Source organism: Phyllostomus hastatus, unplaced genomic scaffold (genome assembly GCF_019186645.2).
Source record: "Phyllostomus hastatus isolate PE091 unplaced genomic scaffold, TTU_PhHast_1.1 phas_scaffold_12, whole genome shotgun sequence".
Lineage (NCBI taxonomy): Eukaryota > Metazoa > Chordata > Mammalia > Chiroptera > Phyllostomidae > Phyllostomus > Phyllostomus hastatus.
In genome coordinates this window covers 8400101-8544279 of record NW_025334007.1, presented here as the reverse complement: position 1 = coordinate 8544279, position 144179 = coordinate 8400101, and the positions used below count along the sequence as shown (strand labels likewise).

Sequence of the window (144179 nt, the reverse complement as noted above, 5' to 3'; positions counted from 1 at the left end):
TTTACAGTAAACAAGTTACTTTCCGAGCACAAGCTAAATTCCTCTAACAAAATGTATTAATCACCTATTATTATGCCAGGCCCTGATGGTGGCTAGGGGAATAAATAGAGGTTTCACAGCAGAGAAAAACATGCCCATGGTTTTCTTAACCACAAGGAACAGTGTAAGCACAACCATAGCTAAATAATTTGGGGAATTAAGTTAGTGAGTTAGTAAAAATGTAAATATACATAAAATTCTCAGTAGGTTTTTCACATAAAGACTTGGTCTGGTATCATCAACTACTATGGCAATAATTCAGTTGACAAGAAAAGGTAAATTTTTTTTCACTTTATTTTTGGAGCTAGAACTACCTAATTAAGATGATCACTGAGATCTTATGAAGCATACTTTAAGTACTGTGCTAATGCTATAGGGAGGTAAAAAATAAGCATGAGATGTGGTCTATTTCTTCAGAGAACTTAGAAAATATTTGGGGAAATGAAAACATACACATTTACCAATAAGTAAACGAGGCAGCTGACATTAAGTATGGAGCAGTACAGTGCATCTGTGAGTGCTGGCCCAAACATTTCAAACTGGCCCAAAATAACCAAGTGGGTACTTTGTGAAAGAGGTAAGAAACTGAAGAACAAGCAAAAAGAAGCCTGCATCATATTTATAAAAAGAAGAGAGTCTTGCCATTTTATTTATTTTTCAAATTCTAAGAGAGTTTGTTTAGAAAGTTACAGAGGTAGTGAAAGTGAGCCATAGGGGAAAAAAATGGCCTAAGGAAACAAGTTAGAGGCAAAAGAAGGGACCTTGGAGCTCAGGAAAGAGAAACACAAAAGTAAGATGCTTGGGGAGAGGAAGGGGAGAAGGGAAAGGCAAGGGGCATGCTCCTGAGAGGGAGAGCACTCAGAACTTGCCATTTTAATCATATCTCCTGCCTTGCCTGGTGTGGCTCAGTGGATTGAGCACAGGCCTGCGAACCAACAGGTCGCCAGTTCAACTCCCAGTCAGGGTACATGCCTGGGTTGCAAGCCAGGTCCCTGGTTGGGAGCAGGCGAGAGGAAACCAATCAATGTTTTTGTCCTTCTCTGTCTCTCTCCCTTCCCCTTTCTCTAAAAAATAAAAATCTTTTAAAAAACATGATTAATAACATTACAAGAGGAAGGAAGCTTTAGAGAAAGCAACCGTGTTGTTTGGAGATCAAGAAAGGAAGGAGGGGAAATGATGCACATATTGGATAGACAGATTTCAAGTTTTTCAAAGAAAAATTAGGATCAATTCCAAAATCAGAAACTATGTGAAGGCTCTCAAAAGCATTGCTGACTGCATAATTGCAAAACATACTGATGAAGGGAAGAGAAGGGAAAGTGTCTAAAAAATCTGATGTGCTGCACAGAGAGCTTTCTGGAATTTAGATGTTAAAAAAACCACTTAAAACAGATGGTGAAAAAAAAAGCAGGCACATAAAACAAGTATTAGTGGAATGGAGCTCTAAGAATATTGTGAACAAGGCTAAAGCCTCTGAATGAACTGTGACTTTACAAAGTACCAGATACTGAATAGACAGCATTTTAGAGGTTAAAGTAAGAAGAGGTAGAGGAAAAAATGAAGTCTCCCCTGGATGGGGTGGTTAATGTAATATTAACAAAGACAAACAGCCTCACTCCTATTTTATTTCCATTCTCAGCTAAGAATGTTTTATTCTTTCCAATCTGAAGATCAAATACAGTGACTAAGAAGAAACTTAAATCCAAGATGGCTGAGAAAAAAAGAGAAAGAACAGCTAGATATCCTGAGTTCAAGTCATTTGATCTCACAAATCACATCCTGGGATCCTGAGAGGCTTCACAGATAAGGCTGCTTAATTGCTGTCTGTAATCTGTGTGGAATCGTGAAGAATGGGCAAGGACTAGAAACCAGACAGATTTCTCAACTACAGACTGGTTAGCTTGAGGCTGATCCTGGATTGTTAAAAAAATTAGTTAGCACATGCAAATAAGAAAGTGCTACACACCAGCAGATAGCACACACTCATCAGGCAATTCCAAGACTGACTGCTTCCGATTACATTTTTGACGGTGTAACAGCACTTGTAGAGAATAAGAGAACCTATGACTTCAGCGAAGTAACCAACAAAATCTAATCATAAAGAAATGGGAAACACTGAAGACCCATGAATCACATAAAACTACAGAAATAATTGTGTGAATGCATTTGAGGGGTAGGGTGAAGTGGTGATAAGTCCACAACTTTTATCAGATATTCCAGGGATCCACAAACTACAAAGTTTTAACTGACTCTGTCCTCAACGTGAACTAATAGTATGTGATATGATAGCCTTAAGAGTTAATAAAATCAGGATGGAATTAAAAGAATAGACAATCCCATACTCTCCATTAGGGTTAAACCGCAACTAAGACAGTGTTCAGCTCCATCACTACACTTTAGACATGGACAAAACAGACCATGTCTCAAGAAGATGGCAACTGTTTAGAACCAATTAGGTAGATATTAGAAGAAAGATTTTAGGCCAATACAAAAAAACCCTTTGTAATTAGAACTGTCAAGAAGATAACAGATGTTCATTGCACTATTATCTGTAAGCACAAAAACTGGGAACAACTGAAATATCAGTAAGGCATCAGTTGAATAAACTCTGATATAGATCATATGCAGTAGTCATTAAAAAGAATGGTTAATCCAAGATGGAGACATAGGTAGACACACTGTGCCTCCTTGCACAACCAAAGGAAGGACAATTTAAAAACAAAAAACAACCAAAACTGACAAAATCAAACTGTATGGAAGTTCAACAACCAAGGAGTTAAAGAAGACACATCATCCAGACAGGTAGAAGGGGTGGAGACAGACAGCTGGGCAGAGAGGACTTGCAGCAAGGTGGCAGCTGGCGGACCCAGGAGGCTGAGGCTGGTGGAGTGGCGGTCCCACATCCCCATGCAGATAAACTGGGAGGAACAACTGGGGAGCAAAACAGACCATGCAACCCAGGGCTCCAGTGCAGAGAAATGAAGCCTCAAACCACTGATTGAAGACACTGGTGGGGGTTGAGGCGGCAGCAGGAGAAACTCCCAGCCTCACGTGAGAGTTCATTGGAGAGATCCACAGGATCCTAGAACATACACAAGCCCACCCACATGGGAATCAGCACCAGAAGGGCCCACTTTGCTTGTGGGGAGTGGGGGAAGTGACTGAAATCTGACAGAGAGCACAGCAAGCGCCACTGTTCCCTCTCAACCCCTCCCCCACATACAGCATCACAGCATCACAGTGCAGCAACATGGGTTGCCCCACCCTGGTGAACACCTAATGCTCTGCCCCTTACTACGTAACAGGTGTGTGAAGACAAAAAAATGGTCCAAATGAAAGAACAGATCAAAGCCCCAGAAAAAAATACAACTAAGCAACGAAGAGCTAGCCAACCTATCAGATGCACAGTTCAAAACACTGGTAATCAGGATGCTCACAGAATTGGTTGAATTTGGTCACAAATTAGATGAAAAAAAAAATGAAGGCTATGCTAAGTGAAATAAAGGAAAATATACAGGGAACCAATAGTGATGGGAAGGGAACTGGACTCAAATCAATGGTGTGCACCAGAAGGAAGAAACATCCAACCAGAAAAGAATGAAGAAACAAGAATTCAAAAAAATGAGGAGAGGCTTAGGAACCTCTAGGACATCTATAAATGTTCCAACATCCAAATTATAGGGGTGCCAGAAGGAGAAGAGGAAGAGCAAGAAATTGAAAACTTATGTGAATAAATAATAAAGGAGAACTCCCCCAATCTGGCAAATAAAATAGACTTCCAGGAAGTCCAGGAAGCTCAGAGTCCCAGAGAAGTTGGACCCAAGGAGGAGCACACCAAGGAACATCATAATTACATTACCCAAGATTAAAAATAGGGAGAGAATCTTAGAAGTAGCAAGAGAAAAGGGGACAGTTACCTACAAAGGCATTCCCATAAGACTGTCAGCCGATTTCTCAAAAGAAACCTTGCAGGCAAGAAGGGGATGGAAAGAAGTATTCCAACTCATGAAAGGCAAGGACCTACATCTAAGACTGCTCTATCCAGCAAAGCTTTCATTTAGAATGGAAGGGCAGATAAAGCGCTTCCTAGAGAAGGTCAAGTTAAAGGAGTTCATCATCACCAAGCCCTTATTATATGAAATGTTAAAGGGATTTATCTAAGAAAAAAAAGATAAAAAATATGAACAGTAAAATGACAGCAAACTCAGTTACTAACAACCACACCTAAAACAAAAACATAAGCAAATAAGCAAACAACTAGAACTGGAACAGAATCACAGAAATGGAGATCACATGGAGGGTTATCAACAGGGGAGTGGGAGGAAGAGAGGGGGAAAAGGTACAGAGAATAAGCAGCATAGATGGTAGGTAGAAAATAGACAGGGCGAGGGTAAGAATAGTAGAAGGGTAAGAATGTAGAAGCCGAAGAACTTTTAAGTATGACCCATGGACATGAACTAAAGGAGGGGGGATGTGGGTGGGAGGGGGTGTGCAGGGCAGAGGGGAGTGAAGGGGAAAATGGGACAACTGTAATAGCATAATCAATAAAATATTTTTAAAAATAATGGTTAATCCATATGCACTAACAGACATTCAAAATTTGAAATGACAAAAACAGAAAAGTATATAGAACATTCTTAAAAAATAAAAATGAACTGCTTATACAGTCAGTAGTACATGCAGGAAAAAGCATGTATAGTGGATAACATACATCAGTGAGCTTCTGTCTGTATTTAGCTTTTTTATAGGGATTACAGTAAAAAAAAAAAAAGTATGGGTACCTATTTTTCCAAGTCAGGAACTGTCTACCTCCAGAGTCAGTGAACACCCTGCCACTGGAGGTAGTCTAAGTGTGACCACCTATCAGGAGCACTGGGGAGGGATTCCAGTGTCTCACAAGGTCTAGGAGAATGGCCTGTAATAGCCTTCCCCCTTACAACCCCTGGCTCTTGCAGATCACATCAAACTGGGCCAGTTTAACTGCCAGTTTAACAGTCATTTTCCTGTCTTTCATTTTTTACCCAATCTTCTGGTCCCTTTGTCCTCTTCTCCATTCATTTGATTTACTCCCTTGGAACTTGGGTTCCAAAGGGTTTCCAAGATTCACTTCAACTCCATGTTCAAGTTCAAATCAAAGCTACATGTCTGTATCCAGTCTGTTCTACCTCTAAGTCCATGACAGTGGAAGTTGTGCCATTTGAGATAACCAGTTATAACATGAAAGATCTTCTAACCAAAAAAATTTAGCTCCTACTTCTCCCTGCCAAGGTCAGAAGTTCTAGATCTACCTTGCCCTTTTCCCAAAACTAGGTGTATCATTGCAAATTTCCTCTAAAACCATACAATATCAAAAAGCGTAACTTCATTCATTATAGAAACATAGAATACTTCTCTGATAATTCTGCACAAAGTAATTACAAATATACTCTGCTTCAAAACAAAAGGTGGAGGGCTGAAAACTTTGTGTGAATAAAATAATTTAAAATGCATTAAAAAACAGAGCTATCCAAAAAGAAATGTGTGGCTCACCTTTTCAGAGGAAGCATTTCTGCCACAATTCACTCATGTAACAGTTAAACTATCTGTGTATCAGGTGCTCTCAAAAGATATGGAAAGAATGACATTTATTTCATGTTCTGAACTACTTTTCTTATCCTTTCATGTCATTAAAAAGCTGTCTTGCTTAAAACTTGGAAAGCCTATATTCATCACTTTTCTTGCTTCGATACCTTAAAATTGTAAGTATTTTGTCTTATTCTGGATACAAAATGAAAGCATATATTACCTCTTAAAAACAGTAATCTGAAAATTTTAAATTGGCCATTTCCTCCTTTAATCTTTTAGTCTCATGTAATTGTGTGCATGCACATATGCATGCAAAGACAAAATGTGAGAAACTATTAATTTTGAATGTGGGCTCTGTAAATACAATATTAAGCCAAAGAAATAATAGCCATTACCATTGAGCAAAAATTCCATGTTTCTCCCTTCACTGTCAAAATGTTACATAATCCAGCTGTGGCCAGGTGGTTCAGTTGGTTGACTGTCATCCTGTACCCCAAAAGGTGGCAGATTCGATCCCTGGTCAGGGCACATACCTAAGGTTATGGGTTTGATCCCTGGTTGGGGTACATATGAGAAGCAACCAACCGATGTTTTTCACTCACATCAATGTCTTTCTCCCTCCCCTTCCTCTCTCTCTAAATCAATAAACATAACCTCAGGTGTGAATTATTTTTGAAGTTACATAGTCCATTTATTAAAATTTTAACCTTTAAAGGTAATTTCTTCATGCACTCTTAATTTTGAGAGAATTTAAATAGAACTGGCAATATAATTAAAACAGGCATTTCCACACAGCTTACTACCTTTGATTAAAAATCTGATTTTAAAAGTCTACTAACACTGACTACAGTCTAAAATTATTTTATACTTTCAGTCAGCCATTTTAAGGTATTATCAGCTGTTTCACCTTTCAAAATGATTTGTGAATACCCAATATAGTTACACCTTAAACTAAAGAAATAAATGCCTTTTATTAGCTTATCTGTGAGTGAGGGATTCACAGGGGCAGGAATAATCCATGAACTCAAGGTACCAGGACTTAAGCTGTGAACAAGTCTCCAGTTTAGATATTCCTTTTCTGAAACGAGTCAGTTGCTTTAACAGACACCTCTTCGGCACTTCCTACATCCAAAATTGCTAACCCAATTTTTGAACTGTATAGGGTGTCATGTGGAAGACAGAGTCCTGGCTATTGGTTTTATCATCCCTTCTCCATGATCCAATCTTCTCAATAGGAAATATCCAGAAACAAAGCAGTTACTATCATGGGGCTTTAGTGTTATAACAAATGATATCTTTGGGAACTACAGCTACATTTGATATAATTTTGATAGTAAAAACATGGAGCAGTCTTTTGTATGTTGTATTGTGAAAGCATCTACCTGGTGTGAGAAGTCTATTTATAAAACCAGGCTCAGAACTGAAGTTTATATTGATCTATGTGAAACAAAAATAATTCACATAATTAAAATGCCTTTAATTAATCCCTTTGTCCTGAAAAACTGAGTTAATTACCAGGGGTGAGGCTATAAAAATATCAGTTCCTGCTAAGCACAAATTCACTCAGTAATACTCTATTGGCAGTCAAATGCCAAATGGCAGAGACGAATTTGAGTAAGGGCTTACCCATCCTCTCTTCTTCTAGCAGGCCAGAGTCTACAAACTTCAGAAGTCAAGTGACCAGAGCAAATGGGGGCAAAGGAGAAGACCTCTCAGGACAATGTTCTAATAAGAGTTTCAGCACAATTTGGTTAGTCCTATATCCTTTCAACTTTTCTGTAGAGTAAAAAGTATTTAATTGAAAAATAAATGTGCTTCAGGACTTCCAGCCAAGATGGAGGTGTAGGTAGATACACTTTGTCTTCTCATACAACCGAAAGAAAAAGAAATTTAAAAACAAAAACCACCAGAATTGCCAGAAAACCAAACTATATAGAAGCCTGACAACCAAAAATTTAAAGAAGAAATATTCATCCAGATTGGTAGGAAGGGCACAGAGAACCAGGCAGGCAAGGTGGTGGCTGGCAGACTGGGTGGTCCCACATTCGTGAGCAGATAAACGGGGAGGAACAACTAGGGAGCAAGACAGACTGTGCAACCCAGGGTTCCAGTACAAGAAAAGAAAGCCTCAAAACCTCTAGCTGTAAAAATCTATGGGTGTTGCAGCAGGGGGAGAAACTCCCAGCCTCACAGGAGAGTTCATTGGAGAGACCCACAGGGATTAAAACTGGGATTAAAATCAATGATTTGGAGCAGAAGGAAGAAATAAACATTCAACTAGAACAGAATGAAGAAACAAGAACTCAGAAAATGAGGAGAGGCTTAGGAACCTCTGGCATGACTTGAAACATTCCAACATCTGAATCATTGGGGTGCCAGAAGGAGAAGAGGAAGAGCAAGAAATTGAAAACTTATTTGAAAGCACAATGGAGAACTTCCCCAATTTGTCAAAGGAAACAGACTTCCAAGAAGTCCAGGAAGCTCAGAGTCCCAAAGAAGCTCAGAGTCCCAAAGAAGTTGGACCCAAGGAAGCACACACCACAGCACATCATAATTACATTGCCCAGTATTAAAGATGAGACCATCTTAAAAGCAGCAAAAGAAAAGGGGACAGTTACCTACAAAGGAGTTCCCATAAGACTATCAGCTGATTTCTCAAAAGAAATCTTGCAGGCAAGAAGGGGCTAGAAAGAAGTATTCCAAGTCATGAAAGGCAAGGAGCTACATCTAAGAAGACTATCCAGCAGAGCTATCACTTAGAATTGAAGGGCAGATAAAGTGCTTCCCAGAGAAGGTCAAGTTCAAGGAGTTCATCATCCCCAAGCCCTTATTATATGAAATGTTAAAGGGACTTATGTAAGAAAAAGAAGATCAAAACTATGAATAGTAAAATGACGACAAACTCACAGCTATCAACAACTGAACCTAAAAATCAAAAACAATCTAAGCAAACAACTAGAATAGGAAGAGAATCACAGAAATGGAGATCACATGGAGGGTTATCAGCAGGGAGGGGGAGAAGAGAGAAAGGTACAAGGAATAAGAAGCATAAATGGTAGGTACAAAATAGACAGGGGGAGGTTAAGAATAGTATAGGAAATGGAGAAGCCAAAGAACTTATATGTATAACCCATGGACATGAACTAAGGGGGGAAATGCTGGTGGGAGAGGGGTACAGGGCAGAGGGGAATAAACAGGGAAAAAAAGGGGACAACTGTAATAGCATAATCGATAAAATACATCTTAAAAAAAAGAAAGATAAAAAAATAAATTTGCTTTAAAAGTCTAATTTCCTTCCAATTTTGGGGCAACAGTAATACAGCATCACTGGAAATTAAAAGTGCATAATCCTAAAAGGTAGAAAATAACGTAATTTTTAAAGATACTTAAGACCACCTTATTATTTGATTATACTAATATTTATACAGTACGACTAAATTTTAGAATTTACAACTTAGGAAGAATTTTTCCTCCTAAGTTATATCAAACTAACTTCTAAAACATTAAAGCCTAAAATCTTAATATTTTGCCTTGTTTCTTTCCTGCTCCTAACCTTTTCTCCATTTTTCTGACTTATCTGATCTTTTTCGATTTAAAAAATGTTATTTATTTTTAGAGAGGGAGGAGGAAAAAAGAGAGGGAGAGAAACACCAATGCACGAGAGATACACTGATCGGTTGCCTCTCACATGCCCCCCCACTGGAGGTCTGGCCTGCAACCCAGGCACGTGCCCTGACCGGAAGTCAAACTGGCAACTTTTCAGTCCCCAGGCCAGTGCTCAGTCCACTGAGCCATGCCAGCCAGGGCTTGATTTCTACTTATCATTTGGCTTATATTTTCGGTCTAATTTATTAGAAAGGTTTTCTCACTTTATAAGTCAATATGCCTATTCCCATTACATGTCTTCCTTTCCTTTTTACTCCATAGTTAATTTCCAATTCTATGTTTTTGTTTTCATCTCCCTTTTAGTTAGAAGACAAATAATCAAGTATGATTAAATTTTTAAACTCCCATTTTCAATAGGTTCTGCTTGCTTAATACACTGAGATCATCTCTTTCCCAGAGGATCTAGCAGCAGTCAACACAGTGGATTACCAGCGCTCTTCAGGAACCTGTGAACCTGGAGTAATGCAAGTCAAAGGTAGAATAAGAGCATTCCACATTTATACAAGAAAGGCAGAAGACCTGAAAGGAAAAAAAACACCTTAGGTGATTATGTTAAAGAACAGAACTGCACACAGTTAATTACAATCATCCAAGTCCATGGGGCTGGGTCCGGGTCTGCAAAAAGACTGATGCAGAAAATGACATTAACTGAGAAAGTATCGTTAACCCATTGACCCGCTTCCAACAGAAAACCTGCTAATCTCTGTGCCTTCACTCCTAGGGGCAAGTGAGCTGACTGGTAACGTAAGCAATTTCAAGTTTATAGATGTATAAGTACTATTTAATATATGAGGAATTTCTTTTTTTTCCCCTGAAGTTCAAGTATTCTTTAGTCAAAGTTGAAAAATGTACCATACTGCCTTATTACAAAAATTCACTGGTACAAAACACTTTGCAGCTGATGAGAAGGCAGTAAAAAAAGTTGATTTTTAAACTCATTACTATATATTATTCTTCCATTACTTTGCAAATTCAGGATTTCAAACTGCAATTTTTTTCTAAATTGCCCACAGTAATGGAGGTTCGTGAAGCCTAGGCAACTGTTCCAGAGGAGGACAGGGAACAGGTAGCAGATGTCAAGGAACCTCCACATATCTCGTTCGCTGCCCATGTACTTCCGGGCATTGGCCTGGTTATGTCTGTAATCAAAAAACGGCTCTTCAGCAGTCTGGATGGCTCTCTTCACAAGCATCCCTATAGTGTGATTGCCCCTTCACTATCATGACATTTGTGTAGCAGTTTGGACTGACTGATCTGCAAAACAAATTTTGTTACCCTTGCAGGTTGCATCCACAAAATCAACAGAGAAGGCTGCACATGTACTTATCATACATTTTCCCTCCTCTGTCAGCTCCATCTTGAGAAATTCTCTCTCCACAGTACTCTGAGGTGAATTCATTTGTCTGTGTAGGATCTTTGATGAAAATGCCACAGCCTGCCACCTTGGATGGTGCCAGCAATAAATGCTTCTTGGAGCCCCACTGGATACTGCAGTCCTTGCAGGACACGTTCTTGCTGTCCCAGTGGTGAGCAGCTCCACACATCAGAGACACAGGTCAGTGCCACACTCGGGGATGGCCAGGTAGCATGGGCACTGCTCAGTGTTGCACTGCACTTTACAGCAGCAGCCAGGAATGCGGTTCTGACATTCTGAACTACACTGACAAAACTTCACAAAAATTCTGTGCTATCATGCTAAGGCATGAACTGTCACAAGGCTGCTGTGGATGGTACAGGGCTGGTACTTGTAAATGTGGTTAGAGCAGCACTCTTTTTTCAGCTGTGTCTTTCTGTAGTGTGTAGCCCACAACCTGTGTTTCCTCTTGGAGTGTTGACATCCTCGGTGGGAGCTGGAGCTTTGATACTGGACTCTGACCCGAAACTCTCATACCTATCTACATATTTTGGTCCTGATTAACCAATGATGCAGTTGTAGTAGGTGCCCATGAGGAGAAGGAACATGAAGGCCTCAGCCCCTCTGTTACACACTCTGGCAGTGGGGGGTAGGGGGGACATGCTCACTGTTTAGCTTCATCTTTATCGGCATTTGATGCCGAGATTTCACTTCAGAGGAGCTGGAGGTTTCATCTTTTTTTCTCTTCATCATTGTTCTCACCACCTGTTTTGGCCCGGCTTCCCTGTCACTGTCCTGTCCATGTCTTTTGACTCCAGCACATTGATGGTGGGGGGCACTGGGCTTGCTGCTGCTGTTTGGAAGCTGCCCTGTTTTGTGGCCTCCCGGGAGCTTGGCGGGTTGACATCTTGATGTGATAGGCAGTGAGAGTGGCACTGAACTCCTTTGCTCTCTTCAAATGCTATTAGCACTGGTACACCAGGTTTGTTGTCCAGAGTCATTTCTGTGTTCTGCTTGTAAGCATTGGGTGTTGCATGGAAAGGGTTTAGGAAGCAATCAACACTTAAAACATCATGTACAGAAGAGCATGTGAGATGAATGCAGGCTCTGATTCCTCCAAACACATTGAACAGATTTAGCATTTGGTCCGTGTATGTTCAGGGTATATTTGGGAGGAAGTGCCACTGGGGGCTACTGCTCGGTAAGTTCTTTACATTTTTCCTTTAGTTCTTCTGCTGTGCCATTATATGGAAATATTGAGGAAATGGCTTCAAAAATTTTGTCAGAAGGGAACTTCCAAGCTGGGCAGCTTTCTTTATCATCTCAGTCCTCCACCAGATCTGTTCTCTTCAGGCTCAACTCTGTCATCATTGTCATCCATCATCCTTGTACTGACCAAAAGCATTCACCAAGTCCACAAAGATTTCATCATTTATAAACCCACATTCTCTATCCCCCTCTACACCCCAGCCCCACCTGCGCCACTCTCATGCACTGCCACAGCCTCCAGGGCTCCAGTGTCAGACACTCCCAGACTGAGCACCCTATGTGAGGAATTTTAAACTTCTCAAAAACAACTCAAGCTTATTAGAAATTCTAATCAAATTTCACATTTGAACTCCAAGTTATATGTCTTTTAAAAAATATTTTATTGTCAAACACAGCACTGCTTATGTTTCTCTTCTCTAACTATGAAGGTTTGAGGGAAAGTTCTAGTTTGCCTTTAGATTTGTCAGGTTGTAGCTGAAGTCATTAGAAATAAACTTTTTTTTTGAATTTTTGGCTAAGCTGCGGTAACACTGCAGTTAATGGTTTGGTTGCTAAACAGACATTTTGGATTAGTCAAGTGATAGATTAGTCAAAACATGCTACAATGCATAACTGGAGGAATTCCGGAGAGTATACCACACCTACACTTTACATAGATGCATCCCTTGCCCAGTGAATTTCATTAGCTAGTGGATTGTGTTTCAATGAACCAGAATATCGAATCACCCAAGCATGAATTATATTAAGAACAATAAATTTCCTTATGGGTCATAGTCCAGTTAATGTTGTATAAATCAACGATAATGATAGAGAAAATATTTGGAAGATTATCAGTGTTTTGTGAAGACCAGTTCTGAGAGCTAATACGTTTGTAGTAAGGTATCCAACATATTCTTGAATGCTTAATTTGTAATCCTTGAATTCTCTCAGTTTCAGTATGAGTCCAGGACACGATTCCCATTTTAAAATGTAGCTTTTAAGGCCACAAATTTTGCTCCTTTGGTAAAAGACATGTTCCTAGGTGTTAAAAAGCTTTTCTGAAGCATTAATTTTAACTCTGATCCTAGGATTAATTTTCACTGGCAATGGAGTTACATCTTTTTTTTTTTTAGCAGACTATCAAAATTAGCTCAGTCTTAACTATTCATAAAACAATAAACTTTTATAAAATGCATACGGATTTGTTAAATCCAAATATAGTTCCTAGTGAAAGAGAATTAACATTCTTTTCTCATTAAAACATTAGCTTTGCTCTTTAAAAGTTACATAAATCTGCCCTGTCTGGTGTGGCTCAGTGGACTGAGTGCCAGCCTGCAAACCAAAGGGTCACCAGTTTGATTCCTGGTCAGGGCACATTCATGGGTTGTGGGCCAGGTTCCCAGTGGGAGGGCACATGAGAGGCAAACATACATTGATACTTCTCTCCCTCTCTTTCTCCTTCCCTTCCCCTCTCTCTAAAATCAATTTTAAAAATCTTTTATTTATTTATTTATTTATTTATTTATTTTAGAGAGAGGGAAGGGAGGGAGAAAGAGAGAGAGAGAGAAATATCAATGTGCGGTTGCTGGGGGCTGTGGCCTGCAATGCAGGCATGTGCCCTGACTGAGAATCGAACCTGCAATGCTTTGGTTTGCAGCCCGCGCTCAATCCACTGAGCTACGCCAGCCAGGGCAAAAAATCTTTTTTAAAAAAGTTACATAAATCTAATTGTGGGGGGATATGGTGAATTACATTTAACAAATTAGGGAAGGAAATCACATGGGAGTTCTGAATATTGTGAGCTAGGTTATAAAGCAAATTATTTAGAAGAAAACACAATACAAGTCAACAAAAAATCAACTGTAAAATCCTACACACGAGCTGAATAAATGTGTTGTTTTTACCTTTTCAGGATTTAGAATAGATTCTTTTAAAAAATTGAAAGACTTTATGATTATGATTAATACGATTTCTAAGAAGATCAGTGGTACCTTGACTCCTACCTTATGCATATTTATGATACTGAAAATGCCCTGGGTTCAAAACTATTAAAATGTCACTGTACTAAAAATCAATATATGGCTACTTTAATGAATAATTTAACGCTTTTGCTAAAAAGATGTTCTCTGTACAAAAAAGTATATTATGCATTTTGCCAAATACACATTTACTTCATAAAAATTTTTTCATAAAACTGTCTTTTTAAAAACCAAGACCAAAGAGGACAAAGTTCAAACTGTATCTCCAAACCAATGAAATTCAGAATGACAAACGTTGAGGCTTACCTCTGTTAACAGAGGCAAAGACCACTGGGACTAGCAAAAATATATGCCACGGACGTTTGCCTAAGTAAAAACTAAAATTGAAGTCTGGTTTTATTTTTTAAAGATCTTATTTATTTATTTTTGGACAGAGGGGAAAGGAAGGAGAAAGAGAGGGAGAGAAAACATCAATCTGGTTTTTTCTCGCACGCCCCACACCAGGGACCCGGCTTGCAACCCAGGCATACGCCCTGACTGGGAATTGAACCAGTGACCCTTTGGTTCACAGGCCATCGCTCAATCTACTGAGCTACACCAGCCAGGGCTGAAGTCAGGTTTTAAAACTGGGAATCCACTATAGATAAAATAAGACGGAGGCATAGGTAAACACACCTAGCCTCCTCGCACAATTATTGCAAAAATTACAGCTTGACTACAAAGCCATTATCATCCAAAATTGTCAGAAAATTGAGCTGCATGGAAGTCCAACAACCAAGGATTTAAGGAAGCCACATTCAGCCCTGGCCACTGTGGCTTAGCACTTATTGAGTGCTGGCCTGCAAACCAAAGGGTCACAACAGGTTTAATTGCTAGTCAGGGCACATGCCTGGGTTGTGGGCCAGGTCCCCAGTTGGGAGTGTGCAGAGGGGCAACCAATACATGTTTTGCTCCCTCTCTTTCTCCTGTCTTTCTAAAACTGAAAAATAAATAGAGTTCTCAAAAAAATAAAGAAGCCACATTCATCCAGACAGGTAGGAGGGAGAGAGATGCAGAGATATGTAGAGAGGCATGGAGACACAGAACAGGCAGTGCCACATCCATGTGTAGTCGGTAACAATTGGGAGAAATACCTTAGGAGCAAGGGATACCAGCCCCAGACCAGACCACCCAGCCCAGGGTTCCAGCACCAGGAAGATAAGTCCCCGTAATTTCTGGCTATAAAAACCAGTGGGAGTTGGGACAGCTGAAGAAACTGCAGATTCTCAGAAGACACCTCTTAAAGGACCCAAAACTGACTTAGAACTTATGCAGACCCACCCTCTCTGGGATTCAGCACCAGGGAAACAGCTGGAAGGGCACAAGTGGCATACAGGGGGAAACGGAAGTGACTGGCAACAGGGCAAGTGCTGGGAGAGAGCTTCCTCCTGGGTAAAACTCCAGAGGCCAGGCAGTGGCACTGTCCCCTCTCTGAGCCCTCCACCTCACAGAGCCACAAAGCAGTGACACGGGTTTCCCCATCCTGGCAATTACCTAAGGCTCTGCCCCCTACAACTTACAAGTGTGCTTTTCTACAACAGGCCATACAACTAAGACAGGGAGTCACAGTAGCTGTACCTAATACACAGAAACAAACACAGGGAGGCTGCCAAAATGAGGAGACAAAGAAAATGCCTCAAATGAAAGAACAGAATAAAACCCCAGAAAAATAACTAAAAAAAAAAATGGAGATAAGCAACCTATCAGAGGCAGAGTTCAAAACACTGGTGATCAGGATGTTCAAAGAACTCATTGGGTACTTCAACAGCATAAAAAAGACCCTGGCAGAAATGAAGGTTACATTAAGTGAAATAAAAGTCTACAGGGAACCAACAGTGGAGGGGATGAAGCTGAGAATCAAATCAATGATTTGGAACATAAGGAAGAAAAAAACATTCAATCAGAACAACAAGAAAAAAGAATTAAAAAGAAAAAAAGCCCTGACTGGTGTGGCTCACTAGACTGACTGCCAACCTGCAAACCAAAAGGTCGCCGGTTTGATTCCCAGTCAAGGCACATGCCTGTGTTGCGGGCTAGATCCCCAGTTGGGGGCATGTGGGAGGCAGTCGATTAATGTAGCTCTTAAACACTAATGTTTATCTCCCTTTCTTTCCTCCTCCCTTCCCCTCTCTACAAATTAATAAAATCTCCAAACACGCACGCGTGCGTGCGCACACACACACACACACACAACCAAGAGGCTAAGGAGCCTCAGGGACATCTTCAAACATACCAACATCTGAACCGTGGGGGTGTAAGAAAGAGAAGACGAAGAACAAGAAATGGAAAACTTATTTCAAAAAGTAATGAAAAAAAAAGTCCCTAATTTGGTGAAAGAAACAGACATAAGAGTCCAGGGAGCACAGAGTACCAAACAAGATTGACATAGAGGCCCACACCAAGACATCATAATTAAAATGCCGAAGTTAAAGATAAAGAGAGAATCTTAAGAGAAAAGCAGACAGTTACCTACAGAAGACTTTCCATAAGATTTCCAGCTGATTTCTCAAAAGAAACTTTGCAGGCTGGAAGGGACTGGCAAGAAGTATTCAAGTGATGAAAAGCAAGGACCTACAACCTAGATTACTCTATCCAGCAAAGCTATCACTTAGAATGGAAGGGCAGATGAAGTGTTTCCCAGACAAGGTAAAACTAAGGGAGTTGATCATCATCAAGCCATTATTACAGGAAATGTTAAAGGGACTTAATTTAAGAAAAAGATGATCAAAACTATGAACATTAAAAATGTAACAAATTCACAACTATCAACAACTGAACCTAAAAAAAAAAAAACAAAACTAACCAAACAAGTAGAACAGGAACAGAATCACAGATATGGAGATCATCTGGAGGGTTATCAGTTGGGGGGGGGGAATGGGGAAAAGGTACAGGGATTAAGAAGTACAAAATGGTAGGTACAAAATAAGGGGATGTTAAGAACAGTATAAAAAATGGAGAAGCCAAAGAACTTATATGCATGACCCATGGACATGAACTAAGGGGGGACTGCTGGAGGGAATAGGGGTATTGGGCAGAAGGGGGCAAAGGAGGAAAAACTGGGACAACTGTAATAGCATAATCAATAAAATATAATTTAAAAAAACTCCTATAATACAAAGCTTTAAAAATTTTAAACCTAAAAGAAAAAGGTGCATATCGGTATTACATTTTCCTAAGTTTCAGCAAACAAGATAAAACCACAAATCAAAACTCCCCACACTGTTCCACTCGTAGATTCTCATATTAAAAAAGGACCAGCCCAGATGTAACGTGATTTTATTTCTGTGCCCTTTCTGGCACTGAGCATATATAATGGATATGAAAATGGCCTTCCTTAAAACCTGCAGTGTGCTGAGCATAGGAAAAATAGATGAACCCTATTTTCAAGCTCAAAATACAGGATTTGGGCAAAAGTAGGTTTACAGTTGTTTGTACAGAAATACAATAATTTAATAATAATACAAGAATGAACTCTGTGTTTTGCATATACAACTGTAAACCTACTTTTGCCCCATTCTGTATTATGATGTAAAAGTCCAAATTCTTACTTCCTAACCAAATTTTCCATTTTAGTTTTGTTTCTGAAGTTTTATTACTAGAGATAAGGTCTCAAATCTACCTAACTTAATGTTTCTCAACATCTAGAAAGCCACAGATTCCTTTGATAAACATTAACTCTCACACACTAAGACAAGAATCACTGCCTACCTTCCACTTATCTCACCAGTGTTACTAAAATAAAATGTAAAGAGTTCTCTGTGGCCAGGGCCTTATTAAGTTCTCTAAAGAAATTAATTCAAAAAGGGAACCTTAACACTTTCATTTGAATGAGATTCTCAATACCTGGCCAATAACAACCCCCTCCCATGCTACATATGCAAACAACCCATCAGAAGGTACAACTGATGTTTTATACAATTTACAAAACTACCTGATGGTATTAACTTGCAGTCACTGTCACTACTGACCACCTTGAACTGATAATTGGAATATAAAAAGGTTCTACAGCCCAGCACTTAAAAATCATTTACTACTTTCAATTATCCATCATATTGTCCCACAAGAGGGGAAATTTTATTTTCTATTTCACAAGTACTTCCATCCATTCGGAGGGCTTTTGTTTGTTTTAGTAGTAAAAAGCATTTGTATTTAATGTATAAAGACAAAGCAGGATTCCCTAGGGAAACAGAGCAATAAAAACAGTAGAAGGAAAAAAATCAAAACAGACAAATGATTTACATAGTTGGTGTAGGACTGATTATCACCGAACAAAAATCATTAAGAAATGTGTTCTTCAAAGTTTCATTTATTTCTGCCTTATCAGTACATTCTGAGAATAAAGATAAAACCTCCTTAAAGTTGAGTTCTCTATTAAAAAGTGTAAGTTAATAATATTTCAGAGAGAAGAGAACATGTCAGGCTGCTGAGTGTTATTTGAAGGCGCAAATCTGTTTGTTTTTCAAATGGTGTAAATGGTTCTGTTTTGCAAATACTGTATTTTTTATTACCAGGTTCGGTAACTAAAGCTTAGGAACTATTTAACATGAAGGGTGTCGACCAAAGCTTTACTTGTACTTTCTAGAAAGAAGAAAAGATTTAAGAGATAAAGAGCCCCAGAGGTAACCATGTGATTAGAAGCCAATTAAGTTAAGCAATTACTGAAACTGCTTGTTCTCCTTTGGGCAAGAAAGAATCACAAGTGAGACTCTGATATAAAGATGAAAAATGCTGCATGCAAAAAGGCCAAGACTGTTTTGGAGAAAGACTTTTTAAGAGAGCAGAACTGTTACATGGTTAAAATGTGCAGTTTGATCAATGTCGCTACAGGATTTATAATCTATTTCTTTAGAAATGCCAAAACAATGGTTTTAGACATAAACATCATTTTCATGGTTAAATTTAGTATGCACGGTGAAATGGGGAAAAACAGAACTGGGTAAGAGCAGTGGAGAAAAATCACAACTAGGACCAGTTGGTTTTCAGGAGCTATTTTATGTTTCCTTACCACATTTTAGAGGAATATGAAACTGTATTAATGCATATCATTCAGAACTATAAAACTCAACTCTAATTTCAGCATGTACTACCTAAATTAATTTTTTTAAGTTACATGATTTTTTAAAAAAGATTTTATTTATTTTATTTTTAGAGAGATGGGGAAGGGAGGGAGAGAGGGAGTGAAACATCAATATATGGTTGCCTATAGCACACCCCATACTGGGGATATGGCCAGCAAACCAGGCATGTGCCCTGACTGCGAATCCAACTGGCGATGCTTTGGCTTGCAGGCCTGTGCTCAATCCACTAAGCTACACCAACCAGGGCTAAATTAATTTTTTTAAATGAGAACTAGCCTCACACAGTTCATATTTAATTACTTTGTGAAAAAAGAAAAGCTAAAGCAAACTTGCTATGTTTCAGGCTAAATAATTATGCCTCCACTTTAAAAGTACATTTAAAATGAAAGCAATCCATCCTGGCTGGGGTGGCTCAGTGGACTGAGCACCGACCTCCCAATAGTCTACTACAGCCAGGTCCCCAGTTGGGGGCATGTGAGAGGCAACCAATCGATCTTTCACACACTGATGTTTCTCTCCCTCTCATTCTCCCTTTCCCTCTCTCTAAAAGTAAATAAAATCTTAAAAATATATTAAAATGAAAGCATTCTATTACCTACCTGATTCTTCTTTCACCCACAAAATGTGTGTTTAAAAACACCTAAATGCACAAGCTAAAGCAAATTAGACTCTTTAAATGTAAACTCTTCTTATTCATTCTCTTTTTGGCTCCTGACCAAGCCTGGGAATCTTATCTATAGACATACTGCCTTAACTGAATGAGTACCTTCTATTGCTTTCAAATGTACTAACCTTCTCAAAAACACTGGATGGGGTCATCAAACAAAACCTGATGTTCTGAATAATGGTATCGGTATGTCTCCAGCGTCTTCTATCATGCCGCAGCCAAGACTGCACAGCCTCGTACAGCTCTATCTCTGGAAACCTGCTCAGATGATCATTATCCAAATAAGACATGAGCTTCTCAAAACTCAGATAAGACAGGAAATCAGGCCTGGACATGAGTGGCACAAAGTTGTCTAGCAGAAAGGATTCCAGCTTCTCCCTGACTCCCTCGATGTTTACACCGAAATCATCTAAGAGTCTCATGATTTCGGCACAGTTTTCTAAGCAGATTTTCGCTAATAGGAAAGAGCAGCAGAACTTCACCACTTCTATAAGTTGAACATACATGGCAGCCTGAAGAATCTCATGAACAGTATTCATACTCAGTTCTATAGTTCCATAGTACATAAACTGAAGGACGTGGCTGAAACCGGTAGCAGTTAGACCTTTTAAATGAATTTTGTCCTGATCACGCTCCCTCATGTCTGCAGTAAACATAATTCTGAAGTAATCACTCTGGGTGGCCAAGAGTGCTTTATGGGCCTGGAACTGATGATCATCAATAACCAGAGTGACATCAAGAAGCAGTCCCTCCTCATACAGTGCTCTGAACCCAGCAGAGACACTGGTGTCATGGATGGAGGAACAGAATCCTTCCATGTCCCCTGCCATGAATCACCTGGAAAAGAAGTAATCAAAGAAAACTGTGTTAATCATTTCCATGCATTCTGAAGGCATTATTAACTTAGAACTTAAACAATTTTTTATAATTATCTCAATTCCACTGCCTAGATTGTAAGCGCACAAGCCCTTTGGGAAAAGATAACCTAAAGATCTGTAAGCTAATGTTTTTGGCTTCCCTAGCTGCAAAAAAATTTATTAAATACCTACCAAAGACAGTCAATTGTTACAACTTACAAATAATAATATGTCTATCCCATTGATTTTACACTGTCCACCCAACACATTTAAACGTGTCCCCAAATTAATAATACAAAGAGAATTTCTCAAACACTAAATTATGAGAAAAAGAGGCAGAAAAGAAATTAAACCAAAAAATAATACTGTTGACCTTGAAAGCTCCTAGAACCAAAGGAATGAATCAGACAAATAAGCCAAGTTGTACATACAAGGTTTTTCTTTCTAGCCTTATTTATAATAAAAAATTGGAAAGTATTCAAAAGCCCAATAATAGATTATTAAATAAATATGGTACAGTCCTATAATGGATTGCTGTAACAACCAAAAATGATAGCAGCAATCTACCTATTCTGACAAAAGATATTTATTAGGTATTGTTATGGTGGGAAAAAACAGGCAACTGCAACAAACTTGGTATGTTTTCAAAAAATTAATACATATGTATTTGTTTAGATGAGAAAAAGTCCAGAGGAATATATACCAAAACGATGTCCCTAGGTAGGGGGTGTTCAAGAAATATTGAGGTTCAAAATATTTAACTTTTTCTTTCTACTTACCTCATTAACCTTATCTTTACCAAGTGATCATTACTTATATAGTTAAAATATAAATACGTAATTTTAAAGGATATTTAAGCACATTTTTGCATATCAGAGAAATGAAGCCAAGATAGTGAAACAATAGATTTCTTAGGCAAAGCAGAATAAACCCATCCAGTCTATTACACTCTTTATGAAGTAATTTTCTCCTTTGCACACAACCACACCCCAGACCATCCATCCTCTCAACTCTCATCCTCACACAGCTCTGAGCTTCCTCCTCAAAGAACCATCCTCCCATCCCCTAATTCCCTCCCAACCCTTTCCACTGTGCCCAGCGGAACCTTGCTTCGGTGTAAGCAAACTCCCCTAAAGGCTCATGCTGGTCACAGAAAGTTTTCTCTGCAGTCTGATTTAAATAAGAAAACCACTTTTCTATATTCTTCATAGAAAAAAAATGCTCTCCTATAGCTTATAAACCTATCTTCTAAATCTTCTTGTATCTTTCTATTGTCCTTTTTCTAAAACATGGCCTTTCACTCAGATAAAAATCCATCATCTATTTCTCATTGTCACTTATCATATACACGTATCCTGATCAATCTCTCCCACATTTCCTGATGACTTTGGCACCTAGCTAAGAGTCATCTTCCAAACCTCTTCACTGCTCATGTAAAATCACTGATCCAAAAGCCAAGAATCAAAATTCCTTGACCACGTCAAACCTTAAAACCTCTCCCTTCCTTTATTTTAAAACTTATTCTCAAGCCTAATGGTCTTCACCATATTCCAGAAGTGGTCCACATCTGAAATTGTTAACTGTCAACTGCCCATTCTTCAGCTTGACTGTTTCTTCTTTTTTAACTTGGTCAATCATCTCTGAACTTTACCTCTGTCCTCCTCTAGCTTAGACCTTCTGGTATTAGACTCAATTTCCCAAGGTCTTTCCTTTCCCTGGCTGGGTATTTGGATGACGAGCCCTCCAGTGAAGCAACTGGCACCACAGTCACTTGCTCTACCTCCTCGAAGCAAACTATCACTGCCAATCTCACCACTCTATTACCAATAGCTTTACTTACTAAAAGAGCATCTCTACATGCCAGGCACTGTGTTAGGTATGGAAGTTTGTGCCTTTCAGAAATCATCTCTGCACCCTGCATTTGGCAGAGCCTTCTGCTGCCAAAAGTGAAAAGGCAGCTTCCACAGGCCCGCTAAAGGCACTACTTCTCCACTCTTGTGAGTAGGTTATCACCACATTCTACTACTGCTTTGTTCCATTAACATGTTGTCTATGACATTCTATACTTAACTTCTCGGCACATTAACCCATGTATTCTGTAGCTATTCCAGTTTGATGTCATCTAAAAAATAAGTGGTAATAAATAAAAGTCTGGCCCTGACTAATGTGGCTCATTGGGTTGCGCATCATCCTGCAAACCTAAAAGTTGTTGGTTCGATTCCTGATCAGGGCACATACCTGAGTTGTAGACCAGGTCCTTGGTTGGGGGTGTGCAAGAGGCAACTAATTGATGTTTCTCTCTCACACAGATGTTTCTCTCCCTTTTTCTCCCTCCCTTCCCCTCTAAAAATTAAGTTCTTTTATAGATAAATAAATGAATGAATGGGTTGAATGGATGAATGTCTGAAAGGATCATAGTACCAAAATGTTAAAAATGGTTATCTTGGGATGGTAGAGTATCAGACAGTTTTACTACCCGCCCTCCTTTCTGCTCATTTGTTTTTCAATCTATCTGCAATGAAAGTGTATTATTGTTTTTGTAAAAGTTCATTTTTTTTAATCTAAAAAACATCTGAACTGCCAAATCCAATAGTTACGTCCTTGTCCCTATTTCTCAGGATCCTTCTGCAGCATAGCATAATGCTGTCTCGCAACTCAATACTCTCTCAACTTCATTATACTATTTTCCCAACTTTCTTCTTATTCTTGGACTGCTTGTTTCTCCATCTCCTTCCTGAGCTCATTTTCCTTGAGCTACGCCTTACTCCTAGCTACTCCTAAACACTGGTGTTCCCCAGGATTCTGTTCTTGCACCCTTTTCTCATCTCATCTAAGCACTCTTTCTCCTTAAATGATGTCATCTAAACCCATGTTTTTCACTAATACCTACCTTTACTATTACCATGACCATCTCTATCCTTACACCAGTACTCTACAAATACCGAATCACCAATTGGACACTACTGGGTGTCCCAGGGGGATCTCAAAATATATCCAAACAAAATCATAATTCTATCCTCCCCCACCAGTTCTTTTGTATTTCCCATCTTATCAGGAGACATTCTAGGTGCCTCTTTCTGCCCATTTGTCCCTAACTTACCTTTAAGTCTTATTGATTGTACCATAAGTTCACTTAACTAAGACAGCAAAGCATTCACAAGATGAAATTAATATCAAATTTTTAATCAGTGCTCCATTAATCCAAAAGCTATATGTTTTCATTCTGGAAAGGCACAGTAAAAGAAAGCTGTCTATAATCTGGAAAATAGATATGAAATATTTTACACTGCACTCAAGGCTTGGCAGAACTACTTTACTAACACTCAGGATTAAAGTAAGCTATCGGGTTATTTTTTTGTTTCCTGTACTGTTTTTAAAGGTAAAATTAATGAGCTTAGAATTTTCCAAGTGATATGAGGCATATGTGGAACAAAACAAACAGCATATAGTGTGGTGTCTGAATAATCACACATTCTGGTTAGTAGAGGGCTGCCAATACCACACTTATTATCAATTTTCAAACTAATCAGAATGAAAACTGGATGAAAAACTGGATGAAAATTTTGATATTTCAATATCTTTCTCAGGATCATTATGGATACCAATGATCACTCTGACTCTTCAAGATGTATTGGTCACATTTACTGGAGATTTACTAACAAAAGGCTGCCCATCACTGTTTATCTCCTTGAGAGGAGACTGCTTTGTGTTTCATTAATCTGTGGATTTGACAGTGCCTGAAATACCATATATTTCACTTCCTGTCAAAGTAGCCCTTTCTATTCAAGTTGTCACTATGCAGTAAAGAGTCAAACAGGTAATATTCACCTCTCTGAAAAAAAGTTCCAACTAAAAGAAATTTTTAAAAAAGAGAGATACCATGCTTTCTCAAACAAACAAAAAAGCAATCTAGGTTCCAGACACTTACTATGGTGGAAACATCAACGGGCAAAGCAGCAAGAAGAAAAGGGAGGAAGAGGAGGAGGAGCAGGATCCGGCACCCTGCGAGTCAAAAGATCCTAAATACGTAAACATAGTACCCGCTCACCTCTGGGCACCCACAGCTCACTGAGGGGGATTCGCTGCAGACAGGCCTCCACTCTGTGTCCCCGTTCCCAGTCACATATGGTCAGACCCAGTGGGAAATAGGAATCAAGATGAACGCTCTTTCATCAAACATTTAGAAAAGAGGAGAGAAAGTAAGGGAAAAGAAAGGCATGCACTGTGTATAACTTGAACTGGAACATGTTGAAGAGCAGCTGTGGGCACCAACTTCTGCCTGCCATGTGATCTGAGTATCAGCGAAAAGTCAGTCACTTGCGCCGCTGGCCCTCCACTGCCCCCCACCCCCTCGCGCACACCCTAGAGTCTTCTCCCACTGGGATTCCTTCAGGCCCGACTCACCGCTGGGAATGAAGGGGGCAAGGACACGGTGACCGAAGTTAGAGACGGTCGTCTCCCAGGCAAAGTGCTCTGCACAAGACGGTGGACGGAAAAAAAAAGGAAGGCACATTCTTAGAATCAGCCATTTCTCCAAAGAGCCCTAGTTCCTTTTATTGGAGAATGGTATTAGAAACCAAGATCTGGGTGACATCACTTTTGCATCATCATAAAACTGAAAAATCATACATCGAATCATCGTAAGTTGAGGCCCACCTATGTGTGTGTTTACGTGTGGTAAGAATGCCCATTTTAAAAAAATGGGTTGGTAGCCTTCTTGTTAATAAAATAATTTTTAATAGAGAAAAAAAGACAGAAAAAGTCAGTCAACTTAGAAACAATAAAGCCAACTTGAGAGGATAGGGAGTGCTCCCTAAGCACTTCATTTTTCCAGTTCCTAGGCTTAGCTCTATTCCTGCCCTCGGGTTCTGGGAGAAATCCTTACATTCCTAGAAGAAATTCTCCCTTTTTACTACCTTAGGTAGGTTTCCCCTATGTATAACCAAGGTCCCTAACTAACACAGAAATGGCTATACTTTCAGTTACTCAAACTTTCTTGGTCTTTTCTCTGCATCTGTAAAATGAAAACACATGATGATCTCTAAAAATGTTTTATCATAAAATTCTCACTTATTCCATTTTTATATGATTTTACAGATGTATAATGTACTTAGAGATATTCGGAATAAACAAACTATAGCTACTTTTCAATCTTAGGAATGCATTTGTGAAGTTATATGATCCAAATTCATTTCTAAAACTAATTTGAGATAGCTGGGACATACGCAATAACTTTTCTACATGAAAAAGCTTGGTGCATCTATCACTAAAACTAACAGATTTAGAGCAGCAACAGTATTTCAAACTTTTATGGGAAGCATGTGTTCAAGTAGAAAGTGATAAAAATACTCAGTGATTAACCGGCCAACGTGATATAAGTCCTTAAATGGAAGCAGTGAGAGTTAAAGAGTACAGGTTGAGAGTCACATACCTGGGTTTGAATCCTGGTCCTACTTCTTAACTTTGTGACCTTGGGGCAAGCTACTTTGCCTCTCTGTGTTCTACTGCCCTCATCTGTGAAAAGGGAATATTAGTGTTAATAGAACCTACCTCATAGGTGACGGTGAGGATTAAACGAGTTAATACAAGACTTACAACAGTACACGGCCCTTAAGTGCACCATAACATTAGGGCTTACTTTTCAACCCCTTCATAGTGCTACTGGAACCAATATAATAAACCTGACCTTTTAATAGTTCAGTCAAGTCTGGAAAAACCCTTCTCCCTAGCAACAGCACTTCGAACCCCAGCCAACCTTCTCAGAAAAATCTCTCAGGACCCAGATCAACTCTAACTAGATGAAAGAAGATAATACTAAGGTCCACCGGTGAATTTTTCCTTCAAGGTCATACAGCTAGTTAGAAATAGAGTTTAGACTAGAATTTGATTTGCCAAAAAACACAATATGGTGGTTAGGCAGAACAAAACCTTTGAAATCAGAGAGCTTACCAGTACTTACCACCTGTGTAACATGGAGAAATTTAGTTAATTTCCTGAACTCAGTTTCCATCCATATGTTAGGAATAATAATCATCTTGAGTTGGGGTGGTAATTAAATGAATTAACATTAAGTTAAATGTCTATCTCAGAGCAAGGTAACCCACCAGAGGTCCATCAATGCTCGCTTCCCTTGTCCAACTCTTGCCCAATGCTGCTTATATACACAAGACCATTGGAATGACACTCCTCCAACTCCCCTCCACAGATCCCACCCCTCGCTAGGGTTTATCACAGTGCAATTCTGTAAGAGACTAGATGTACTGGTAGTCAAAACACAACCTCATTTTGCAGTGACATTGTTTTCCATTTTTTTCTCACCACACAATATAGTTTTCTAGTTTTTCTGGGCTCCTCAGGCTTTGCTGCCCTAACCAGAGTAGCTACTCTCCTCTATATCTGTACTGTTCAACATGGAAGCCAATGTAGCTAGTCCAAATTGAAATGTGCTGTAATATAAAATGGACAACAGATTTTGAAGACTTAGTCCAAAAAAAAAAAGAGAGAGAATGCAAAATATCTCATTATACAAATGTTTATACTGAAAACATGTTGAAACAATATTTTGGATGTACTTGGTTAAATAAAATATATTAAAATGAACCTCACTTAGTTTTTACTTTTTTAAAACTGTGGCTATGAGAAAATTTTATATCACATATGTGGCTTGCATTGTATTCTGTTGGAGAGCACAGATCTAGAACATCAAGGTTTAAGACATCAAACAACCAAACTTAAAAATGAACATATGAAACAAAACCAACTTGTTCACAATACACACCCTGGAAGCTACAAAGAAAAAAAAGTAAAGCTTAAGTTAAAACAACACAAAAACACACATATAAGCAAATAAAAATAGCTAGAAAAAGGAAACTAAGAATGCAAAAAGAAAAAATACAAAACTTTATGCATAGGAATTCCCTAAAGAGCTATTGTAATTTAAGAAATAATTATAAAAACTAATTGTAAAATGCAACAAAATCCAAATAAGAACTCTATAAATCAATGTGGGCTGGGGTAAGAATCTATTCAGGGACTTTGATAAAAAATATTTACTAACATACAAAATGTTCAATGTACAGAAATCCTGTATCCTCACTTTTCTAAAAAGATCATCAGATTAAGGGAAATCATAGTTTATAAACCTATATGTATATATATTCTATACTTCGCCTTCAGAATTTGAAATGATAGGTTTTTAAAAAGGGAAACCAAATCAAGTTAAACTAAATGACAAGGCATACTTATGCTACTAGGAAAGAAATACTGCAGAGTTTGTCTTATAAACTTGGAACTGACTAAAGAAAAAAGAAAGTCTCAGACATTCTATGCATAAAAACGGTTAATATAGTGATTCTCAAAGTGTGGTGCAGGGACAACTGAGGTCCTAATCCCCTAAAAGGACTTTGCGAGGTTAAAACCATTTTCATAATAATTTTAAAAGTTATTTGTCCTTTTCACTTATTCCGTTTCCAGTGATACCAAAACAGACTGAATGTAGAAGTGATAAGCCCACTGTCTTTTATTAAGGCAGACATTAAAGAGATTTGCAAAAATGTAAAACAATGCCACTCTTCTCACCAAATTTTTCATTCTTTTGGAGAATAGTTATTTTTCCCATAAGAAATGTTATCTAGATTAACAAGTAGGGTTTTAAAAAATGAATTACAAATAAGGTTTTTTTAATTTCCCAGTTTAAATTTCTATTATGGCCAATATAAATATGTACAACCCACAAACACAAAAGCTCAGAATCCCAATAATTCTTAAGAATACAGCAAGGTCCTGAGACCAAAAGGTTTGACTACCACTGACGGTTACAATAAGGGATAAATGGGATAAATGACAACAAACACACAACCAAAGCACCTCTGCCCTGGAAGACTATTACTGCTATTTATATCACAGAAATTTCTAACAGTTCAAACTCTCTAGTGACCAGCAAAGAAAAAGTCTGGTGGGGGTAAAAGTGGACAGGAAATTAAATGCTTCCTTTTCAGTTAGAAGGCTGCCATTCTGATATGAAGGCAAATTCTAGACAATTACGTAGAATATATTTCATAATTAACCTCCATGTTTATGCCATAAGCAATAATTTAATGGTGTCAGTTTCCCCCCTCCAAGTTGCTTGAAAATTCATTAAAAACCCTAAGTTATCCAGTATAAAAGGTGGATTTGCAGAGGTTGATATATCTTCGATGAAAAATTTAAATTGCTTCATACCATTTCAATCCTCAAACTGTTAGCCTACCCAAGATGATACCTATGCAGAAAATGCCATACTTGCACACTAAAAAAAAAATGCAAGGCTTACTATGGATAAAAATAGAATTAATTTCTGAGTCATAACATTTCTTACAATTTCTGTAACCTATAAAAATTTTAAATTCAACAATCTCAAAGAAGCCAATCTCTCCATCTAAAAGGAAAGAAAAATCTGAAAATAGACTATTCGCTCTATTAGCAGTCATTTTTACCCTCAGATATACTTACTCAAATTGAGAAATATGTTTAATATAGGAGGAAAGGCTGTGGAAGTTAACTTTCAATTTGTTTAATACCAAAAAAATTCTTCCTTGTCCATCAAAATGTTTCCCTAACTCAGGACCAAACTGTAAATGACCATTTAACTAAGCTTTTAGGAAGGCTCTGGGGTCCTTCAGCCTCCAGGTTGGCACCTATTATCCAAATTACTTCACTTTTCAGGTATGTTTAGCATTTAGTCATCCTAGAATACATGAAACCTTGTAAGAAAAAAACCACTCCTGCTTCAACACTATTTTTTTCATCAGAAGATTTTAATTTAATGCTCCTCTGCTCATTCCTCACTACAAGTAGAAGTAATCCAAGGGTGATGTCATGGAAAACAGCTTCCCTAGCCTTTAGAGGCTGGATCCAGTGAGAATTCTAGGAAAAACCTCTATTGGGGAATAAAAACCCAAATCTTCTAAGTTACATCCTAACTTGAAATTACCAATATCATAGTGTTAACATTTTCCTTCTCCACGAGAATTAAATCCTTTGGAAGGTCTTGGTGTTATGATACGGATTTCTTGCAAATTTTTAAATGATATAAAATCATTAACTAAAGATAATCAATTATCTTATCAGAGACAAGAATAAATTTCCTATCTGCTCTTATTTGCTTTAATACTTTAGCCAGATGAGTTTTAAAAGGTCTTATGTTAAAAAGAGAAAATCTGAGGAAATATCTTTTCTAAGTTTCTTTATTCAGAAGTTAGAAGTTCTAATTCTGAAAAGGTTTTCCACTTTTGGACCTGCAGCAGCACAATATATACCATGGCAAAGATGAACTATGAGAACCCCTCTAATGATTCCTAAAACATCAAAAATAGTTGTCTTCCGTTACTCCTGCCTGTTCACTCTGCTCCAGAGACACTGGCCATTTTGCTGTTTCTTGAAAACCAGTCACACACCCACCTTGAGGCTCTGTACTTGCCATCCCCTCTGCCTGGATCACTCCATCCCCAGATACACATGGCTCCCTTCAGGTCTCTCCTCCAGAGTCATCTCAGTGAAACCTTCCTCAAACCCCCTCTTTAAAATAAAAAACCTCCCATATCCCCCATCCACCAGAAAATCCGCACTTTTTCTGCTTAATTTTCCCCCTTAGTATATTAAATGAAGATAAGGCTTATTTCCCCTACTTTTTTGTTGTTTGGTTTTCCCTTTAAAATTTTTTTTTGTGTTTTGTTTCATTGACTGTTGTGTCCCCAGAACTTACAAAAAACAGCACTTGGCACATAACAAGTGCTTAATAAATATTTGTGGGATGAATAGGTAAAGTTAATCCTCATGACCTTCCATGTTCTGTAACTATCCCTGGTTTAAAGATGAGAAAAATCAAAGCTCAGAGGTTAAGTTGCCCAAGGATATAATGCTTAGTAAGTGGTAGAGTTGGGGTCTGCCTAATTTCAGAGCCTTCGCGCTTACCCAACTATCCTACAATGCTTTACCAATGACTGTCTTCCATTTTTCTTCAATTAAAAAAAAAATCCCTGTTGCAAGGTACAGCATTCCAATTCAGAGGAGATACGTGCTAATAAATTAAGTCAACCCCTCACAAGCTAAAGATTCATTTTCCTCACAGTTAATGTTATTCCCTCTCAAAACATTTACAATGGGAAATGATAACCTAGACAACAAGCTACATAATTTTCGGGACCCAGCGCAAAATGAAAATGCAGGGCCTCTTGCTCAAAGAAGGTAGAAAGTGTGGTTCAAGATACTAAGACATAAAGCTTTCTCCTTTCTTCTAAGGTCTCTCTCTCGACTTGTCACGGAGTTTTTAAATTTGCTGTTTAACTTATCCTAAGTAAAGAAAATGTTTAAATTTAAATATTAGCATGAATTTTACCATTCACCTTTATATTGTACAATGCCGATTTTACACAGATTATTAAACCAAGTTTGGAGTCCATCTGAACACCCATGAAGCCAAGCTAGCACTAGTCGCAAGATTTTAGCCCCAGATAACCCCAATCAAGGCACAGAGGGCAAGCCTTAAAATTCCCGATAAAGCAGTGATTTCCCAACATTTTACCTTCAGGACAAGTGATAAGTCCAACGTATAAAAACCTAGGATTTTAAAGTATGCTCTCCCTTTAGCAAATTTAATCCCGCCCGCCTTTTATTACTCTATTCTCCCTTTTAACAAAACACAAAAGCATACTCTCGAAAGACAACTGGTATTGGATTATAAATTGAATAAAACATCTCAGAGGAAAAAAATCTCAGAAAACCATTTGTTAGCTAAAAATAATATACTAAAAAAAATGCTTCTTTTACTTTTTGTGGACCATTTTTAAAGCCAAACTATACTTCAATTCTTGATGTGTGGAGTAAGGATGATCCCATACTACTCTGTTATACATATCTATTATAAATTCTGCAAATAAGTCTAATCAAACCACAAATATTTACTATCCCATTATTCTCCCAAGTTAATCAGCAATAAAGAGTGCAAATTAACATCCCTTGCCACTGAAAAACGGTTTCTAGGCACCTCAATGTTGTGGTGATTAAAAAAAGAGAATTAAATTACATAAGTATTATTACATTTGTCAAAAAGTTGAATTTTCTATACATTTCTAGATGCACTAAGATTACAGAAATCTGTATGCATGCAGAAGCTTATGAAAACAATTTTCACATTGGTAGAGATATTCAGGCATCCTATTCCTTAGATATAAAAAACTGGCATTAAAATTAGGGTATTTATGTTAAAAGCATTTTCAGAATTACAATTTAATCAGATTAACAACAGAAAATATAAGACTGAAGAAATGGAAGGTGTTAAATATTGCCGGTAAGAAAAAGCAAATAAATGGCCTAGAAAAATGAAAAGCAAAGCACCACAATAACATTAAATTTGAATTAAAGAATACCGTTATTTAAATAAGCAGTTAGCATTTCGTAGGAAGAAGGCCAAGCAACGTGACTATTATATCTAGTCAATTCACAGCACTGCTTCGACATTCCGTACTTATTGCTTATACTCATAATATAGAAATAAAAGAGGCAGCAACAGTTAGCCACTACATTAACCACTCTGGCAAAGGTTACTCAAAAAAACTGCCTTGCATTTTTATTTTTACACTTTACAGCTAAACATTATTTTCACATATATGGCCTCATATAGTCCTCAATACCCTGTGATGTGACTAGATTTCATAGATAAGAAACCAAGACTCAGTAAGCGATTTTCTCAGAGTCACCCAGTCGAACCCAGACCTTCTGATTCCACGTTTTATGCCTCGCATTTCGTATAGTTCTATTTCAGGCATAAATAGGATTTTTAAAGGGAAAGAACGGGTTAGGAAGAAAATAATCATGGTACCTGCAGCTGTGTGCTGCAAAAAATGGCTGAATTATGCTTCTTCCTTTTTTTTCCTCTCTGAAAAAAATTAAAATTCAAACAATTTAAGTAGTCAGAGACAAATTAGGTCCCGGCGTCTACCAAATGTTTGACTCGGGTCTGTGCAGAAACGGCTACCGAATCGGAGTCCAGCGCGGGGCCGCGGCCGAAGCTCGAGCTCCCGCAGGCCGGAGGGCCAGGGGCGGCTACGTACCTCGGGGGTCCGTCCAACCTCTAGTAGACGGCAGTTCGCATCAGGAAGAAGTGGGCCGGCGGCCGGACGGTGGGCGGTCGGCTGCCGGACGGCACTGGGCAGGGTCCTCGAACGTCTAGAAGGGGCCGCTCCCGGGCCGGCCCCGGGCGCTCCGGCGGGGGGCGAGTCTGCGCGCCTGCTGCCCCCTCGGAACCAGTCCTGGGAAAGAAGACAGCGCTGAGTCGCAAGTCGAGACTGTCGGCTCGGCGAGAGGCGGTACGGCGTCGGGGCCGGGCTCGGCCTTGCCAACGCCTGGGGCACACGGCACCTGGCGGGGCTCGGCAGGAGGACCGACTCCGGACCGCGGGCGGGGAAAGGGGTTGAGGGGCCGCGGGTAGCGGCAGAAGCGCTGACGGTGGCGGCGTCGACGACGGCGTCTCCGGGCTTCTGCCCCAAGCGCGCCGAGCCTCAGGATCACCCACGCCGGGGGTGGAGGAAGGCGGGCAAGGGGCGGGAAAGGGGCGGGGCATGTGGGGCCACGAGCCAGGGGCCGCTCCTGGCCGCGCGCCCCCTGCGGGCGGTGAGAGCCGCCCGGGGCCCGCCCAGGGAGGCGGGGCCCGCAGGCAGGGGGCTCTATGCGCCGTTGTCCCAACGCGGAAGCTTGCCACGTGGGTAGGGAGGTCGAAGGGTGGGAAGCGGAGAGATGGCCGGGAGGCCTAGGAGGCGCCCTCAGTCCCCACTGGTGCCTCAAGGGGGCCCGCTGGCGGGCGGCGGCCCGGAGGGTGTTTACCTTCCCCCTGGTCGAGCGCCAATGCCGCCATCTTTCAGCCAGTGCTCGTCACTTCCGGCACCGCGGGAGCGGGTGTGGGAGCAGGGTGGGGGCAGGGCTGTCCCACGCCCGTGGGGCCCCACGTTCCGGCTGGCCATGGCAGCGGGCCCCACTAAGGGGATCGGGCGGCCCCACACTGTGGCCGCGATCCCTGCCGGAGGAGGCCTCCCTCGCCGTCGGGGCTGGGAACACTTGGCTGTATTAGTCGCCGCGCAGCGGTCCCTCTTCGCTTGCATGAGCGGTGGGCTCGAGCCACTGCCGTGCGCCCACTCTCGACAAGTTGTGTGTTAGGAAGCCCGGAAAATGTCTTTGCCTCTTGCATTCAGTGGGGGTGGGGAAATCGGGAACGACTTGGAGGAAGCTTTACCATATCTACCTGTGTTATAAAAGTGACTACATCTGCACCAAATGACATCATTTTTTTGTAGGGCAACTTGCAGGGGATAATTGCGTCATAGTTCCACTTGGCTTATTCCCAAACAATTACACGTTTCAGAAGTACATTTCCCAGAGGTGGGAAAATTCATAGAAAACGGCATGTCTGCACGAAGCAGAAACGCTAGATCTTAAAACGCTGTTCTGTTTCTATTTGCATCAAAATAGGATAGCAAGAAGCAGCAGAGTGCAGCGATGGGGGGGGTCTTCTTTTTTTTTTTTTTACAAATCGGTTATAGAACTCTAGCTTAATGCTTTTTAAATAGCGACTTCTCTTTATTTAGAATATAAAACCACAACATAGGACCGTTCTGTAAATTTATTGTTGTGAAATCTCCTTTTGGGAAAAGTGTAGATGACAAATACACAATTGGAGGCCAGTGGTTCTACAACTAACCTTAAATTATCCATTGCCCATTTCTAATCCTAAACTGAGGAATTTCTCTCCCCCACCCCCCCGCCGCCATTTTCTCTCCACACCAATATCCTGAGGTACTTTCCGGGAGATATATATGTTGCTAAAAGCGATCATTATCTCTGTAGCAAACTTAAACACGTCCTGTTTCTGAGAGGCCAACACAGCACACGACGTAGTCTTTTGCTGAAATAGACAAGACTACTTCGTGGGGGGGGGGGGGAACACCTGAATCTTCTGGAAATAGGGATATAAGCTTCCCTTTTCCCATTTAAACTATAAAACAAGCTTTAAAAATTATAAGCCATAAAATAAACTTTAAAATGGCATACATTCAACTTTGAACATTTGTTTTCATACATTATTCCTGAACATCTAAAAGCGCTGAATTTTTATTTTTGTACATTAGCTGACATACATCTTGAGCTGTACATTACATAGTGGGGCACTAAACTGTCTAGAAGGACTTCTTGATTAAGTCAGGAACTGAAATGTGTCTGTTTTGGGCAGCAGGGATATACCTACAGTGATGTCATGAGCCTTACATTATGTGGTCCCCTGTAATATTTCAGTATGCCCAAATGTACTTTTTAAATATACTTGACTGTTTCTGAAACTGAGCTGCGACTTTCCACCAACTTATATATTTACTATATAGAGCCCACTTCTGAAACACAAGTGATCTTTAATCAATGATGCCTCTCACTCGTTTAAAAAGAGGGGAGGTGTTTTATAGAAGGGTCTGGTACAATAAGAAGCATTCTGCTTCTCCAACACGGAGAAAGTAAAAGCAAGTCATTTAAACAAACGAACTCCTCCAGGCGATTCCTGTCTTCAATTACTTTTCCCACCAATTACTAGAATAATGGGAGCTCCTAAATACCTTAAGGACATTTTTTTTCTTCACACTGGTAGAGCCCCATGGGGCAGATAGAAGCTGTCTTTTCCTAGCCCTCTAGCTTAAGTACACAGGCCTCAAATCGGATATCTAGCAGTCCCAGATGTCCGGAGGCAGGTTAGAGACTTGGGACTGGGAGTGGTAGTGGAGTTGGAAGGAAGTTCCTACCCAGGGGTTCTGAGGATTTAGGATACTCTATGCCCTCCCCCACTTAAAAAAAAAAAGCAGGGTAGCTGAGGCTTTTCAGAAATCCCACTATGGTAATTATTTTGCGAATCACTTTTCATGTAATTAAGCCCCCACCCCAATCTCTGGGAATCTAAGAGTTCTATCTTCAGCCAACTCTAATAAAGCTGCTTATGCATTCTCTTTCTTCCTGAAAACTGTTTGCCAAGCGTTCTGTGGCTTGAGGCATTTTAAGGCATCTTGTGGGGTCTAGTCTATCTCAGCCCCTCAGGACCCACGAGTACCTTCCAAATCAGTACTCACTTCTGTGAGTCTACACCAAGACCTGCACACTGACGCATTCCAGCAGGATGGTGGCTGTTGTCCTCAGCATTATTTCCTAGTCCCTATCCAAGGTGGAGCCTTCAAAATGCAATCGGAGGGACCCCCGATTATCCAGGCTTTCACGTTTATTGTGTTAATATCCAAAAGAATAACTTGAGCTTTTATGTTGCATGACTAATAGGAAATCGGTGTCTTCATTAATGTTGGAGAATTCCTGGCTAATGCTCACACATCTTGGTCATTGCTGGTCACCTCTCACTTAGAAAGGCTTCTCTTAGCTTGTCTCCTATGACCTCTGGCTTTCGGATCTGTTACCACCCCACTGAATTTCTCCAGCTCACTCTCTGCACTTTTGACCAACAAACTGAACTCTACCTCCACTTCCTTAGCAAAGCAAACACCTAAATCTATCACAAGGAAACTGCAATCTCTTTAAACAGGTCATGGCTTCTAGAGATCCCTACACAGGGATATCCTCTCTCATCACCTCTGAGTCAGATCCGTAGTCATTTGGTAGGAACCCTTTTCTGAACATACCACTTGTTTCTCTCTTCCCCAATGTCGTGAACCCCCAAACCCAACCCTGGACCCAGCTAGGAAAATACCCAATCCCTATATATCCAAAAGTGATGTAAGTGCAAAAATAAGCAAAAACCCTTCAGAGGGCACTGAAACAGTGTGTCTGAAATATTTACATTTGTGTTATTTCACTAATGTGCAGACTTACCTCAAGGAAAATGAATTGATAACATGACTTATATCTACATGGCCAAGAAGACTGAACAATGTGATTACTCCTGGAACCAAATGCTTCTTCCTATTTCATTTCCATCCCTAAAGTCATAGGAAACAGTTCTCTGCTGGCTGTTGTTAGGATAACTGCTTTGCACCTGGGTTCAGAAACATTCAGGTTCAGTATCAGAGTCCTCAACACACTGTGACAGGTTTAGGCAACATGGGGTGCTCTGTGAGTAAGTATAAAGGGGGGATGTAATCGGAGCTTTTGAGGGTCAAGCACAGCTTCTCAGAGGCAGTATTGTCTAAGTTCAGTCCAGAGGGAAGAAGGTAAGGCAGGGAGTAAAGGATACCCACAGGACAGTAGTTCCGGGCTTAGAAGAGACAGTATGGCACCTTTATTTAGAGAACCATGAATAGTTTGGTAAGTTTACAGTGTAGGATGCAAGAAGGGGAGAGGAAGGAAAAAAGCAAAAATCAGGAGGGCTACAGAATATAGACTGTGGCAATCAGGGCTTCTCCCTTCCTGTGTTGCCTCTCACTCCATGCTCCACTGTACCAGGTTACACTGATGAACACAGCAAATGATCTTTGCACTGTTGCATATTTTTACTCCTTAATTCCATAAATTGTTCATCTGTGATCTATACTAATATACTTATTCATGCCATAAACATTTATGAGTGCCTACTATGTGCCAAGTCCTGTTCTAATCCCTGGGTATCAGTGACCAAACACATGAAAATCCATACCTTCTTACGATTACATAAATCAGGCAATAATCAAAATAAATAAATTATATGGCCTGTTAGAATGTGGCAAATGCTATGGGAAATAATAGAGCAGATTGAGAAAGAGATTAGGAGTGTCAGGGGGGAGGGGTGTGCCAATTCTAACTAGTGAGATTTGGGTAGGGGGTGTCATTTGAGCCTTGACTTGAAGAGATGAGGGACCAGACTGTGTAAAACTTCGTAGGCTACTGTAAAGTCTTTGCTCCTTGAGAACTTGGGAACCATTGGAAGGCTTTGACCAGAGGAGCAATATGATTAACACTCAGGCTTCTGTATAAATTAGAGAATTTAGGCATAATGTAATGTACACCGTGGCGGCTGTGGCTAACACTGCTGTATGGTGTATTTAAAAGTTGCGAAGACAGTAGATCCTAGAAGTTCTCATCTCAAGGAAAAAAAAAAACCTTTTTTTTCTTGTACCTATGGGATGACAGATATTTACTAGACTCACTGTGGTTGTCATTTCACAGAATATGTAGGTCAACTTATGCTGTACACCTTAAACTTATACAGTACTATATGTCAATTATATCTCAATAAAACTGAAAGAAAAAACACTGGAGCCCTGGGTGGTGTGGCTCAATGGATTGAGTGCTGGCCTGCAAACCAGGGGGTCTCTGGTTTGATTCCCAGTCCCTGATGGGGGGTCAACCACACATTGGTGTTTCTCTCCCTCTCTTCCTCCCTTCCTCTCTCTCTAAAAATGGATAAATAAAATCTTTTTTTAAAACACTGGAAAGATTATGCAAAAATATAGGCTGTGTTTTTTTTTTAATAAGAATTTAGGCAGACACGGGGAAGCAGGGTGCCAGATAAGGATACTGTTCCACCAATGGAGTGAAATGGAGGCTACAGCGGAGACAGTGAGAAGTGGCTAGAGTCTGCAAATATTTTGAAGGAAGAGCCAACAGGATTTCCTGAATGCAGGGAGAAAGGAAAGAGAGGTGTAGAGGATGTTGCCGTTTCTGGCCTGAGGTACTGGAAGGATGGACTTGTCACTTCCTGAGATCTGGAAGACTTCAAGAGGAGCAAGTGTGAAGGGGTGGAGGGAAAGGAGAAGGTGCAAGGGCTGAGCCCTGGGCTCTGCCAAGGGTAGGGAACCATCCAGGAGAACATAGGGGACTGGTCTAGGAGACCAGAGTGCCATATGCTGTACCCTGGAGAGGCAGGTACTAAATATCCACCATCAATAAAAGATGCAATGAATGTCACCACTGTAGCTAAATGTATTTACCTTGAAATACAGTGTAGACAAAGCCCCTTGAAAATGAAAACATTAAAAAGAACAAAAATTTTTAAAATTTTCATTGAATTTATTGGGGTGGCATTGGTTAATAAAATTTATAGGTTTCAGGTGTACAGTTCGATAATACATCATCTGTATATTGTACTGTGTGTTCACCACCCAAAGTCAAGCCTCCTTCCATCACCATTTATCTCCCCTTTCCCCTCTTCTACCTGCCACCGCCCCCTTCCCCTCTGGTAATCACCACAGTGTTGCCTGTGTCTGAGTTTTTTTGTTTTGCTTTGTTTTGTTTGGCTTTGCTTAATCCCTTCACCTACTTAACCCAGCCCCCCACTTCCCTCCCTTCTGATAGCTGTCTGTCTGTTCTTTGTCTCTATGAACAACATTTTAAAAATGTTAATCATTTTTGTGCTCCTTATGAACCAATGAAAAATATACTATGCTTCAGAAGCCTCAACATGCAAGCCACATACTCATGAGGTATTGGTGAAGTTCCCAAGGTGCTGAGCGTAAGGAGAGGAAGGACAGGGCCTTGGGAGACACCTGGATGAGGGAGTTATCCTGGAGAAGATAGAGGACTGTCAAGGAGACAGAGGAGTAGCCAGTGAGATAAAAGTAAAACAAAGAATGTGGTATGCTAAGCCAGATGGAAACGACCAGTAAATTATTAGACATCCACTATCAATCAAAAATGATCATTAATATCACAATTTTAATGGCATATATTTACTTTGAAACACATCATAGACAATGCCCCCTTTAAATGAAAATGCTAAAAAGAACACTTTCCCCCAGAGTTATTTCTCTGTTCCATCTGAACCAGTAAAAAGCAATGCTTTACTTTAGAAGCCTGCAGATACAAGCCACATATTCATAAGGACTGCATTTCAGTAGATGTGCATGCAAACACGTACACATCCTAAGGGTGAGCGCCAGGGCCGAGGTGAGTGGGAGCTACTATATGGTATTTGCACCATGAAGGAAGTGGGGGGGAAAGCCTCCAGTAATTAGTGTTGCCAGAAACACAGCTTTAGGACTTGGGGACTGTGGTTAAGGATAGAGATGGGATTGAATCTAGGCTCTGAAGTTATTTATTAGTTCTAAAACTAAGTTCTTTAAAAAAAAAAACAGTGATTGCATAGCTCCTGATACAGGGCAGAGAGGGACTTTAGGTTAAGTCAGTTCTGGTGGCCTCAGCTTGGGGTGGGGTAGCTGAAGTGCAAGCAGGGGAAGTGCACATGAACAGCGGGGGGCCCAGGCCTGCCTTCAAGGCCAGCTGAGCTTCACACTGTCCAAAGACCTGGGAGAAGAGCAGCACTGTCAAGCGGGGCACTGGAATGCTAAGCATAGGTGAGGCAGAATGGCCTGCTGGGACTGGACGTCTCTATATTGTCAAGATGGTGATTCTCTTCAAATTGATCTACAGATTCAAGACAATCCCTAGCAAAATCCCAGCAGGTTTTCATGCAGAAATTCACAAGCTGATTCTAAAAGTTGTATGGAAATGCAAAGGCTCTAGAAAAGCCAAAAGGATTTTGAAAAAGAACATAGTTAAAGGACTTACTTTCCAGTTTCAAAATGTACTATATAAAATGACAGAAATCAAGACAGTGTGGTATTGGCATAAGGACAGAGATATAGAACAATGGAATACAGAGTCCAGAAATAAATCCTTTTATTGTCAATTTTTGGTCAAGTTATGAGTATTTTCAAGAAAGTGCCAAGGCAATTCAATAAGGAAAGGATTGTCTTTTCAACAAATACTGCTGGGACAATTTGATATCCACATGGAAAAAAGATGAAGTGAAACCCTTACCAGACTCTATACACAAAACTTAACTCAATATACACCAGAGACCTAAATATGCAAGCTAAAACTAGAACCCTTGCAGAAGAAAACACAGGAGTAAATGTTTGTAACCTTGGGTTAGGCAAAGTGTTCTTAAATATGATACCAAAGCATAATTCATAAAAGAAGAAATAAATTGGACTTCAGAGTTAGAAACTTTTGCTCTTTCTTCAAAGACAGCATTAAGAAAATAAAAAGACAAGCTACAGACTGGAAGAAAACATTTACAAATCATGTATCTGATAAAGACTTATGTCCAGAATATTTTATTTTTCAAAAGATTTTATTTATTTTTGGAGGGGGGGGATGGAGGAAGAGAGTAAAGAAACATCAACGTGTGGTTGCCTCTCACATGCCCCCTACTGGGGACCTGGCTTGCAACCCAGGTGTGTGTGCTGACTGGGAATTGATTCTGCAGCCCTTTGGTTTGCAGACTGGCACTTAATCTACTGAGCCACACCAGCCAGGGCTTATGTCCAGAATATTTTAAAACTCTTGCACCTCTGTCCTGGCTGGGTGATTCAGTTGTTTGGGGAATAGTCCTGTATACAGAAAAGGTCGTGGGTTCAATTCCAGGTCTGGGCACATACGTAGGTTTCAGGTTCAATCCTGGGTTGGGGTGGTCATGGGTTCAATTCCAGGTCAGGGCACATACGTAGGTTTCAGGTTCAATCCTGGGTTGGGGTGGTCATGGGTTCAATTCCAGGTCAGGGCACATACGTAGGTTTCAGGTTCAATCCCAGGTTGGGGTGCATACAGGAGGCAACCAATTGATATTTTTCTCTCCCTTCCTTCCCCTCTCCCTAAAATCAATAAAAACTTATCCTTGGGTGAGGATTTAAAAAATTGTAAAAACTTTTGCACCTCAATAAGATAAACAACCCAATTTAAAAATGGGTTTTTTAAAACATATACTGCTTTTAATCTTTTAAAAAAATTTTAAGATTTAATTTCTTTATTTTTAGAGAGGGAAGGGAGGGAGAAAGAGAGAGAGAGAGAGAAACATCAATGTGCGGTTGCTGGGGGCTGTGGCCTACAACCCAGGCATGTGCCCTGAATGGGAATCAAACCTGTGATGCTTTGGTTTGCAGCCCGAGCTCAATCCACTGAGCTACGCCAGCCAGGGCCTAAAAATGGGTTTGAGATATGAATGAACTGATAAGTATAGAAAAGATGTTCAACATCATTAGTCATTAGAGAGGTGCAAATTAAAACCACATGTACTACAATGTCTATAATAAAAAATACAATATCAAGTTGTGATATTGTGATAGTGTGATATCAAGTTGATGAAGATGTGGAGAAACTACAGCCTTCATACATTGCCGGTGGGAATGTAAAATGATGCAGCCACTTTGGAAAGGTTTGGCTATTCCTCAAAAGTTGAACATATATTTACCATAGGATTCAGCAATTACACAACTTGATATTTACCAAGAGAAATGAAAGCCTGTTTTCATAAAAATTTGTACACAAATGTTCATAGCAGCATTACTCACAATAACAAAAACATGTACATGAATGTTCATAGCACTTAGTATTCACAGTAGCCAAAAGTGAAAACAAAATAAATATCCATCAACTGGTGAATGGATCAACAAAACGTGGTATATCTATAAAATGAGATTATATTCAGCAATAAAAAGGAATGGACTACCTACTACTGATAGATGCTACAACATAGATGAACCTCAAAAGCATTATGCTGAGAGAAGCCAGGAGCAAAAGACCACATATTGTATGATTTTACTTAAATAATATGTCCAGAGAAAGCATATCTATAGAGACAGAAAGACCATTAGTGGTTATCTAGGGCCAGAAATAAAAATGAGGATTGACTGCAAATGTATACTCAGGATCTCTTTGGGACTGAATGAAATGTTCAAAATCTGGATTGTGGAGATAGTTGCACAACTCTGTACATTTACTAAAAAAATTACTTAATTGTATATTTAAAGCGGGTGAATTTTATGGTATGCAAATCTTATCTCAAAAAATTTCATCTTCTGCCCTGGTTGTTGTAGCTCAGTGGATTGAGTGCTGGCTGCGAACCAAAGGGTGGCCAGTTAGATTCCCAGTTAGGGCACATGTCTGGGTTGCAGGCCAGGTCCCCAGTACGGGGTGCATGAGAGGCAACCACACATTGATATTTCTCTCCCTTTCTTTCTCCTTCTCTTCTCCCCTCTCTAAAAATGAATAAATAAAAAATTTTTAAAATTCGGTCTTCTAAAAAGAGCATGCTTGTAATTGCCTATGAATTCCTGCTCTGCTACTTACTAGCTGTGGAATCATATGTTATCTGATGTTTTCAGGACTCAAGCTTCCTCACCTGTCAAGTGGTAATATTAAATAATGGTAACAATAATATCTCAAAAAAAGTATATACCTCATCAGCCTCTTTTACAGATTAAATTAATACTTGTCAAGTCAGTGCCAATGTTTAACTACTATTATTTTTATTAATGATATTATTTCCTGTGACGTTTCTACTTCCAAAAATTTCTGACAATGAAGCGTATATTTTGTTATCAATGAGTTATGTATTTTATTGATATAATTCACCCACCTTTAAATTGTACAATTCACTGGTTTTTAGTGTATTCATAATGTAGTATCCATCACCACTAATTCCACATTTTTATCACCTCGATGGGCTTTCTAAATTGGTTGGCACAACTATTTACAAGTAAGATAAATTCTAAATTTATAAGTTTGTAAGTTCCTAAATGTAGAACTAAATGCCTCCACCCAAATACAATGCATTGTACAGTTTCTACCATCACTTAACCAATAAATGCATTTATTGAAACATAACTTCCTACTTCAAGTAAACTGTTGTACCTAAAATTTATGAAAACATATTCATTTTAATCTTACTTAAGTATTCAGTTAACACAGGTAACCTCAATTCTTATTCACCTCTCCTTACATTTTTTTTTTTCTGGCTAGAATGAGTACCTGTTAATGATGGAAAATTTGTAAAGCATAAAGGCGTGAGGGAGAAATAAAACTTGCATTCGTCTGGGTGGGTGGGCTGGGATGGGAGTAAAAGATAGAAAACCATACTTGAACAACAATTAAAATACATTTTTTTAAAAGCTTGCATTCTTTTTAATATTGGATGAAGAAAAGGACTAAGGCTCAAAAATCTTTAAATTTCAAAATGCCTATTTAGGGGTAATGTGTCCATTAAATAAGTGGGTGTTCTTGGATCAGCTTTAAAACAAAACAAAAAAGCCCTCTTTGGGCGCTCTTTTTTTTTTTTAAGTTAGTGGTGACCTTGTATTTTATTTTTATTGTATATATTTTTAAATTTTTACACAATTTGCATTCAACAACTTCCGTATTACTTTCATATATACAGCAGAGTGGTTAGAAAATCATGTGCTTTACAGAGTGGACCCCAGTGTTTCAAATGCCTACCTGGGTACATATATAGTTATTACAATATTTTTTAATTAGTTATTTTATTATTTTTCAAGTATAGTTGTCTGCATTTTCTTTGGGTGCTCTTAAGGACACCCAGCTTCTATCTTAACTCGATTCTAGCGCCATCACGGACCATCTCTCTAGCACTAGAAACCTCTCTCCCAAAACAAGTTATTAGACTCTGTTTTTGCCATTCCTAAGCCGCGGAACCTCCGCGCGAGGGCGCCCTCCCCGCCGTCTGCTCGGTGACGCAAGGCGCAGTGAACGTTGCCAGCTCTGCGCGTGGCTTCTTCCCAGCCAATAGCTCCGTCACAGGTGGGCCGGACCCAAGCCGACCTCGCCTTATTAAATTGCGGAAATTGGTAAAGAAAGACATTCCCACAGTCTGTCCTCACATCCTAGTTAAGGTTCCCAGGTTCTGGGAAACCCTTCCGGCTATCCCCACGGGAAACGGAAATGGCTTCTCCCGCGCAAGCGCGCGCGATGTTAATTTCACCCGCCTAGCCAGGGGCCTTTCTGGGGGCTGCCCTCAGTCTTGCCTGCACAAAAAACCAACAAGTCTGCAGCGAATAGACCCCGAAACTTTGCTTCGTGTTTTCTAGTAATCCTACTGGCAAGTACTATATGAACTCAATCAGGAAAAAGTCCAAGCAGTGAGGTTCTGCTGCACCGGTCATCCTCCTGTCCCCGGCCTGGGCCCTAGTCTGCCGTCCCGCTTTCGCTCCTCCCCTCCCTCGCTGTATAATGTATGGGGAGGCTGTTGCCGCGCCCACTTCCTTCCTCTCCGGGCAAGATGGCGGGGGGCGAGGCAGGCGTGACTCTCGGCCAGCCGCATCTTTCTCGCCAAGATCTTGCTACATTGGTAAGGTTTCAGTTTGGAAGGATGCGGAGTGAACTCGGAAGGGGGATGACAGGGCCTCCCGGGGGCGTTGAGACGAAGCAGTTCCGAGCTGTCAGGAGCATGGCTAGCTCTTAGGGAGGTGGTAAGCCGAGCTGGCGCCGCCACCTGCACCTCGGCGAGTCCGCGAGCTGGGCAGTGGGGTGTGAGATCGTGGAACCTAAACGTCGTTAAGGTTGTCACTTATGAAGGTCTGGGAAGGGAGTGTCTACACTATCCTCAGTGCTAATGCTGTCAAGATTGGGCGGTCTCGGGCCTGTACATTTCCTATAGTGAATGGAGGTGTAGTTTCTTGTAACGATGAGGGACTTTTAAAGCCTCTCGGTCATCAGAGTACAAGATTGTTTATACAAGAAAAGCGCTTTAGAAGTAGGAGACAGCTGTTTACGTGGCGGTGAGCTGTAGGTCACATGTAAAGTCAAAGGAAAAGTTGACTTGCCTTTTGTACAGTGATTAAAAATAAAAGTAAAATGTTTGATTGCAGGATGTTAGCAAATTGACTCCACTTTCACACGAAGTTATCAGCAGACAAGCCACAATTAATATAGGTAAGATAAGAACTTATTGGAGACCTGAGTTGCTTGATCTCTGGCAAGTGATTCTAACCTCTCCCTTTGTGTGATTATCTGAATTATATGAAGATGCAAATATTCAAAGAGATGTTGAGTGCTTGTGAGCAAAGCACCTGCTAGATTTGGGGTGGAAACACATGTTGTCCATGCCTAGCTTACAGACTAGGTGAGAAAAAAAAGGTACAGACCTATGAGAAGTTTAATAGCGTAAGGTGATAGGTAGTCATTTAGCACCTTAAGGAAGAAGTAAAAATGTGCCTATACTCGCCACAGAGTTATTGCAGGGGCAGAGTTTTTGAAAATTTTATTTGATATGTAGGCTATTATTAAGTACAGTATTTTTTTTCTTAATTGACACCTAGAACTTTAGAGAAGAAGTTAGTCGACTGAGTGCAAATTTGGGGTATTTGAGAGTCTGTACAAACAGCACAGTAAAACCTAGTTAAAAGTAAGGTTCTACCATCAGGCTATTAAAAAGTTGTAAGACTTTGTGCTGCCCTTGATAGCATTACCGTAATTAAACCTGAGTTGTTTTCTCATTTTCATGGATGCTTTTTGGTTGGGCTCATCATACCTATGTATTTTCACTTTGGGAATGCTGGAAAGTTTCTGAATATACAAGACATTATATATTTTTTATTGAATGTTTATTTGAAATGAAGGCAGTCTTTTCTGTGATTAAAAACATGAGGTGAATAGTTTTTAGTATGCTGAATATGCGGAGGTTTTTGAAAATAATTTTTTAAACCCTCACCTGAAGATGTATTTATTAGTTTTAAAGAGAGAGGAAGGAAGAGAGAGAAACATTGATCAGTTGCTTCCCATACATGGTCCAATTAGGGATGAAAGCTGCAACCTTTTGGTACACAGGATGCTCCAACCAACTGAGCCACCCAGCCAGGGTACTGAGTATGGATTGTGAACAGGGTTATCAGTTGCATGGAAAATTCATTTCGTTCCTGTCTCAGAATACGTTTTTAATAGAAAAGAATATGTAGGATTAAAAATTGAAGTGACTGCTGGTTTTACATGGATATTTATAATGAGTTATGGCTTTGGGTTTTCTACTCTTAACAGTATTTGGGGAAAAAAATTCGTGCAATTGTGCGTGTGTGAATTAATTTCTTGAACTTTGTCTGTAGGTACAATTGGTCATGTAGCTCATGGGAAATCCACAGTTGTAAAAGCTATTTCTGGAGTTCACACTGTCAGGTTCAAAAATGAACTCGAAAGAAACATTACAATCAAGCTTGGATATGCTAATGCCAAGGTGAGCTGCGTACTGTGGAACTAGGAATTAACTTTAATTGGAATGTACAGATAACATACCCAAATCTTCTTTTCATTGAAACTTTTAGATTTATAAACTTGATGACCCAAGCTGTCCTCGGCCAGAATGTTACCGATCCTGTGGAAGTAGTACACCTGATGAGTTCCCCACAGACATTCCAGGGACCAAAGGGAACTTCAAATTAGTCAGGTGACCTCTTTGGTGCTAAAAACACTTTATATTTTATTGTCTTGTGGTCGGTGTTTTTTCAAATATTTAACTGGGGATTAAACAGTGAACCTAATTGCTGAGTGGTTTTGTTATTTTTTCCATTATTTTATGTTGATAGTGGCTATAATGACAATAATTTGAAAAGTCAGGTATTTAAATCTAAGATACTTATTTATGTGCAAGTTCTCCAAAGGAAAAGTATCATATAAGCAGAATGGAATGGAGGGAAACACAGCTTATTGGATTTAAGGGATTCTTTCTTGTCAGGCTTCCTAAATTTCTTTTAAACAGCACTGTTTCTGTTCTTGGGGGGGGCAGGGGAACAAAGCCATTCTTAATTAACCTCTCAAGTACGTGGATTTATTAGCCATCTATTTTATGAGTATGGCTGTGTCTTCTGATTCCTTATCAGAGGGTACTAATATCAACCTAGTGATGTTTTGGGGTATTGGGGATGCTCCACAAAGAGATTTTAGATCAGGGTCAGGGCTGGGACTAGGGAGAGGTGAGTAAGGCCTTTGCCTTGGGCCCAAAATTTAAGGGGGAGAGGGGACGCTGAAAACCCTTAGTAGTTAGGATAAGTAGTATTTTAAGCAATGTTTTTTTTTTCAATTAATTGAAAGAAATTGTGATAAACAATTATCATTTATTCAAATAAGGATGGGCTTGAAATTACTGTGGGTATTTTTTCCCTCTTCTATTCAATATCACTTTTTCTTGTTTTGGGTTCAGCACAGCATTGTTACCGATCCTTTTTTCATTTAAGATTTTGATGTTTTATCATGGATTTTTGGCACTAATTTTGGTTTTTGACAATATTAAATTTAAATATTATTTTATCTTGATTACTAAGATTTCTGTCACTCCCTTAAATATTGCACCCAAGTGTTTCACTTGTCTCATCATACCATGGGCCCTGATCAGAGATTAGCAAACATTTTCTCTAAAGGGCCTGAGAGTAAATTTTTTTGCTTTGCAGGCCATGAGTTCTCTGTTTTAGCAACCCCGCTCTGCTCTCGTGTTATGAAAGCAGACACAGACAGTGTGTGCTTGAGTGCTGTGACACTGGGCTGGATTTTGCCTAAGGGCCATAGTTTGCTGATCCATGTTTTAGATAATGACAATATGAGCATACACTATTTTAAAAAAGATTTTATTTAGCCCTGGCTGGTGTGGCTCAGTGGATTGAGTCCCTGCCTGCAAACTGATAGGTCTGTGGTTCAATTCCCAGTCAGGGCACATGCCTGGGTTGTGGACTAGGTCCCCAGTTGGAGGTGTGTGAGGGGCAACCACATACTGTTGTTTTTCTCCCTCTCTTTCTTTCTCCCTTCCCCTTCTCTCTGAAAGTAAATAATTTTTAAAAAAGATTTTTATTTACTTTCAGAGAGAAGGGGAAGGGAGAAAGAGGGAGACATCAATATGCAAAAGAAACATCAGTGGTTGCGTCTTGCCCGCCCCCAAGCCAGGCATGTGCCCTGATTGGGAATCAACCTGTGACCTTTTGGTTTGCAGGCTGGCGCTCAATCCACTGAGCCACACCAGCCAGAGCAAGCATGCATTTTTTTAACATAATGGTTCTGAATGAGTAATACAGGTTTGTTGGTTTGTTTTAAATAGTGCTGCCACGTCCAATTCAGACTAGCAATTGCAGCTTTTCAAGGTGCTGGAGAAAATTTTGGCAAATGATTTTTTCAGATGGCAATGCCCATTATGTTAACACTGTTTTAGCTTTCATATACATGCCATTCCCTATATATTACTCTACCATATTTACTTTAATTGGATTTGGGAGTTTCTGGTTCTTGGGTTATTTGTAGCTATCACATAGCCAATTTCATTTACTTTGCAATGACCTGCAGTGATTTGACTCTCAGCAAGTAGATAATCTTATTTCCAAGGTCTAAAAACACCAAGTCCTGTACGTAACCACTTGACTTTATAGTAGTAAGAATTATTTCAGTATTTTTCTTCCATCTTTATATGTAATGTGTTCTGCATGTAAAGTGATTTAATTTTGGGAAATCCGTAACTTGCATCTCGAAGTATTGATTGATCTGGGACTGACTGCTATTTCTCCACTGTTAGACATGTTTCCTTTGTTGACTGTCCTGGCCATGATATTTTGATGGCTACTATGCTGAACGGTGCAGCAGTGATGGATGCAGCTCTTCTGTTGATAGGTAAATACATCAGAATTGGTTTGGACAAATCAATGTGGAACAAATCCAAGATGAAATATTTAAAGGGGAACTAAGGCCTTTAAGGGCCATACCCATTACCTAAGGGTGACATGAATGGAAACTAACATGAAATCCAGGACAGCATCCCTGCCTACCAACTATCACAAAATGTTAAACAAGGCAGACCGGGGGTGGATGTCTTATGAGAATTCATATGGTAGTAAATATTTTAAAAAGTCAATAATTCATTTTCCCCACTCAGATCACATGAAATGGTTTATTTTAAATTTAAGTAAAAGTACATGTTTGGGTTTAGGTGGGTTTTTTTTTTGTTGTTGTTGTTGTTGTTTTGTTTTTTTGTTTTTGTCTCTGAGCTGTCCACTGTAACACTGATATATAATGTTCGTTTTTTAAAATCCTTACCCAAGGACATGCCCACAGATTTTAGAGAGAGAGGAAGAGAGAGAGGGACAGAAACATTGATGCAGGAGAGAAATACCGATAGGTTGCCTCTCACGCACAACCTGACCAGGGACCGAACCTGCAACCCAGGCATGTGCCTGGACCAGGAATCAAACTCATAACCCTTTGGTCTGTGGGATGACACTTGAACCACTGAGCCACACTGCCCAGAACAATATAATGTTTTTATTTAGATGCAAATCTCATTCTTAATAAGTATAGAAGTCTAGGCCTTAATTGGGATTTTCACGGCTAGGGTGGTGCTACCTTCCTTATATGCACTGTTGAGGGATTTGTTGCTATGGAATATAATTTCTTAAAAGTATGCCAGATAGATATAGTACAGGACAGCTGAACATCACTGCTTAGAGAGGATGATCATTGGAGTGCCTGACAAAACATGCCTGTTTCTTTATAATACACTGTTGGTTATTTTCACAATTGGCAACCACTAATCTGATTTCTATCTCTTAGGGATTTGCCTCTTCTGGGAAGTATTTCCAGCTAATTCTCATGTATCTGTTTTATTCTTCATCATCTAGCTGGTAATGAGTCTTGTCCTCAGCCTCAGACTTCTGAACACCTGGCTGCTATAGAAATCATGAAACTGAAGCATATTTTGATTCTACAAAATAAAATCGATTTGGTAAAAGAAAGCCAGGCCAAGGAACAGTATGAACAGATCCTTGCATTTGTACAAGGTAAGACACCATGGTATCTTAATACATCTGTGAATCACTTTGAGAGCCATTTAATCCAGAAACCAGATGTTAATTTAACTCTTAATATAATAGAGTATCTAAAACAGGGTAAACTTAAGGGCCTTAAAGTCTTATTTTTCTTTACCTACCACTAGTGAAATCTGTTTCTGAATTTGATAGACTGGCATGGGTGTCCAACCCCTGGCCTGCAGGCTGCATGTAGCCCAGGATGGCTATGAATGCCCCTCAAAACAAAATTGTGAATTTACTTAAAACATTATGAGATTTTTGTTTTGTTTTCATTAGTATTTGTGTATTAAATATGTGTCCCAAGACAACTCTTCTTCCAGTGTGGCCCAGAGACACCAAAAGGTTGTACACCCCTGGACTAAAGTATATTTTTGCTGCTTGAAAGTTAGAAGTGAACTCATATTCTGGAAGCTGTCAGTTTTAAAAACTCCTCCTCAGTGATAGTAAAATGAACAAAAGCATTAAAAAAAATAGGTCTTAAATTGTTCTTATTGGGTAGCTACTTTGAGAATGGGGACTGATGATCATTTATTTAATCTTTCTGGTCCCTTTCTCTAACAGTGTAGTGTTTTTCATTTCAGGGAAAAACATGATGCATCTTTTTTTTTTTATCTCACCTGAGGATATATTTTGTTGATTGTAGAGAGACAAACATGGATTGGTTGCCTTCCATACGTGTACCTACTGGGGTTCGAATCCACAACCTAGGCATGTGTCCTAACCAGAAATCAAACCCATAGCCTTTTGGTGTATGGGACAACACTGCAACTAACTTAGCCACCCTGCCAGGGCCAAACATGATACATCTCACTGTTGACATGATTCTCTCTCAGCTTTGTTTTTCTTCTTAGAAAGGTTGACTTCTCATGAACTCAGTCCTATCATAATGAAGAAGAATAAGTCATATTGATTGAAATCTAATTATGTTTGTTCCATTTCTTTGACCAGCCTGTTTGACATATAATTAATAAGGAGCAAATATTATATGTGCAGCAGTCTTTGCTTAGCAAAGAGTCTGTAATTTTACCTTGACATTTATTGGAAGGTTAATTACATGTTATTAGAAATCTTTCAACTGGTAAAGTGCTTTTTCCCAGGAGTGTTAATATTTTATTCCTTTAAACAGTTTTGTCATTTTAGTATATTAAATATATTTATGAATATATTTAAAATTTTAACACTTCCATGTAACATGTATAGAACAAGTTTTGTAAAATCGAAGAATTCTAACTTGGCTGAATTTTGTCCTATAGGTACAGTAGCAGAAGGAGCTCCTATTATTCCAATTTCTGCTCAGCTGAAATACAATATTGAAGTTGTCTGTGAGTACATAGTAAAGAAAATTCCAGTACCCCCAAGAGATTTTACTTCAGAACCCCGACTTATTGGTAAGTGATAGGATTTGTCTTTAATTCTTATTGGATCTTTTCTACATTGGTGTTTCTCCCTTTAGAGTGTTTATTACTATTTTCTCTTTCAGCAGAGGTGATGATGAGTTATAATCTTCATAGAAATTACTTTGAAATTGATGGATTTTGAGATCGTATTGGCAGTACTAGATTGCATTACTGGTTGAGGAACAGAGTCCTGAATATAGAAGGAACTCTTACCTTTTTGTGTTCAGTATATGGCATATTATGTGATCAAGGTGAATAATATAGTATTCTATGGAATTATATTGTAGTCTGGAACAAGATATTAGAACTCGTACAAATGATTTCATTGTACCATTAATGAAGATTTTTTTCTTTTAAGATCTTTATTTTTATAGAGGGAAGGGAGGGAGAAAGAAAGGGAGAGAAACAACAATGTGTGGTTGCCTCTCGCACAGTCCCTAATGGGAACCTGGCCTGCAACCCAGGCATGTCCCCTAGACTGGGAATTGAACCTGTGACTCTTTGGTTCGGAGGCTGGCACTCAGTCCACTGAGCCACACTAGCCAGGGCTATTAATGAAGATTTTCATGTCCCTTTCACTTTTACTTAAGTTCATACTATCAACGTTGGTGTAATTTGATCATCTAAGCTTGTGATTTCTACCCAGAGATGTAAGAGCCTTTTCAAAACAGACATTTGAGCCTTTCTGGGCCTTCACTCAAGGCCCACCTGTGTGTTGTAAGAAGGGTCTCTTGGATTATTGCAACGTGTACCCTCTGTTCAGGGACACTGCGCTCAGGACCTAAGTGCTAGTCATGTAGTTCCTAGAGTTGTTGTGTAGTTTTAAAACTAAATTTTTATTTCAGAAATCATATAATACAGGGATATATGGAAATAAAAGTCCATGGTTTTCCTACCTCCCACTTCTAGCCCCTTAGCCCTAAAGTAACCGAAGTAAACAGTTGGTGTATATTATTCCCCTACCTCTCTTTGTTTATATCATGCTTTTTGTTTTAATCTTTTTTTATCCTGACCCAGGGACATTTTTTCATTGCTATAGAGGGCGGAGGGGAGAGAGAGAGAGAGAAACATCAATGTGAGAAACATTGAGTGGTTGCTTTCTCATACGTGTCCCAACTGGGGTACAGTTGTCCGTGCCCTCACTGAGATTCGAACAGGTGACCTTCTGATCTAGGAGACAATGCTCCCCCGACATGAGCCACTCGGGCCAGGGCTGTTTTAGTTTTTGTTTGTGGAAGTGGGATCATACTGTGTGTTACTTTAGTAAATAGGGTTTTTTTTTCCCCTTAATAGTACATGAAAGTTATCCTCCCATATCATTACATATGGTTCTACATTCTTTAATAGCTGTATGACACTCTGTAGTATTGATGTATCATAAAATGCCTCCTATCACTGATCTTTGAAGTTATTTCTACTTTCCCATCCTAAGTAAGGCTGCAGTATACTTAGTTGGAGTAATAATATTAGATTTTGTCACGAAGTCACCCTTATGGTGTAAATCTGATGTGTCTACTATTTTAGGAAAGTTAAGTTAGAAAATAATATTTTCTCTGAAGCTAAAATTAACAGAATTGGTTTTACTCTGTTTTCTTTTAGTTATTAGGTCCTTTGATGTCAACAAACCTGGCTGTGAGGTTGATGACCTTAAGGGTGGTGTGGCTGGTGGTAGTATTCTAAAAGGAGTGCTAAAGGTAAATTGTTTTGTTTTGTGTTTTTCAGATTTTATTTATTTATTTTTAGAGAGGGGGGAAGGGAAGGAGAAAGAGAAGGAGAGAAACATCAGTGTGTGGTTGCCTTTCACACACCCCAATCCGGGGACCTGGCCTGCAACTCAGGCATGTACCCTGACTGGGAATCGAACCACCAACCCTTTGGTTCATAGGCCCGCGCTCAATCCACTGAGCTACACCAGCCAGGGCTAAATTAGGTTTTAATTTTTGTGTGTGTTTTTTTTTAATTGAGGTAACACTGGTTAATAACATTATTTAAATTTTCAGGTTTTTATGACTTTATAATATGTCTGTATGCTCCATTGTGTGCTGACTACCCAAAGTCTAGCGGTTGTTGTGTTTTTGTTTTATTTGTTCTTCCCTGGCGTTTTTTTTCTTTCTTCAATTACAGTTTACATTCAATTATTATTCTGTATTAGTTTCAGATGTACAGTGAGGTGGTTAGAAAATCATGTACTTCCCTGGTCTTAGTCAGGAAAACAGTATGGATATTCCAAATTGAAAAATAACATTTTTTATAGTGTCTAGTTCTTGATGTAGGTGTCATTGTATACTATTAATGTTTTTTGAATGTGTCTGAACTCTAACTTTATAGGCTCCTCGTGAGAATGGAGCACTTTTTTGCGGGGATAGACATATATGGTAGGTGGTTAGAAACAGTTGATGGTTCTGGTTTGGAAGATCTCTTTCACTTCTTATTTTTTTAATTGTGGTCTTTGAAATAGAGAAAAGGTTGCCTTTTCAGTTTTCTGGTCTTCCTGTTAGGACTTTTTGTATATAAATGGGAATTGTGTTGTCCGTAATTCTAATTATATTAATTCTAATTGCTGATGTACATTTTTACAGGTGGGCCAGGAGATAGAGGTCAGACCTGGTATTGTTTCCAAAGATAGTGAAGGAAAACTCATGTGTAAGCCAATCTTTTCCAAAATTGTGTCACTGTTTGCGGAACATAATGATCTTCAGTATGCTGCTCCAGGAGGTCTTATTGGTAAGGATTTGCTGTCATCCCTACACTTTTCCTTTGTAGATAATCATGGTACTCTTCATGGGAATTGGATTACCCAGAAAGATATATTACAGATTTTTAATTGGGTATTTTAATAATTGAATAGGATGGGGGAACATACGTGTGGTTAAACTGTTGATTTCAGGTTATAAGATAATTTCATGTGTTGTTTTTTTAATTCTTTTTTTACTTTTAAAAGGTTTTATTTATTTATTTACGATTATTTATTTAGTTTTAGACAGAGGGGAAGGGAGAGAAACATCAATGTGCAGTTGCCTCTCACATGCCTTACACTGGGAACCTGGTGTGCAACTCAGGCATGTGCCCTGACTGGGAATCAAACCAGCAACCCTTTGGTTTGCAGGCTGACACTCAATCCAGTGAGCAACGTCAGCCAGGGCTAAAGATTTTATTTATTTATTTTTAGAGAGAAGGTAAGGTAGAGAAACATCAATGTGTGGTTGCCTCTCGAGCACCCCCAACTGGGGACCTGGCCCGTAACCCAGGCATGTGCCCTGCCTGGGGATTGAACTGGTGACCTTTCTGTTTGCAGACTGGTACTCAGTCCACTGAGCCACACCAGCCAGGGCTAAGCTATCTTTTTTATTATCCTTTCAGGGGAGAAATGAATATGTTACACAAACTACTCATAAATTTTGTGTGTTTTCAGCTGTCAATAAAGATGTTCAGACTTATTTTTGAGTTCAGCTATTACCTTTTTGCCCTTTGTTTAGAATTTAAACCAAGACAGTCTTTCTGTTTACAAATGCCCAACTAACCTGTGAGTTTACATCTCCATTTTGCATGAAGTGGGTATTTTGTCACACCTATGTAGCTGTTACATGGCTATGAGAATATGGGTATGAAACTGTACAGGTATGTGCTGTCCTTGAGTAAGTTTTGGGACAAAGAGCTTTATAGGGGAAAAAAGTTAGAATATACATATCTGTAAAATCTTATTTTATATCAGGAGTTGGAACAAAAATCGACCCCACTTTGTGCCGGGCTGACCGAATGGTGGGGCAGGTGCTTGGTGCAGTGGGAGCTTTACCTGAGATCTTCACAGAATTGGAAATCTCCTATTTCCTGCTTAGACGGCTTCTAGGTGTACGCACCGAAGGAGACAAAAAAGCAGCAAAGGTAAGAGCTTTCTGTAGTTCCTGTTACCAAAAGTGACAGTGGTGTTAAGACTAGTTTAACAGTCACCATGGGATAAAAAAAAGCAAAGGTGAATAAATTTGACTTCCTGAACACTGAGAGCTTTGAGATGTCCGTCCATTTAAAGTGAAACAAAACCAAACAGCGGAAGGTCTGTCACATGTGACAGTGCCATAGTCAGTTACCCATTTGCTTTTTTCAAAAGTCTCAGTACGATTACATTGGCAGAAATGGGAAATTGCTGACATCTATTGTTGGCAGGGATGTAAAAGAAATAAGCAGTAATTTTGGGGAAGCGTTTTACCGATTTTGGGGATCATTTTCCCCCGTTCTATTTTTCTAGGTGCAAAAGCTGTCTAAGAATGAAGTGCTCATGGTGAACATAGGATCCCTGTCAACTGGAGGAAGAGTCAGCGCAGTCAAGGCCGATTTGGGCAAAATTGTTCTGACTAATCCTGTGTGCACAGAAGTAGGAGAAAAAATTGCCCTGAGCCGAAGAGTTGAGAAACACTGGCGGTAAGTTTATTAGCCTTTGTCACTGTCTAATGAAGAAGACCCGGTCAGCCCTGACTGGTGTGGCTCAATGGATTGAGTGCTGGCCTGTGAACCAAAGGGTCCTTGGTTCGATTCCCATTTGAGGCACGTGCCTGGGTTGCAGGGCCAGGTCCCTGGTGGGGGGAGTGTGAGACACAACCACACACTGATGTTTCTCTCTCTCTCTTTCTCTTTCCTTTCCCCTCTGTCTAGAAATAAAACTAAATTTTAAAAAATCTTTAAAAGGGCAGTCAATTTTGTTGAGTTTTTGGTGGTAGACATGCACACTTTTCCTTGAATACAACAGTTATGGTGGCTTTAATTCTCAACTATTTATTTAGATGCCTTTGAAATCTGTATTTCCAGCCCTGATTTGTGATAGACACCTATGCAAAACCAGTGAATTTGGTTCAATATTTCCCTTGTCTTTGGCTTTTTAAAACTTTCATTTGGAGATAAAGTCAACTTAACAGGAAAATCAACAAGAGTTGCACACAGAACTCCTGTATTCCCTTTTTCCAAGTGCACAATTTATTTGTGTGTATGTGTATATGTGAACATTTTTCTGAACTGTGAAAGGCGTAGGTTATATATAGTCATGCTCCTTGATCTCTTAATACTTCAGTGTATATTTCCTAAAAACAAAGATACTCGCATAACCACTTAAAGAAGTTTAACGCTGATAAAATGCTAAAATCTATAGTCTGTATTCCAGTTTCATTGCTTGCCCCAGTTAATGTCCTCTATGTCCTTTCAGTCTGAGTCGTACACTACATTCAGTTTTCGTGTCTCTCTATTTGGAAACTTCCTCAGCTTTTCTTTGTGTTGACCTTGACAGCTTTGAAGAATACCAGCTAGTAACTTTATAGACTGTTCCTCAATTTGGGTTTATCTGATGTTTCCTAAGATTAGATTCAGGGTGTTTTGTTGTTGTTGTTGTTTTAATATTTTATTTATTGATTTTTAGACAGAGGGGAAGGGAAGGAGAAAAAGAGGGAGAGAAATATAAATATGTGGTTGCCTCTCACGTGCCCCCTACTGGGGACCTAGCCTGCAACCCAGGCATGTGCCCAGACTGGGAATCAAACCGGCAACCCCTTTGGTTTGCAGTCTGGCTCTCAATCCACTGAGCCACACCAGCCAGGGCAGGTTTTGTATTCTTGACTGGAATACTTACATAGGTGGTGATGTCTCCTCAGGGATTCCCAGTCAGAAGTACGTGGTATCTGAGTACTCCTTCTCGTTGAAGTTAATTTGATCATGCACTCAAGGTGTTGGCCATTTTTTCACTATATGGTTACTCATTTTACTCTTGCAGCTAATAAGCATTCTATAGGGGGACTCTTGCAAGTAGCTTGCTCCTCATCAAATCCCACCACCCTGGATTTATCGTCCACTGATGGTTCCTGTCTAAATTGAGCTGGACTGTAGTGATTGCAAAATGGTGATCACCCGCCCCCAACTCCACTCCTTATTTATCATTGCCATTGTTTCTTCCCCATTTTTTACTTATCTAGTTATAATATGAACTCATGGAGTCCTATTTTATTTAATAGGTTATGATTTGTTTCTGTCCTTACTATTTTGCTGCCCAAATTGTCCAGTAGAGAGACCCTTCATGTTGGATCCTGTATCTTTCTGACGTGTCCCCATCGGTTTGGTGTTCTTTCTTTTCTTTTTCTTTTTCTTTTTCTTTTTCTTTTTTTGAAGAATTTCTAACTTTTTGGCTCAGGATGTTCCCGAGTCATCTTGTACATCCCGTCTCCAGTTTAGAATTGGCCATTTCTCCAAGGAACCCTAGTTCCTTTTAGTGGGAAATGGTGCTAGGTGTGCTCATCGTCCGTAAAGCGCTGTTGTTTCTAGACCCTTTACCTCCTGTGTGACCTCATCATAGCCCTACTACAATCACTGCACACTTAGAGGTATCTCAATTAATTCCTAGTTCGCCTTTTGTTACTTCCAAGCTCAATCAGACATGTTTATTGTGCTGTGCTCAGTAATTTCTAGTAGCTTCTCACTATTTTCTGATACTCAGGACCTTTCTAGAAGCCTGCTTCAGTGCATTTTACATTTCCTCCTGCTTGTCTCATATAAACCCTCTTAATCAGACTACCCTGTGTCCTGATTGTCCCCATAATTATTGAGATCACCTGTGGCTCTGTTTTTTTCTTTACTCCTTTTCTCCCTCATTAAGGCTTCCCTGTTTCTGTGCCCCGGGATGGTCCAGGGCACATACAAGAATCAGCCAGTGAATGCATACATAAATGGGACAACAAAATGATGTCTGTCTGTATCTCTGTCTTTCTGTCTAAAATCAGTAAATTAAAAAAAAAAAATAAGACTCTATCCAAAGTGAAATTTTAGGCTTTGCTTAAAAATGAGCAAGTATGTTAAAATTGTTAAAAGAAGTGAGAGCATCTGAATGATTCTTACAGTCTTTAGAATTGTGGTTTTAACCCCTGCGTAAGCGGATTCTGTTCTAAAGCTGCAGTGGAGGTGGCGATCCAGCCTGGTCATTGATTAGAGCAAACTCCAGCCTGGTCATTGATTAGAGCTCACATTGGTAGAGAGAGCAGAGGTCCCTCTGCTGAGAGTAATCTGCCGATACACTGTCTAGTCCTTTAGTTCTATTAATTTCCTTTACCAGCTAAGGTCATGCTGAAGCCACTGTGATGTGCTGAGGTACTATAAATGATAAAAAGAAGCATTTTTCACAGAGAAAAGGATAGAGGATGAGATTGTTTAAAAATATCAGACTAAAGGGGTTTTATATGGTTCCCTAGGTGTATGGGAAGCCTCCTCCTGGTGGCTCTGAAGGAGTAGGTATATTTTAATAGGGTGAAGATGAACATATTTATACAACAGTAGCAACTTTTTTTTTCTCTTTCTGTCATTCATTCTGGCTAGAGCCCATCTCTCTGGGTCTAAGAATCTAAGACAATAGTGTGAGCTTTCTTTGTGGGTGAGGAGGTTTTGGAAACATTCAGATTTAGCAGATAAGCAAGTAAAACTAGTTATGTCAAATGATTGTGTGGTAATGATAATGAAATAGACAAAACCCTCACCATTTCTTTTTTTTTCTTTTTTTCATTTTGCAGTTTAATTGGTTGGGGTCAAATAAGAAGAGGAGTGACTATCAAGCCCACAGTGGATGATGACTGAAAAATTTGGATCAAGTCAGATTTTTAATTAACGACCTGGGGGTGTATTTTCAAAGCAATGCTGGGGGATAGATTTCACCTTAGTCGTTGTTACTCTCATCCTTTTGGTGATGAAGATATAACCTCCATTGAATCTACCAGAAATTTGATCATGCTCAAATCATGTATCAGTGCAGGTTTGAAATGAAACTGTTTGCTACAACCAGCTCTTGCTGTAGCACATGTACCACCAAACCTGTTTGAAATAAAATTTTTCTTGTTTTCATACTTCATCTTTGAGTATAGCTCCAGGCTTGAAAGTATTGTTACATCAGTAGAAACTGGGACGTGCAAAATTATGAAGACCAGCTTCCCTTGTTTCATATTGTATGTTGCTTTATCTTTGCAATTATGAGTGAAAAAAAAATAAGAGATTCAAATAAAATTATCCTCCAGAGCATGAGCACTGTTGTCATGGACACACCTTTCTCTCCCCTCTCTTCCTGGTCTGGAACATGAAACCAGAGCCAGCAGTTCTCACCCTTGCCCTGTGAAACCTTGAAATTGTTTCTGTGTTGGTTGACACCTGAAATCCAACAGCTCTCTCCCATTGGGAAATACTGTTATACCAGGTAATTCTAGATAGGTGACAAAGATCTTTCCAGGCCTAATTTTATAAGATTCTAATATTAGCCATTTTTTTAAAATACTGGGTTGCCAAAAAGTCCGTGTGTTTTGTTGTTGTTTATTTATTTTTAGAGAGAAGGGAAGGGAGAGAAACATCAACGTGCCATTGCCTCTCGCGTGGCCCCCACTCGGGACCTGGTCCCACAACCCAGGCATGTGCCCTGACTGGGAATTGAACTGGCAACCCTTTGGTTCGCAGACCACACTCAGTCCACTGAGCTACGCCAGCCAGGGCGGGTTTGTTTTACCCCCCCCAACCCAATAAAATACAAGACACACCAGTAACTTTATTGATTTGGGTATTTTGGGTATGTTGTCTATCTGTTGTGTAGTATAATGTTCATTATTCTCAGTGTCTCAGTTTGATTGCTGTCAACTTCAACTGGTCTGCCTGACTGGAACATCATCCAGCAAGAATCAGCAAGAAACTTCACAAACCACTCTTGACACACTTGACCAGTCACAACACCTGCATACAATGCAGAAATCTTTTTTTGCACTTCAGTTGTGTTTTTACCTTTCTTGAAATAATAAGGCATAATATGCCAAAAATGTGCATTTTCTTCCACCTTCAATATTAACATGGCTATGCAAAACTCACCAATTTGATAAGTTTTTGTGTTAATGCACACTGATATGACAGCTGATACAATACAATCTACAACAAAATTGTTTGCAATGAAGTTAAACTAAGCACAACTACAGCCATCTTACAGGAAAAAGCAAATGAAGTTTTTGGCCAACCCAATATTAGTGATTTTTGAACCTTTAAGAGATGAAAGATAGAAAGTAAAGGCTGTACCCTTTCATTTTTAACTTATTCTCCATGTTCTGCACTTTTCCAGTGCTTTTTTTTTTTTTTTCCTCATAAGATTCTGTTAGAGCAGTGGTTCTAGACTGACAGATTTGCTGGAGAAACTTTAAGAAATGATAGGTGCCTCACAGAAATTCTGATTTAATTGGCTTGGGGTGGAGCCCAGGCGCTGATGTTTTAAAAAACCCAGTGTTGAGAAACAAGTTTAGAGAGTTGAGAAGTAGGTGTGTCAGGTAACACAGAATCTTGCTGAGTTTGGGCAGTCTGATCATACTATGTAACTGGCTTTTTAAAAATTTGCATTTAATGTGGGCCTTGATGCCATATTCATGATAGTATGCTCTTTGGGGCATGGAAGCTGCTGCCTCATAGTTTAGAAGCTATGGCCATGAGTTCTGTAAGTTCATAGGTTTTTGAGGAGGCATGTTAATGCTACATACTTGGTTGACTTTGAAGGTTTGTATTTTAGCGTGTGGAACACATCTAAATAAAGCAAGGTTCTAATCCAAATCATTTTATGTCTAGCATGTTCCCGTGTGTTTTCTAAGCACCTTCTACCAGAAATTGTAGAATAACATAAGATTCAGACCTTTGCAATAGTTGACTGATTTATCTTAATTCATCTCACATCAGAACTGATACCAGAAGCCTCTTGTCTATTTCAAACATCCACGTGAGTTTTCAACAAATTTGCAAAGCACCGTGCTTAGTGTGAATGGGTATACACAAATAAGAAAACAATGGGCCTTATATTCATAGAACTTGAAGTCAGTGCAGTGATTCTCAGCAAAAAGCATACCTAATTGAGAATCTGCTCGTGATGTTGCTGATGACAGTACGTTGCATATGCAAATTATGTTGACTCACCTGTCACCAATTCTCACCACCTCCACTGCTGCCATCCTAGTCGCAGTCACCAGTGGCAATAGCCCTGTAACCCCTTCCTGCTTCCACGCTTTACCACTGCAGTCTGTTCTCAGCGTATGTAATTACCGTTTTTGCAAAAGAATGCTGTGTACAACTCTATGATACATTATCAAGTTAGTCACAGAAATGGGGGGCATGAGGACAGTTCACAACTGTGACATCATCCAAGTGATTTCCAAGCTGACCTAGAAAGCTCTCCTCACTATTTCACTCTGTAACCTCCCAAGATATGTATGTGTGTGTTTGGTTTTTACAGAGGAAAAAAGAACTGCTAATGAGTACAAATAGCTGTACTCATAAAACTTCAGAAATCCCATTTCTAGAAAAAATAATGGTGGAGCTTCCAGTGAAATGGATGCTTTTCTAAAAATACATTAAAAAAATTTTAGTTACCAAAAATGAACCAGCTGCCCTTAAAATATTGATAATCCAGAAACTGAGAAGGTTAAAAAAATCACTTTTGCAAAAGTTTTCACAGTCTACCAAACTTGAAGGAATAGGTACCAATTCTGATAATTAAGTTGTTCCAGAAAATTGGAAATGAAAAAGGGGTGAAAAAGGAGACATTCTAACTCACTATTCAAAACTATATTCCTGCTGTCCAAACCTGGAAAGAATACTATCAAAAACAACAAAACCACAGGAGACCTCACAAAGTTATAAAATTCATACTAAAATATTAGTAAATTAAATGCAGCAATATATTAAAAAATAATGCATGGGTTTTTTTATAGGTTGAAAAAGCATACCTTGAAAATGTATTTGGTACAATTAAAACATTTTTAAATGTAGGTGATATAGACAACTTTTTGTTTTTATTTTTTAGATTTTATTTATTTTAGAGAGAGGGGAAGGGAGGGAGAAAGAGAGGGAGAGAAATATCAATGTGTGATTGCCTCTCACGTGGCCCCACTGGGGACCTGGCCCACAACCCAGACATGTCCCCGGACTGGGAATTGAACCGGTGACCCTTTGGTTTACAGCCCACGCTCAGTCCACTGAGCTACACCAGCCAGAGCAAGAAGAGGACTATTAACATGATGTAGTATACTTAAGAGAACTATCCGGATCATTTTTAATGATGAAAAAGGTTTCATCTTGGTAAAAAGCTTCACATGGGTAGAATGAGGGGGTTGTGAGGTTAATGGAATAACTCGGGCAAAATTTAGAGGGTGGGAAGCAGTCATGAATTGCAAGCCCCCAGAATTGATGTTATTGTTTGGTCTCTGCATTCTCAAGGTCTGAAACAAGAAATTCAGATGCCACTTCAATTCTACATGGCTTTCTGAGGCTTAGCAAGTGAGATATGGAAGCAACAGAACATTATTTACAAGGTATAAGATTGTCTACCTAAAAATATAAAGCAGAAACTGAAAAACTTGGAACTTTTAAGAGAATTCAGTGAGGTAACAGATTAAGATAAACATGCAAAAATTATTAGTTTACTAAATAACTAACTAACTAGTTTACAATGCACACAAATAAACAAATCAGAAAATGCAATGGGCATAAACTATCCAGGTATAAATTTAACAAGAACATGCAAGATATATATGAATACAACTAACATTTGCTGAAGGACAAAAAAGGAGATATGAATAATGAGAAAATAGGCGATATTCTTGGCTGGGGGTACTCAGTATTGTACAGAAGACTGCCATTTTTAATATAAATGTAGTACAATCTAGATAAAAATGTCAATAAGACTTTTCAAATAACTTGTTCTACTGATAATAAAGATTTGGAAAAGTAAATTCACAAGAATAGTAAACAAACTTTGAAAAGGAATTATGATGGAAGAGTTAACATGCCACATTTTGACCAGATATAAAATTTTAGTTATATATACTACCAGTATCATTTTATGTCAGAGAGGAAAAAGACTTTTTTAGTCCAAATTGCTAGCCATTTGGGGATAGAAGATCTTTTACGTAAAATCTTTAAGCCCTGTCCCAGTGGCTCAGTTGATTAGAGCATTGTCATGATACTCCAAGGTCATGGGTTCAATCCCCAGTCAGGGCACAAACAAGAAGCAACCAATAAATGCATAAATAAGTGGAACAACAAATCCATGTTTCTCTCTAACTCTTTCTTTCTTCCTCTCAGATTAATAAAAAGTAAAGTCTTCTTTAAGATTTCATTTCATTGGGGATTGACTATGGGAGGAGGGGGCCGGGGCAGAGGACAGCAATGGAGAAAAAGGTGGGACAATTTCATTGAGACAAAATTATGAACAAAGAAAATATAGGAGATTATTTTAGAAATTTGCTGCCCTGGCTGGTGTGGCTCAGTGGATTGAGTGCTGGCTTGTGAACTGAAAGTTCACTGGGTCGATAACCCAGTCAGGGCATCTGCCTGGGTTGCAGGCCAGGTCCCCAGTGGGGGTGAGTGAGGGGCAATCAATTGATGTTTTTCACACGTCGATGTGTCTCTCCCTCTTTTTCCCACTCCCTTCCTCACTCCCTAAAAGTAAATAAATAAAATCTTTTAAAAAATAAATATAATAAAATTATGTGACTTGCGTTCAAAATAAAAATTGCATGAAGAAGGCAAAGCAAACCCAAAAATCATAAAGGAAAAGTTGACAGATCTGACACATAAAAGTTCAAAACTTACAGCAAAAAATACTACACACTTTTAAAAATGAGAGAAAATACTTAAAACATGTACGATATGAAAAATTAGTATACCTAATACAAATCAGTAACATAAAAATATAATAGAAATGGAACAAATATGTTGCCTCACTTCAGGTGGCTAAAGACCAGCAAGAAGAGACCTCACGCAGACTCGCGCAGGCTGAATGCCACTGCTTTGATTTGGGCAAAGATTCTGTAGAAGTTAGTGGCAGTGACGTGGTCCCACAGGCGGGAGCAGATGTGGCATCTCCATGGAGTTTTCTCTGTGCCTCAGACTTCACAGCAGGGAAGGGCTGTGCTGCTGCCAGTGGCTTAATGAGGTGGGGTCGTATTGGATCAAGAGAATGAGTTTTGTGCTGGACCATTGTACTTTTTTTTTATACTCAGATCATATCATTGTTCACGAAGAACTTGAACAAATAATCCTCTTAATGCTGACATTTAAGGGAACATTTACAAACATTTGGCGTCAGGGTAGTCACACTGTATTCTGGAGGATAAAGCACCATTATTGAACAATGTCTAACTTTAGCTTTTTGGCAACAGGGAAAATCCATCTCACAAACGTGTATAAGCTATTTATAGAAGAAATACAAATACCCAATACACATTTGTGAAGTGGTCAGTCTATCTAGTAATAGGGAATGTGAAAACTGACAGTGTGATTCATTTTCACTCATTAAAATTGGCAAAAATTAAAACTATTTTTAAAAAAAGATTTCATTCATTTACGTTTAGAGGGAGGGGAAGGGAGGGAGAAAGAGAGGAAGAAAAACATTGATGGATGAGAGAAACACCAGTCAGTTACCCCCAACTGGGGAACTGGCTCACGACCCAGGCATGTGCCCCAACTGGGAACCAAACCCATGACCTTTTGCTTTGCAGGACCATGCCCAAACCACTGAGCCACACCAGTCAGGACTAAAATGATTTATAGCAGCCAGTGTTGGTGAAGATATATTGTTGGTGAGAAGTATAAACTGGTACATTCTTTAAAGAGAACAGTCTGATTCTATCAAGATTTGAAATATCTCACCCTTTACTCAGAATCCCATATATGGGAATGTATCATAAAGAAATATTTGCTCATGTTCAGAAAGGTCTACACAGAAGTTATTGTTATTCCAGCATTGTTTATTGTAACAACAATTGTAAGCCACTAAATGTTAGCCAAAAGGGGATGATTAAGTACATTTTGGGGTACATTTATTCTATTATGAAATAAAACTGTAAACCAACTTTGATTCCGCCCTAGTTAAAATTAAAGGTGAAAGTTTTATGAAAATCACTGAGAGGAAATAATCTCTTTGATGTAAAGTGCTATGAGAATTCATACTTCGGTATTTGTTGCTCACCTCAGCAAAAAAATTAAAAAAAAAAAAGAGTATCTAAGGAACAAGCTCCACATTGGTGTTAGCTTTGAATCTGCTACAATTGCAAGTTTATTTTCTCAAACAAATTTATAGGGAGAAAGCTGAGAGCAGCAAGTGAATTCATACCACTTACATAGCAGTGAAATTATATATTAAACTTTATCACTATCAGGTTGGTATCTCCATTATAATCTATAGTCCTACAATAAATACTGTGTATTCAATATAATTTCCTATTATTTTAAAAAAGATTTCATTTGCCCTGGCTGGTGTAGCTCAGTGGATTGAGTGCGGGCTGAGAACCAAAATGTCGCAGGTTCGATTCCCAGTCAAGGCACATGCCTGGGTTGCGGGTCACGTCCGTAATGGGGACCACGTGAGAGGCAACCATACACTGATGTTTCTCTTTCCCCCTCCCTTCCCCTCTCTAAAAATCAATTTAAAAAATCTTAAAATATATATATATATTTTTAAAGATTTTTTTTATTTATTTCCAGAGAGAAGGGAAGGGAAGGAGAAAGAGAGAGAGAGAAACATTAATGTGTGGATGCCTCTTACACACCCCTAACCAAGGGCCTGGCCCACAACCCAGGCATGTGCCCTGACTGGGAATTGAACCGACGACCCTTTGGTTCATGAGTTGGCACTCAATCCACTGAGCCACACCAGCCAGAGCTAATTTCCTATTATTAAAAACATATAGTATGTAATATATTTCCTACAACAAACATATAAAAAGAGTTCATAGGAATCACACCTTTTGGTGTTATTCTCCAAAAGGGTTAACAGTAAATCCTTTATAAATAATATGTATGTCAAGAATATTATTATAGGAGGTTAAACTAACCAGGAACACATTCTTGTGGTGGCAAGATACAGACTATGTATAGCTCAAACTTAAACAAGACCTTTATGCCTTGCAAATTCTCTAAGTCTTAGGGACCTTATGATTTGTAAATGATCCTTAACCTTCTGCAAAAGGTTGTAAAAATACAACAAAACCTGTTTGTCCAGTGGTTTGCATCCTCAAAAGCACTAATTTAACTATCTTTTGTTTGTCTCAAAAAGTTTCTCATTGCCCTGAGTGGTGTGGCTTAGTTGATTGGGCATTGTCTTGCAAAGTGAAAGATTGCTAGTTCAATTCCTGGCTAGAGCACAGGACTAGGTTGTGGGTTCAGTCCCCAGTCGGGGCATGATAGATGTGTCTCTCCCTCTCTTTTTCCCTCCTTTCCCCTATCTCTAAAAATAAATAAATAAGAAAATTTTTTTAAAAGTTTCTCATCAACTTATATTGTGACTCATGGCCTGGTTTTTCAACAATTTCATTTTTCAAAAGACCAATTTTTAGCTTTGCTGAGTCTCTATTGTACTTTTCAAATTTCATTGGTTTTCTATCTTTATCATTTCCTTCTATTTTCTTTGGGCTTATTGTGCTAATTTTTACCATGTAATTACCTCATTATTAGCCTTTCTTCTTCTTAATATAAACATTGAAGGCCACATATTTCCCACTTGGGACTTTCATAGCAGACTCAAACAAGATTTTATTTATTTAGGTATAACCTATATCCAATAAAATGCACAAATCTCAATTGTTCAGTTTGATGAGTTTTGATGATCTCATACACCCACATATCCATCAGCTTAAACAAGATATAGAGCGTTTCCATCAGCCCAGAAAATTCCCTCATGCTCCTACAATATGTAGTCTTTTGGCATCTGAATTCTTCCACATATGATGTTTTTGAGATTCATCCGCACTGTAACATGTACCAATAGTTTGTTTCTTTTTATTGCTGAATAGGATTCCACTGTAAAGATATACCACATTTTGTCTATCCATTCGCCAATTGGTGGATAGTATTGTTTCCACTTTTTGCTATTAGGAATAATGCTGCTATGAACATTAGTGTTCAAGTCTGTGTAGACATTTCTCTTTCAGTAGATTCCTAGGAATGGAATGTTAGGTTGGATGGTAAGTCTGTGTTCTACTTTTCAACAAACTGCTAACCTATTTTCCAAAGTGGCTGTACCATTTTATGTTGCTATCAGTAATGTACAAAAGTTCCAGTTTCTCCACATCCTTTCCAAAACTTGGTATTGGCTGTCTTTTTTTTAATCATAATAATTTTAGTGGATATGTAGTGGTATCTCATTGGGGTTTTAATTTGTATTTTCCTAGTGACTAATGATATTGAGCATCTTGTTTATGAACTTATTAGCCATTCATATTTCTTTGGTGAAATATCTATTGAACTCTTTTGCCCATTTTTAACTGGGTTGTTTGTTTTATTGAGTTGTAAGAGTTTTTTTATGTGTTCTCAATAAAAGTCCCTTATCCAGATATGTGATTTGCAAATATTTTCTCCTATTCTGTAGCTTGGCTTTTTATTTTCTCGATGGTATCTTTTGAAGTGCAGTTTTTAATTTTGATGAAGTCTAACTTTTTTTCTTTTATGGATAATGCTTTTTGTGTCGTATCTAAGAACTCTTTGTCTACCCCAAGGTCATAAAGATTTTCTCCTGTGTTTTCCTGCAAGAGCTTTATCATCTTACCTCTTTACATTTTGGTCTATGATCTATTTTGAGTTGATTTTTTTATGGTGTGAGGTAAAGGTCTAAGTTCATTTTTTTTTTTCTGTATGGCTATCCAGTTGACCCAAGCCATTTGTTAGAAAGGGTATCCTTTCTCCACTGGATTGTTTTGGTGTCTTTATTGAAAATCAGTTGGGCCCTGGCTGGCGTAGCTCAGTGGATTGAGCGCGGGCTGTGAACCAAAGTGTGGCAGATTCGATTCCCAGTCAGGGTACATGCCTGGGTTGCAGGCCATGACCCCCAGCAACCGCACATTGATGTTTCTCTCTCTTTCTCCTTCCCTTCCCTCTCTAAAAATACATAAATAAAATCTTAAAAAAAAAAAGAAAAGAAAATCAGTTGACATAGCTGTAAAGTTTGATTTCTTGAATTCTTTTCTACTGATTGATCTGTGTGCCACATTGTCTTGATTACAATGGCTTTAAAGTAAGGTTTTATTAATGTATTTATTTTGTTCATACAATGCTTTTCTTTTTATATAACTATAAGCAAATAGCAGAATTAACACAACATCCAGCAACTCCAGACCAGCTTTTCCTACACCAATGCAGAGTGATCAGTTTAACACTCACAGACTGGTAGATTTCTGATAACCTCTCAACCCAGCCCATCTAGACGGCTGTGCCTCCGTAGAAAAAGCAATAGCGACTCTCTCTGTTGCTTTTTTCAGTACTGATCTTTAAAAGAGCCAGAGCAGGATACTGACACCTAGTGACCAGTCTGAAATGCATCATATGAGGGGTTAGTGGCCATGCCAGCCTCTGGTTGTATGGTGAGAGACAGGGCAGTGGAAACACATCTCAGAATATGCCACCACGCGCAGTCCTGGACTAGGGCTCACAAAGGCACAGGCAATGAGTCTTCTGCGTCTCCCTTAGAGACTTTTTTTTAATGCTCTGCACTATTAGTGTAGACCTGTTCTTACCTAAATTTTTTCTCCTTTAATTTCGGGGTTGCTATTCTTTTTTTAAAAAAATAGATTTTACTTATTTATTTTTAGAGAGAGGGTAAGGGAGGGAGAAAGAGGGAGAGAAACCGACATACATCAATCATTTGCCTCGAACGCCCCCAAGTGGGGACATGGTGTGCAACCTGGGCGTGTGCTCTGACCTCATTTTGTAATTGAATTATTTGTTTTCTTACAGTTGAGTTTTGAGATATTAATCCTTTGTCAGATATGTGATTTGAAAATATTTTCCCCCAGTCTGTAGCCTGACTTTTCATCCTCTAAATAAGGCATTTCACAGAGCAAAATTTTACATTTTGATGAAGTTCACCTTACACATTTTTTTCTTTTATGGTGCTTTTGGTGTTAAGTCTAAGAACACTTTGCATGGCCCTAGGTCTTATAGATCTTATCCTATGTTTTTTCTAAAAGTTTTATGGCGCTGGCCAAGTAGGTCAGATAGTTAGAGCGTTGTCCCCATACACCAAGGTTGCCAGTTTGATCTCCAGTCAGGGCACATACAGGAATCAACCAATGAATACATAAATAATCGGAACAACAAACCAGTGTTTCTCTCTCTCCCTCTCCACCTTCCTCTCTCTCTAAAATCAATAAATTTAAAAAGTAATCAATAAAAGTTTTATAATATTATGTTTCACATTTAAGTCCACAATCGATTTTGAGTTAATTTTTGTCAGATGTGAGGTTCAATTGATCCAGCACCATTAATGAAAAGGCTCTTGTTCCTCCACTGATTACTTTTGCATCCTTGTCAAAAATCAATTGGGTATATTTATGTGAGTCTGTTTCTGGATTCTCTGTTCTGTTCATTGATCTATGTCTATACCTCTGTGAATATCACACAATCTGGATAACTGTATGAGAGAGAGAAAGAGAGGAAGAAAAACATTGATGTGTGAGAGAAACATTGATTGGATGCCTCTCTCACACCCCCATCTGGGGACTGGGCCATGATTTTTTTTCTACTTTATTCTTCTTTTTCCAAAATTGATTTAGCTATCCTAATTTTCCTTTCTATGTAAATTTTAGGACAAGCTTGTCTGTGTCTGTAAAAATATTGCTGAGATTTTAATAGGAATTGCATTAAACCTGCATAGGAATTTGAGGGAAACTGACATCTTTCTAAGTTGAGTCTCCCAGTCCATGAACACAGAAAGTCTCTCCATTTGTTTAGGCACTTGTTTCTTTTACCAGTGTTTTAAAGTTTTCAAGTATACAAATCCTATACATGTTTTGTTAGATTTATACCTGAGTGTTTCATTTTTTGACTGATTATAAATGGTATTGTATTTTAAACTTTGTTGTCCATGTATTCACTGCTAATATATAGAAATGCAGTGATTTTATACATTTATCTTGTGTTCCTGTGACAGTATCAAAATTATTAATTCTATGAGTTACTTTATAGATTTTTTTACATAGACATTCATGTCATCTGTAAATAGGGGCAGTCTTATTTCTTTCTTTACAATCAAGATTCCTTTTATTTAAAAAAAGATTCCTTTTATTTTATTTTGTTTTGTTGCCTTGTTGCACTGGCTAGGACTTTCAGTACAATGCTGAATAAGGTGATGAAAGCAGACATCCTTGCCTTGTTCTCGATCTGAGGGGGAAAGCCATCAATTTTTCACCGATAAGCATAATGTAAGCTGTAAACTTTTTTGTAGGTTTTATTTATCAAGTTGAAGTTAGCTTCCACCCCTAGTTTTCTAAGAATTTTTATTGAGAATCAATGCTGAATTTTATCAAATGCTTTTCTGCATCAATTAATATGACTAAGTGGTTTTTCTTCTTTAGTTTGCTGACGTGATTTTTGAATATTGAACTAGATTTGCATCTGGAGAATAAATCTCACTTGGTCATGGTGTATGATTCCTCAAAAAAAATTTTTGTGATAAAACAAACATAACGTAAAACTTAACATTTTAGCCATTTAAAAGTGTACAATTGCCACTAAGTGCATTCACAATATTGTGCAACCATCACCACTATCTAATTCCAGAACATTTTCATCACTCCAAAGGGAAACCTCATACTCATTAAGCAATCACTCCCCATTCCCATTCTCCCCAACCCCTGGCAACCACTGATCTGCTTTTTGTTTCTATAGATTTGCCAACTCCGCATATTTCACATAAATGGAATTATACAGTGTGTGGTGTGGCCTTTTGTGTCTGGTTTCTTTCACTTAACACAATGTTTCTGAGGTTCATCCATGTCATAGCATGCGTCAGTACTCTATTCCTTTCTGTGACTGACTAACATGCCATAGTTTGTTTATCGTTTATCTGTTGATGAATATTTGGGTTGTTTCTATCTTTTGGCTATTGTGAGTAGTGGTGCTGTGAACATTCAAGTACAAGTTTTTGTTTGAACACCTGTTTTCAATTCTTTTAGGTATATACCTAGACGTGGAATTACTGGTTTTTATGGTAATTCAATGTTTTAGCTTTTTGAGGAACAGCCAAAAGCTTTTCTAAAGTGGCTACACCACTTTACATTCCCACCAGGAATGTATGAGGGCTCCAGTTTCTTCACATCCTCATCAGTACTTTTTATTTCAGGTTTTGTCGCTGGTGTTATAGCCACCCTAGTGGGTGTGAAGTGCTATCCCATTGTGATTTTGATTTACATTTCCCTGATGATTAATGCTACTGAGCATCTTTTCACATGCCTGTGAGCCATGTGTGTATCTTCTTTGGAGAAAATCTATTCAAGTCCTTTGCTCATTTTTCAAGTGAGGTGTTTATCTTTTTGTTATTGAGTTGTAGAAGTATTTTATATCTTCTGGATACTAGAAACCATATAATGAATTAACCTTCTTTTTGTAGATTTTGCTCTCACCCTCTCTTCCTTCCTTCCCTCTCTCTAAAAATAAATAAGTAAAATCCTTAAAAAGTGCAAAAAAACCTAAAGTTGCCTCCGGAAATCCCCTTCTATGACTGTATTATGGTTGATTTCTCCCTTTGTGTCCATCAAGGTTTGCTTTATATATTTAAGTGCTCCTGTGTTGGGTGCATAAATGTTTACAATGGTTATATCCTCTTATAGGATTGATTCCTTTATTATTATGTGGTGTCCTTTGTCTCTTGTTATAGCTTTTGTTTTAAAGTGTATTCTGTCTGATATAGGTATTGCTATCCCAGCTTTTTTTCATTTCCATTTGCATGAAATCTCTTTTTCATCCCTTTACTTTTAGTTTGTGTGTGTCTTTTATTCTAAGGTGGGTGTCTTCTAACAGCATATATATGGGTTTTGTTCTCTTATCCATTCACCTATCCTATGTCTTTTGATTGGAGTATTTAAGCCATTTACATTTAAAGTGATTATTGATAAGTACATATTTACTGCCATTTTTTATAACTATGTTCCTCTTTTTTTTCTTTATTCTTCTTAAAGAATTCCCTTTAAAATTGTCATACTGGTTCGGTGGTAGTGAACTCCTTTAGCTTTTTCTTGTCTTAGAAGCTCTTTGTTTCTTCTTCAATTTTAAATGAAAGCCTTACTGGTAAAGAAATCTTGGTTGTAGGTCCTTGCTTTTCATCACTTTGAATATTACATTCCAGGCCAGAAATGTTTCTGTTGAGAAATCAGCTGACAGCCTTTGGGAGCTACCTTGTAGGTTACTGTTTTTCTCTTGCTGCTTTTAAGATTCTCTCTTTGTTTTTAACGTTTGCCATTTTAATTATAATGTATCTTGGCATGGGCCTCCTTGGGTTCATCTTGTTTAGGACTCTTTGTGCTTCCTGGGTTTGTGTGTATTTTTCCTTCACCAGGTTGGAGAAGTTTTTAGTCATCATTTCTTCGAAAAAGGTTCTTAATCCCTTGCTCTTTCCTCTGATGTTGATGTTGTTACATTTCATGTTGTCCCAAATGTCCCTTAGGCTATTTTCATTTTTTAAAATTCTTTTTTTCTTTTCACTGCTCTGATTGGGTGTTTTCTGCTACCTTGTCTTCTAAGTGATTGATTTGATCCTCTGCTATTATTAGATGACCCTCTGATCATCTAATATACTGTTGAATCCTTCTGGTGCAGGGGTGTCAAACTCATTTTCACCAGGGGCCACAGTTGCCTTCAAAGGGCTGAATGTAATTTTAGGACTGTATAAATGTGATTGCTCCTTAACAGTTAAGTGAGAGCTCAGCACTGCCTCCAGGTAGAAACAAGGTGCCAGGCCGGATAAAACAAGGTAGAGGGCTGGATTCAGCCCTTGGATCTTGTGTTTGCCACCTGTGTTCTAGTGTCTTCTTCATTTCAGATATTGTATTATTCATTTCTGACTGGTTCTTTCTTATGGTTTCTATGTCCTTTTTTATGCTTACTATCTTTTTGTTGAAGTTCTAAGTTCCTTGTGCATCCTTATAACCATTGTTTTCAACTCTTTATCTGGTAGATTGCTTGCCTCCATTTCATTTAGTTCTTTTTCTGGGATTTTTTCTCTGTTCTTTCATATCTGGCATGTTTCTGTGTCTCCCCATTTTGGTTGTCTCTCTGTATTTGTTTCTGTGTATTGGGTAGGTCTGTTATGTCTCCTTGTCCTGGCATGGTGGCCTTATGTAACAGGTATGTTGTGGGACTCAGCAGTGCAGTCTCTCTGATCACCTGAGCTAGGTATTCCAGGAATGTCTCTTGGGTAGGTTATGTGAGCCCTGCTGTTGTATTTGAGTCTTGACTGCTGTTGGCCCATCGGTGGGTGGGGGTGACTCGTAGGCTGGCTGAAGATGGGGATTGACCCCGATCACAATGTATGAGCTGCTGTTCAAGGGCTGACCCCACGCAGCAGAATTTGCCTCAACAGGGTCTGGTGCCTGCTGATATCTCCCTTTGGGTATGCCACTTTTGGAGCTAATTGGGTGGTGCTCTGATGTGATCTGAAGCCTGCCACCAGATGTGTTGGTTTGGGGGCCTCTTGGGAGGGATTCTATTATACCAGATCAATGTCAAGTGCTGTGTGTGGCTCACCCTAGGCTACCTGTTTGGAGCTACAAAGGAACCCACAGTTTGTGCTCTCTCTGCTGGTCCTGGGTATGCATGGGAAGGGTCAAGCTGCACAACAAGTCTGGCTTCTACTAGCACCAAGCCTGGGGAAAGGTCAGCAAAAGGCTCTGGGCACCTAGAGATCCACCTCTACCTGTAGTTTCCTGTTAGTCTTAGTCACTGAAATAGCCTCTAATGATAGTGAATTGCCTGAGGTAGGTTCTCACTCAATGAGTCACCAAGTAGGGGTGAGTGCTGTTCACCAGAATAGTACAGATTCCAATCGGCACCAGTGCTGGGACTGAGTTCAGTCAGCAAAAGCCCTAGAGAACAAGATCAGCCACCACCCGTGGGGGCCCTCAGGCCTTTGTGGTAGGGAGGTGTCTCCTGCAGTCTTCAGGGTGAGGCCAGCAGAGTTCACTAGGCCCAAACCAACCAACATTTGGCCGTATTAAGGGAGGGTTGTACACAGCAATGGTGGAATTGGTTGGGCATGTGAGGGGGAAAATGGCACCCACCCTTGAGCCACACAATTCAATCTATGCCTAATTCTTCCCGGACCTCCTCAAGAACTTTTCTAGAAACTCTGCACTATGAACCCAGGCTGGCCACAGTCAGATGACAATTCTGTAGGCCAGGAGCTTGTCAGGGCAGTACCACTGGGAGTTGGGAGGGTGGGGCCAGTGGGGGTAAGCACTGGTCAGGTGAGTGCGGGGAGGGAATGGCCCCCTTCCCAGAGCCACGCAATTTGTTCTCTGACATCACCTCAGTTTGCCCTCAAGAGCCCTCCAAGAAATTCTACACCACAGGCCCAGGAAACTGACTCTTCTTCAGGATTGGGGCAGGACGACTGGGAGGGTGGAGCTATTGCATTCCCCCCGGAAGACGCCACGTAGAGAGGAGAGCTCCACCCAGGAGAGGTTCTGTGCGCAGTGCGGAAGAGGGACTCGGCACCAGACCCCTGGCTGCTGTCCCTTCCGCTCTCTCTTCGGAGCCCCCCAACCCAGTCTCCCTTAGCACGGACTCCAGTCTTCTCCGAGCTACCCTTCCTCCTCCGGAGCTCAGGGTGAGTGGCTTCAGACGCGGTTTTGTACTCTGGCCCTTCGAGAGGGCACCTGGGTTTCTAGCACCCCGGTCTCTCCCTGGCAGATAGAATCCCCGCTGATTTCCACAGCCAGGTATTATGTGGGCTCCTCTTTATGGCTCTAGGGCTCCGGGCTGGGGAGCCCAGCATGCGGACGGGACTCTATGCTTCTGGTGGGAGGAAACTATGCAGCTGAGATACCCCTCTGGGTTCTCAGCCACCGCGTGGGGGTGTGGGGCCAGCCCTTTCCTTGTCTCCACTCTTCCTAACAGTCTCGATGGGGCTTCTTCTATAAGTCCTTGGTTATAATAAGACTTTTCTGTTCAGATAGTCTTAACTTGGTTATTTTGGTTGATCTTTTTGTATTTTAGTTGTAATTCCAGTTTGGTCCTAGGAGGAGGTGAGTATGACTTCTACCTACTCTGTCGCCATTTTGGATCATCTGTGAAGGTATTTTTAAATCATGATTAACATTTAAGTAAATAGTAAATTTAGCAGACTATCCTCAATAATGTAGGTGGGCCTTATCCAATCAGTTGAAGGCTTTAAGTGAAAAAATTTGTCCTTGTTGAACCCATAGCACTTTTGAGACAATTGCTGTCTCTCCTGGGGTTGTTTTTCTGGCCCAAGACTTGGGCGGGTTGTGGAATTTGGGCCATAGAGCTTCATTTTCTCAAAATCTCAAGAGCTAGACTAATTCTCTTTTATAAGACAAAATGACGTCGATTCCAAAATTTTAAAGTAGGGATTGTATCCACAGTCTACATAATCCTCATTTTTCTGTATGTAAAAAAATATATAAAAATTATATATCACATATAAATATATAATACAGCAGAACTTTGGTTCTTGAACTTAATTTGTTTCAGAAAACTGTTTGAGAAGGCGATTTGTTCGAAAACGGAATCTCCTTTGTCTCCTCAGAGACATATGACTCATCATACAGGTATTAGCATGAAAGGGTTGTCTGGTAGAGAATCCAGATCTGGAGTTTTGTTACGCAACTGAGACATTTTTTCCGTGAACAACGTGATCAAGAAGCGAATTGTCTCAGAACCAAGACATTCGAGGACCAAGGTGTTACTGTGTGTCATATATGTGATATTTCATGTCATATATAAAGTGAGCATTTTATATATATTATATAAACACAACTACTTCTATTGAGCTCATCTAGTGAATTTTTTATTTTATATATTGTGTTTTTATCCTCTAAAATTTCCATTTGGTTATCTTTTATCGTCTATTTTTACTCTGCTGAGAACTATATTTTCACTTATTTAAAGGTGTGGCTCAGTGGATTGAGTGCGGGCCTGCATACCAAAGGGTGGCCTGTTCCATTTCTGGTTGGGGCACATACCTGGGTTACTGGCTGGGCCCCCTGGTTGGGGGCGCGCGAGAGGCAGCTGATCCATGTTTCTCTCGCACATTGATGTTTCTTTCTTTCTCTTTCTCCCTCCCTTCCCCTCTCTCTAAAAATAAATAAATAAAATCTTTAAAAAATTTTTAGAAATAAATAAATAAATAGAGGGTGTGTTTACCTCACAGAGTATAATTATAACAGCTTTAAAGTCTGTCTGTTAATTTCAACATCTGAGTTATCTTGGATTTGGCCATCTGTTGTATGTTTTTTCCCTTGGGAATCAGTCACATTTTCTCGATTCTTTGTATATCAAGTAATTTTGGATTGTATACTGGATATTTTGAATCTTATGTTGTAAGAATCTGGGCTCTGTTAAAGATCTCTGATGAAATTTTTTTTTAAAGCAGGCAATCAATCTGCTTTAAATAAGCAGTTAGAATAATGGCTAACAAATAAGTTAGACTATAAGCTATAACTTACGTGTGCAGTGGTCCTAATGTCATTTCAAAGCCTTTGCTCTGATAATTTGGGCTTATCCCACATGTGCTCTACTCAGGCATTCATTTGAGTGGTGTTTTATATAATAGTTTAGTTCTCAAAGTTATTACCATATTGTTTTGGTTCTGTCCCATGCATGCTCAGCTCAGAGGTGAGTCTGAGATTTGTGCTAGTTCATACACAGAATTAATCCCTTCTCCAGCAATCTTCTCTGTGTGATTTCTTCCACACTTCCAGCCTTCAGGAGCACCTTTTCTCAGTTGTTTGGCCAGACGTATAGAGTTCCTTGGAGGTTTCCTCCTTGTCTAAGGAAGCTCTTCTGGCCATTTCTCCTCTGATCATTGTTGGGAGAAAAGTAGCTAAAATACTTCCTATATGGGTAACTCACCCCTGTATGACTCACTCCTTCAAGTTCTTCCTTCCCTTCTCAATCCACCTGATTTTGCTTACATTTCAGAGTTTTCAGGTAGTTGCGTTTGTGTGCCCACCCCCCCCAGAGATTGTAGTAGTTCTGCGTGGGAGAGATAGACTATATGGGTTTATTCCATCTTGGCTGGCACCAAAAATCAGCATGACCACAATATTTCTATTAGTGAGAGGCTGTGGTAAGCTACTTCTTTGTATGTCTGTAAATGCCTCTATTTTGCCTTTATAATGGTAATTTACCTAGGTATAAAATGCTACATTGCTAATAATTTCCCCTTTTCACTTTGGAAATACTATTCCACTGTCTTCTGGCATCAGTTGTTGGCTGATGCAAAGTCCATCGGTAATTTAGTTTTCATTTTTTAGTGGTAATGCCTTTTTTCTTTTGCAGCTTTTAAGGTTCCCTTTATCAGCTCTGGCTGCTATGGCTCTGTGGATTGAGCGCCAGCTTGCACACCAGAGGGCCGTCAGTTCATTTTTCAGTTTAGGGCACATGCCTGGGTTGTGTGGGCCAGGTTCCCACTTGGGGGGTGTGCAAGAGGCAACTATACATTGATGTTTCTTTCCCTCTCTCTCTCTCCCTCCTTTTCTCTAAGAATAAATAAATAAAGATCTTTTAAAAAAAGATTTCCTTTATCACTGTTTTTGCAGTTTCACTCCAACGTGTCAAAAAAAAAAAAAAAAAAAAAGAAGTACCCAGAAACTTCCAGCTACTCCCTAGAGGGCGGTATTGTCCCTGTTGAGCCCAATAGCACTCCAGAGACAATTACTCTCTCTTCACTGAGGTTGCTCTTTGCCAAGAAACTGGGTGGGTTGTGAGATCTGAGCTGTAGATCTCCAGTTTCTCATAATCTTAAAGGTTAGACTAATCATTTTATAGACAAAATGACTTGGGTTCCAAAATTTTAAAGTAGGGGTTGTACCCATGGTCTACATAATCTTCATTTCTGGGTTTATAGCCTATTTCATTGATTCATGGAAACCAGCTTTAACTAAGGTATTGGCTAACTTCCTTCAGTTCTTTATTGCTTTGTATTTATTGCTTTTAAGATATTTAAATACATTTCGGAGTAACTTAAAACCACTTCAGTTCATTCATTGGATTCTTTGTACTCCTTCCTTCCCTCCCTTCCTTCCTTCCACCAATTATCAATTTATTTATTCAACATTAACAGAGTTGATATACCAGGTTCTATACTAGACCTGGGAACAGAGAGATAAATAAAACCCAGACCTTTTCCTCAAGGTTCCCTCAGCCTCTTCAATGCACTAATAATCCAGAAAAAAATAGTTTTATGACACTGAACAGAGTTTTAATGAGTATGTGAAGTTGTGCCAGAAAATTCTTTGACTCGCATAATTTAATCTCTTCCTTAGTGGGTATGATATTTTTGGTCAGGAGAAGTTAACCCTTGTTCCTTAAGCATCTATAAAACCTGTCCTGCACTTTCCATGAAGTATATTACAGTAATATTTGTTGACCCATGTGCAGGGTGGTTGTGAGAGATTTTACAATATTTATTGTCAAGTCTCATTCAATAGAAAAAAATTTTACTGAAAATGTTATTTCCCAAATAACTTCCCAAATAACATTTTGGGAAATAACATTTGGGAAATGTTATTTGTCAGGTTGAATTATTTGTTCTATAACATCTTGTATCAAACCTGAAGGTAAAAGACAAGTATTCAAAATGACTCTGAGTATTAATAACATCATTTAAAGTGGACACTTGGTCCTGCCTGGTGTAGCTCAGTGGATTGAATGTGGGCTTGTAAACCAAATGGTTGCTGGTTCGATTCCCAGACAGGGCACATGCCTGGGTTGTGGGCCAGGTCCCCAGCTGGGGGCATGCAAGAGGCAACCAGTCGATGTTTGTCTTGCATATTGATGTTTCTCTCCCTCTCTTTCTTCCTCCCTTCCCCTCTCTCTTAAAAAAAAAAAAAGAATCTTTAACTTAGTCACATCTGCAGAGTTCCTTTAGCCATGTAAAAGGTTCAAAAAAGGTTCAGAGGATTACTAGCTCATGGACATCTTGAGGGGGGCCATTATTCTCTCTACCACAGTATGTGATGTTTTTACTTTTTATTTTTGTGTCTATATTTTGTAATGTTATATAACGTTTATGTATTACTTAGAATGCATAAGTTAAAAGTAGAAAAATGGTATAGTTTAATACTGAGTGACGTGAAGTATGGTTATTTTAAAACTTTTATCTGGCTCCATATGAAGCTTGAGTTTCATATCCAGTTATTTTCTTGATTTTTATTTATACCAAATCAGAAAATTCAAATTCACAACTATGTGTTGCCAGAAATGGCAGCCAGTGTTTGGTAGCTGGGTTGGAGACATTAGTATGTTGGATTGAATAAGGACCCATAAAATGAGAAGTCATTTCTTCCATTTTGTGTTGCCCCCAGACACTAAGTGGATGAAATCTCAAACTCAAATTCTGCAAGGAAGAATGTTTCACCTTAGGAGAGTGTGTCTCACCGAGGGCAGTACCACCCAAGGGTGTGCTTGGAAAACACATCGGGCTATTTTGGTTGTTATAGTGATTGACAAGAATCCCCTGGCAAGGGTTTCCTGGCAGTTAATGGACAGGAGCCAAGAATGTCATATGCTCTTCAATGCATGTGACATTCTTACAAGGACAAACCTTCCTACATCTTACATAATTTTCAAATATCTTCCTAGACATTCACATATATGAAAAACCTATTTGTAATGATCTGAGCCTAAACCTGACCTCATTTTGCATGTAAACTCCAAGTACTTTTTTTTTTCTAAAATTGATTTTTAAAAATATGGAATGCTTTCACAAATTTGCATGTCATTCTAGTATAGGGGCCGTGCTCATCTCTGTATAATTCCAATTTTAGTATATTGCTGCTGAAGTGGACATACCTCAAAGTATTTTTTGCGTGGTTTTAATATCCTGGAATTTTCCAGGAACAGAACTACTGTATAAATTGAAAGGAGTGTGGGTTATTTTGTTTGGAACTTTACCAAGAATGGTTTAATGGTTTAGAAAATCACACCAATGACATCAATGCCATTTATGGGCTGTGCTGGATATCTTCCATTTGCCCTTCTAGATTCACTCCACCCCTCTCTACCTGCTCTGTGCCCTGGGAAGGGACTGTATGAACAGGTTTCTTTGCCCTCCGGCTTTCTGGTGGGTTCACTCAGAAAGCACAGGCAGGAGATCTGGAATGTGAAAGGAGCAGGGTGTATACTACTTGAAATGACCATCAGGTAATAGGTGTTTTTTTTTATCCTCACCCTAGGATATGTTTATTGATTTGAGAGAGGAATGGGGAGAGAGAGAGGGAGAGAGAGAGAGGAAGGAGAGAGAGGAGAGCGAGAGTGAGAGCGAGAGCGAGAGAGAGAGAGAGAGAGAGAGAGAGAGAGAGAGAGAAAGAGAAAGCATTGGTTGGCCACCTCCTGTATGTGCCCCTACTAGAGATCAAACCCTCAACTTTTTGGTGTATGGGACAACACTCCAACCAACTGAGCCACCCGGCCAGGGCAGTAGGTGTTTTCTGATTTATGGAAATATAAATTGGATGTGACAACAGTATTCCATTAGAAAATGGTAATGCTATGTGTGTGATTGAATCCCAGCTGGCGAGAAGGCACAAGTAAACCATAAGAAGTGTTTTAAACTCCCATGGTCGTAATTGTGACAAACTGCAAAAAAAGTTTGCACATTCTTAGAATGTTCATCATTTTTGTGCCACTGCTGTAAGCTTTATTTTGCTTATATTAGGCTAATATTATTAAAGTCCTATAAAAAGATAGATATATTAGTTGAAGGGGAACCAACCATCTTAGGAAATACATAGAAGACAGTACTGTTAGCAATTTTATATAGAATTTTCATTTAAAAAAACCCTTTCTCGTATAATATTTCCATTAACAATGGGAAAATAAAAGCAAAAATATTGAAGAAAAAACTTGCATGATACTTGCTCTCTCCGATTTATTTTTTTCCTTAACCCACATTATGGCTTTCCACAGAGTCCTCTATGATTGGTTAACAGAAAAACACAGGCCTGGTTTATGCACGGTTTGCTGGCACTGGGTAAGAGTGGACGGCTCCATTCTAGCTCCTGAAAGACAGTGGTGGAAGAAAATATTCCTAGGCACAAAACTTTGATCAGTACATCTTACCGTCCATTTCAAGTGGAAGGCGAGATGGCCTATTTTCTCTCTAAGCATAATATGGTTGAGAGATGCAATCTGTCACAGCCCAGAGTGTCCCTGTTCCGTTTCCTATGCCAAGAATGCGAGGCCTTGGCCCTATTTACCTAGGCCATCATCTCTCAAGGCTGTATTCTCAGGGAGCTGCCTTGAGAGATGAGGCACTATCCTGGGGGAGAGAGGAAGCTCACTATAAAGGATGTGAATTCCCCAAGGCCAGTATTCCTCGGTTGTGATGCAAACTTGCATTGGGTACATATTGTGTCCGCCTGGGCCCCTCTGCATGGGCCCTGTGGGACTGGAGAACCCATGCAAATGCTGATGATGCTCATACTGCTCACTGTGCTGCTGGCATCCAGGGAATCAAAACAGGCGAACTTGTTAGCTTGAAAGTAAGAGAAAACCCCACACCCCAATATTTGTTATACACTTTGTAGTTGGTTTTACAAAGACTTTTGGATATTTGGTGACCCGTACCTGATTTTGCATTCAGGGTAAAACTGGGAATTATTCCTCTGTAGTTTTGGTCCCTTAGGGGAAATTTTTGCCATTTTTATGTTTGAATGATTTACTTTTTTTCTTTATTCAGGAAAAACTCCACTGGCAGAGGTGTCATTGCACCATCTGTTGGAAAAAACAGGTAGGTTTTAATGACTCCGTGAAACTATTTGACAAGTGTGATAGCAAACACAATATTAATGACCCAGGATGGATGGATTGCCAATATAATAAATCAGAAATTCAAATATTCATTGTCAGTTTTTTCTATTCACATTAGATAGATAACATTGTATGGTCATTTTCCATTGTTTAGAGTTCCATTTTGCCTTTTTCCTTTCCACAGTAAGTTTTAATCTTCTTAGAGCTGTCTTTATTTCTCTCAGTTCTAAACAGTGGAATTTCATCATTTGATCTGGAAACCCATAGGCCCTCCTAACTGCTGCTGTAGGAAATCCCAGCAACGGAATAAGGTGATTTTTTTGTTTTTTTTTTTCTAATTTAATCTTTATTATATACTTTTTCCTTACCATTTAGTCCCCTTACATCCTCCTCCCCCCAGCAATCACCACATGATTTTCTTGTTTCTTAAAATGTCCTTGAAAATGTTATATCTAACAAAGGGGTCTTGTAAGAAATCTGGAAATCAGAATTTATGGCTTCTTTTGTGAACATACCTTGACCTTAAAAAGCCTGTGATCCTTTTTGTTTGTATTACTTAATAATGTCTTTCCTGGGTAATGATGTTTATTTTTTAAAGATTTTTATTTATTAATTTTTAGAGAGAGGGGAAGGGAGGGAGAAAGGGAGAGGAACGTTCCTTCTGGAGGCTCTAGGGGCAGATTCATTTCCTTGGCTTTTCTAGCTTCTGGGGGCTGCCTGTATTCCTTAGCTTGTGACTCCTTCCTCGGATCACTCCAACCTCTCGCCTCCACCCTCGGTGTCTTCTCCTACCTCCTTTGACTTTCTTACAGCTCTCTCTTAGGGACCCTTGTGGTTACATTTAAGACCCACCTGGATAATCCAGGATAATCTCCCCATCACTTGATCCTTAACTTAATCACATCTGCAAAGTCTCTTTTGCCATAAGATGGAACATTCATTGGTTGTGGGCATTAGGATATGGATATCTTTTGGGGTCATTATTCAGTCTACCACAAGACACAGGATGGAAAGCAGATCGGTGGTTGCCAGGGATCAGGGAGAGTAAGGGTTGAGTTCACAATGGGTTGTACAAGGGCGGTGGTGGTGGATTCATGTCTCTACAATTGTCAAAACCTATAGGATGGTACACCGCTGAGAGTGAATTTTACTGTATGCCAATTAAAAAAAAAATCAACCTGGTTGTCAGCGATTCCAACATAGAATGCAGAGTGTGACAAATGAATCTAATTGTGTTTAAAATCATATGCCATAAGTTCACTGAAGAGGTAGGGAGACTTTAAAAAGTGTTTTCAAGCTCATAGATACAAAGAACAGATCGGTGGTTGCCGGAGGCAGGGGTTGGAGGTGGATGAAATGGGTGAAGGGGGTCAAAGGTACAAACTTTCAGATATAAAGTAAATGTCATGGGGGTGTAATGTACACCATGGCAACTATAGTTAATGATACCGTATTGCACACTTGAAAGTTGCTAAGAGAGTAGATCTTAAAAGTTCTCATCACAAGAAAAAAATTTCTGTAACTGTATGGTGATGGATGTTAACTAGACTTATTGTAATGCTAATTTTCACAATATATATACAACTATCAAACCATTATGTTGTACACCTAAAACTAATATAATATTACATGTCAATTCTACCTAAATAAAAAAGAAAGTGCTTTGACTAGCTAATGTAAGGCTAGTGACAAAACGAGCTGTACACAAATACTATACTCTAGTTGGTAGATACAGAAATAAAGGTATGCACATATATTGGGGTAGTATACTTAGTTATATTGCCTGGCTCTGACTGCTGAGATGGCCTAGAAGCAGTGATGCCTCAGCAGCAATGAGCACACATCCAGATCTTTGTTTCTAAATACCATTCTCTAGTAAATGGAGCCCGGGCTCCTTAAAGAAATGGCTGATTCTAGGGCGGGGGCAGGGAATAGACACAGAGCCTGCACATGGCCTCTCCAGAGCCCCGCTGTGAGTCATCTGCTGTGACGTTTATTCTAATTTTCAGGCTCTTGCTATAATGTGTCCGTCCCCTGTAATAAACTGTGTGTTTGAAAGCTTTGTCCTTTTGGGTCCTGTGAATCCTCTTCAGCAACTGAACCTTGTTGAGGGGCCACTGTGAGTGCAGCTATATATATTCCATTCTCATAAATGTTGCATGGGCAGTAGGGAAAAAAGGTGTATTGTTTAGTAAGCAAGCTTTATTGCTCATATTATTAAATGATTCTCGACCCTTCATATTTTGGCTTTATAAATTTTGATGTTACTTTTTAATGTCAAATTCTAATGATCAGTATTTTCATTTTTGATTTCTCTTAATTTGCATTTGTTTTATATACTTCCCCTTCCTTTACCTTAATCTTGTTCTGTTTTGTGCTTCATTTAAATAATATGAAATGGAGATTTTAAATTTCACTTTTAAAATTTTTTAAGTGCAGTTGACATACATACAATATTATATTAGTTTCAGGTGTACAACATAGTGATTATATACCTTACAAAGTGATCACCACAATAAGTATGGTACTCATCTGTTCCTGTACATGGTTATCACATTATTGACTCTATTCCCGATGCTGTACCTTACATCCCCATGACCTATTTTATAATTGGAAGTTTGTACTTCTTAATCCTCTTCCCGTTCTCTGCACAACCCCTCATCTTCTCTCCCGTCTGGCAACCATCCGTCTGTTCTCTATATCTATGAGTTTGTTTCTGTTTTGTTTGTTCATTTGTTTTTCAGATTGCACATGTGAGTGAAATATGGTATTTGTCTTTATCTGACTTACTTATTTTATATTTTTGTTTTTGTTTTTTCTATCCAACTTATTTTACTTAACATAATACTCTCTAAGCCGTCCATGTTGTCCAAAATAGCAAGATTGAATTCTTTTTAAAATTTTAAAATATGTTTATTGATTTTAAAGAGAGAGGAAAGGAGAGACAGACAGACACACACACACACACACACACAGATGTGAGAAACATCGATTTGGTGTACAGGACAATGCTCCAGCCAACTGAGACACACTGGCCAGGGCAAAGTTGGGTTCTTAATTTAATTCGTGAATCTTAATTTTTAATAAGGGAGTAGATTTCATTTATATTTATCACGATCACTAATACATTTGTTTCATTATTTGTGTCATACTTTTCTATGCTATTTTGAATGTTTCCTTATGATTTTTATTTGTTTTATGAGTTTTAATTTTTTTCCCTTTTGACTGTTTGCTTTGATCACATTTGTTTCTTTGGAAGGAATATGTACTTGTTTTAATCTTGCTAAGTGTGACCTTTAAGTTTTTCCTCAGTTTGGGGGAAGTAATGTACATAGTATTTTATTAGCAAGAAAGCTGTGAGCCACTGCCAGGGTCATGTCCAAAGGACTCAGGAGCCAACTTAAAGAAGTTCCAATTAGCCATAGTTAGTATAATTTGAGCACCAATAACATTAATTACAGTGGATTAAATCTCATGGAATATGTTTGAATCATGACTTTAAAATACCACCAAACAAACTCCTTTTTCGCCTTAAAAAAAAATAACCTGATTGAGGCAGCCGACTTCCACAACAGTGGGGTGAGGAGGTTAGTAGGCACTCTCTCCAGTGAAAGAACCATTTAACTGGTGAAAACTATTTTAAAAACCCAACCGTTTAACGTCTCTGGAATTTGTCCCAAGGACATGCTGCAAATAGAAACATTTATTCAAGAAAGTCTCCTGCTAAACTGTAGTAAGAGCAACGGGAATCTCTGGCATTTGAGCCGAGAACTGCTTCCCACTCCCCAGCTCAGTGTGATCGAAGCTCTATTCTTGGGAGATGCAGCCAGGAAAATGGGGCTCCCTTTCCTCTCAGGTCCCAGTCTCAGACGATGCTTTCACTCCAGGAAGGGCAAGCCGGCAGCATCTCTCATCTCTCATCAGCCCTGTGCTGCAGAAGCTGCATCCAGGCAGATGCATGGCAGAGGACTGGAGCTCCCTCCTGGCCCAATCTCCAGAATAGGACACAAATTCTAGCACCCGGCAGGCTGTGGAACTGGGTTCCAACCACCCCTGCTCCAGCTTGCTCACAGGGCAGGGGTTCCATATCGGGAACAGCAAGAGAAGCCCTGGGAGATTATACCTGCCCAGTTCCCCTCTTGTAAAACAGATGTGTCACTCTGAGAGAATCGGGACACCATCCTTTCCTCCCCCAGCTCAGGTGTAGCAGTGCAGAGGTCCGCTTAGAACTTACAACAGTGCCTGTCACACGGTGTGTGTTTAATATTTGTTAGCTATATTGTGAAGGACAGTTTGGCAGAGTGGAAGACTCTTTGGGTACAGTCTTTTTACTCTAAAAAGTCTAGCTGTTGCTGCATTTTCTTCCAAAAGCTGTTGCCGCAGAGAAGTCTGAAACCAAACTGCCTTGTAGCACAGTGGTTAAGAGCTCTGGTCCGACCGCCTGGGTTTGCACCCTGGCTGATTGATGTGTACTGCAGGGGCGGCCGCGGGCAAGTTACTTGGCCTCTCTCATCCTCACTGTCCTCATCTGTACAGTGAGGCAACTCATAGACCGTCCCCTCGAGGACCTTTTGCATTTGTTGGCCAAACCTCTCTTTATTCGTTTACTTTTTCTCACTCCACCCTTTTAATTCTGACGGGATTTCTAATCATAGTACCTCAGCCCCTGACCAATTATCTTCAGTCCATTCTCTTGGTCACTGGGATGCATCCAAGGGCGAGCACATGGCATACACATGGCTGAAGCCCTGGTATGGTGAGACCAGGGGAGAGACCCCGTCTCTTTCTCCTGGGGCTACTGAGCTAGGAGAATGTGAGCCCGGGGCTGCCGTTGTCTTGTCAGGAGGAAGCCTGTCAACATGGTTCAAATTCCTGAATCTGGTCAACTTGAAGGCCAGCACCACCCTTTATTGGAATGCTGTGAGGTCTAAATGAGAGAATTTCTGTAAAAGCACCAAGTAGTGTGCAGAACAAATGATGATTTGTTTTCCACTGTCTTGATGATTGCAGGTGTTTTTTCTGTTGTAGCTAAAACTCGTTGCCAAATGTGTTTGTGGGTAGATAGGTAATTCTCCCTGAAATGGGGTAAGTTCTTTGAGTCTCCACATAGAGATCTCCCTCAGGCTTAGGAGAACCTTATTCTGAAAGATCTTTCATCTGTGTCTCTCGGCCAGGAACATTACGCACCTGTAATTTGTTGTTCAGTGTCTGTTCTGTGTCATTTTCTGTCTCCGCCTCTGAACATCGAGTTCCTGGGGGCACGGACGTGGGTGACTCAGAATCGATGTCCAGAGCTGCTGATGCCTTGAACCTCCCCCAACCCTCCTGGGCCATCTCATGCCCACGGGAGGACTCTAAGCCCCTGGCTGACACAGAACCCAGCCCCTCCTCTGGATGGAGGGTTTCAGAGGAAATGGGTTTTTGCCGTGTGCCCATCCTGCTGTCTTTCTAGCAGCAGTGCGGGCAGGTGTTTGCGCTACAGAATTTCTCAGTGACAGACTTGATGCAGAGTCAGAGTGAGGAGCCAGGTCGGAGCCCTGCAGGGTCCCAGAGAGCCCAGGTCCTCAGCATCGCCCTGGAGCTCGTTAGAAAGGCAGGCCCTTGGGCCCCATCCTGCACCAGAAGGAGCCATTTCACAGCATCTCCATTACAGTTTGAGAAGCTCAGGTTCGGTTTCAACCTTTTCTTTATAATCCATTTTGGGGTGGGGAGAAGGCTACTCATGAAATTATTCTTTTCAGCAAAAACCTTCCCAAACTCCTCACCAGACCAGATCATGTAATGCTCTGACACCTTACTACTTACTTCGTTTTCGTGTGAATTTTCCCTCAATATAATGTTATAACCATAAAGTGGGGGTTTGTGGCCAGGGCACCTAGGAGTCATGCGCATAGCTCGACCTTTATAGAAACCTTAATTTTACTCAGATTCCTGCTGTGTCTTTGGCTTGCCTCACCTTTTTGAGAATTATGCAACTTTCCACATTTCTGCCAGCTGCTTCTTCCTGTTTTGCTCTCAGTTTGGATTGTTTCTGTTTGCTTGATGTCTGTATGCAAAAACAAGTAAAAAACATTTGTAGTTTCTGTAAACACAGAGCACAATTAAAATGTATTCCATATGAGATTCTTTGACAAGGAATTCTTGTGTTCTGTAATTGGTAAGAACATTTTTGCTTTAAACTATAATGTTTAATTATCACTCCTTTGAACATATTCATATAACTACTTTGGGGTGGAAAGTTATATTGATGAAAATAATTACAATAATAAGTCATTACAGAAGAGTCTTTGCTCAAAAGGTGGAATTTTCGAGAGCTGCTCTAACAAATGTTGCTAACTGAAAGGTCATCCTGTAAGATAGTTATGTTCTTGGCAAAAAATAAGAAGTATGAACACATTAAGAATTGGCTAAGGATTCGGGGGTTGGGAATTCTCTTCTGCTGGAGGGAATGTATATTAGTCATGTATTAAAATGTATATATAATCATTTTGGAGAGTAATATTGAAAATGTGACCTATCCAGCAATTTTACTTCTTTATACTTCAAGAGAAACTCTTATAAATATAGGCAAAGAGGCATTTACCAGGATGTACTAATGTTTCTGATAGTATTATTGATGTGTGCTTACTTGTCTATGTATGTATCACCTGGGCTCCTGGTTGAATTGCAGATTCCTGAGCTTTATCCTAGACCTACTAAAAATCGGAATTTTTAGGAATTGAGGCCCAAGAATCTGCATCTTTAGCAAGGTATTCCCTTGCAAATTTGAAAACCATTGCAGTTTTCTTAATCATAAGCAGTCTAGTTTCATTGATTTCATTGCTTAATTATACTAATTGTTTTGAAAAGAAGTGCTGTTATAAGTTATGGTCCACAGAAAAGTGAGAAAGGAAGCAACTAATATCTATAAGTGCTGGCCTCACTCTAAAGAGTCTTTGAAATTTGAAGGTGTTTTTGTCTGTGATGCTTATTGTTTGTTTTTTATTTTTTTATTTTAAAGATTGTATTTATTTAGTTTTAGAGAGAGGGAAAGGGAGGGAGAGAAATGTCTATGTGTAAGTGATTGGTTGCCTCTTGCACACCCCCAACTGGAGACCTGGCCTGCAACCCAGGCATGTGCCCTAGACTGGGAATCGAACCAGCAACTTTTTGGTTCGCAGGCTAGCACTCAATCCACTGAGCCACACCAGCCAGGGCTGTTTTGTATTAATTTTTTTTCTTTATTGATTTGAGAGAAAGAGGAAAGGAGGGAGGGAGAGAGAGAGAGACATTTATTTGTTGTTCCACTTATTTATGCATTCATTGGTTGATTCTTGTATGTGCCCTGATAGGGGAAACCTTGGCATACTGAATGACCCTCTAACCAACTGAGCTATCTGGCCAGGGCCTGTTGTTTGTTTTTTTTACTTGCTATGGAAAATTTCAAATATACAACCAGAGGGACAGAGGGGTGGGGAGATAAATGGTGATGGAAGGAGACCTGACTTGGGGTGGTGAACACACAACATAAAATACAGATGATGTATTATGGAATTGCACACATGAAATCTATATAATTTTATTAACCAATGTCACTCGAATAAAGTCAATAAAATTTTTTGAAAAAGAAAATTTCAAATATATGCACAAAGAGAATAATACATCAATCCCTTATATGCTTATCATCGAGCTTTAGCAATTGTCTGCTCGTGGCTAGCCTTGTTTCATTTATATTCCCCACACACCGCATCCTCAAACCTTCTGTCTTCACTCTCCCTTATTATTTTGAAGGCCATCTCTGAGCCTTGTCTCTGCCGCACTGTCTTTCTTGCAGCAGTGCAGGCAGGTGTCTGTGCTATAGAATTTTATCATTTACCTGTATCATGTTATCTGTAAATAATTTAATAATGTATCTCTAAAAGATAAGGACTCTTTAAAAATATAATCACACTATTATTATACCTAAACCAGTTAACAATAATTTGTTCATACCTGCATATATCTTGTCAGTGACCACAATGTAGTCAGTGTTCACCTTTCTTTAGTTGTCTGATTGTCTTTTTACACTTGTTTGAATCAAGATTGAGACTAAGTTCATATACAGCAATTGATTATGCCTTTCAAGTCCTTTTTCGTCTATTGGTTTTCCCTCCAATTTTTTTTCTTATTTGTTGGAAAAAGCAGGGCCCAAAGTTTCCCACTATTTTGATTTAGTTGACTGCATCCCTGTGGTTTCATTGATATGCTTCTCTGTCCCCTGTATTTCCTGCAAATTGGCAGTTAGAGCTAGAGGTTTGATCAAGTTCAGATTGGATGTCTTTGGCTAGTGGTATTGTGGATTTCCATCCTGAGGCACATGTCTGGTTGTCACTCTGTTTAGCAGCCATGGATGATCATTGCTTAGATCCACTGATTCATTAGGGATTGCATAATGGTGATACTCTCACTCTATCAAGCCTTCATGTATTAGTGGAAATACTCCTACTAAATGAAAAATCCCTTCATCACCTATTTGTTTAGCCTGAGGAACAGTTCGTACAGGATATGTGCCTGATCATTCCATTTACTAGTTTTCAAAATAATGAGTTGGTTCTCTAGCATTCTGCAAAGGTGATAATTTAAAAAATATCAAGATATAACTCACATGCCATAAAATTCACCCTTCTGAAGTAAATACTTGAGTAGTTTCTAGTATATTCACAAAGCTGTGCAACCATCACCACTAGTTCATCATTTTTAAAAATCCCATTATAAACTCACCAACCTACTTGATGCATTTCAATCCATAGCAATTATTCTTTTGACATTCAAATTTTTAAATCTTTAGCCAACTGGAACCTCTTTAAATTGGCTCCTGAGACATTTTGACACACTCCCAGTAAGCTTTCTGCTATGAGGAGATATTCCTGGTTCACCTTGTACCTTTTGGCTGCAGCCCAGGAATCAATCATTTCTTCTAGAACCGTGGTTCCTCTAGTGGAAAATTGTACATAGAGGCAACAATTTGGACACCCAGTGTGCTCATTATTACTGGTCATTGTTTCTAGATGTCACATATTGCTTTCTACATCTTTAGTGGAGCTAGTTTGTTTGCTGTATCCTGTGATTTATAATCTATGAGGTGGAATTTGGCTGTTGATGATTTTCAGGAATTAAACAATGTCTTATTCAACTAATGACTCATGTGAAAATACTGTTTGAAAATCACCTAATTGTCAGTCATTGTTTATTTAAAAATCATTTCCCTTGGGACTCATATTAAAAATTCTTACTTGGCGTTAATTATAGCCAGCTGAATTCCAACAGGATGCAACTTGTTCATGGTAAGATAAGCACATAGAAGATGACTTAAGTATCAAGTATCAGATAAACGGTTAATTTTTATGGGGTGTGCTTAGTTCAGTAAAACTAGGGCATTTCTAGGGGAAAGTATTTTTTAACCTTTGGGATATAAAACAATCAATTATCACAACCTTTTTCAAGGTCTGTGTTTTCTCATAAACCGATAATTTATTGCCTCCTATTTGGACTTCCAGTAGTCAGTGATGTGGAGTGAAAATCAAACAACATTTTCTCCTTTTTTTTTGTTTTAACAGCTTCTTTTCTGACTAATCTTTCTCTGGAAAATGATTGAAAGGTCTTATATTATTTCTGGCTCAAGGACCTATAAACATGTCAGGGATTTTTAGTTAAGTTATTAAAACACTGTCAAAACCTTGAGTAGGTGCTTTTAACTATCCGATATACATTAACAGCTCTGAAGGAACAAATAAATTTTAGCACATAACCAAAATCTCTTTGATTGCTTTGAAACATCTATTTTGTATTCACAGCATATGCTTTGAAATGTTCTGCTCTCAATCTCCCTAAATCAAATTTCCCTTTATTGTGGTTATTTGAGAAAATGAAAGCACTTAAGAATGTTTTTATTCTACCACAGGCAACCTCCTTATTCCGAGTTCCCCAAGGGCAAGCACCACATCTTTCCATTCGCTGTGCCCAGAATTCTATAGGTCCTTAATACCAGAACAATGAACCAAGTATCAATGCAAGATAATAGGTTGTAGCAGGTCCTTTAAGTGCTAGGTGTCAGGTTAACCACCCAGTGCTTCCATCGCCAAATGCTTTCAGTGATTTTAGGTGTTTTCAAGGTCCTATAGTGAATATTTTCATACACTATATTTTATATTTCATCACGACATTCAATGATTTCTGATCTCTGCTGTTCACACTTCCTTTGCGCCTTCACTTATCATGAGTACTTTGTATTAAGGGTATTTCTAGTAAAATGATTTTTATCCTACACTGCTCTTTATAGCCTGTCATAAATGGATTTGAAGAAGTTACTTTCCATTTTTTGAAAACTCAAAAAAAAAAAGGTAGAGTTGACCTCATTTGTATAATGATCTATAGAATCATTTTTATTGGACTTCAAAAAAAAAGTTTATCTAATGTAATTAATAGAAATTGGCTTTCCTTTCCTTGTTTCCCATCAAAGTTAACAGTCTTTATGCATGAACAGTAATGGCAAACCGCTCTTTAAAAGTATCAAAACTACTTCTGGTCTTTAAGTTGAGGAAATCTTTTTTTTTTTTTTATTCGTGTTCCTTGACACTTTTCTTAAGTGCTTTATACTGGTGGACTGACTAGTATTTGATGGTAATTATGGGAGAACTAACAAGAATGCTGACATTAGGTTATTGTGTTCATGGATGATGAGATCCCCTTCTTGACATACCATACCATTAAACAGAGGCTCTTGCTAAGTACTTAAATGCCGTTAATCAATTTTTTAAAATCATATTAGTGTGAGCATACAAGCTAGTTCTCATTTTTTCTCACTTGTGTTTACCCTTCTGTGAGTAAAGTCTATATCATACCCTTTAGGGGTTTTCTATAAATGATGAAGACGTTGTCATTTATCATTTTGGAAAGGAAATTTAATCGCTTGAAGAAAAAAATCAGAGCTGAAGCCTTGAGAGGAAAATTACCATCTAGTACATTATCAGAGATTTCTTCTTATTGTACCTTTGGTATGTAAGATGTCTGAGGGAAAGGACAACTTGCATTTGAGAGCTTTCAAAAGTTATGACAGGAAACTAAAATATATGGCTTCTGTATTTAAAAACATTTCACACCAGTATGCTATTTGCTTCAAAACTTTCATGTTCTGTATTGTTTAAAATGTTTTTGTCTAACATTTAGGGAACTGAAGAATAAAGCACGCCTTCCTGATTAAAGACCACACTGTTTACCATTTAACAAGTAACTTTTAAACGTAGCTTGAGTCCCAAGTTCAGTATGGAAAGAGCCTAAAAATTTAAACTAATGAAACGCAAAATGCGCATTTTGGGGTAGATAAATGCTTTGTGTAATCAAATACGTATTTCCCTTTCTCTCAGTCTTTAAACTTGAAGAGGCTCAAGTAGTTTGTAAAAAACAGCCATACCCAATTCAACCCCTCTATGAGAATGTGAAAAATTGATACTTGGTGAAATAATTACTCAAGACTTCCATTTCTTAGGCTCCCAAATTCTGAAATATAGGTATATAGAAAATATACGTTCAAAATTCCTGTTCATTGCGATGTGCGAAACCAGTTTCAATATGTAACCCTTTTCCTCATTTTTTTCCCGCCCCCGCAAACTAATAAAATCAGTTAGGCTTTCTGGCCGAATGCTTATTTAAAAAAAAATAATAAACGGTTTCGTAGTTGCTCTAGGATCACCCTTCTCCCCCTCCTCTTGCCCACGTACCCACTTATACTGGCAAGCCTATTTTCATTTTATTTCAAAGATTTTTTTTTTTTTTTTTAAGCGAAAGCAGGGGACGGCGGGGGTTGCTAAATTTATCTTCTTCTCCAGCCACGGGGATGAAGAAAACACATTTACTGCAGGCGGGGGTCTGAGGGCCTGCAAACAACTCGAGCAGGCGCCTGGGCCAGGACGGGCGAGGACAGGCGGTAGGTCTCCGGGGAGGGCCCGGGGGGCGGCCGCGGCCCAACGGGAGATGGCGGGGGGCGGCCCGGCCGGGTCGGGCCCCGCGCGGGCTTTACGGCCGAGGCGGTGGCAGCCGCGCGTGTGTAGCGGCGGCGACGGGCGGGAGCGCGGAGGTGGAAAGAAGGGGGGCGCTGTCACGGTGACTCCGGCCGCCGGAGACCCCGCCGCAGCGAGGCCACTGGGTTCCCCGGTAGCGGGGCGTGAGCGGCGCCGACCCAGGGATCCAGGGGGACCCACCGGGCGGAGGAGGGGGCCTATCTACCCTTCCGCATTTTCCTGGGTCTCTCTCCCGGGCGGTGACGTGACGTGCTGACGGCGGGCCCGTGCCGGGGAGCTGGGCCGCTTTTTGTCAGCTCCGAGCTCGGCCCCTCCTCCCTCCCTCCGCCCGCCCCACCAGCCGGAGCCCGGCCCAGTGCTCCAGAGAAAGGCCGGCCTGCAGCACCCGCCACCGTCGCCGCCCGCCCGCACGCCCGTCCGGTGAGTTCCGGGTGTCGCCGCGGCCGCGGGGCCTAGCGCGCGTGCAGCGGCCTGGTCCCGGCCTGGTCGGCGGCCCGCGAGGCGCCCTTCCGCGCTAGGCCAGGCGGCGTGGCGTGTGGCGCCGAGCAGGCCCCGAGGAGGCCGCAGTTAGGCCCGGGGAGGAGCCCAGCTGCCCCGAGCGGCGGCGGAGGCGCGCTCAGTGAACGGGCGGGGGTTGGGGGAGGGTCGCCCGGTGGCCCGGGAGGCGGTTGAAGGGCCTCAGGTCGACGCCGCGGCCCGCCTGGGGCACTGCGCGAGGGCGAGGCCTGGCCAGGTGGCTAAGGCTGCAGGCGTGAGGTGAAGGCCGCAGGCCGACCGGGCCGATTTTCGCTATGTAAATATCGGCGAGAGGGGGAGGGACGGGGGACAAGATGGCGACGGCTCGGCGCCTGCTGCAGGGGACGACTGAAGGGGTTGCCGGGAGGGGGAGCCGCCATCTTGAAGGCGGTGTCGGATGAGAAAATTCCGCTATAGCCCGTGAGGGGGGGTCGGAGAGCGGGCTGCGCGGGCGACGGGCGGTGGCGGCGGCGGCCCCGGTGACGGGCCCCGGAGGCTCGCCACGGCAGCGTGTACGCGCGGAGGGGGCGTGCTCGCTCCCCACGGCGGCCATTGCCCTTGCCGCCATGATGGGCTCCAGGCTCTTGGCGGCAGCGCCACCTTCCTGCCCTGCTTCGCTCAGCCCCGTGATGGGCTGTTGCTTCCGCTGCATTTTAACTGAGCCGCGGCAGGCAGCCATCATTGCCTGCCGGGCTCTGGGCCATCTCGTCCCTTAGCGCCCCCAGCCCCGCGCCTTTGCCTTGCTCTTTTAGCCACCCGAGGGCGGTCGGGGCGGTTCGCAGCCCAAACATCTGGGCTCATCGCTGCAAGGGGCACCCCAAGACATGTTATTAGTCAAGCAAAGTCATACGTGGCTGTTAGGGTGCCCTCGATGCGGTTGTTTTCCACCAATCATTGCCTTCTCCCGTGTCTAAATAAAGCAATAGAAATACAATTTGATAGGAAAGAAGTTCTCAGCACCCTTTTATCCAATAGGGAAAAAATGCAAATTGCAGAGCACAGAAACGGAGGAATAACATTTTGAAGGAGTCGTTTGAGCCCATTTATTTGGAAACAACTTTCTTGAAAAGGTGCATTTAAGCTATTAGTGATTTGTTGGTAGTATTTACTTTTTTTTGGAGTAAGGAACGGGCAGAAAGTTTTTAATTTTTTTATTGAATTGAAGGATAACATAACGTGGTGCAGTATTTTTTGTCACGGTATTTAGGATTCTTTATTTGATTTGAAAAATTCGAAGGTTTAATTCCATGCCTTAAAGTACTTTTGACTGCATACTGTACAACTGTAAACTCGCAGCCCAGTGTTAGCAGTGCATTGTTTTGGGTGCTAAGAGCGATTAAAACGGTTCTTGTAATGCAGAGTGGCTGCAAGAAGTTCCGTTGTTTAGTGGTAGATGAGACGAGGTGAAGTGCTGAGAGAAAGGTACAACAAATTACTGAGGTTCCAGAGGAAGGCAAGTTTTCCTTTTGGAGCATCAGGGGAGTGTTCCTGACATTTTGAGGTCTGAAGGATGGGTAGGACTTTGTTGGGCAGTGGTGGAGGTGGGGAAAGGGCATTTCAAGGTTGAACGTTCTTTGGAAAACAGTAAGCATTTACAGTTTGGCTGGAGTAGGTGGTTTAGGTAGAGGAGAGGTGGGAATTCTGGCCAGAAAAGGTAGATGGTGGAAGAGCTTGTTTGCCAGGTTGAAAGGCTTATACTCGATGGGGGAGCCCTCAATTAGCAAGATCAGGACCCACCTGAGCTGGACTTTGTATTTGCTTAGACTGGAGTTCTATTAGAGTTCCATTAGACTGGGAAAAGTTTCAAAGTTGAGACATAATGAGAGTAGTAAGTTGATTAGTGTTTTCACTACTGGAATGATGATGATGAATGTTCAGAAGTTAAGTCAATTTTGCTACTCTTTCCATGATCCATATATACTAGGTAGATAGCTGCTCCTTTTTTCTATCCTAATTTATTCCAAATAACCTTTTGCTCAGTAATTATAATTTCTCTAGTAAACAAATAGGGAGGGGTTTCTAACTTTTCATTCACCAGGTGAAAAATAGAGGACTAGTGCCATGGATTACTTTACTAAAATGAGGAATGAAGCTGTTAAGTTTTCTTCGTGGTAATTTTTTAGGGAGTCATGTTTGAGAAGTAGGTTAGAAGAGCCTGTTACTAAAAAGGCAGCAGCCTTCACATGGTCCTTTGCAACCTCTTCTTCCCCTTGTTGAGAGTAACCAACTTTTTGTTTGAGAGAATAACTAAGGGTGTTTGCTAAGCAGAGCCTCCTCATGTTCAGATTAATCTCTCATTGTTATAGACCTGCATGTGGGGAATGTGTGTCTTACCATTTTATGATATAAAACATAAGTATTCACAGTCCATTCCTAGACTGGGACAGGTCAGAGCATTTATGCTCCAGGAGAGGACAGGAGGGAACTGGAGATTCTCATGGCTGTCATAAAGGGTCATGGTTTAGAGAGGTTTAAGAAACAGTGCATTGTTAGGAGGCCCACTGCAACCACATTGCTAAGGCAGACTGGGTTGTTGAGGTGGTATGAATAAACGTACACTTAGAAGAGCCAGTTGCTTTCTATCTTGACAGCTGGGAAAGAACAGGAAAGCTCAAAGAAAAGAGAATTGTATGGATGCACACACAGTGTAGCATTAGTAGATGTTTTAGTACAGCAAGAATGGATGTTCAAGATAAAGATTGTTAAACTCAAGCTGTATAACAAAGAAGACAGGGAGGTTCATAGTTAAGAAGGATTTCTACCCCAAACAGTTACGTATAAAATGTTCTTTTCGTGAAAGGGTGGGCCTTGATCTGGAAATCTGACTGGAGGAAAGGAAACCTTATTTCCCTATCATCTTGGGTAAATGAGGTGTTAGTTTTTAAGTTATGCGGATGTTTCAGATAGATGCAAGTGTCCTTTTTAAAAAACATGTTCACAATACAGCAAAACAATTTTTTTCCACAATGCATTTTGTAAATGCTTTCTTTCTAACCCCGTCTATATTTGTATTGTCACTGATGGCCTTCATTTTATTATCTGTGTTTGTGTGCACTGGAGATTTCAGACTTTTTTACTCTTAAACTCCTCAACCCACCCCCGAAACCCTCAGCTTTAGCCGAGATTACCTACCTAATCTTTTACTTAAGTCAGAAGCATAGATGATCATCTGATCTAAGCATTTGCATTTTCTTCCTTCCACGTCATGCTCTTCCTCTGCCTCTACCTCGGCTTTTCTCCCTCCTGTTTTTCGCTGCAGGAAGAATTGGCCTTCTTCAGGCCCAGCTGCTCTGCTTGTGTACCCCACCCGTCCCAAAGGACGGGGCTCAGTCAGTGAATCTGCCGATTGCATCATTGCCCTCTCTGTCTCCGCTGGTGCCTGTCCCTCCCCTTATCAACATTCTTAGGTTTGCACATCGTGTGGGAAACCTCACCTGTCTTTTTTCTTTCTCCAATACTTTTATTTCTTTTCATACTACTTATTCTGAATTGAGTAACTGTTCCACAGCATGTCACTGGGTGTGTCATATAAAAATATTCTGTGTTTCAGAAACTCTGTGCCTTCTGTGTCTCCTATCATGAGATTTCCCTCAGGGCCAGTCCTCCATCCTCTTTTCTCAAATCTTCTCCCCTGGTTTCTGTGTTTCATACCATGCCCATCTTCTCTTTTAGTTTCTCCTCTAGCATTTTCAGCTGCCTACTGACCAACTTCACCCAGGTGTCCGATTGTCTCAACGTGGCTGAAAGCAAATTTGTCTGACACATAGTAAGTAGATGCCATTATTTATTGGAAAAAATTGTTCTTTAACCCAAGAGTCCCTAAAACGACAGCTGCTTTGAGCTTTCTTTCTCTTAATGGCATCATTATGTTTCCCAGGCTCATTCTTTCTTCTCTGTCTTATATAGCAATGTGGACAGCTTTAACTTAGCATTTAGTCTATTATATTTTAACTGTGTTTATATTTTTGCCATCTTTTCTAAACACTGAATGTAGAAACAGTTTTATTCTTGTCTCTAAGCAGTGCCTGGCATGTGGTCATTATCTCTGAAAACAATTATTTCAGTTATTGGGTGCAGAGTTTTATGTATTTGAATAGTTTTCAACTATTCAAGCATCTAGTCAGTTGACCAAGGGTATACTATATGAGTTGAGTAACCCCTACCCTACTTTCACTGCTTGCTTATCTGTTTGGGGTTAATATAGCCAGTGTATTCTTACTCCTGTGAAATTGTTTTTCCAAACAATGTTTTATAAAATCCAGGTATCTTATAACTATATTTACTTAAAACTATATTTACTCTACTTTAAGTTATGAAATATTTCAGAATTACAAGTATCAAATTACAAATATTTCAGAGAAGCGAGTATTACCCAGATTTAACAGCTTAGTATTTCATTATATATTTGCTTCATAACATTTTTGTTTGTTTAAAGAAAGAAAATCGCATAAATCCATGTAAAGAATGCCCCTCATTGCATTTTTTGTCTTGTCTTTGCCAGAAGTAACCACTGTTTCAATATGTGTATACCAAGTTTTCAAACTTATTGGTCTCAGGACCCCTTCACAGTCTTAAGACTGAGATCCCCAAAGAGTATTTTTTTTTTATGTGGGTTCTACCTATAGATATTTATATTAGAAATTAAATCCGAGTAATTTAAGAATATTTGCAAATTCATAAAAAATAATAAGCCCACTGTATATATACATAAATAACTTACTTTTAAAAAAAAGACTTTTCAAAAAAAATCAGTGAAAAGAGTAGCATTGTTTTATATTTTACATTTGCACTTCATGTTTTCCAATCTCTTGGGTATAAATGGTATCTCGTGGCTGATTTCATTTTGTGTTTCTTAGATTACTTGTGAGGGTGAGCTTTTCCCCTTGGTCCATTTTTCTGTTGGATTGTTGCCTTTTTCTCACTGGCTTATGGATATTTTTATATTCGGAATATTAATGATTTACAATTATACACACTGAAAATACCATTTCCTAGTCTGTGGCTTATTTTTTTTAGCGTTGTTTATGGTATTGTGTGTGTGTGTGTGTGTGTGTGTGTGTGTGTGTGTGTAGGGCTTGTCAGTGTGAAGGTAGTTTTCTCAGGGTTTTTTTTTTTTTTTTTTCATTCATTTATGGCTTGTGTTTTTTTCCTTACCCCAAGGTTATAACAATACTGTGCTTTTTTCATATTTAGGTAATTAATTCATCTGGAACTTTTTTTCTCTGTTGTGTGATGTAGGGATCTAATTTTATCTTTTTAATGTGGATTTGCCAAGTAGTCCAACCTTTCTCCCCTCTGATTTATAATGCAACTCCTGAGGTTTATCATATTCTCACATACACATATCTGTTTCTAGTTTCTCTTTTCTAGTTTCATTGGTTGAGTATACGTACTATACCACTCTGATTTAATATTGATAATTTTATAATTAAATCTTCATATGTGTTATTTTGTCAGGTTTTAAAAACTTCCTTTGTTTATTTTTGGGTCTGTCTGTCAATTTTTATGCAAAACTGTTGGATTTTTCTTGTATTTGCATCAAATTTATAGAGTAAATGTGTAGATACAGATAGATATATGCTAAGTAGCAGAGTTGGGATTTGAATCTGAGCATACTCTACTGCTTTTTAGAAAAGCTCTTGCACAACTTTTATTATATTTTTGTGAGATACTGTGTAATTTTTGTTGTCGTGAATAGGATGTTCCTTTAGTTATTTCTATTTAGTTATCGCTGATGTATAGGAAACAATGTGAACTTAAATGTATTGACATTAACCTTGCTGAACTCTCATATTAATTGTATTTCATAGATTCTGAGATGCACTTTCCCCCTTACATTTAAACATCTCTGAAATAAAAATAGATCTTGAATTGATGGTGTCTTATAATCAGTATTGTTCAGGCAGCAGTCATGATATAGTTATTGCCACAAACTTGGTCAAGACTCTTCATTTTTGTCATCACTTAAGTGAGTATGTGCATCGTTCTGTTATTTCTATTATTTTTAAATTTTATTTATTTATGTTTGGAGAGGGAAGGGAGGGAGATAGAGAGAGAGAGAGAAACATCAATGTGCGGTTGCTGGGGGTTATGTCCTGCAACCCAGGAATGTACCCTGGCTGGGAATCGAACCTGCGACACTTTGGTTTGCAAGCCCGCGCTCAATCCACTGAGCTACGCCAGCCGGGGTTTATTTTTTTAATTTTAAAGATTTAATTATTTTTAGAGGGGGGGAGACAGAGAAACATCAATGTATAGTTGCCTCTCACTTGTCCCCCCACTTGGGACATGGCCGGCAACCCAGGCATGTATCCTGACTGGGAATTAAACTGGTGACCCTTTGGTTCACAGGCTGACACTCAGTCCACTGAGCCACACCAGTCAGGGCTCGTTGTTCTGTTATTTCATACCATACGATACAACTGAAGGGAGAAGAAATGGTGAAGTGAGTGTCTGACTGAAAAGAAAATCCCAAAGATGATGATGGTACATTTTAAGAAATGCTGCATCACCAACACTCCTGGCAGAGGGCAATATTGTTAGGAAAGATTGAACAGCTTTGAGTAAAAAGTAATCCATGGTAGGACCCTGAATGTGAAGTTTTAGGAGTACCCACCAATTTCTTTTGCTTCTTTTTCCTTTCTATATATGCACAAGATAAGATAAAAATATGTCTAATTAAGTCTAAAAGAATTATCTCTCTGTAAAATGAAAATTTTAGATGAAGTATGGCATCACTTTAATTTGCAATGTTTTTTCTTAGTTGTATCTAAAATTAAGAATGCAACTTACAATTGATATCTTTAGAATCAATGAAATGTGGGAGTAATAATACTTTATAATTCTTCTGTATTTTTTAAGTAATGAACCTTTATTTTCCATTCCTTTTGCCTCCTGTTTGTTTCTTTTCTTAACATTGCATTCACTAACATCTCTAGCACAGTGTTGAATAAAAGCATTGATAACAGGCATCCTGGTCTAGGTACTTTAATGGAGTGCTTCTAATATTTTATCACTAAGTATGATACTGTATTGGGTTTTTTTGGAGGGGGTAGATGTCATTTATTAGTTTAAAGTCTCTGCTTATTAGAGTTTTCATTGTGAACAGGAGTTGATTTTTCAGTGCATTTGCTAGTCTAGTGGTCTGATGAATTGCATTAATAAATTTTCTTAAAAATTTTTTTAAAAAGTTAAAATTACAATTGATACCCAGTATTGTAGTAGTTTTAGTCTACCATCTTGACTGGATGCCTTATATTTTGTATTTTAAATTATCTTTAGATTCCTTGAATATTGGCATTCCTTTGTTATTGCTATGTACTTTTCCTTTTTTGTGTAGGCCTTGTATTATTTTGATAATAAACAAGGTTATGCTAACTCCATAAGATGAGCTGGGGAGTATTTCTTCTTTTTGAAAAGTTGTATTTAATAGAGATAATCTGCGTATTGAAAGTTAGAATTCATCTGTGAAACTGCCTGGTGTCTTTTTTGTGAGTTGGTTTTTTATTTATTAATTTTCTTTCATGGTGGTAAGTCTTTGGCTTTTCTTGATTTTTTTTTGTTATTTATATAAAATGAATATTTTAGAAAAATATAAATGTTCAAATATATTGGCATAAGATACAGGTTTCTGTAATGACTTTGAAGTATCTAATTTGATTAATTTGTTTCTTTATGATCAGGACTGCCAGTAATTTGGGCTATATTATTAAGACTTTTCAAGTAGTTCTTATTTCTCCTTTCTGTTTCTTTTCATTTAGTAATACTTCTTTCCTTCTACTTTATTTGCATTTATTCTGACATTTAAAAATTTTAAGTTGGAGGTTTACCTCATTACTATTTAATCTCTACTCTTATATAGTATGTGCCTTTAAAACTATACATTTCCCCTGAACTATAAATGATGTGGTGATTTTTTTGTAAAGATTTTATTTACTTATTTCTAGAGAGAAGGGAAGGGAGGGAGAAAGAGAAGGAGAAAAATACCAATGTGTAGTCACCTGTCACACACCCCCAACTGGAGACCTGGCCTACAACTCAGGCATGTGCCCTGACTGGGAATTGAACCAGTGACTCTTTGGTTCTCAGGCTGGCAGTCAATCCACTGAGCCACATCAGCCAGGGCTGGGCTGGATGTGGTGATTTTGCTATGAATTGATTTTTATTTAGCACTAAATATATTGTGGGGTTTTTTCATAATTTTTCTATTACCCATTGAATTATTTAGAACTTTGTTTTAAAATTTATGGGGTATTTTTCTGTTACTTCTGTGACATTTATTTCTCATTTTATTGCATTATAGTTGGGGAACATTGATGTGCAGAAATGAATTGTTTTCTCTATACTAACAACGATTTAAAAATCACATTTATTTTTATTTTTTAGAGGTCTGCTTCCTTTAATGTATAACAATGTATGAGTAGAAGCAAAAGCAAATTAAACATTATGCATTTGTTTATACCACTGTTTAGTTCTTCATATCAGCTTTACTAGTCAAACAATAGAAAGCAGGTGGCAGTTTAGGGGTTGGGAAAGAGATAAAACACAAAAACCCTTTTCTACCACATTTATTCTATATTATGTAGGACTGTGTTCTACATAGAAGCTGTAGAGATAGCTTCTTTTATTTCTCCACTGTGCAGGAATTCAGTTGTATATAAAATTGAGCCTGCTCAAAAGCTGAGGGAGACTAGGAATGATGGGTCTGTAACCTGGTTCATGTCATACAATTCAAATAATGGTGCAGCTACCAGCTTGTAATTTTTAGGGATTGGAAACAAGGCTTTGTCTTGAAGTTGAACCAAAAACAACTTCTTAGTTCCTTCAGTTTTGTAATATGTGCAGGAGTATATGGATACCCAGGAGGTTCAAAATTTGTCCTCCACCAGTTACCAGCACAGTCATCAATGATGCAGTTTTACAGGACTCCATCTTGATGACCTGGTATCTCTGTCATTAGGCGTTTTAGTCCTTCATCTCCTGGGTTAGTTCACCACCAGGTAGTTTGAAGAAAGTTTTTCCAAGCTATAGCAGTTAACACATGGGGTAGCCAGTGCTCTTACACAATCAGAACCCCTTCTACTGTCTCCTCATTGCAATTTTATCAAATTCCCCCATGTGCGGAAATCTGGCTGCAACAGAGCTGCTATTCTCATAAAGGGGCTCTTTTGTACCAAATGTGTGATTGGTATGAGGGTATGTATTGATGGTGCCCTCCAAGGTGAGAGGCTTAGTCTGCTGCAGTATTTGCCGAACTGGTTGACCCCTCCTCCCTCCAGAACCAGCCAGTCTGTGAGCGATTGGGTAGCCAAGCACCACGGACATGCTGGCGAGCACTGGCGGCCAGCGGAAAGGGGGAGACGCAGGAAGGCTTATGCCCCGTGTGGTGCGGCAGCAGTTATTTGCATCCCACTCAGTAACTGCTGCCTGCCATTAACATGAGAGTGCTAGAGGACTAAAAATCAAGTTTAAAAGCCATTACAATTTATAATAAGGTCAGAGATCATTCAGTATCTTGAACTAAATTCAACAAAATATATTAAGACCTTTAGTAAAAACGTAACTAAGAGAACTGAACTAGATTTATGGGGAGAGATATGTTCATTGATTGGAAGTATTATAATATTACAAAGATGTCAGTTTTGATATGTAGAAATTCAGTCCAGTCCCAATCAAAGCCCCAACAGGACTTTATTAACCAATGTCACTCCAATAAATTCAATACAAATTTTTTAAAAAAGGCTTTTTTTTGGATAGACGAGTTCTCAAATTTATATGGAAATTCAGATGGCCAGGAATAGCAAACACAATCTAGGAAAAATAAGTTGGGAGACTTATACCACCATATATCAAAGCTTATTATAAAGTTATAGTGATTAAAACAGTGAATGCAAAGCCAGATTGATCTATGGAATGGAAGAGTCTGAAAGCAGACCTTACATGTATAAGGTCAGTTGATTTACAACAAAAATGTATTGGCATTTCGATTCACTTTAGATGTTAATTAAGAGAGAATTAATACTACTGATACAACATATTCAAAAGTAAGATTGATTTATCTATGTATTTGCCTTTTTAAAAAATCTCAGTAGTTTTAAAAATTATTCTTATCAATGGGATTTTCCATTCTTAAGTGTTATCTAAGAAAGCTTTTGTCTTCAACTGTATTGATTTTGTACTAACACTATGAATTCATACTGTATTTTTCAGTTGAGTCTTTTGGATTTTGTAGATTATACATAAGTATAATTTTTTCAAATAATAATTATATCTTGCATTTCACTATCTCACCTAATTGCATTGACTATCAGTTTCTATATAGTCTTAAATAATAGTGTTAATAGGCATGCTTGTTTTAATTTTTACTTTAGAAGGAATACTTTTAGTGGTTTACCTTAGTTTTAATGCAGATTGTTTTATAGATACTGACATCATATTCCTATATAAAAACATTTGTAATATGAACCAGTTTAAGATTTGTATACACCTGTGTATTTTTAACAGCTTTATTGAGATGAAAGTCTTACAAAATTTACCTTTTAAAAATGTACAATTCAGTGCACTGTTTTTAGTAGATTCAGCATTGTGTAACCAACACCACTAATTACAACATTTTATCACCCCCAAAAGAAACCCCGTACTCATTAGCAGTTACCCCCATCATCATATTTCCCTTAATCCCCACCAGCAACCATTAATGTACTCTGTCTTTATGTATATGTCTATTCTTGACATTTCACATAAATGGAATCTTATAATTTGTGGTCTTCTTTGTCTGGCTTCTTTCACTTAGCATAATGTTTTCAGGGATCATCATTTTTGTAGAATATGTTAGTATTTCATTCCTGTTGTATGTTTTTAACTGTTAAGAAAATATCTGTTTCAATTTGACTAGTTTAAATAAAATAGTTGTCGAATTTGAACTTTTCATCAGCTGTTGAGAAAATCAGGATTTTAACTTTTTTGACCTGTTAATTTGGCCATTATTTGGCTCCATCTTTGAATTCTAGAATAACCATACTTTGTCAAGGGTGTGTGTGTGTGTGTGTGTGTGTGTGTGTGTTACATGATGGATCATATCAGTGAATTCTTAATTTCAGTTTCATAATCTGGGTTGTAGTTTGGTTACATGACTTTTTTTAGGTTTTTAAAAAATGGTAAATTAGTTTTGTAAAAGGAATTGAGAAAACTTCCCTGCTCTGTGTATGGCATAGTTCAGATAGCTTCAGGAAAAATCTGGAGCTTTTTGAATAGGGTAACAGGTAACTTTCTCCTCTCTCCACCCCCAATATTGTGATTGGGTTTTTAGTCTCTCATTGAGTTAACGCTGGTAATTTACATTTCCTCTCAATGTGCTAGCATAGAATTATAGACTATTTTCTTACAAGATTTTAATTTTTTCTGTGTCCATTTTTTTCTTTCTCATTTCAAGTTGTGTATATTTGTGTCCCTCCCCACCTCCTTTTAGGTTACTATCTAGTAGTGTATAACTATTTCACCAGATGCCTGAAATAAGCCAGGTTCAGATTTTATTTATGTAGGTATAGATTAGCTGTTTCCCTGACTTTGCTCCAGAAAATGATCATGGAATTGATGCTGCCATTACTCAGTGGAGCTGATACTCATTGGAGCATCCCCATTGTTGGTCATGTAAGAAGCAGGTGTACTATAGACCAGCCCCCTGCATTGTCTAGCCTGTTATTTCTTTTAAATGATTAAAAGAGTGATTGTTATAGGTATAAAACATACTGCTAACTATATTAGCAAAAGATCCATGTATAAACCATAATTTTGCAATATTTTTTAAAATTTTACTTTATTGATTTGAGAGAGAGAACAATTGATTTGTTGTTTTACTTATTTGCTTGTAGGTGTCCTTGATGTATGGGGACAGCACCCTAACCAACTGAGCTACTTGGCCAGGGCTCTGCAGTTTTCAATTTAAAAATTTTATAATTGTTGAAAAGCTTGAGATTATATTCTTGCCAGTGTTCAAGATGTACAGAGAACATTGTTAATGTCAGTACAGAGTTTACCAAACCATACAGACCCCAAGTAATGTATTTAGGAAAAACAATAATAGGAAGCATGTGTTGTTTATGTAGGTGAAGGAAAGAAGATTAGGGTCAGTATCAGTCACGTTACTGTGTTTGTGATCTGGCAAGGCAGTAATTTAAAGAAGTTTCATAGTTTAAGAATATTTACAAATTTAAAAACCACAAATGCTGCAATACATGATTTTTACAACTAGTTACTAGAAAACTAGGGAAAGTACTTATTAGCTTAAATAAAGTAACATGAAAGTGAGAATGCTTTAAACTAAAAAAAAACACCCCATAATTCTAATGCATTATCAGAAAGATTTTCTAATAGGAGACAGATTGCTCATTAAGGAGTTCAATAAGATAATACCGACCTTTCTTCATCATATACTGCATTTGCCAGAAATTAGTCTTTTAAAAAGTTTTCCCCTGACAGTTTTATTTAGTTTATTTCAGGTACAATGTAGTCTAAATTAATCTCCACTTCACATTATGTCAAAACACTGTCTTCATCCTTTGATCACATCAAGTGCTTCAAACACTCCACTCCATTACACCTGCAACTAAAGTCAGAATACTTCTTGAGAGGAAACATGTGAAAAAGATTTGTTCACAATCTCTACAAAAGCTGCTAAAGTGTTTTTTAAAAGTTTAACTACAAAATAAAAAAAGTGTAATCCAAAGAGATGTTATTATTATAACATACAGTGGAGTGTTATGTAACGAACATAGATTGATAAATCATGAGAACATTGGTTTCATTCTGATCGTCAGCGGAATTACTTCTAACCTCACAGGGGTTACAAAGTGGAAGTATAGTCATCTCTGTTCGGAAGTGCAAAGCGTGGTTTTTCCTGACTGAGTTTTTATAGTGACAGAATAGAAGGAAAATTAACCAGTCAAAACTGTTGAACAATTAATTACTGATCACCTAAGTCAAAATAAGGCGAGGAAACCCCCTCCATTTGGGTCATAGTATCTGTTAGGAAATAGATATGATGTGCAATGATGGGAATAATAGCAAATAAGTCTGTTATGGAGCTCAGGTGAATTTTTTAGGGCTCACCAAATATTGGGGAACTGCTGAAGCTTTCTAATTAGGGGAGTGCTGTGATCAAAGCAGTGCTTTGGAGGTTTGGTCTATCTCAGTGAGTGGCACCAGCCCTTATAGTAAGCTTCCTAGTCATTTGTTGTGGGAGTGGCAGAAAGGAGTGAAAAGCCAATTGAGAGGTTATTTCCGTCCCCTCCCCCCATCAGGAAATATAAAGCTGAGAGTAAGTGGTGGGAATAAAAAGAAAGGGATACATTCCTGAGAAGTTGTGGACAGGGAATAGAGGTTTGACAGCCTGACTGAATGTAAACAGAGAAGAAGGAAGAGGCCATAGTGGTCATGTCAGACAAAGCAGGATTTTATCTCGGTGAAAATATTTAGCAGTCTGGTGGGAGTGTTAGGTGCTAGCCTGAGTATGTGGGTTTGGGGAATCATTTTTGTGTAAATGGTAGTTGAAACCGTGGAATAAAGAGAAAGCAGAAAAGAAAAGGGCTGAGTGCACCACCCTGGACAAAGCTGCAGTAATGGGTGTGGGGAGTCAGGGTAAACAGCAGTTGGGATGGTGGGAAGAGAACTAGAATTTAGTTTAAAGAAACTGAGGAATGAGAGAATTTCAAAATTGATGGTATTGATCATCTGTCAAACCCCAATAGAAAAGCTAAGGGGGGGATGATGAATGCCAACAAAAGGAGTTGTTTTGCAGGTTGAGAATTCTTAGACCTGATGGGCTTGGGTTTATGTAGGGAAATTGGGGAGAGGGGCCATAATACCTTAATGAGTCACATTTATTGCCTTCTTAATTGGCTCACTTTCTTGTTAGTAGTATGTCATTGTATTTAGAAGGTTAATTCATGTCTATCATTTTGTAATTACATTTTTTAAAGCTGAAAAAATAATTATGGCCAGAGGTGATTTTGGTGGGGAGAGAGCAGTGACAAGTTACTCATCACGTCGTACCCTTTCCATTTTTCATAGTTAAACTTTTTTTTCTTCATTGGTCCTTTTAATTTGGAGCAGTTTGAATAAATAACATGAAACATGCTCTTGAAAATGAATAAAATATGTCTCACTTGACATGTTGAAAATCCATTTATTAATGTTAATTGAGTTTCTTGTGGATATTTCTTTAAGGAATAGATATATGCACACAAACACACATATGTTTAGCATCTGAAAATACGCATATATAAATAACCATGATTTATAGTGAACAAGTACAATCATAAAAAAAGGAAAAAAGATAAATTGCTGTGGAAATTGAGAGGGGCGAGAGAGAGGTTTTCAGCTTATTCCTTTTGGTGGGGAAGAGGATTTTGGGAAGGATTCAAGCAAGATGATAGGGGAAAGGTGTTCCAGGTAGGAGCAACCCTGAGCCAAATACAGATTTGGGGTCTTATGGGGACATCGGGCATTTTTGTTCCGTTGAAATGTGTGCATGTGGTGGTAGAGATGATGGAAAGATAGTTTGGAGCCTGAACTTAGAAGATGGCAGGAATTTGAACTTCATTTGGCAGCAGCAGGGAGCCATTAAACATTTTTAAACAGAGAAATGACATCACCTACCTGATATGTTAGAAAAACAGCTCTCGTTATTTGGAAGATTAAGAAGCATGCAATGCTTATGTCATCAACAAAAATGATAAAGGGTAAAAGAAAGATGTGTCTAATAGTACCATTTAGGTTGGATTAAAAAGTGAAAAAGTAGAGATAAGGAAACCATTGAGGGAGGAGGTTTATGCAATACTTACAACTGAGTAAACCACAATCCTTGATGTCTGCTCTTTTGAAACAGTCATTAGTATTGAGTAGTATATTATTTTATGAGCTGAGTTCTTTTTGTTGTAAGTTTTTGGCATAAGTAGAAAAGGGAACATTAAAGTCATTGGGATGTCTTAAAGAGATTGAAGGCAGATAAAGTTCTGTAACGACCTCAGAAAGGTCTAGAACCAGGAGCTAAAAGCCTATTGGTAAGCCTCCCTCCCCTGCTCCCTCTACTTTATCAGGGCACTCACTGGACTCTCTTTATTTTTTATTTGTAAACTTTATCTCACTAGTCTAAGCCAAAGTTGGAAAATAGTCTTCCTCAGCTTCTATATTCCAGCCACCAGGGGAGAGAGAGACTTAGTGACCCTTGCTCATGGTTTCAGTTCTCAGGGATAGGACTTTGATTTTATTGTGCTCAAAGATGAACTTATTTTTACTATTTTATAACTAGTGCCAATCAAGTGCATGGCCAGAAGAGTATAAATACACTGTGGGAATTTACTTCTCTAGATTGGAGAGTTAAGAGATGTCATTATAAGTTAGAAATCCCAAAGGGTGTTTACTATAATTGTGCACTGTGAGTTTTTACTGATGTTTAATGTATTGGTTGAGAGCAGACTACATTAAATTTAGAGAGGTAATGTGGAAGTTGTGCAGAAATTTGTCCCCAGTACTGAGTGTGCTTTAAGTTGAAATTTAATAAAACCAGTTACCTTTGTGGGAATATGGGGTGTATGTACTGAGAGGAGACGAGTGCTGGGGTGCTGGAAATGTTCTGTATCTTGATCTAGGTAGTGTGGTTACACAGGTTTATGCAGGTGTCAAAATTCATTAATATGTGTGTACTTGATATATGCAAGCACTATCTCAGTTAAACAAAAAGTGTACCAGGGGTGTCTTTTTTTTGGTCATCAGTTTTCATTAGTGTTTGTGTATTGAATGTGTGGCCCAAGACAACTCTTCTTCCAGTGTGGCCTAGAGACACCAAAAGGTTAGACACCTCTGGTAGGCAAAGCTGACTTGTTTGATTTATCTGCCTTCAGCTTTGTCACATAGATGCCCATATATCATTGAGAATCGATTAAGTTCCATTTTAAGTAGATATGCTTTTGAAATTATGTGGCATTTTAAATACATGATTAAAAAAAGTAAGACTTTGTATACTTTTTCCCCTAACTTAGGAGCTGTGACTGATGAAAATTAAAGGCCATGGATGAAGATGGACTTGAATTACAACCACAAGAATCAAACTCATTTTTTGGTGCAACAGGTATAACTACTTGGGTTGTTCCACTTTCCTACTACCAGATTTGTAGTTGGTTATCAAGTGGACAAATTGCTAGACTCTCACATTGATATTCACTCTTAGGTATGTTATCTTGTCAAGCCTACAAATGTTAAAGTGAGCACATTATTTCCCCCCTTAAAAATTTGGCTCCCTCACAACCAACTCTGGTATTCTTGTCAGTAACAGCAGCAGTAGCAAAACCTCAGTGTTAGATCTTCAGTTATTCTCATCTTGCCTAGTTGTAAGTCTTGTTCTCTCTTTGAAATGTTCTTGCTTACATCTACTTCCTACCATATGACAGGCTCTATCAGCTCATTTCTAGTCTGTAGTAATTTTTAAATTATTTTCCTCACCCGTAGTCTCTTATATATAGCCCTCCAACCAGAGTACTCATTACAAAGTAACATGTAGGTTATGTCATTTCTCTGTTTTCTATTACCCAGTAGGTAAAGTATAAATCTAAGGCCATCTGCATTCTGACCCCATCCTGCTTTTACGACTCTGCCTCTTTCATAGGTTGACAGGAGGAGCCTTTTGACTCAGGAAGACAGTCTTATTTCACTCCCCAAACTGTATAGGAAAATGAAATTCATGAAGTTCTAAAAATAGAAAAAAATTATTCACAATTTTCAATTATCCATGGTTCCAACTATGTAACATTGGAAGTGATTATGCTAGGTTTTATGATGTAAGATGGTTTTATATCACACTAGCTAGCTACCCTTATAAATATTAATAATGAGTTTTCCATTGGACTTAAAATGATCATATTACAGTATATTAAAGAAGTAGCAAATAACTATATCAAGAAATTAAATGTTAGTGGTTTTTAATTTTAACTTTACTTTAATCTCAAAATCCAGTGTGTGTGGCAGGGGGTATATGTATTTTTTTTTAATGATTTGGACGAGTCTTTTGGCTCAAGTTTGATAATAATAAGTGAAAAATTATAATAATTCTTTCATCATTAGAATACAAATTATAATTAATGTGCTTGAAAGAGAGATGAAGCTCTTTGAGGAAAAACGTACAGTATTTGCTAGCTTAATCTTGCCACAAGCAAGCCCAGGTTATGGGCTAAGTGGTAGATTGAAGGGCTATTTCATTTTAGTCCTGATTGTTAACACTTACAGTATTTGTTTATCTTTGAGCAAGTCACTTAATCTGCCAGGGCCTCCACTTTTATTTGTCCTAATAATAATGAAACCTCTCATTACAGTTTTTCAGAACACTTCCCATACATTTCCCATTTGATCACCACAACAGTCTTGTGAGGTATGCATGGCAGAAACTACTGTCCTCATTTTACTGATGAGGAAACTGAAGCTCAGAGGTTAAATGACTTGCCCAATGTCACAAAACTGATAAGTGTCCAAACCTTGTTCTCTGGTTTAGATTATTTCTCTTGCCACTAAATGCTTTCATCTTTATGTCTGCAAAATGGAGATTACAGTGTTCTGTTGCTTGGTGTTAGTATTGAAAATATTGAAAACAAAAGTATAAAGCATTTAGTAGAAGTTCTATAGAAATTAAAGCAAACATACTTTTTTATAGATATAAAACATAATATTTATAGATATAATTAAAATAGATATTGATTGGCTTTAAGATTTCCTACATTTTTAATGGTTTTTTTGGCCCTTGTTGATCATTTATATTTGTTAAATAAAGCCACGTGTCTCTCTGAGGGTCTGGTCAGTGATATAAACAGTCATTGAGTTAGGCAGCCTCTTGGACTCACCCTGGTCCGAGTCACATCCAGAAACACTAATTGAGTGAATTGCTTTTTAGTAAGATTTATATAAAACTTTGCTCTTCTCTGGACCAGGACCCAAGATACCAGATTTGTTTTATCTTACATTATGTTTTTTGGCAAGGATATCTGATTTGGAGTCCCATTTGTGGCATTTATTCAGTGTAATATTTACTGAATACCATAATGTATACAAACTGTGTGATCTTGGTAAAGTCATTTAATCTCACCAGGCTTTAATTGATTCAACCCTCTACCTTCATTCTTATCTGCAGAGTGGACTAGAGTAGGTTGCTTATACTCTGAGGAACTGCCTGGGGCATTGGGTTATGGGGCGCTGTAAGGAGGCTGGATGGAGGCAGAGTACCCTGGTGAAGTTGGGGCAGGCCCTGCTCCAACTAACTATACCTTCCATTGCTTGAGAGCAGCTGCACTTTTATTCATCTTATCTATCCATAGAGACTTCTTAACCAGTTAGTTGTCTTTCCTCTTTAACTGTGGCCTTCTAGGCCTCTTTTATTTATGCCCCAATCCTTTCATATCCTAGATTCAGAGGATAATATCTAAATTTCCATAGTCATAAATGGAGGATATTCATGGGATATTGTACCAGAACAAAGGGGGAGAGAAGAGAAAAATGGAAGGGAAATATAAGAAATACATGGGAGAGAGGGAAAGAAGAAAAAGTGTAAGTCGAGGAGGGAAAGATGGGGCAAGATGGAAAAGAAATGAAAAACATATAATGAAGGAAAATGGTATATTTGCCACCTGAAGTTGCTTTACTTACTAATTTTTATTATCATCCCTTAAGTAACTATGTATATCGGTTTAATTTGAGTGAACCAAGAATTTTACTTTCATGAATATTTTTCTGTGATTATTTCAATTGCTTGGTTTCTTGTTTTTTAATCTGTTAATTGATTTGGGTTGAGTATAAAAGTTCTTGTATTAGAATTTTTATTTCTGATATAATTCAAAAATAGATTCCCTCTTTATTTCGTTAATCTAACTGAATGTTTGAAGAAACCGAGAAGCTAGTCTGTTTTCCTGATAGAAATTTAAACATTTACATTAATTGAGGTAGTCATGTATGCCTACCTGGAATTGTGATTTAATTTTTTTTTTTTTTTTTAAGGAGCTGATACTGCACACATGGATGGTGATCAAATTGTTGTGGAAGTACAAGAAACCGTTTTTGTTTCAGATGTTGTGGATTCAGACATAACTGTGCATAACTTTGTTCCTGATGACCCAGACTCAGTTGTAATCCAAGATGTCATCGAGGATGTTGTTATAGAAGATGTTCAGTGCCCAGATATCATGGAAGAAGCAGATGTCTCTGAAACGGTCATCATTCCTGAGCAAGTGCTGGACTCAGATGTAACTGAAGAAGTTTCTTTAGAACATTGCACAGTCCCAGATGATGTTTTAGCTTCCGATATTACTTCAGCCTCAATGTCTATACCAGAACACGTCTTGACAAGTGACTCTATACACGTGTCAGATGTTGGACATGTTGAGCATGTGGTTCATGATAGTGTAGTTGAGGCAGAAATCGTCACTGATCCTCTGACAACTGACGTCGTTTCAGAAGAAGTATTGGTAGCAGATTGTGCCTCTGAAGCAGTCATAGATGCCAACGGGATTCCTGTGGACCAGCAAGATGATGACAAGAGCAACTGTGAGGACTACCTTATGATTTCCTGTAAGTCTTGGGGTACAGTGATTGCCAAAGGTATTTTTGAAGGCTCTTTCCTAACTTACATCAGGGGTGAAATTTTCTTGACTTCTATAAAAGTAAATTTCATAGACATTCCTGCGTTGTTTCAGCTTGGAGCCTGTCAGATAACTCAAAATTAAGAAAAGCAAAGTTGTACAGAATAAAGAGTCATTTCTCTATAAGGACGCAATAGAAAGATGAGATTTCTTCAGTCTAGAAAGACAAAGACGGAAAGGAATAGAACTGAACTTTGTGAAATGATGAAGTATGTGATCAGGCTGTTACCAGCCTTTATTAGAATTAGGAACCCTATTGAAACGTAAAAGGAGTTCATATTGGAAAAAGATGTATGACCAAACTACTTATATTCTTGTATGTGCATGTACTACTTATGTAATACTTATGTGCTTATGTAAAAAACTATATAACAGATAGCATGGAGAAGAGCTCTGGCATAGCACTGGAACATAAGTGATTCTAAAACATGATTCAAAGTATGATGGACTCATGTTAGGTTATTAGAGAAAAGTAAGGTGTTTTGGAACACATCTCTAAATGTTTAACTTAATGTCTCGTGGGGGGGATAGCTGTGTCTTCTTACACGAATTTCTTGGTACCATTTTTAGACATAAAGCCCTCAGTTGGATACACCACAGTTCTGACCCAGTGTGGAAATTCTTAGGTCTTTAGGAACTAAACATCAAACAAATAAAGACCCGCTGACTATTTGCTTATATAAATTCACAAGACTATTTCTTTGCTTGAATACCTAATGTAATACAGGAACTTAGTATAATATATATTGGAGTGCAGCATTTTAGGGAAAATACCTTTTAAAACTCCTTAAGATTTTAGAAATCACAGAATTCTTAGTGTAAAGAAGAAAACACCATCATTCACCATGTTGTTTATTGGGCCCCTGCTGTGTGTCAGACATTGTTGTAGGTAGTGCAGGTATGGATATGTGCCACATAAAAAATACATAAAACCATTTTCCTTGGAGAGGTTACAGTCTACTGTGGGTGAGAACGATAGGTTACCCTGTGATGCAGAGATGTGTCTAAATTGCCATGGAGACTGGATGGAGTTGCTGACCTTTAAACTCAAGGACAAGTTCTAGTTTTACAAAATGAAGAAAGGCATGGGAGAGAGGGAGACATTCTAGACAAGTGGTGTAGTATGTAAAAAAGGTCCTGGCCTTTGCTGGGAATGACGGGAACTTTACAATGTATTTGTATATCTTTGTGCACTTTCTGTTTAATTCCTTAGAATAAATTTCTAGAAGTAGAATTGCTGGACCAAAGGGTATACACATTTACAAATCTCGTTATAGTGCCTCAGTATTTTGCCTACTATAATTTACCCCATGAAGTTGATGAGAATGTCCATTTCCTTACACTTTGACCAACACAAGGTATTATTTTCCTTTTTAATTTTTGCCAGTTTGACAGGGAAAAATATGGTATCCTGTTTCAAGTTTGAATTTATTGTAGAAAGATAATCCTGGTCATAATATGGAATAAGAATGGGTGAGGGAAAGATTAGTAGCAGAGAATAGTTCAGATGGTTCACATATGAAATAAGATCCTAGGTACCTTCACAGTAACAGAGACAGAGAAAGGGAGCTGGATTCAAGAGAGATTAATCAGGAGGTAAAGTGGATGAGATTTGGTAACAGAGTAGGGGTGAGGATTTGAGGGAGAAAGAAATCAAGAAGATCCTGAGGTTTCTACCTTGGGAGATGGGGAACCTGGTCATGCCATTACCTGGGAGGAGGAAATTAGGGACAAAAAGTAAAAGGACTGTTTGAATGTAAGGAGCTATTTTCTCTGCAGTAAATTCACCTGCTAATATAGAAGGATATGCAGAGGTTGGGGGGAAAGCTGAAAGATAGTGACAGAGGGTTGAAAAGCCTTTGTCAGGGAGATGGGTCAGGGCAGGAAGCTAAGAATTTACAAGATAGATTTCTGAATTGCATTGAGGGGCCACACCTGAGATGGGAGTCTTTTAGGTTTTTATGTAAGATGCACTACTTAATATAAAAATGCTGTTTTTAAATACTACTGTCAGATTTTTTATTACAAGACCAGGAAACCCAGGGGCAAGGCTGGAGAAAGTAGGGAATTGGGTTCACCCTGCTTTATGAAGGCATGAGGATCTGGTGAAGTACTTCTCTTTCCATTTTCTGCCCTTCGTTCCTTCTTAAACTTGGTTGCTAAGGAGTAAAATGCATGACTTTGGTTTAGCCTTTAGCTGTGCATCATCTCGTGCCTTTATTATTCTTTAAGGAAGTTCAACCCTCTAAGAAAGTCATCAAAAAACCCCAGACATTGCCTTAGTAACAGTTGACATCTAGTTGTACTAGGTTCTTGTGTTCGAGTCCAGACTTGTAAAGTTTTCATTAAAAATCTTATGTATAGTCATCTTTCTTTTATCCCTGGCTGGTGTGGCTCAGTGGATTGAATGCTGGCCTGTGAACCAGGGCGTCGCTGGTTTGATTCATGGTCGGTCAGGGCACATGCCTGGGTTGTGGGCCAGGTCCCCGGTGGGGGGATGCTCCAGAGGCAACCACACATTGATGTTTCTCTCTCTCTGTTTCTCCTTCCCTTCCCCTCTCTCTAAAAAATAAATAAAATCTTTAAAAAAAAAAAACCCAACATTCCCATCGTTACAGAAAGTGTTATTGACTAGCACTGGTCCATAGTCTCAGTGAAATTGCAAACAGTATAATCTCATTTTTACAACCCAAAGAAGAAATACAAAGGTTCAAAGACTATAAGACAAGAGAGGCTGATAGAAAGTAAACTGACAAAATTCAGAAGCGGAAGAGAAAAATAAAAATATCAAGATAAAATCCACCATGGAAGCAAGTATAACAGTAAATAAATATGCCTCAGTTTACAGCCAGGGACAGAAGGAATGGGCTTTATGAAATTAGAAAAAATGACATGATTAAAAAACTAAGATGAAAAATGATTATGGAGAAGATGGTAGATAAAGAAGACAAACACGTGTAAGAAATTATGGAAGAAGGAAACAACCAGTGAACTAGAAAAATATTTATAATGGAAGAAATTATTCTGAAATAAAGATACCAACTTTTGTTTCAAGAAATTGACAATGATAAAACCACCCAGTTATAATCATAGTGATGTTTAGTGAACTTTAAAACATTATAGGCATATTCACATAAATACTCAGTGTTAGAAGACAGGGGAACAATGTCTTTAAAATTCTGAGAAAATGTAACTTAGAAATTTTATACCCAGTCAAAACCTCATGGATTGACATTTTTAAGTATTTAGGAACTCAGACTGTAGCATCCATTAGCCCTTTTTGACTGCTCTATGTGATAATACATTTAGCAAACCAAAGGATCAACCAATAAAAAGAACCGTAGAATGGAGAAGTTATAAAAGGATTTGTAGTGAGGATTGAATGAACTTAAAACTAACTGTAAAATATTTGGGAAGAAGAGGTGTGTGAATGTGTTAATTTCCACATCTTTCATAGTAAGTAAGGTGAGAATAGACAGTGGCTTTAAAATTAATTCATGTATTATGAGCAAAGTATGACTCGATGTTTTTTATATTATCTTTAGAGGGTTAAGAACTAGTAATACCTAAACATTTACTTCAATATCATTATTCATATATTTAACAAATGAACGTGTGCTTTTACTGCACGTTGGGCAGTATTGTAGGCACTTGGGATACATTAGTGAACAAAACATGGTACTGCCTTTCGTGGAGGTAATATTCTAGCAGAGGCACACAGACATAAATAAGTGATATTGTACAGGTGATACATGCTTAGGAAGAAGAAAAGTATAAATGGTTTTGGGTTACAAATGTGGTCAGAGTTTGCTAAGAAGATGACATTGGAGCAGAGACTTAATTGTGAGATGTCTGGTAGACATCAAAGATGTACAAGTCTGAATTTGGGAAATAAAACTACAGTAGAGATGCAAAATTGGGAGTAGCTAGCATATAGATGAAATTTAAGCTCTTAAGACAGAGCAAGATCGATCACCAAAAGAGTGATTGTGGATAAACCAAGACCAAGGACTAAGCTCTGGGGTTTGCAAGGTGAAGAAATAGGATCCTGCAAAGACTGACACACGGCCAGTGAGGGGAGGAGGAAACGAAGAGCTTGAGTCTAGGAAGCCAAGTGGGGAAAGTGCTGCTAAAACAATTAAGATGAGGACTGAGAACGGATGACCTTGTCAAACAATTTTGGTGAAGTGGCCTGACTGAAGTGAGTTTAGAGGAAATGGAATGACAAGAATTGGAGAGGAGGTGGCAGACAAATGGGATCAAGGGTTTTTGTTTATTTTAAAGGTGATGAGAGAATAGCTTGTTTGTTATGCTAAGGAAAAGGTTCCAGTGGAGGGGGTTCTGAGAGTTAGGAGGAGGCTTTAGCTAGGAGTGCAGATGGTTTTGCTATGGTTACAGACCACTTTATTTTTTATTTTTTATTTTTCAGACCACTTTAGTTGTTGATAGGTGGGTAGGCGGTTATCTCTTGTGATTGTTTCAGTTGTTTCCTGTGAAGATCATCAACAAGCCCTGACTGGGTAGCTTGGTCAGGGCATTGTCCCCATATACCAAGGTTGTGGTGGTCAGAGCACATACGAGAAGCAACCAATGAAAGTACAAATACGTGGAACAACAAATCGATGTTTTTCTCTTGTGAAATAATAAAAGATCAGAGAGTGAGGATGGGGAGGTGATAGTAGAAGAGAGAATGTGGAAAACAGGAGAGGGGGAAAGTAGCAGAAAAGGTCTACTGCACATTCAGGGTTCTGAATTTGAAGTGAAGCCATCAGCGCGCGCACGCGTGCTTGCGTGCGTGCGTGCGTGCGTGTGTGTGTGTGTGTGTGTGTGTGTTTTCTCCCAATGCGATTTAGCCGCAGAGGCAAACAGGAAAATTGGATTTAGCCAAGGTTTTGATTCAGCCAGGCAGTATGATGAAGTGAAGAGAGGTGGGGCAAGGGACTGGAAAGCCAGGGAATGGGATTGATCATGGAATTAAAGTCTGAGTAAATTCTAACGTAATAATTTTTGTTTAAAAATAGCACGTTACGTTACCCAGTTTTCACTAAAAAAAAAAAGATCTCTGTTCATTTTGTCTTCCACCCTTTTATTTCTAAATATGCATAGAAATGTCTGAATAATCTGTAAATTCTGTTGATAATCCCATTTGGTGAGATTTTGAGCATAGTTTAATTTTTATACTTTTTAAATACTTCTCTTAATATAAGCCATATAATCTCTACAGTAAACTATATATTTTTAAAAGTAAAGTTGCAGAAACAAAGGAATGGAAATAAAAACATTAAGTTCAGGGTACATAGTGTAGTCTGGGGAGGCTGCTGGAGGAGACAGGACTGTGAAGGCAGAAGGCAGTTTGCTCAGTTTGGTTGCTAGACTGCAATTTGTATTTTACTTGGTAGCAAATAGGACACCATTCCCTCCTAGAGTAAGGTGATCTTTGTTTTAAGAACTCTGACTGAGGGCAGTGTCTAAGGGATTTTGGTGTGATGTCTTCTTTATGATGTTAATGTACACAAAGTGCAATTCCATTGCAGTCCAATGCTACACATTTTTCTATCTTGGCAAAAATTATAATGAAATCGGTCTTGAAACTTAGGTGAGAATAACAAAACAATGTCACCTGTTTTATAAGGTTGTGTGAGGAGTAAATGAGCTATTTTAAGGGCTTAGTATCCTTCTTCACATGTGGTATGTGGTGGGTAAATGTTTGGTGTTATCATTATCACAACCACTGATATTTCTTATTGTATAGATTCTCCATGAAATGTTCTCCGTATCAGCTTACTTTTGCTGATTTTTAAATTAGATCAGTGTTTCTTTAACAAGCAATTTGTTTGAAGTAGTATATTCCCCCTCCCCCGCCCTCCAGTAATTTTTCTTTTCCAAGGATTACTGAGTTTTCTGAAGTCTTAATGAACTACATTTTAGATTCTGTAGCATCTCTTAGCATTGCAAATAACCATCCCTTAATTTTTCATCTTCAGGGGATGTTACTGAAGCTCCTTTGAAGCGGTATAAAGTGTGCCTATATTTTGCTATAGTTTTGCTGTTACTAATGAAATCGGTGCTAAGTCAAATTTTTCTTCAGTTTCGAAGTTTAAAATGCTAGATGAGATACAAAGATTATTATTCCATAAGGCTTGAGGAAACTGATGCCAATTTTATTTTTTTTAAAGTAGAAAAACTGGGAAGGAAATTTGCTAACATAATGATGGTATCTCTGGTTGGTGGGACTATTGGTGATTTTTTAAAAATACTAAATTATATACAGTGAACATACATTTCTTTAAAAAATCAGAAGATGAAAATAAAGGTCTGGGTTATAAAGACAAGAACCTCCTCACTCTGTCTCCCACATCTCACTTACTAGTTCACTGACTTTGGGCAAGTCACATACCATCTCAGAGCCTTTATTTATCTGGAACAGATGAGAATCGAATAAATAAAAGTGCATAGAAATGCTAAGGAAATTGTGAAATGCCATGCAAATGGTAGTTATTAGAAGTAGTCTTAGTTTTCAGAAATTATGCGCTTTTGTTTTGGAGAGACCTTGTTCTAAAGCTGTAGTTCTTCATTGCTGCGTTAGAAGAAGGCACTTATTGCAGAAATCATATGTACAGTGACTCATTGTTATCGAAGCCTTCTTTGTCCTTAGAAGTTCATTTTTAATGGTAGCTTTAAAAACCACAGTGAAATTTTGAGTAACAGGACCATCAAAGTATTTTTTAAACAAATCACTTTTATAATATTTCATATTTGGATTACTTTCATAGGTTGAGTTATGGGGCAAATTCTCAAAGTGAAAATCTGAAGGTTAATTCTACTTTTGTCAAATGATAGAATAGCTTTGTTCAGCTCAGGTAAGCCTGTATATTTGAAATGTGTTTCCCACACATTTATGAAAACAGAAATGTCTTTTACTTCAAGTTACAGGTAAATACATGACTTTTTGCAAGCTCAAAAATGGTCAGATTTTCTAGTCATCAAAGGTTTATCTTATGAGTACCGACAAACTAATGTAAACACAAACAGCTGGCCTGACCTTGTTCTTTGTAAACACAAGGGCACTTGATCTTCTAGTACTTGTTAGAATCAGTTTGGATAGGCCTTGCCAAAAGAGGCCAAGCTTCATCAACAGTACCAGCTGTCAGAGATGAATTATATGAAGACATAACAAATTTACTCAGGACTTTCCTGCTAGTTTGGTGAGATCTTCATCCTTCTAATGCAATCTCGGCCTAAAACTCCAAAGCTACCTTTAAGAAAATAACATTGGCACCCTGGCTGGGTGGCTCAGTTAATTGAAGTGTCATTCACAAAAAGGTTGTGGTTTTGATTCCCAGTCAGGGCATACATACCTAGGTTGCGAGTTCTATCCCCAGTTGGCGCATATAGGTGGCAACCAAGGCATGTTTCTTTCTCTCTCTCTCTCTGCTCCTCCCCTCCCCCTTCCTTTCTCTAAGCATATCCTTGGTTGAAGATTTAAAAAAAGAAAATACCATTGGCTCAGTCAGCTGGCATATGACATAACAATATTTAGCTTTGGAAAAGGGCAGGTACACATCAGGCCAGAAATAAGGACATAATGCTGATTCTTTCCCCCTGCAAACCATATTTATTTATTCTTTTTTACAAGCCATTTTTATAAAGCATAGTCAAGAGACCTGAACTTAGGTAGTTGTCTTCAGAGTTCAGAGAACTTCTCTTTGTTTTTTGTTTCTCATTTTTTTAATTACAAAGAGTTTAATCAACTGGTCTCTCTGACCGTTCACATCATTAAGCTTGTCCTGGATCAGTTCAATTTCTCTAGCTTCTTAAGCTCTTAACCCAGTCTACCATTCTTTCACTGGTAACCAAGTCCTTTTTTCCTATTTTCTACCCATGGTTGAAGCCAACAGCCATGAACTCCTCCAACTTTCTGCATTACAACCTTCCCCCTTTCCCTACACACAATGTAGCCCTGTTCTCATCCAGGTTGCCTTCTCATGTCTTGGAAGGATAACATATTTCTCCTGTTTCAGCACAATTCCTTTATCTTTGCACCTAGTTTCATCTCTCTTTCCCTCTGAGATCTTGATCCAGAAATTTCACTATATCCCGCTTCAGCCTTCACTTCTATTATATTTTTTTCCCACAGATTGAGCATGCATGAGTATTTTTATCAGGGAAACAGAAAAGCCCTTGACCCTGCAACCCATTCTAGTTACCGCCCCTTTGTTCACTTTATTTTTATTTTTAAAATTTTAAAATGATATTTCTTTCATCACCATTTATCACCCCCATACCCTCTTCCACCTTCACCTCCCTCCCCCTGCAATCACCACACTGTTTTGTTCACTTTAAGACTTCTTAAAGAAAGTCATAACCTTCTATTGAATCCTCAACCCACATCTAACTCCATACCATCAAAGGGTGCTGTGAGCATAGAGGAATAGAGATAGGCAGCAGCTCTGAGAGCTTTTAAAGATGTTACCCCTTGGATCTCAATGAATGAAACATGCAGGAGGAGAGATCCTTTTCCTCATTTCTCTTAACATTTCTTCCCTAGTCATTCAGTCACCTAAATCACAGGTCCCATAGTTTTTCTGGTCTCCTTTGTCAGTCCATCCCTCTTCCCCATCTGTACTGTCTCTGTCCTGATTCGAGGCCTCAGCATCTGTCACCTGCATTATTGCAGTAGATAAGTGGTATCCCTGCTTCATGTCACTCCCTTGGATCCACCTTTCTCAAGGTTAGCGTGGTATAGCAAAAATGACTATTTCAGCTTGTCACTGCTTGGCTTAAAAGTGTCCCATCACCTACAGCAGAGGTTGTCAAAGTCTGATCAGAATCCCTAGGGCAGGCTACCTCTAAATCTGTGTATATATCAGGCCCCACACTTGCAGATTCTGACTTTGTAGAACTGCTGGATGCTGGCCTATACTTTTAAGTTCCCTAAGAGATTTTGACACCTGACCAGATTTAGGAACATCCAGTGTGCCAGGATCATGTCTTGAGCTTCTGTGCCTGGTTACATAAGGCCCTCCATGACCAGGCTTTGGCTTAGTCATTGGCCACATTTCCCACCATGCCCCGCGTATCTACTGGTCGAGGTAAAATCATTCAATTTTATGTGAATCAAGTTAAAGATTGTATTGGTAAAAAAAAAAAAAAGGTTTGGAAATGGTAACATTTAAACACCTACTAATATTTATAATGTGTTTCCTGTCTTTTTAGTGGATGATGCTGGCAAAATAGAACACGATGGTTCCTCTGGAATGACCTTGGATGCAGAGTCGGAAATTGATCCTTGTAAAGTGGATGGCACTTGCCCTGAAGTCATCAAGGTGTATATTTTTAAAGCTGACCCTGGAGAGGATGACTTAGGTAAGGGGACACCTTCAGCATATTACACATCCTGATCCAAACACTTCACCCTGATTACTTTTGGGTGGGTCAGACTGAGAACATTGGAAACCTTTTCTGAAGGTAACTTTTAAGCAAGGATTCCAATGTAGCAGTAGGAAAGTATGTAAAATGTGATAAGTGAAATAGGTGGAATTGAAATTTTTTACATAAATTCTTGGAGCTGTCATCTTCCCTGATAGGTGGCACTGTAGACATTGTGGAAAGTGAGCCCGAGAATGATCATGGAGTGGAACTACTTGATCAGAATAGCGGTATTCGTGTGCCAAGGGAAAAGATGGTTTATATGACTGTCAATGACTCTCAACAAGAAGATGAAGATTTAAGTAAGTAGGTGGCCTTTTCGTGGGAGAAAGGTTTATCTCTGTAGATCTGTAAAAAACATAAATGATATCTATATGGACAATGTTTAAAGGAAACAAGTAGCGTTATTGTAGAGATTATTATGCTACCATATTCCAAGGGAACCATAAGTGACCTATTATGTATGTTTAGAATGTTGCTTTAAAAACAAATTATGGTGAAAACCAAAAAATGAATGATTCATTCAAATTTTGAGTGCTTACTATGTGAAAGTCATGTTCTAGGTATGTAATATTTGAACCTTCTTTCTACTTGTTTATTAAATGAATAAAATGACAGTATTTATTCTGTGATCTCTATGAACCTGGTCACAAAAGTCTATGTAATTTTCTACTTAGATGTTGCTGAAATTGCTGACGAAGTTTATATGGAAGTGATTGTAGGAGAAGAAGATGCTGCAGCAGCAGCGGCAGCGGCTGCCGCGCACGAACAGCAAATCGATGACAGTGAAATCAAAACCTTCATGCCAATAGCGTGGGCAGCAGCTTACGGTAAGTTGCATAGCAGCACTTATAGGATTGACTTGGTTTTTGAACGTGAATTCATGATTGAAAAACAGTTTCTGTGGTCTTAGATTTCAGAAATCTGAAATGCCACTAACCTATAAGGATTATTTGATTTGAACAGGAGTAGAGGAAGATTATAAAGTCTACTTTTTTGTCTTTATTTTTAGCAGGACTTTCTTTCATGTGTATAGCACACAGAAGGAAGTATTGCAAGAAGTACATAGGCTTTCAAACTGAAACTTTTCATCTTGATTATATCTGGCCTGTACCTTTTTAATTTTGGGAGACAACAAGGGAGTCCATGGGGCAAAATGCTTTCATGTGTTTTTTAGATTTGGAAGCTAGGCCATTTCTCCTGGTCTCACTATAATAAATGTGGTTATGAAACCCATTACCTAGAATGTGGAATTTCTGTCATTCATGAGTATCATGGCTTCCTTTTCATTGTTGTAGTTAATAAAGAATCCCTAATTCTTTATAATTTATAATACAGTATAATTTTGTTTTTTAATACGCATCGTTAGGTAATAATTCTGATGGAATTGAAAACCGGAATGGCACTGCAAGTGCCCTCTTGCACATAGATGAGTCTGCTGGGCTCGGCAGACTGGCTAAACAAAAACCAAAGAAAAGGAGAAGACCTGATTCCAGGCAGTACCAAACAGGTGAGGGCACGCGAGTACCACAGCGCAGCTTGCTTTGCGAGCTCTCAGATGAAGCTAGTATGTATCCACAGAGGTGTTGTGATGGCATTTTAGCTGCTAGACCACGTATAGCTTTTGTGTATTAAAGTGGAAAATATAATTTTAAGAATTCAGTGATATTCATGAATGATTTTCTTGGATAAAAAGAAACAGGGAATGTATCAAACATGAATGAAAAATTTCAGAACTCGGGTGATTTTATGTGGAAGTGAAAAGAAATCCCTCAAATATGTTATAAGCATTAAATTTTTTAAATAACTAATATATTGAGAGAATCTGGTTATGTCAGTGGAAAGGAGGCAATAGTTTATAGAGCAGCAGAACAGGTACTTCCATTCATGTGACACATTCCTGTCTATTCTTGTTTGCCCATGTGCAACTCAAACATTTTATAGTATATTTAAGCTTTACTCTAAATTGACATAAATTATGTTTTTTTGAATAATCAAAGTAGAAATTGTGATCATGAAACTTTATGAATAATTTCCCACTAATTTCTAAATTGATAATAGCTTTAATCACTAGTTGATGGAAGTTGCATATTTATTCTTTTGTTAATTTAATTTAATTTTATTTTTTTTTAGCTGGAGGGAGTGAGGTTGGTATAGTCATAATGAAGTGTCCGGACCAGGTTGCTCTTTCTGACAAGGTTGCTATATCTCTTAGGTTGAAAAATGGTAAAAAGCAACGTTAGGTAGCAAAAGCTCAACTTAGGAGTACTTGCCCAATAATGTTCAGAACACACCCTTTAAACTCTTGGAGAAACCAAACCACAACTTGGTCTGATCACTCATGCACCTTTCTTTTCCTTTTTTAGCAATAATAATTGGCCCTGATGGACATCCCTTGACTGTCTATCCTTGCATGATCTGTGGGAAAAAGTTTAAGTCAAGAGGTTTTTTGAAAAGGCACATGAAAAACCATCCTGAACACCTTGCCAAGAAGAAGTACCGCTGTACTGACTGTGATTACACTACCAACAAGAAGATAAGTTTACACAACCACCTGGAGAGCCACAAGCTCACGAGCAAGACGGAGAAGGCCATCGAATGCGATGAGTGTGGGAAGCATTTCTCTCATGCTGGGGCTTTGTTTACTCACAAAATGGTGCATAAGGAAAAAGGAGCCAATAAAATGTACAAGTGTAAATTTTGTGAATATGAAACAGCTGAACAAGGGTTATTGAATCGCCACCTTTTGGCCGTCCACAGCAAGAACTTCCCTCATATTTGTGTGGAATGCGGGAAAGGTTTTCGCCACCCGTCAGAGCTCAAAAAGCACATGCGAATCCATACTGGTGAGAAGCCCTACCAGTGCCAGTACTGCGAATATAGATCTGCAGACTCTTCTAACTTGAAAACACACGTAAAAACTAAGCATAGTAAAGAGATGCCATTTAAGTGTGACATTTGTCTTCTGACCTTCTCAGATACCAAAGAGGTGCAGCAACATGCTCTTATCCACCAAGAAAGCAAAACACACCAGTGTGTGCATTGCGACCACAAGAGTTCGAACTCAAGCGATTTGAAACGACACATAATTTCAGTTCACACAAAGGACTACCCCCATAAGTGTGACATGTGTGATAAAGGCTTTCACAGGCCTTCAGAACTCAAGAAACACGTGGCTGCCCACAAGGGTAAAAAAATGCACCAGTGTAGACATTGTGACTTTAAGATTGCAGATCCATTTGTTCTGAGTCGCCATATTCTTTCGGTTCACACGAAAGATCTTCCCTTTAGGTGTAAGAGGTGTAGAAAGGGATTCAGGCAACAGAATGAGCTTAAAAAGCATATGAAGACACACAGTGGCAGGAAAGTGTATCAGTGTGAATACTGTGAGTATAGCACGACAGATGCCTCGGGCTTTAAACGGCATGTTATTTCCATTCATACGAAAGACTACCCTCACCGTTGTGAATACTGCAAGAAAGGGTTCCGAAGACCTTCAGAAAAGAACCAGCACATTATGCGGCATCATAAAGAAGTGGGCCTGCCCTGATAATACTTTCACAGACGTTTGTGGAGATGTTGGCCTTGAAGCAGAAAATTCATTGTAAAGCAAATCAGTCTCATTCACATACAATACTGTATATTGATTTATGCTGTGTACAAATAGAATATTGCTTCTAGTTACTTTTGTTTTTTTTTATATTTTGTTCAGTAGTGTGTTCTGAATTCTATTCAGTTTGTTTAATCAATGGGGAAGAACAGCAAGAAACAAGTTGCTTTTAATGAAGTAAATCTTGCTTCTGTACTGAAATTTCCTATCTTATTAGTTTTATATTTATTTAAATATTTACCTTGCTTACCTTGATGGTACTCTTCTAAGAGCATTTAACTTAAAGTTAGGGAAACTTTAGATTGAGTCATCATTATTACTTTCAGAGTAACTATTTTTCCCTGATGGATTTCTCACAATAAAATTGTCAGAGACATCTACTAACATAAATGGGAGATTTAGCAGTCATGTCTAATTAGGCTACCATGGAAGTCATTTACTTGTCTTGCTTAATCTTTTCAGACCACATGACAATGAAAGTTTCCGTTTGAACTTTTGCATCCCTGGCATTGCTGAGTAAAGAACAGTGGCTGGGTTTGTGTTTACTTTTCATTTTGTTTAGCAGACAAAATATTCTTTTTTGGGGGGGCTTTCTTTGGAGTATTTACATTTTTTGTCAGCATAGCAAAGTTTTAGAAAACTTTACTGAAAAATTTTGCTTGATCTTGTTGTATTTTGATTATTCTGTCTGTGCTGCTTTGTCTTGGAATGGTTGTGTGCTACAAATGAGACTTATTGGGGACTGCATTTTGGAATCTCCTAGAGGTAATTTGTAGCTCTTAGGATCTTTTGCAACTTTATATATGTAAATGTACCCTGAATTATGTATATGCACATATATATATATATATAAAACATGTATCTGTGTGTATTGCTTATTTTACATATTTATACACACAACCCCAAGTAGTAGTTTAAAATCTATAATGAAAAGTATTAAATTTACAATAACATGAAAGATGCAGGGATGTATGAGGGCATTTTGTAAATCATGCTCTTCAGAGAGACTACTCAGGTGAAGAATTAGAAGGAAAATAAGGACACTAGTATTTTTAAAGAGTTAAAGGTATTTTCTTTTAAATATCTTTGGTAATTGAAAAATAGAAGTTAAGATGTTTCTAGATAGAATGTTTTCATACAACTTCAGCTCCATGCCTTTATATTTTTCTGAAAAGCTAATGAGTATCCAGATAGACCTTCCTTGGTTCTCTCTGAGAAGCCCTTGCGAGGACTCTGTATCACCAACCGAGGGAGACTCAGGAAGCTACGGCTCCATGTACCAGAGACTGGGTGCTAATTATGATTTACACTTTTCAAGTTCAGCCTACTCTATTATTTCTTAGTTATGGCTAGGAAACTTTGAAAAACTTAATGCACAAGTTGGCTTTGATTAGAACATAAGATAAAGGTATGTTTTAAGTGCATGAGGGAAATCTGAGGCCTTATTTGGAACGTCACCAAGTCTTTCACTGTTTTGTTTTTCTTTGAGGGTTGATATTGTTTAAGCAAATAGTTCTGGCTCATAAAATGGATGCAGTTAATGAGAATTTGGTTGTGTTAAGACGCATTTTGGGGAACAGAAGACAGTTTTGGGGGTCCTTAAATTGGCTGTCAGCACATACGAGTACCTGGCACATCATGGGAGATTTAGGATTTTTCTTCCCACTTGATAGCTGCCTTGCCTCTTCATTATGGTGCTCCATCCTCTTTCTCTTTCATCTTTCTCTTTGTCGTTGATATCTGTATTCAAGAGTTTGTAGGGTTAGAAATCTAAATACTGAGTGTTTGGCAAGCGTTTGAAGTGCTGGGTTCATTTAGTCCAGTTATAAGTCAAGTCCTTTAAGCTGGTATGAACTCCAACCTGAATGCCAGTCAGAACCAAGGCCTGGGCCTGTCCCAGTGGGAACTCCTGTGTCCTCTTGGCCTCCATAACGTGCTTTTTAAAAAAAAGTAACTTAAAATTGTGTGATTCATTACCCTGTAGCAGTTCTATTCTTGAAAGCTCTGTCTGTTTTTTTGTGAGAACCCTTAAAATCTCCCTTATTTTTTATTTTTCTCAGATTAATGTAAAACACTTAAACCGGAAATTTAGTAATTTTAAAACATTCTGTAAAATTAATACAGAAAATATAAATAATTGGTCATCTATATTTTTTTAAATAAACTGAAAGATAAAGAACACAGCATTTTACACACTTTATATTTCTCTTAATAGTCTGGAATCATACACAGTTCTTTTCTTTTTAAAGCACAATATTGAAACCTTTAAAAGGTATTTAAGGGTTTGGTCAAGTGAATATTATAAAATGTGTTTGTCTGTATAAAGAGAAAATGAAATTGTAGTCACTTATGTACTGACATTAGTTACAACCTAGTTTTAATTCTTAAAACAATTTTGATTAGCAAAGCTAAAAAACATGGTTGTTTCAGTTAAATGTTTTAAAGAGGTACAGATTTTTACAAGGACATAATATAAGTTATTGTTCTGTAGAAATATCCTATTAAATATTGTATGTCCCTCCCTCTGTACACTTTGTAAAAAAAGTAAAATACATAAAAAGAAAATCATATAGGGATGTGTGACATTATTGTAATTGTGTATTTGAGAATAACGTGCAAAAATAAAAATCAGAATATTTTCCTGTTACTGAATGTTTAGTCTATTTGATACCTGTACTAAGTTAATGCTTTTTTCTTAAAAAAATGTACAGTTTTTGTAAACCTAATAAACATCAAAAGCAGTGGATTATTTTCATTTCCCCATTTCTTAATTCCTTTTATGCAGCAGTGGAATTCAAAATGCTTGATTGCTTTGAGTTTTGTGACGAATGCAAATACTGATAATATTTCAGCCCTGCAAATTTGCAAGTAATATTTCAGGGAAGAAGTGATTGGTGAATCCTTTGATGAGCATATCCTTGAAATTCATTTTTTCTTTTATCTTCATGAAAGATTTGTTTTATTAGCATCTCCAATTGCCAAGATAACTTCCCTTGCATAAAGTGATTTTTGAGAGCACTTAAAGTTCATTTCAGTATCAATCTGTAGCACATTGAGTCAGTGGGGGTTGTCACCACCCTCCACAGCAGAAGCCCTGCCCTAAGGTTACCCTTTGGTGCCAGTTTGGAGGGCCGTGGTAGACACTAACATACTAGAGAATGGTCATTGTCATAATAAAAATCAGAAAGTAGGTACAAGTGGTCAGGAGTCAAAAAAGAACAAGATAGATTTGAGTCACTGATTTTTAAAGACGAAATCCTGCTGATCTTGAACTATATAGGAGTTAAGTGTTTGCCTAATAGTTGAGACAGTAAATAATCAAAACTTGACTTAAGTGATCCAGAGGACATGGTGAGTGTCACTGTGGAGCCATAAATCAGAAAAATCTTAGCATGCTGAGAAACTTAGTTGTAATACAATGCCTGACAGATAACCATCATTCCAGTCTGTGATCCCAGGCAGTCAGATCAGGTGTTGCTCTGTTCTCTGGGAGTCTTACTATTAATTTCCTTTATTTTCCACAAATTCTAAGATTCATGTAAAGAAAAGCATGCCCAGTCAAAATCTTAATAGGGGTGCTGTTTTAGAACAGTGGTTTTCAGATGCTGCCAAATTCTCAGTCCCACCCCAGACCCACTGAATTGGAAAACTGGGCCTGGGGACCCAGTGATCTTATGTCTTCATACATCCTTCAGAGTGATTCTGATTCATGTTCAAGTTCTGGAAACACTGTTTTAGAGCACTTGAGGAACTTCAAAGATGAGAAACACACACATACAAACAAAAGCCAGAAATAAGCAGTTGAAGGTGAAATGGGACTCACAATTTATACCTCGGGTTTACCCCTTTTAGTGTGAGCCTGCCAGTCAGTAAGTAAATCCTTTAGGTCACAAATTGCCTGATCTTCATAAATCTTGTATAACCTCCCTAAGTTACACTCCTCCAAGGTAAATAGAACTCAGAGGAAGATGTGGTAGGTAGAAGAGAAGGGCTGAAAAGTGTGTGTGTGTGTGTGTGTAATCAGTTGGCCCAACCTTAAGTAATTCATATCTGAAAACCCATTTTGCCACTTTCTGTAACTGTTTGGATAAGGTCAAAATTAAGTTTGCCCTTTTGGGTTTTGTTTTGTCTTTTGTGTATATATTGTTTGCCTTTTTCATAAAATAATTCTTGGATTTGTTATATATTGTTCTTGTTATTTTTGACATCTGCTATTGTTGTAAATAAATTCCTATTTTGTTTTACGTTACCCTAGTGGAGTGTTGGCTATAGACAAAGGCACAACCAAACCCACACCCATGGAAACGAGGAAACTTGAATCACGCAATCAATTCCCAACACAGTATAGGCTGGAAGTGATGGGACCCCTTCAGTAGTCCTGTACTTCTAGCACCAATGGAGGGATCGCTGTCGCACACAGGTGTAGCATCTGCACCTGCTCAGACTTTAAAATCACTTACATGACCTCTGAGATGGAAATTCTTAGTGAATTAAGTTTGAGGTACAACTCAAGAATGAGTCTCCTTTACTTCGTTTTCCCTCTTCACGTTGTCCCATGCCACTTGGCATTGCTCTTATTTGCAAACAAGGGATTTCGCATCATAATGACCTGCTGATATTGGAAAGTCATTAGGATACTTTGCTACAGAAAACCGGCTTAGGAATTGTAGACGGCGTTTGTTCAATCATGATATGAATGACCACAGAAGTATTTAAATGTATTGGTGAAAACAGAGCAATTAGCTAGAACTCGATTACAGTTATTTTGCTTTCCAAGAGGGGCCAGTTTCTGCTTTTCCTTTCTTCGTATTTGTGTTTGGCTTTGAAAGCAGAACCCATTTCCTTTTGCCTGGACTTTGAAATAAGGGGAGGTCTTGCAGAGCCATCTGTTGGGGTTTTGGAGGTTCTAATTATACCCTTCCTCTCTCGGTTCTAACCACATTGAAAATAGATGCAAGAAACCACCAGTTGAGTGACTTCATTTAGTAAAGCTGGGTTGGGAAATCCAGAGGCTGAGTCTATTTTCCTCCCCGCCCCTTGTAGTCCTCGAAGACCAATGCAGCCAGTCATTTGAAGGTGTGGGGCCCATGCTCCCCTCTGTGAGCTGTAGGGAGATGGCTTGGTTTCCCACCCGAGAAATGGAGCAAGTGGACGAGGATGGCTGTGGCATCCTCCCCAGCGCTCCCAGCCTGGGACTCGGGGAAAGCAGAGAAGAGTTGTTCCCTTATGCCATGCTCATGAAATCATAAGGGTTAGTCCCGTTCTGGGTGGCCCTCTAGCATTAGTCCACTAGCAAAGTGTGAAGTTATCTTTCACCTTGCATATCACATATTCATTTTCCCTTACTGACTTTCACTGTCCCCTCTCGGGGGTAGTGGTTGTGACAGAATTTCAAAGGTTTAGTTCCTGTTTCTCCCAGGGCAGTATGCTTTAATTTTTCTTCAGAAAAATAACTTCTAAAGGGCAAATTTACTTAACTATACAAACATGGAAATCTTGCAGGTTATTTTTATTGCATGTTTTCATAACAAAATCTGGAAAAATGATCACCCATGGAGACACTTGCTTTATTAAAGGGCTTGTTCATCTTTGTTCTTTTCCAGTCTCAGTCCATACACATAAATCTTTTATTTGTCTTGTAACCACAGCACTGATTTTATTGTGTCCAGCAATTTTCTTTTCAAACATCCAGTATTTCAGTATATACTGGTTTCCTTAGAAATTTTTGAAAGATTTTATTTATTTTTAGAGAGAGGAAGGGAGGGAGAAAGAGAGGGAGAGAAATATCAGATTCTCACATGCCTCAACTGGGGACCTGGCCGGCATCCCAGGCATGTGCACTGGCTGGGAATCGAACCAGCGACCCTTTGGTTCGCAGGCCAACACTCAATCCACTGAACCACACCAGCCACCTTAAAAAAATTTTTTAACACACTTTCTTTTTGAGAGGATATGAAAAGTTAACAATGGTACAAAGAAGAAAGTAAAAGGCTTCCTGCCTCCCCAATCCCATTATCTGGAACATTATCATCCTTTTAAAAATGGCTTTAGTGAGTTTTAACTTTATAGATTTTTCAATTGCAAAATATGTGTTGTAACAAATGTTGTACAACACGAAATAAGTATAAAGACAAACAGTGATCTCATCCACACACTTCTTCCAAGTTGATTTGCTTGAGGTAATCATAGTTAACAGACTGCGCCTTTCCTCCATGCTCACACAAACCTGAACAGATATGGAAAGAGCAATAGCAGCCTGGGGGCAGGGGAGGGGGGGTTCAGTTTATTTTCTTTTATAAAATGAGATTATGGCCCTGGCTGGTGTGGCTCAGTGGATTGAACAGCAGCCTGTAAACCAAAGAGTCACCAGTTCGATTCCCAGTCAGGGCACATGCCTGGGTTGCGGGCCAGGCCCCCAGTATGCAGTGCGCAGGAGGCAACCACACATTGATGTTTCTCTTCCTCTCTTTCTCCCCTTTCCCCTCTCTCTAAAAGTAAATAAATAAAATAAAAATATATGTGTGTGTGTGTGTGTGTGTGTGTGTGTGTGTGTGTGTATATATATATATATATCTCCATTCCTCTAGGACAATAGGCTGAGCTCCATCTCATTCTCTTTACTAGCTCACTAACTTTTCAGAGATTGGATCCATAATTTAATCCACTGTTCCCCTTCTGATGGACATTTAGGTTGTTGCCACTTTTCTGCCACTGCACGAATGCTAGAATGACTATCCTTGTGCATATAATCCTTACATATTTGGACTTCAATTTCTGCAAAATAGATCCTCCCAAGACGTGATTGCCAGGGGAAAGGATATGTGCTAATTTTAAAATGTTATCAGACATTAGCAGATTATGTTTTGTTAGAATGTAAATTCCATGAGTGCAGGGATTTTTGTATGTTTTGTTCATTGCCGTTTACCTAGAACATGGTGTGTAGCGGACGCTGAGGAAATGCTGGTTGGAAGTTGAGATTCCCAGGGTTGTAATTCACACTTCCACAACCATCAACATAGGGGAGGGCCCGTTCCCCTCAGGCTTACAAACAGTCAGAGCCAGTGTCACAGGTAAGAAAACGTCTCTCTCTTCTTGCCCTCATTGTTTCAATCTGCTTTGACTTGGCTCTTAGTGCAGTTAAGTAATGCTTTCATTTGTCTAATAGTGCTTTGACTTTTCTCTTTGAAGAATCACCTGTTCAACTCCTGTGTCCCATTTTGTCTTCCGAGTCTTTCATACATTTGGCCTGTTAGCTTTCGAATATATTTGCTGCACATTTTTCTAGTCCATGATTTATCTTGCTACTGTTTATGTTGTCTTTGATATATAAAAATCTTTAATATTTGTAGAATCAAATATGTGTCTCCCCCCTACCATGATTCCTGGGTTTTCTTGTCCTACTTAAAAAGGTCTTTTCTACCCCAAGGTTCTACAGATATTTGCCTAGATTTCCTTTGATAATTGTATTGTTTTAATTTATTTGGATTTTTATACAATTAAATTGTTTTGTTAATGTTGCTTGGCAGGAGGTCGAGTTTCTTTTTTCTCTTGGATACAGAGCCAATTATTGCAGTACTGTTTATTAAGCCATCCTGAACCCCCCTGAACTGAAATGGCACTTTGTTATGTGTCAGTTCACATATAGTCTTGCATTTACTTCTGAAGTCTGTTCTGTTTTACTGATCTATTTGTTATTCTTGTGCTGATATATTGTTTTACTCACAGTGCTCTACAGTGAACTCCCACATCTAGAAGGCAAGTTTTTTTCTTTTTTTTTTAAGGTTTTCTTTCCATTTATTCTTCCATAGGAACGTTAAGATCATTTTATTCAGTTTCCCTTAGAAAGACCCATTGGAATTTCTTTTTTAAAAAATTTTATTTATTTATTTTTAGAGAGAGGTGAAGGGAGGGAGAAACAGAGGGAGAGAAACATTGATGTGCGAGAGATAGAGCAATTGGTTGCCTCACTCACATGCCCCCAAACGGGGACCTGGCCCCCAATCCAGTCATGTTCCCTGACTGGGCAGGCCAGCACTCAGTCTACTGAGTCACACCAGCCAGGGCTGACCCATTGGGATTTTTGACTGAAATTGCATGAATTTTAATTTAATTAAATTAATGTATTTATTTTCAGAGAGGGAAAGGGAGGAAGAGAGGGAGAGAAATATCAAGGTGTGGTTGCCTCTTGCATGCCCCCAACTGGGGACCTGGCTCACAACCCAGGCGTGTGCCCTGGCTGGGAATCGAATCAGCAACCCTTTGGTTCACAGGCCAGCACTCAATCCACTTAGCCACACCAGCCAGGGCAAATTACACGAATTTTTAATACTAAATTGAACCTGACATTTTTAACATATTGTCTTCATATCCGTGTTCTTCCATTTATTCTAGTCTTATTTTACATTCTTTGATAAAATGTTCATAGCTTTCTTCATATATAGGTCTTATACTTTTCATAAGTCCATAATAATTTTTAGCCACCTAGATACTGCTAGAGTATAAAGAAAAGCTATTAGATGTTTATATATTTTTCATGTACCCAGCTACATTTCCACATTATCATCTCAATTCTAATTGTGCTTTAGTGGTCTTTTGAATTTCTATGTGTGCAGCATATGGCAAAAAGATGTCTGTTATTTCCTTTTTGTGTGTTATGTTAGCTATACTTCTAAAACAATGCTGAATAATATATATTATAGAAGGCAATTCTGTGTTCCGCCTGCTTTTTATGGGAATACTTCAGTAATTAACCACTTAGTATAATGTTGGTTTTGGAAAGTAGCATTTTCCAAGGTTAGATGGTTTACTTTCATTGTTATTTTACTTAGAGATTTTATTAGCAATGACTAGTTAATATGATCAAATGTCTTTTAGCCACCTATGAATATAATTACTTGATTTTCTCTTTTTATTTGTTGATGTAATGAAGAATATTGAATTACAGTACTGGATTTTGTAAAGTTAAACCATATTCGTATTTCTAGGATAAAAGTACCCTACTTAGGTAATTTTTATTGTTCTTTCAAAATACTGAAGCTTCAATTGGCTAGTATTTTATTTAGAATTTTTGTATCTATGTTCATAATTCTGATGCTTTCTTGTTTTGTACTATTGTGATCAGGTTTGAATACTAATGTAATTCTAGCTCCATAAACTAAACTTGGGAACTTTCCTATAATCTAGAATGGTTTAAAAACCAGAGGCATTGTCTGATTTTTTAGGATTAGGCAGAACTCAGTTGTGAAATCATTTGGGTCTGATGCCTCTTTATGAATAGTAGGTCTTTACTTTTCTCATCTCTTCTACATTACTGGTCCATCAGCTTTTCTTCCTAAATAAAGTTTGGTTTCTACATTTCCCTTGGAAATTGTCCATTTTCTCTAGATCAGTACACCTCACATATGAATGTGTACACAGATCACCTGGGGGATGTTGTGAAAGTGCTCATTTAGATTCAGTGGTTTCCTCTCCAGGTCCAGAAAGGACCTGTGATTCTGCATTTCTTACAAGTGCCCCGGAGATGCTGATGCTACTAGTGGTCCACAGACCACACATACCAAGCCCTCTAGAATTCAGTGGTTCTGAAATGTTAGGATCACATGGGGCAGCTTGGAATGTCCCGGTGCCTAGGCCACACCCCAGAGCAGTTAAATTAGAATCGCTGGGAGCCAGGCACAGCTGTCAGTAATTTTCCAGGCTCCTCGGGTGATTGCAATGTGTAGCCAAGGTTGAGAACCACTCTTCTAGATTTTCAATTTATTGCCATAAAGATGAATACAATATTCTCTTATAATTATTTTAATCTCTTGTATTTCTGTTTATATCTCCTTTATTTTCTTTATTTATTTTTAGAGAGGGAAGGGAGAAAGAAAGAGAGAGAGAGAGAAACATCAATGTGCGGTTGCTGGAGGTCATGGCCTGCAACCCAGGCATGTGCCCTGACTGGGAATCAAACCTGCGACCTTTTAGTTTGCAGGCCGGCGCTCAATCCACTGAGCCACACTAGCTACGGCTATATATCTCCTTTCTTATCCTGAATGTTTTTATTTTATTTCTCATTGTTCTTTAAACAGGCTTTCAGAGGTTTAGCTATTTCATAGATATTATCAAAGAAATAGCTCTCAATTTTGTTTATTTATTTTTTGGTTTTCTATTTAATTAATTTCCTCATGCATTGTTAATGATTTTCTCTTCCTATACTTTCTGGTTTATTTTGTTAATTTAGTTAAAATGTCTTCTGCTTTATACATCGTTTAATTTAATTTATTTTAAAAGGAACTTCTCGAAAGTCGTGCATTTCTTTTGTTATATAACTAACTTTAGCTGTGCCCCTGGCGTATTCATTGTCCTTTTTCATAATTTTCTAAATAGTTCTAAATATCAGTTTAAAATTTAAAACATTTTTAAAATTGCAGTTGACATACAATGTTAGATTAATTTCCAGTGTACAACATAGTGATTAACATTTATATACCTTATGAAGTGATCACTGCATCAACATATCAGTTTTGATTTCCTCTTTATAATAGTGTTTAACTTCCAAGTAGTAAAAGTTTTATTTAATCCGCCCTGGTTGGGTGGTTCAGTTGGTTGGAGCGCCATTCCGCACACCGAAATTTTGCGGGTTCGATTCCCAGTCAGGGCATATACCTAGGTTTTGGGTTTGACCCTTAGCCAGGGCGCATACGAGAGGCAACTGATCAATGTTTCTCTCTCATATCAATGTTTCTCTCTCACATCAATGTTTCTCTCTCTTTCTTTCCACCTCCTCTCCCACTAAATCAATAAACGTATCCTCAGTCAGGTGAGGATTAAAAACTAAAAATTTTAAAAACATTTTATTAATCTCTTTAGTGTTGATTGCTAGTGTTTTAAAGATTTTGCGTATTTAGTTTTAGAGAGAGGGGAAGGTAGAGAAAAAGAGAGGGAGAGAAACATGGATATGAGAGAGAAGCATCAATGCAGAGCAAACCTGCAGCCCAGGCATGTGCCCTGACAAAGGATCCAACCGGCGACCTTTGGCTCTGCAGGAGGATGCCCAACCAGCTGAGCCACACCAGCCAGGGCTTGATCTCTAGTTTTATATAAGCTCGCTGACTTTATTTTCAAATCCTCCATATCTTTGTTAATTTCTGACTACTTACTTTTTTCATTTTTGAAAAACTATTCAAATCTCCCACCATAAGGGTGTTTTATGCCGTTTTCTTGTATTTCAAGTCTTGCTTTAGTAATTTGACTTCTATAGATATTCGACATATCTTCCTCAGCGTACCCTTAACGGACCATCTGTTTATGCTCTCTTTAACATTTGATCCTGAATTCTGCTTTGTCTGATATGTTTTCTATTTCAGGGATTCATTCTTACCTCCGACATCACAAATATCAGTCATGTTAAAATCTACCTAGACATAAGTGTACATTGCAGGATGTATTGCTACTGCTGTTTCTTATTCATTTACTCTTTCCCCATTTGATACCTCCATGCTGAATAAATTGTCATTTGATTAACATATACTTCATGTTTGTGCCTTCACATCTGGTATGTGGGTATATGTTTTTTCTGAGGCCTTGACTACTCAAACTATCCACTCTTGCCTTGAAAAGTTATATATTAGTTGGGAGAGAGAAACTTGGTCACAACCCCTTTTCTGTTGCAGTTTATAGATGTTTCATTGTTTTCCAAGTTCAGTGTTATGAGTAGTCTGACACTAATCTGGTTCTCTTTTGTGTATGTTGTCTTTTTGAAATTCAGCTAGTTCACTAGGATCTATTTAAGTATGTGTGTGTGTGTTTATTTTAATCATATCTGAGATTTGTTATTTGTTGAGCTCTTTTTTCCTAAAGAGCCAAATCTCTCTTCTGCTGAAGGAAATTTTCTTGTGTGTGTAATTGTTACTTCTCTGACTGGCATTTTGCTTCTTTGCGCATGCGTATCATTTACATATCACATCTTGATTTGTCTTGTCATCATAAATGGTACGGAGAAGAAAGGATCCCTTTAATCCCATATATCGGTGTATAATCATTTTGTGCTGAAAAATTTTAATGTTTGAAATCACTGTCACTTGAAGAAAACAGCAAGAGGGTGGTAATGTTTGTAAATGTGTAGCACGTCCTGATGGAGAAAGAGCACTCCTGAATTATTCCTCTCTGGTAGAGGGAACTTCAGCCAGAAGTTTCCTGTCACAGAATAACAGCATTCTGGGTACCTCTTTTGCCTCAACGTTAAATAAGGAAGCACGTGAAAAAGTCCTAACTCAATGCTTAGCACATAGTTTGTGCTGGATGTGAGTTCCCCATATTTTTTTTTTGTATTATTAATCTTGCTCAGCTAGGAAGAATGAGAGCATTATTGTAGCAGGCATCACCATTGTCCCCAAATATCTTTTCTCACCTTACTCAAATTGAACATGCAATATGCAGTGCCAAGCTTTGTTGTAAAACCGACTAATTTACAGTCCCCCCCCCGCCCCCCGCAGTAAAATCTGAAAATACTAAGTTTTGGTGAGGATGTGCAGCAATGTATGAGAATGCCCATGGTTACACATTCTCACCAAATTGTATTTTCACTTTTAAGTATTGCCAGTTTCGTGCATGTAAAAAAATTACGTTTTCTGAATTTTTCTGTAAAAATTCTGTATGTGAATTTTTATTTCTGTTGGGTATATACCTGGGAGTAGAATTGCTGGATCATGTGGTAACTCTATCTTTAACATTTTGAGATACTTCTAAACTATCTTCCAAAGCAGCTGCATGATCTTATATTCCGATTAGTAGTGTATGAGGGTGCAATTTCTCTACATACTTGTTATTGTCTATCTTTTTTATTATAGTCATCCTAGTTGTATCTCATTGTGGTTTTGATTTGCATTTCCCTAATGACTGAGGATGTTGAGCATTTTTCATGTGCTTCCTGGCCATTTGTATATCTTCTTCAGAGAAAAGTCTATTACATACTTTGCCCATTTTTAATTGTGGGAGGAGAGAGAGAGAGATTTGTTGTTCTACTTATGTATACATTCATTGGTTGCTTCTTGTATGTGCCCTGACCTGGGATTGAACCTGCAATCTTGACATAGCAGGACGATGCTCTAACCAACTGAGCTACCCGGCCAGGGCCTTTTAATTATTGAGCTGAGAGAGTTCTTTATGTATTCTGCATATCAGTCCCATGAACTACTATAATTTAAAAATAATGTTTATATTTCTTAAGGCACGTCTACCCATTTTGTTCTTCAAGGGTGTCTTGGTTTTCTTGGTCCTTTGCAATGTCGATATACTATATATTTTGAGGACCTACCATATGCTTACAAATATATCATTTTCCTTAAATTTTTTTTTCCTTTAACCTTATGGTATCATCATGTCTTAGATTAATCTTTTGTAAGCAGTATACAAGCAACTTTTAAAAATTTAATGCTACAATCTTAGTCTTTTAACTGTAATTGTTTTATTCAGTGATGTTTTATATTTATCTAACCTGCTGTATATTTTTTACATTTATTATAAAAAATTTTAAGCATAAACAAAAGCAGTCAGAATAGGATAATGGACCCCTGTTTACACCTATTTCAGATTCGATAATTATCAACATTTTGCCAATTCCCTTTCATTTTCATTTATCTCTCCCTTCCCATTTTATGCAGGAGTGCTTTGAAAGAAAATCCTAGATATATAGTTTTACTGATAAATATCCAGTGTGCTTCTCAAACAGATGTCACTTAATGAAATATAAGTACCACACCAGCATCAGGTGTAGAAACATTTACAATAATTACCAGGGCACATACAAGAAGCAACCAATGAATGCATAAAAAAGTGCAGCAACAAATCAATGTTCCTCTCTCTCTCTCTCTCTCTCTCTCTTTCTTTCTCTCTCTCTCCCTCTCTGTCACTCTCAAATTAATTTTTTTAAAAAAGAGTTTTCTTCAGACAGAACAAAAACGATAACAGAGAAAAGATCAGAGATGCAGAAAAGAAGAGCAACAAAAGCAGTATGTATGTGGGTGAAAATGAACGTATATATGTGTTCTTATGTATTATCCAATCCATATCCAAATTTCTACAATTGACTCTTTTATCTATAACAGGAGTTTTCAACTTTTTTATCTCATGGCACATATAAACTAACTACTACAATTCTGTGGCACACCAAAAAATATATTTTTTTGCCAATCTGACCTTGATTCATTCACACTGGATAGCTCTTGTTGTGTTGGCTGTTGCCATTTTTTATTTGACAATCTAAGGGAAAAGAGGTCAGTGCCCCTGACTAAATAGTCAGGTATCACATTTTAACAATTATTGTGGCTTACCAGTGTGCCACAGCACACCGGTTGAAAATCGCTGTTCTGTAAGAGTTTTTCACTTATTCATCCACCCTTTTTTAATGAAATTGATTTTCCAGAGAAACCAGGTTATTTGTAGTGTGGAATGTCCCACAGATTGTATTTGTCTGGCTTCTTCCTTCGAGGTCATTTAACTTGTTCTTCTGTTGCTCATATTTCTTGTAAAAGGGTTGTTAGAAATCAGGCCTTAATTAGATTCATATTAAGTTTTTTTTGGCAAGAAGACTTGATAGGTAGTGCTGTATGCTTCATATTGCATCACATTATTAGCTACAGAAGATCTGGTTTTCCCACTTTTGGTGATGCCAAGATTGTTGAGTAAATTTAGATGTATATTTCACCTACTTACTTGCTTTAGTTTATATTTCTTATTTTTTATTACTCCATTTACCCCTTTCTGTTAGTTTGCAGATTAAAAGAAATTTCCTGCCCTGGCCGGTGTAGCTCAGTGGATTGGGCATGGGCCTGCAAACCAAGGGGTCACAGGTTTGGTTCCTGGTCTGGGCACGTGCCTGGGTTGTGGGCTCAGTCCCTGAGTCCCTGGTGAGGGTTGCACAGGCAGCCACATGTTGATGTTTCTCTCCCTCTCTTTCTCCTTCCCTTCCCCACTCTCTGAGGATAAATATAATCTTAAAAATAATAAATTTCCTTTACTATTTTAATAATGGTTACTCTGGACAACATTACACCCTGGTTCTTTAACTTATCCAAGTCAAATGTTAATTGGTATTTTTAAATTTCTCTGAGAAAATGTAAAGACTACAGAATACCTTAACCACATTAGTTACTCTAACTTAAATGCTACTGTTGTCATTTGTTGTAATTTTAAGATGTTGGTATTTTTAGTATGTAAGTCGGTGTTCATTTTCACCCACATACATACTGCTTTTGTTGCTCTTCTTTTCTGCATCTCTGATCTTTTCTCTGTTATTATTTTTGTTCTGACTGAAGAATACTCTTTTTTAAAAAAAATTGATTTGAGAGAGATGGGGTGCGGGGAGAGAGAGAAAGAGAGAGACATCAATTTGTTGTTTATGCATCAATTTATTTATGCATTAATTGGTTGATACTTGTATGTGCCCTGACTGGCATTAAACACACAGCCTTGGCATATTGGGACGGGAGGATGCTGTAACCAGCTGAACTACCCACCTGGCCAGGGCTGAAGAATATTCTTTAGAGTTTTCTTTACTACAGGTCTATTGGTGGCAGATTTGCTCAGTTTCTAAAAATGTCTTTATGTCATATTTCTTCTTGAATGATGTGTTTGCCAGACACAGAATTCTAGGTTGGCAGTTATTTTCATTGAAGTTGACAATCTTCCTTTTGATATAAATAACATTTGCTTTACCTGTTTATCCATTATGGACACTTAGATTGTTTTCATGTCTTGGCTATTATGAAAAATCCTTCATTGAACATGGGAGTGCAGATATCTCTGTGAGATACTGATTTCATTTCCTTTAGCTATATATCTGGAAGTGGGATTGCTGGGTCCTATGGTAATTCTATTTTTATGTTTTTGGTAAACCTCCACACTCTTCTCCATAATGGTGGCACCAATTTACATTCCCACCAAGAATGTACAAGGATTATTTTTTCTCAACCTGACCAACACTTGTTGTCTTTTGTCTTTTTGATAATAGCCATTCTAGCAGGTGTGAAGTTCATTGTGGTTTTGATTAGAATCTCCCCGATGATTTGTGATGTTGAGCACCTTTTTTATGAATCTGTTGGCCATTTGTGTCTTCTTTGGAATAAACATCTATTCAGCTTTACACCCATTTTTAGATTGGGTTATACATTGTTTTGCTATTGAGTTGTGTGAGTTCCATACAAACATTGGATATTAAGCCCTTACCAGATATGTAGTTTGCAAATGTTTTCTCCTATTCCATGGGTAGCAGTATTTGGTTGATTGTATCCTTTGGCTGTACAAAAGCTTTTTAGGTTGATGTGGTCTCACTTGCTTTTTTTTTTTTTTTTGGCTCCTTTTTGCCTGTGCTTTTGGTGTCATATCTAAAAAGTCATAGCCAAGAACAATGTCAAAGAGATTTTCCCTCTGTTTCCTTCTAGGAGTTTTATGGTTTCAGGTCTTACATTTAAGTCTTTAAGCCATTTGAGTTAATTTTTGTGAATGGTATAAAAAAAGCTCCAATTTCATTCTTATGCATATGGATATTCAGTTTTCCCAACACCATTTATTGAAGACACTATCTTTTGCACATTCTGTGATGACTTCTTTCAGCTTTTGTAAATTTGAAAAAGCCTTTATTTCCCTTCATTTTTTAAATTTCTCTTCATTTTTGGAAGACATTTTCATTTGATATAGAAGTCTAGG

At 38.7% G+C, this 144179-nt stretch overlaps 3 protein-coding genes, 1 non-coding gene and 2 pseudogenes across 14 annotated transcripts in view; 2 read left to right on the top strand and 4 right to left on the bottom strand.

Annotated features, from left to right (window-relative positions):
• KLHL15 (kelch like family member 15) overlaps positions 1-33398 on the bottom strand; it is a 38910-nt gene extending 5512 nt beyond the window's left edge. Inside the window, exons 1-6 of one of the 6 annotated variants that reach the window (XM_045856045.1) lie at positions 33351-33398; positions 32582-32779; positions 25924-26006; positions 24897-24965; positions 24541-24658; positions 19761-20472 (exon numbers count right to left, since the gene is read on the bottom strand). In XM_045856045.1, coding sequence (XP_045712001.1) covers positions 19761-20465 — 705 coding nt within the window. In that variant the 5' untranslated portion in view covers positions 20466-20472; positions 24541-24658; positions 24897-24965; ... (1 more) ...; positions 32582-32779; positions 33351-33398. Of the gene's footprint in view, positions 1-19760; positions 20490-24540; positions 24659-24896; positions 24966-25923; positions 26007-32349; positions 32407-32581; positions 33042-33350 lie in introns of those variants that run through there. The other 5 variants (XM_045856046.1, XM_045856044.1, XM_045856047.1 and 2 more) reach the window with 5 other exon arrangements.
• Positions 9696-19712, bottom strand: LOC123829884 (annotated as a pseudogene).
• Positions 33399-44426: 11028 nt separating the features above from the next.
• EIF2S3 (eukaryotic translation initiation factor 2 subunit gamma) lies at positions 44427-59475 on the top strand. Of its 2 annotated transcripts, XM_045856127.1 has the most exons (12): positions 44467-44559; positions 45080-45143; positions 46310-46437; positions 46526-46647; positions 48754-48848; positions 49853-50011; positions 51295-51429; positions 53038-53132; positions 54018-54162; positions 55151-55320; positions 55682-55854; positions 58971-59475. In XM_045856127.1, exons 1-12 carry the CDS (start codon positions 44491-44493, stop codon positions 59032-59034), a joined length of 1419 nt encoding a protein of 472 aa, XP_045712083.1. In that variant the 5' UTR covers positions 44467-44490; the 3' UTR covers positions 59035-59475. The 2 variants fall into 2 exon arrangements, with proteins under 2 accessions (XP_045712084.1, XP_045712083.1); XM_045856128.1 differs by lacking the exon at positions 45080-45143 and having other exon boundaries at positions 44427-44559.
• Positions 59476-80162: 20687 nt separating this feature from the next.
• LOC123830156 lies at positions 80163-80265 on the bottom strand. The gene has a single exon (XR_006787716.1). It is a non-coding gene; the product is annotated as a U6 spliceosomal RNA (small nuclear RNA).
• A 13783-nt stretch (positions 80266-94048) lies between these two features.
• ZFX (zinc finger protein X-linked) lies at positions 94049-130234 on the top strand. 5 transcript variants are annotated; one of them, XM_045855884.1, is made up of 9 exons: positions 94206-94682; positions 98451-98544; positions 110816-110904; positions 113811-114380; positions 123668-123817; positions 124039-124182; positions 124558-124710; positions 125250-125390; positions 126247-130234. In XM_045855884.1, exons 3-9 carry the CDS (start codon positions 110844-110846, stop codon positions 127428-127430), a joined length of 2403 nt encoding a protein of 800 aa, XP_045711840.1. In that variant the 5' UTR covers positions 94206-94682; positions 98451-98544; positions 110816-110843; the 3' UTR covers positions 127431-130234. The 5 variants fall into 5 exon arrangements, with proteins under 5 accessions (XP_045711843.1, XP_045711844.1, XP_045711840.1 ...); XM_045855886.1 differs by lacking the exon at positions 94206-94682 and adding an exon at positions 94773-95055; XM_045855887.1 differs by lacking the exons at positions 94206-94682; positions 98451-98544 and adding an exon at positions 94049-94168.
• Positions 103425-105438, bottom strand: LOC123829943 (annotated as a pseudogene).
• Positions 130235-144179: the final 13945 nt, after the last annotated feature.

Coding starts and splice junctions, on each gene's coding strand:
- ZFX (XM_045855887.1), top strand. CDS start 110,844: ATGGATGAAGATGGACTTGAATTACAACCACAAGAATCAAACTCATTT. Junction 123,818..124,038: donor CCCTGGAGAGGATGACTTAG/GTAAGGGGACAC, acceptor CTTCCCTGATAG/GTGGCACTGTAGACATTGTG. Junction 125,391..126,246: donor TTCCAGGCAGTACCAAACAG/GTGAGGGCACGC, acceptor TTCCTTTTTTAG/CAATAATAATTGGCCCTGAT.
- EIF2S3 (XM_045856127.1), top strand. CDS start 44,491: ATGGCGGGGGGCGAGGCAGGCGTGACTCTCGGCCAGCCGCATCTTTCT. Junction 46,648..48,753: donor GGGAACTTCAAATTAGTCAG/GTGACCTCTTTG, acceptor CTCCACTGTTAG/ACATGTTTCCTTTGTTGACT. Junction 48,849..49,852: donor TGCAGCTCTTCTGTTGATAG/GTAAATACATCA, acceptor TTCATCATCTAG/CTGGTAATGAGTCTTGTCCT.